Source organism: Lontra canadensis, unplaced genomic scaffold, assembly GCF_010015895.1.
Source record: "Lontra canadensis isolate GAN:19392208 unplaced genomic scaffold, GSC_riverotter_1.0 scaffold110, whole genome shotgun sequence".
Classification (NCBI taxonomy): Eukaryota; Metazoa; Chordata; class Mammalia; order Carnivora; family Mustelidae; genus Lontra; species Lontra canadensis.
In genome coordinates, this window is record NW_022631104.1 from 737,452 (window position 1) to 875,103 (window position 137,652).

At 60.7% G+C, this 137,652-nt stretch overlaps 3 protein-coding genes across 4 annotated transcripts; 2 read left to right on the top strand and 1 right to left on the bottom strand.

The window, feature by feature from the left end:
* The first annotated feature begins 5,548 nt into the window (after positions 1–5,548).
* PITPNM3 (PITPNM family member 3) lies at positions 5,549–60,752 on the top strand. Its single transcript, XM_032839841.1, is given in 21 exon segments — positions 5,549–5,614; positions 18,343–18,438; positions 24,169–24,276; positions 32,353–32,400; positions 41,178–41,254; positions 41,573–41,808; positions 43,988–44,177; positions 44,431–44,553; positions 44,883–45,067; positions 46,911–46,962; positions 46,964–47,084; positions 48,097–48,267; positions 49,219–49,413; positions 49,828–49,976; positions 51,884–52,000; positions 54,064–54,180; positions 54,450–54,598; positions 54,833–54,982; positions 56,894–57,077; positions 59,191–59,319; positions 60,450–60,752. Coding segments are annotated over 21 exon segments (2,922 nt in total). The 5' UTR covers positions 5,549–5,592.
* A 4,509-nt stretch (positions 60,753–65,261) lies between these two features.
* PIMREG (PICALM interacting mitotic regulator) lies at positions 65,262–68,726 on the bottom strand. Of its 2 annotated transcripts, none has more exons than XM_032839844.1 (5): positions 68,698–68,726; positions 67,875–68,203; positions 66,518–66,777; positions 65,954–66,049; positions 65,262–65,334 (listed from the first exon to the last, which is right to left on the bottom strand). In XM_032839844.1, exons 2-5 carry the CDS (start codon positions 68,166–68,168, stop codon positions 65,301–65,303), a joined length of 684 nt encoding a protein of 227 aa, XP_032695735.1. In that variant the 5' UTR covers positions 68,169–68,203; positions 68,698–68,726; the 3' UTR covers positions 65,262–65,300. The 2 variants fall into 2 exon arrangements, with proteins under 2 accessions (XP_032695735.1, XP_032695734.1); XM_032839843.1 differs by lacking the exon at positions 65,262–65,334 and adding an exon at positions 65,393–65,494.
* Positions 68,727–70,852: 2,126 nt separating this feature from the next.
* On the top strand, positions 70,853–80,328 carry AIPL1 (aryl hydrocarbon receptor interacting protein like 1). Its single transcript, XM_032839842.1, has 7 exons — positions 70,853–70,904; positions 72,674–72,831; positions 73,385–73,564; positions 78,116–78,304; positions 78,941–79,117; positions 79,228–79,369; positions 80,101–80,328. Exons 1-7 carry the CDS (start codon positions 70,880–70,882, stop codon positions 80,301–80,303), a joined length of 1,074 nt encoding a protein of 357 aa, XP_032695733.1. The 5' UTR covers positions 70,853–70,879; the 3' UTR covers positions 80,304–80,328.
* Positions 80,329–137,652: the final 57,324 nt, after the last annotated feature.

A 137,652-nucleotide genomic window follows, 5' to 3' on the forward strand; every position in this document is an offset into this window, starting at 1 on the left:
CGCCACTGTCCTTAGCTTGAAGTCATGGTGAGGCCGGACGCACCTCCCGCTCTCATCCAGGTGGCTGGGCGTGGCCGTGTGTCCCGGGTGTGGCCGGTGGCCCGACGGAGCAATGTGGACGTGGGGGCCAGCAGTGCGGGCGTCCATGGTGAAGGCGGGGCTGCCAGGCATGTCTGCTCCTGGTGCTGGCCTCTGGGCGGCCGGCATCCTGTCTGCTTGTGCAGGAGAGCCTGAGCGTGTGCCTGCGGTGGCGGGAAGCGCCACGTGTGTGCCGTCCATCTGCCCCGAGCCCTGCCGGGGCTGGCAGACTCGCTGCGGCTCCTGGCGGTGGGGACGGGACGGCAGGACCAGGAGGGGGTAGAAGGGGCTCCTACCACAAGCCGGGGCTCACCCCCATTTTGGGGGCACTGTGGGCCCTGTGTCTGCAGCTGTGCAGTGAGGTGCGGGTCTGCCCCGCTGGCGCTGGCCCCGGGTGGGGCCTGGGTCCTTCCTCACTGGCACAGAGGATGTCGGAGTGTTCGGTTCTCTTCCAGGACACCCACCAGATCTGAAAACGAAGCAGAGTGTGGGCCCCTCCCCGGCTCCCCGCCACTGCACCCCTTCCTCCCCGCGCGCTGGCTGTGGCGTTCTTGCTTCTGCCCCTGTAGGGATTCCCGGGTCCTAAGGGGATTTCCGTTTCTAGATATGCCTGTTTGCTGGCCGTCAGCCCTCCTGAGCCAGAATGTTTCCTTCACTGACTGCGGTCCTTCAGCTGCTAATCTAATCCACACCGGCCAGGTGCCCCGTGTCCTGCGGCGGCTTTCCGGACACGGCTTGGGTGCTTCCGTGTTTGGAGAAGGCTGTGCTGCTGGGGGCCCCTGGGGTGCCTCTGCAGTCCGCCAGGAATCTAGTTCATCCTTAACAAGTGGACTCAATCCACTCTCCAGCCCTTGTCAAATTCAGCCTTTTGGTCATTGGTACGTAGCCCCACAGCACCGCCGGGAGGCCTCCCAGGCCAGGTGGGCTGTGCCCACACTGGCAGAATATGGGACCTACCAGTGGAGAGCCTGCGGCCCCTGGTGCCCGACCGTCCTGCCGTCGTATGTCGTCTTCCCTCTGGAGGTCGAGGGGGTCATGGATGGCAGACCTGGTCTGCCACTTAGGACCCGAAGAAAGATACCTGGCTTCTAGCCTTGGTTTCCTCATCTGTAAAATGGGAATGGTTGATGGGCTGCTGTCAGGACTAAACACAGTCCCTCACGAAGAACGTGCGTGACACCCGTAGGGCTGCGGTGGCCGCTCAGAGAGACCTTCTCACTGCTGTTCCAAGAAGAGGAACGGAGGACGGAGGAAGAGCTCCCAGCCCAACGGAGGTCCCCAGTTCCTGGCAGAGTTCAGAGGCAGAAGGGTGGACACAGTGACCCCTTGTTTGGGGATCCCTCCCCGCCGGCCCCTGTGTGGGCTTATCCAGCTGTGGTCTGAGCGCTGAGCACTGGGTGCTCTCCAGGGAGCCGACACACACTGTGAGCTCCATCGGCCACAGGACCCTTGCCCGCCCTTGGCCGCCCCAGGAGCCTTCCCCACACGCGGCGATGGGGCTGCCACGGTTTAACCGCATGCCACAGGTGCCTCTGGTGGGCACACGGGAGGGGCTGCTCGCCACAAGCGGTCTGTTTCCAGCCAGTCCCTGCTTGTGTTTGGTCTGAGAGTAACGTGAAGACAGCGGGACCTCGTCTCCACCTCAAACAGGAAACAGCCCCTGTGAGGCTGAAGGAGGAGGTGGGACCGACTGTGTGCCCAGGGCACAGCCTCCTCCATCAGCCGAGCCTTCCTCGGAAAACCGGCCCCGCCCCTGCAGACTCCCCCAGCACTGTGACCCAGCAGCATGGTGGCCCTCAGTGACCCTGGTGCTCAGCAGGTTCTGCGAGACCTCCGCGGACATCGTTGGGACAGGCTGAGGATGCGTGCACACGATGGCCTAGATTTTTCAGCCCCTCCTGGGCACGGGATGGGGACCGGGTCACGGCTGTGGAACCATGGAACACTGGGCGTGGCCCGCCGGGTTAGGGCTGTGCCGGCGGGGGGCCCTTACACTTGGGGTCCAGGGCTCCCCGAGGGCTCATTCGCTGATCTTAAGGGATTGCTAGCGAGCACCTTGGCCACCCAGCGCCTTCTTCCCCGACAGCGCTGTGAGGGTGAGGCCGTGGTTGTCCACGCGCCCAGGGGTGAGTCAGGTAGGATCCCAGCCCCTCCCGGGGTGGGTGGTGGAGGCGCCTAGATTAGCCGCAGAAGCTGCAGGCGAGGAGGGAAGAGCTCGCTCCCCGGCTCCCGCAGTCCCCGGCTCCCGCACGGCAGGCAGGGTTGGGGCAGCTCCACTCGGGCCTCTGCTGCCCAGGCTCCGTCTGGGAATGGAGGTGGCCCCCCTGCGGCCATGGACAGCCGCCCGAGACTTCCCGGTGTGGGAGCTGGAGAGGAGGGGCCGGGAAGGCTGCAGGGAGGGCAGGTGCGACCAGCGGGCAAGACTGGCAGAGGCCCCAGGCCTTGCCCTGACGTCCGTCTGCAGCGGGCAGCGAGGAGTCACTTGGCTGGGCCTGAGCTGGGAGCGGCTGCGCCAGGCCTGCCGGGCTCCGTGGTACCTGCCCCGGCAGCCAGTGTGTCCAGGAAGGAAATGAGTGTAGTCGGGCGTGACTGCCCTTCTGCGGGGCCATGTTGACTCTGGTGATGGGCGTGTCCCTTTCCAAGTGCCCAGGTCCAGGCCAGCCCCGCTCCCTGGAGCTCTCCAATGGGTCCAATCTGCACATTCTCGGGCAGTGGGGCGTGGCTGGGCCCGGGAGCTGCCCGCCACCCTGGAGGAAGGGTTGGCCTGGAACCCTGACGCTGAGCCTCGTCACCACGGAGCTGGGCGCCCAGGAAGCAGCGGCGCCCACTTCTCTCCTGCAGGCACAAGGGCAGCGCCTCTAAATCGCTAGTCATCCTCCTTCACCGAAGGGCGATGCTAGCAGTGCAGGAGGTCAGCCCCCGCCGGTTAGTCCCACGCCCGTGCGGACGACGTGTGTGCTCTGACCGGAGGCAGGGCCGGAGCTTCCTTGGCAGCCGGTCTGCTGGTGCAGTCAGCACCCCTGGGGGCCGCCCTGCTGTCCTGGCTGGACCAGATCCAGGCCCGGCGCCCAGGAGCACCCTGTGCCTCCCTCCCACTCACTCCCCCCAGGGGTGGGGCGGGGTCTGCACTTCCAACCAACGGGATGCCCCCCTCCCCCACGGCTGCTCCCCAGCCACCCCCGTCTGCGTGGAGCGGTGAGTCTCTGCTCCCTCACGGTGTGCCTTCCCTGGTGTGTGTGTGTGTGTGTGTGCACAACATGCACGTCACAACACCGACACCCCCCACATGCACACACATACACACACGCGCGTGCACGTCCAATACACACGTGTGTACACATACCCACATACACATACGTACACACACATGCACAAACACCCCCACATATGCACATTGTACACACACACATACACACAGGCATGCATATTTACACACATACCCCACACACAAATGCACACACACATACACAGCTCCACACACAGCCCATATATGTACACACACACGTATACATGTAGAAGCACAGCCACACACATATCCACACACATCCACACACGTGCATGTGCACACACACATGCACACACACACGCACACACACACACAGAAGGCGGTGCCAGGAGGTAGCAGGGCCCCAGCCAAACGGCAGTCGCTGTTGCCATGGTGAGCCAAGGGCCCCGGAGGGGTGCATGGGTCCAGGTGTGTCCCCTTGGAGGCAGGTCTGTTGCTCCCCTGCCACCGTTCCCGGCCACCGAGCAGACTTTCTCCAGCCTCTGCCTCTTTCCGGGTGTACCGGGGATGGCACAGCACCCCTCCGGGGGCCCTGCGGGTCCCAAGAGCTGCTACAGGTGAGGCCGCGGGCTCCCTGCCGGTCCGGCCCGTACCGCCCGCCGCGCCCATCCCCACCGCTCCCGAGGACTGGGGAAGGGCTGCAGGAGTCCATTCACTCTTCTGGCCGGTGACCAGCTTCTGAAATTCTGTCTGCTGGAGTCAGCACTGTTGTCTGGTCCCGGGATCCAGAGCTCTCCGACTGACCGACTTGCAGCCTCTGGCAAGCCAGGCTGGTGGGTCCTCCTGGGTGAAGACTCGCTAGGCAGTTCGGACACGGGGCCCTGGGAAGCCTCTGCTTCACCCCAGGGGGCACTGGTCAGGACCCATACGGGGGTCACATACTAGACGCAGACTACAGCTCAGGTGAGGAGAGACGTTCTCATGGTCCACACCATCCAAAGACAGGAGAGCTCACACTCGAACTCCTGAGCGACCCGTCCTTGGAGGTGGTCAGCCCCGAGGTGCAGGCAGGCCACTTGGTGAGCAGCCCATGGATGGAGTTAAAGCTGCAAAGGGTTTGTGGACTAGATGCTCACTGAGGCCCCCTGTCGTCCGTGTGCCCGGTTTCCCTTGGAGGGGCTAAGGGGACCTTGCCCTGAGCACTGAGGCTGGCCCCAGGGGGACTTTCCTGCAGAAGGTGGGGGAGGGACGGTGGGTGGGGCGCCGGCTGCAGATGGTGACTGAGCCTAACCCTTGCCAATTGCGCAGCGGCAAGCAGAGGCATGGTCCCAGGACAGGGCCTGGTGGGAGTTAACCCCTGCAGTAGCAGGGAGACAGGAGGCTTATCCTGGCACCCACCCCCTCCAGCAGCTGCCTCCCCTCGGGTTGCCCCGGGTTGCCCCGCACTGTGGATCCCTGGCTGCGGTCAGGCAGACGCCTCCCCCAGGGCCTGCTCACCGGGAATGTCTGCGGCCAGGTTTGGGAAGTGCCAAGGCCGCAGCTTGAGGGCTGGGCTGCTGGCCTCGAGCCCTGGAATCCCAGGTGGGACTTGCATGTGTTGCACACGTTCCTGCAGAGTTCAAGGCACTGAGGTCCTTTCCAAGCTGAGGCTAGGTCAGACCGTGGTCACGCCCCCGGAACCTTGGCTGGGCGCTGATGGAGAGCCATCCCAGGGCCACCTCCCTCTCTCCTCGCCTCTGCTGCTCAGTGTCTCTCCCGCGCCAGGCTCTGGGTCTCCCGTCTTCTCTGATCTCTCTCTCCCCACCTCCCCGGCTGGCGTCTCGGCCCGGGGGTGTCTCCCTGGCGCTGCGCCCCCGCGTCCCCGCGCCCCTTCTCCCGGCCCGCGCGCCCGCGTCCCCGCCCGCACCGCAGGGCCTCCCCGCGTCTGCGCCCCCCGCGCTCTGCGGTGGTGGCCGGAGAGCAGCGGCCGCGGCCGGGCGGGGGTGCGGGCCCGCGGGGGCGGCGTCGGGCGCTTTCCTCCGTCAGTCCCTCCCCGGAGGCGCGGGGGGCGGTGCGGCCGCCGCTCGGCGCCTTTAAGGCAGCGGGAGGCAGCGGGAGGGAGCGGCTCGGCGGCGGCTCGGCGGCGGCTCGGCGGCGGCTGCGGCGGCCGAGGCGCGCGGGGCGGGGGCGCGGGGCGAGGCGCGCGGCGCGCGGAGTCCGCTCGGGGCCGGAGGCGGCTCGGCGGCCGGGGCCGGGCAGGGGAGCGGCGAGGAGCGCGCGCGGCGCAGCCGGAGCCCGCCGCCCGGGATATGGCCCAGGCGGGCCACGCAGGTGAGGGCGGGCGCCGGGAGGGCAGGGCCGGCGGCCGGGGGGAGGGACCCACGCGGCACGAGGAGGGGCCGCAGGCCCAGGTGAGCCCCCGCGCAGGTGGGCGGAGGTTCCGGGAGGGCCGTGCGCCCCGCGTCCTTCCTGCGCCCCCGGCACCTGGAGGAACGGCGCCGGCGCGGGTGGGGGCGGGTCTGCGGCGCCCGGGTCTGGGTCTGCGGCGCCCGGGTCCGGGTCAGGCCGCCCCCCGAGGCCTCCACTGCCACCCGCACGGGCAGCCCAGGGCGCGGGGACCTCAGGGGCTGTCCGGTGGCCGCCGCTCCATCCCACGCCCCCAGCGCCAGCCAGGACGCACCCCCCTGTCTTGCCCCTTGCTCTAAACAGGACGCGCCGATGCCCCCACCCCCAGCTCAGTCAGGAGACCCAGATTCCTTCTTGGGAAGGAGCGGTGCTCGGGCCGCACCGCCAGGGACCGTCCCACCCCTAACCCCCACCCGACCCCGGAGGCAGAGCGTCAGGTGCGGGGTCTGAAGGTGGAGCCTCTTCTGGGGTCCCCTGGGCTCTGCCCTTCCCCAGGCGCGGGTGGAGCAGACCCGTGGTGTGAGGGAGTGGGCGTTAGTCATTAGTTCATTCGTTCATTCATTCATTCCGACGGACTTTCATTCACCAACATCCGCTGTGTGCCAGGCCCTGAGCTGGGCACTGGGGAGCAGGAGTTGCACCACACTCTGGGCCCCGCGGTGGGGAGAGTCCCTAAGGCCGGCCCCATGGTGTGGGCGACCGCCAGCTTGGTCTCAGCAGGCCGGGCTGGGGAGGCTGGTGTGTGTAAATGTTCTGAGAACTCACACCAAGCCTGTGACGTTGGCAGGTGCTGTGCCATCCCTCGGGAGGCGGCATTGGTCTGGCACGAACCCCACCCCTCTCCCTGCAAGCCATGACCGTGCCAGAACAAGTGTGAATTCACCCATGTGCACACTCAGTGTGAGCGCCCTGGGCTCTGTGCAAATCCAGTGCCACCCCACAAATGGTGCTCTGGACCTTGGGCCGGGGCTGGATCTACCCCCCACCACCGCCTGCACATGCTGGGCTTGTGACTTATGGCCCCCAAGGAGCCCTGCAGGGGTGGGGCAGGCCAAGCGAGACCCAGCAAGTGTGCAGCACAGCTAAACACCCATTCCTCATGGAGGTGCTGCGGGAGGCACCAGGAGATAACGCGGGGCAGGCTGAAAAACGCTGTCTCCCTCCCTCCTCCTGGAGCCGGGTCCCTCCCCACCCCCATGCTCCCAGAGGGCAAGGCAGGGTGTGTGTCCCGCCCACCACCCCCGCTCTGTGTGTGCGTGTGCGTGCACAGCCCTGCACAGATCACCTGCTGGGGCACGGCCATGATGACAGCAGCCAGCCGCACGCCTGAACTGTGTTCCAGGCACCGTGCACAGTGATCCCAGAGGGGGAAATGCTTCTCTCCCCCTCCTAAGGCATCGGAAACAGAGGGTCCGGGCAGAGCCTCCTCTGAAGGAGGAAGTGAGGGACTGTCTCCATCACAGCCCCGTCAGTGGCCCCCACAGCCTGGGGTGCCGTTCGGCCCCTGTGCGGTGGCCCGTGGTCCTTTGGGTCCCAGGCTGACAGCGGCAGGTGAGGCACTGCCTGGGCTGGAGCGGCTGGACCTCGCACTGCTCTAACATCTTGTCTTCTCGGCGTCTGTTCTGTGCCCGGCCCTTCCCTGTGGGGAGCCGGGACGCCCTCCTTGGTGGGTCCCAGCACCCAGGCCCCTCACTCCTGTACTCAGCTGCCCCTCCCAGGAGTCGCTGGGACTGACCCCGTAAGAGGGGGCGATGCCTGCTTTGCTCGGTCCTTCTGGGCTGCTTTGCATTTTGCAAATGTCCCTTCTGCTCTTCAGGCTCTAAGCCTACTGACCTGAAAACGGCTCTTGGTGGCGCGTGCATGGGAGCCACACCAGCAAAGCCGGAACAGAATAGATTGGCCAGCTTTAGAACAGAGACGGCCTCACAGACGGGGGCCCACAGCCCTCTCGCCACAGCTAGAGAAACTGGGGTGCAAGGGGGGTCATAACACAGAGAGGTGTGGACGCTCACGACCGTCCGTGGTGGATGGGCAGACCGATGGTCAGAAATGATCAGGCCACCCTGGGAGGTGACGCTGGAACCAAGGGAGGCTGAAGGTTGTGGGGGAAAGCTGTGGGAGGCTGGCCTGTGAGTCAGGGTGTGTTCTGTGACCTGCGAGATGTTCCCTCTGAAAACTGGCCAAGGGGCTGCCTAGTGAGGGAAGAGACAGAGGTTTGGGCCTCAGGGTCACCATAGTGCATGACTCTGGGATTATCATATCGTGGGCTAGTGAATGGTGTTCCTGGGCTTGTGCAGTGTCCAGCCTGAGCAGCCAGCCATGGCTGTGTCAGCTATGTCCAACAGGCGCTGACGGGAAGCAGTAAAAGGACTTTCACTTTGCTGGGAGTTCCCAGGTGCAGGAAAACATGTTGGGAGTTTCCAGAAGGGATTGGATAAGTTAGAGTGTTGGTCCCAAACAGGTTGTTACCAGGTCCGGGTCTCTGGAGACTTCAGTCACCCAGGCCAGAGCTGTTGTGGTGCCCTGCATCCAGTCTTGAGAGGGGAGGGGAGGGCCTGAGGGAGCTCTAGGTCTGGTGGACAAGGAGGGGCCAGGCCTCCCTGCGGGGACGGTCGTCTGCACCACAGGCCTCCCTGCGGGGACGGTCGTCTGCACCACAGGCCTCCCTGTGGTCTGCACGCCAGGACTACCTGTGGGTGGAGGAACATAACAGAGGAGGCCTGAGACAGTGAAGGCTGGCGGTCGTAGGCGTTACGCCTTAGAGGCTGGTGAATTTGGACAGGAAGATGGCGAGGGGCAGGCCTGGGGTTGGGGAGGGGCTGGACGGAGGAGGAGGTGGGTGTGGAGGGGTTGGAGAGGGGTGTTGGGGGACTGGAAAGAGCTCAGGACGGAGAGCAGCATGGAGGACGGGGCCGACGGCAGGTTGGGAGTTTTGGCAGCCTCTCTGCCCCAGGGGAGAGGCAGGTGAGGCCTGGGCTGGCTCTGTGGAGAAGGGCTGCTTCCTGCCCCTGCCCGCCTCCCCTCGCCCCCCCCCCTCCCCCGCCAGTGCCCCAGCAGTTTGGGACCTCTTCTCAGCAGGGCAGGGCCTTGGGCTGGAGGAACCAGTTTATTAGCTCCCAGGGGCTGGCCCTGCTCCGAGGGGAGGGGCCTGCGGGGCCTGGGCCGGGTTGGGCAGGGGACTGGTCCTCTCCTAGAGGAGGGACCAGACTCGCAGCACTTTGGGAAGGTGCGATGTCATTGCATTGTCTGAGCGACTGTCAGTGGCAGAGCTGGTGGGCCCGGTAGGCGTCCACCGGAGACGCTTTGCTGCCTCTCAGCCCGGGCTGTGCGGGCTGCTGGGTCCCTGAGTCTCGTCTCAGGCCTGTGGCCTTGGGCCCCGGAGCCCCTGTCTTAGCGGGAGGCCCCGTCTACCTGGCCGGTTGTTTGGGAGTTTTCAGCAGGACACGGAGCATGAGTACATGGCTAGATCCCCCTTGCAGGGGCCAGATCTGCGTCCCACTGGCCAGAGGGTGTGACGCCGGCTTACAGACCCATTCCTATGCCCTGAGGCTTCCAGTCCCACCTGTGAATTAGCTGGGCGGGAGACTGAGGCCCAGAGGGCACGGGGCCCTCTCCTGAGGTCTGTGTCTTCAAGGACGGGGGTGTGAACGCTCGTGGGGAGTGGGATGTTCTGGTGGGTTCTGGCTGAGGGTCTGGAGGCACCGTGGTTGTGATGTCACCGGCCTCCCACCTGCTGGCTGGACAGCGTCTCTCCGGTGAGGCTCCATGTCACTCCCATTTTGCGGATGAGGAAACGGAGTCCTGGGAGGGTGAAGTGTCTCATTCTAGAACCCTGTGAAATCAGAGGCTGGGCTGGAAGTAGGACCTGGGGCTGGTCGGGGCTTAACCTTAACCTGCCTTCCTGGGCCTCAGTTTCCTCAAGGGTTGGGGGTTGGGGAAGGGGAGGGGAAGAGCCCCTGGGAACCAGGACTGGCTCTAAAGTTGCTGTGGCTTTAACACTGGTCTTTCTTCTTTCTCGGCCCGTCCCTACGGCCTCGTCCTCTGGGTGGGGGAGGGTGGTCTCCTCTCTGCTCTCCTGACCCCCCAGGGACCCCAGAGGGGTTGTGGGGGATGGGGCCCAGCACAGAGAGCCCATGTGCCCTGGGGGTCACCAGATCTGCAGCCAGGCCGGGAAGGGGGTGGCCGACTCCCCCACCCAGGGCCTGAGGTGGGAGGGGGCCTAGAGCACGTCACCAGTGAGCCTGGAAACCACGAGATCCCAGCCCCCCACACACGCCCTCAAATTCTCTCTACTCCCTGCTTTAAAATCCTTGTTTTCTAAAGAGAAAGAAAATGCTAAGTTGCACCCCCCGTGCAAAGGAATGGAGCCTCCGTGAGTCACTCCGGAGGTAAATGCCACCTCCAGGGCCCGCCCAGCTGTGCGGGCCCTAGTCCTCACGGGGTCTGCGAGTGGGTGGGGGGCGCCGCCTGCCTGTCAGCGGCTCAGGCTGGAGTTGGGTCCCTGCTGCGCCCCCCCCCCGCCCCCACCCCCCGCCTCCAGGCTGTCTCCAGGGAGGCGCTTGTGAGGTTCACTCTGAGGCTGGGGGTGGCCCGTCTGTGGGACACGTTCATGCCCCAGGGCAGGGGAGGTTTTGTGGCGGCGGGAAGAGGGGTCAGCCTATGTGGCCGGGGCTGGCGGTGGCAGGTGCTGCTGCGTCAGACACCAGAAACGGGGTTTCTGGCCCACAAGCTGCTGTCGCGGCTTCTCAGCCCGGCTGGTCCCCAGGCCGGTGAGCAGTGGAGCCTGGGCCGACCCTCCAGGGGTGGGTGACCCGGGGAGTCCGGAGCCCGTGCTCCCTGGAGAGGGTCACCTGCGTGTTTGCAGACTGCTGTGGGGGAGGCCAGCGAGGAGGCGCCCCCCCCTTCCCGGATGGCCGTTGTTCTGGAGGGGAGGGAGGTCACCGTCTCATAGCCGGGATGCCCAACGAGGTTGGAAGCAAAGATGGAAACCTGTCAGGCTGTGTCTGAGAACAGCCTCTTCCGAGGGGCCTGCAGCCGAGCCGGTCACCTCCTGCAGAGCTCCTGCTCGGGGACAGCCCGCGGGGTGCAGGACTCGGGGTGTGGAGCAGTCGCGGCCGCCTGTCCCTGCTTGTGTACCCCTTACCGTCCCCTGACCGCTCCACAGCCTGTGGACCCCTGTCCTCCTCCTCGAAGCCTCTGCCTGGCCATGGCCTGAGGCTTCCTTCTCCTGTCCCCGCCCACGTCCCTCCCCTGGGAGTCTGGTCCCAGCTGAGCAACTCTGGAGTCATCCCTGGTGGTAAAAAGAGCTATTTTCGGCCTTCCCGTTACTGCCCAGGACGTGTGGGGTGTCTCTGCCCTGCTGTCGCTCTGTTCCCGGGAACCTGGAGGAGCGCTGAGAGCCTCGCGCAGCCCCACCTCTGGGGCCCCGGCTCCGAGTCAGCACCAGGTGGGGAGCCCGCGGGGCAGGAGGTGGCCTGGGGTCCCCTGTGCTCTCTGGAGCAGCCTCGGAGCGGCAGGTAGTAAGGAGGACCACGCAGGGTCACCTTGGCCCTCGCTGCTCCCCGGCTGCCAAGGGTGGCCTCTGGGGCTCTTGCCACAGTGCAGGCCGGCTCCTGGGGGGGAGGGTCTCTGCAGCTTCCTCCGCGGGCTCTGTCCCCCACTCCCCACAGGGGCTCGGGGGTGTGACTGGCGGGGGCCTCCGTCCCCACCAACCTCCTGAGCGGCCTATAGGCAGCTGAGCTCTCTGTGGGAGCTCCCATTCGCGGGAGGACAACGCCTTCTCCTCGTGGAGCGGGAGTCTGGGGGACGGACCGCAGGGCCCTCGGTGGTTTGCTCCCAGCAGCTCTGACCCCTGGGGAGCCAGGCTGGCAGGGCTGATGGAAATGCCGTAGGTAGCCAAAGCGGTTAATCACGGGTTCTCTCCTAAAGACGGGAACTAGCGAGCATTACAGCGGCATGTTCACGAGCCACCAGAAGGCAGATAGTTTCAGAGTAACTGGTTGAGCCAGATGTCTCCTTTGGGGACCCTGGGGTCCTGATCTGCCTCCAGCCCGTGTCTGGGGACAGGGCTGGGACAGTGGGCAGGCCGGCTGCAGGTGGGGGCCACGGCCCTTCCTCACTGGCCTCCTGGGCCATGCAGGAAGGGAGCCGTGGGAGGTGCTGCCCAGGAGTCTGTGTTGGCAGAGGCCAAGCCCCTCTGTCGTGCCCGGGGCCAGTATGGCCAGGGTCAGGTGGAAGACGGCAGCTGGCACTGGTGCCCAATTTGCAGCTGGATCTGCCACAGGTCCATGGCCATGGGTACCAAGCAGCAGGGATGGGGGCCGTGGCCTGCTGTGTGCTGGGGCCGTGCCTCCATCTGGGCCACTGCTCCAGGCGTGGGCTGTGGACGGTCTCATGGCCACTCTGCAGCCTGGAGCCCACGCCCGGACTCGTGGGGCCGCCTGGTCCCCCAGGAGCTGGATTAGGTTCCTTCTGGTCATCCAGGACCTGGGCTCTGGGTGCGAGAGCCCCAGCAGACGGGCCTTCCCAGGGCTCCCCGCGTGTCCCCGAAACAGCCCAGCCCATACGCACATCAGTGGCGCATACAGCAGTTTGGGAAGAGTTAGGACTTGTTTCCATAGCAACCAACCCCCAACCTGCATCGGTCTCCTTCAGCGGCTTCTTCTGGCCTCTCATCCCTCCCTGGTGGCACCCGTGAGGGCTGAGCACGGGCCGGTCGGCCCTGGACAGACCTGCTTCCCGGACCCGTGGTGACCCAGAGAGGGGGGTGAGGACAGGTGCACAGGATGCTCCCCCGAAAGGGCCACCCCTGAGGTCTCTCCCGCAGGGGGCCGTGCCCAGCAGAACGAGAGCTTCCTTGGTGCCCAGTCCTGGAGGGTTCCCACCAAGGGTGTGCCCCAGGGAACCCACTGCCCAGTGGGGCAGGCAGGCAGGCCTGGACCCAGGCTCCAATGGCCCAGGAGAAGGACGTCAGGGGTGCACAGAGGAGGCAGGCTCCAGACCCCCCTCAGGGCCGGGAAGGCTCTGTACTGATCCCCCAGCACAGATGGGAATGAGGGGAGGGTGGGGACCCAGGGAGCATGGTCCAGGGCCTCCCAGAGGCCATGCACGGCAGGAGCCCAGAAGTCCTGGCCTCGTGATGCTCAGATTCTGGGGGACGGGGAGCTGTGCCGGTGCGGGGCAGGGGCCCCATGGGGTCTATGTGCACAGACGCCGGCGGAGTGGGGGCGCAGTGCTAAGCCTGTTACGGACGCTCATTTGTGCAGTCCTCACAGCGCTCTGAGTGCTGTTACTGCCCCACGTCCAGAGTGGGAAACTGAGGCACAGCATGGTTAGCAGCCGTTACTGAGATGCCTGGCGGATGGCGGAGAGGCAGGCCTGGGATCTGAACCAGTCTCCAGGGGGTGGGTGAGCAGGACGGTGGTCCACATCGTGCTTGACTGAGGCGGAAGGCCAGGCTCTGGGGCCGGGGCCAGACCCCTGCTTCTCACTCCAGGTCCTGCGTGTGGGCTCGTGGGAGCCCAGGCCGGAGCAGCGGGGTGGGATTCTGAGTGTCGTGAGACTAGTTGTGACACCGTGCATATGTGCGTGTGTGACGGACGCAGAGGCGTGGGGGACGCGGGGCCTAAGGGAGCCCCAGCAGAGCCCTTGCTGCCCTGAGGTGCACGTGGCTTACAGGTGGCGTGCCCGCCGTGGCTTCAGTCCGGCCGTGGGCTGGCCCAGTGCCGGACGGCCCTGCCCAGCCGCTCGGAGGCACTGGAGCCCCCGGAGGCAGCTGGCGGGTGCTGCTTCAATCCCGGCGCCGTGTGGCCGTCACCGCAGACGCCCGGGGCCCCTCCGTGCTCTGATGAGCCAGACTTCCCGTTCCGGAGCAGAAGCGTCTCCATCTAGCATCCGCAGGCGTGGTCTGACTGCGCTGACCTGTGTCTTCCTTCCCGCCCTGCCCACCCAGTACACCCTGCCCCTAAGGCTCAGCTGGGCCCCCCCCCAGGAAGGCCTCTGGGCCCTCCAGCCTGCAGGGCCTCTGCCTGCGGACACGCTGCCCACCCTGTGGGTTGCGGAACTGGTCTTCAGCCCAGTGGCTGGGCTGCCCCTCGTCTGTCCTGGGCTCTTGCGAAGCTGCATCCCAGGGGCAGGGACCAATCCAGGTCGGCTCGGCCCTAACTCCTTCCCCCAGGGTGCGGTCTGGCTCATGGCCTGGCCCCAGAGGACTCGGCCGATGCCTTCCCCCTTGGGCAGGGCTCCCGAGCTCAGCATGGTGTCTCCTCTCAGGTGGGCTCCTGCCCGCAGGTTGGGGCCACTTTGGGGGTTCCTTGGCACAGGGCTGAGCATTCCTGATGGCTCCTGTCCGTGTGTCCCTCTGTTGCTGTGTCCCTGGGCCAGCCCACTTGGGGAAGGAGAACAGGTGTGGCCGGTGATCAGAGCTCGTGCTGGGGAGGCCCAGGCCCCTGACAAGACTACAGTGGGCGGCAGGAGAGAGCTCAGAGCCTGCTGGGGGTCAGGGCCGCATGGGGGCAAGGGATCCTCAGCGTCCCTCTGGACAGCGAGGCTGGCTTTCCCCCTTTCTCTTTGGTCCCGATTTAGAGCTTTAAGTAAGTGTGTTGGAGGAGGTGGGACAGGAGGAGAGTCTGCTGGAGGATGTCAGGTGGGCCTTGAAGGACGTGGACGGGTCTGTGGCCGTGGGGGGCTGCTGGGAAGCCCCCGTGAGCCCTGGCTACACCTCAGTCCTGCCACTGGCGGGGGGCCAGGGCACTGGACCCTACAGTGGGCAGTCTGGGCCAAATTCCTGAGGTCAGGGTCGGAGCTACGATGCCCATCTCGCAGGTGACAGAAGCGAGGCCCCACGAGCTTCGTGAGTTTCTGTCCCGGGCCCGTAAGTGGTGGCGGGAGCCCGGGTTGGTGTCGCTCCACGGCCACATGGTAACATTTCTGCCGAGTGTCCACCCCTGCCGGCAAGCCGGTGTGTGCATGAGGCACAGAGATGGGGAGGGCGTTCTGTGGGGGCACATGTGCTTGGGCGTGTCTTTCGGACAGGCTCAGGAAGGGTGGCCTCGGGAGGATGGCCGTCTCCCAGGAGGGCAGGTGCACGTGGAGATGTCCACACGGACACGAGGATACCCAGACACTGACTCGCAGAGCCGGAGGGCCAGTTGGATGGGTCCCACTTCCCGCGCCGCCTCGGTCACTGACGGGCTTTGTGGCCTCGAGCAAACAGCGGCCCACACCCTCAGCTGGGGGGCGGGTCATGTGCATGCCTTCTGCCTGTGCACCCCACACGCGTGTGTGCAGGACACACATGTACACACGCTCGGTGTGTCTGGCTTCTCATGGACCGACGCATCTATAGGAAGGTCTCACGTCCTCATCCCGCCGCTCCCCTGCAGCCGCTCCCCCTCGCTGGGACCCCCACGAAGCCCAGCCCGTCACACCCGTGGTCAGCGTGGCAGTGACCTAGAGGGGTGGTGGCCCAAAGGGAAGGATGTGGGAGGCGCCGGCGCGTGGCCTATAGATCCCGGAGCCTCTGGCCTTCAAGCTCAGGCACTGGACAGACTGGGGTGAAGCTTCCGCTGAGCCCTCTGCCCCGCCCGACCCTCAGGGACCAAACAGCAGGGACAGTGGGACCGTCCTGGCCGTCCAGGCTTCGCCTCGTGGACCAGAATGGGTGTGCGCAGCGAGGCACATCTGCGTGTCAGTCTGGTGTACGTGCTGCTGGCCGGGAACGTGTGTGAGTTAAGGTAAATTCGGCAGGACATTTAAATGACGGTGCTTTCTGGATCGCAGGCCTCTCTGCATACATTCGGTTTCTACTCAAGCGCTTCTTTTTGTGGGTTTGGTTTTTTTGGTGCAGGTTATAAATGGTTTTGCTTCTTAAGTCTCTAACTCCGGCTCCTCCTGACAACGCAGGGGTGCGGCTGGCTTCGTGCGTCGGTCTCGTACCCGGCGACCGTGCTGTTCCAGGGCCGTTTCCAGTGGGTTTTTTCGATTCTGTAGAGGTTTTGTTTCTGTGTAGACATGATGCCGTCTGAGCATCGAGGCGGTTTGGGTTTTTCCTTTCAAATCCGTATCCCTTTGGTTGCTTTTCCCTGTCTTGCCGCAGCTGCTGGAGCACCCCCTCCCCCCAACACTGGTGCAACCTCACAGGAAAGACAGAGTCTGTGAGCAGGGACTGGCTGCCCAGCCTGCCACGCGGCCCACAGGGACCGGCAAGCGTCGAGAGCTTAGAGAGTCCCCGCGGGGAATGTGGGTGCCCCTAGCTGGGACTCTGGGCTTCAGAACGCACCTCCCAGCATGCTTCTGGCCTGGCTCCCGGCACGGTGCTCAGGCTGGGGGTGCGTTTGGGAGTTAGTGGTGGGTGAGGCTACAGCGACAGGCAGGGGCAGGGTCCCTGGGCCCATGGGGCTGGTCTCGCCCTTCAGGAACAGTTTGTGCTGTGGGATCTGGGCGTATAGCAGGGAGCAGTGCCAGCTTCCTGCAGGGGTGCAGGGCACGGAGGGGACAGGGCTGCCGTGGGCTCCCTGGGGCTGTTGCAGTGCCCATGCCCGGCTCCCGTAGCCAGGGCTGGGGCAGCACGCACCTCTCCCTTGCTCACTGGCGTGTGTGCCAGACGGGCTCCTCCGATGTCGGTCAGAATTGAAAACGGACATTCGCCGTCAGGTTCCTCGATGTGCAGATGAGGAAACTGAGACAGGGATCTTCTATAAGAAGGCGGGTCTCTCCAGACACATGACGTGTGACCTGCTGGCCAGGGCTGGTGCCCTGGGAGGACCAGCCCTGAGTGCAGGGTGGTTTCACTGTCTCCCCTAGACTCTAAGACGCCGTAGTCCCTACTGGTGACCAGACCTCTCTGGTCACATGGTCGGTGACCGTGCGTTCCGCGTGTCTCCTGTGCGACGTGCCGTGTGATTACCGGGCCTTCCGCTGCAGGAGAGGAAGCGTGATTAGGAAACCTGTAAGGACGTTTGCTGAAAGAAAAGCTTCGAGTGTTTCCCAAAGGGCCCGTGTGCGAGCGGGTCCGTGCCATCCGAGCCCGAGTCGCTCCAGCGCCCCCCGGGAGCTGGGACCTGCGCTCTCAGGCCACGTGGTCCGGTTTTAAAGATGTGAAGGTGTGAGGAAACATGCCTCTTCAAATGGGTAGAATAGGTTGACTCAGGAATCGAATCACTCAGCCCTGGAGAAGCCGCATCTCCCCAGCCTCCTCCCGTCAGAGCCGCTCCACAGGAACGTTTGCTGGCGTCTTGGGCATGTCCTCCCCGATGCGGTGACACGGCTGGACGTAAATTTGTACCATAATCTCTGTCGCGGACGCTCGCTGTGGGCTCACAAGCGCTGTGATGCGTCGCTCGAGGGGGACACCCTCCCCGGCAGGTGTGAGCTGTCCTCACCTTACAGCTGGGGAAACTGAGGCACAGGGGCCGTGGAGGGGCTTACCCGCCCTCCCATAGCTTCTCAGGGCTGCAGCCCAACCGTGGATCCAGGCCGTCCCTCCTCAGACCTGAGCATTTAACCAACACGCCGCCAGAATCCGTGTGCAGACACAGGCGTGTTTTCCAAACTGGCCCAAGGGAACACACCGTCCCGGCCTTTCCTGCCTCTCTCCCTCCTGGCCGTGCCCGCGGGCATCCTTCCACCAGGACCACTGCACCGTTCCGTCCTGTCCCCACGTGGACACCGGGGCACCTTCCAGGCTCCGGTGCTGCCGGACACGATGGTTAAACTGCTCCCCGATGACCCTCGGGAAAGTGACAGGGCAGGTTTCTCCCGACACCTTCATGGTTTCAGTTTGGATGGTCCCAGCTCTTCACGGGTCTGGGGACGAGTGGAGGGCGTGAGCGCCCGGGTGCCTGTGGAGGGAGCTCAGAGAGGGGCTCCAGGGCAGCCTGGCGCTGGCGGGCGGAGGAGGAGGCCACGTTCATGTGTGTCCTCACTGCCCCGGTGGGCCGCCGGCACCCATCGTGCCTCGTGTGGACCCAGAGGCCGCAGCTCTGGGCCTTCCACGAGGCGGATGCTGCACCTGCCTCTCTTCCCATCCTTCAAGCCCGTGGCCAATGGCCGTCCATACCTTCCGGGGCAAACCAAGGCCGTGGTGTGGAAACGGGGGCCGCGGGGTTCCAAGCAGGGCAGGGCTCAGGCCCAGGCCCCCTCCCGACTGGGGCTTGCGTGTCTAGGCTGCACGTGTGGTGTGGGCGTTGGCCTCCCCGCCCCCGTCACCCTCCCACCACCGGGAGTGGCCAGAAGCAGGCGGCCTGTGGGAAGACGCGAACATGATCGGCCGTGACTTTAGGGGCCTCCGTACCCTGCTCTGCTGACCTTGGTGTCCCATTTTGAGCAGGTGGTGGGGCCTTCGAGAGGCCATCGTGAACAGAGCCCCATTCCCACGGGAGAGACCCCGCGCCCTTGCGGCACAGCCATGCGAGTTGTGATGTGCCCAGCGACCTTGGCAGCGGCCTCGGCTGACTCCAGTCTCAGTTTGGGGCCCGCTTGTGCCTGACCCACTGCGGCATGTTGGAGGGGTCGGGGGCCCAACGCAAGCCGCGTGTCCAGCCGGCTCAGCGAGGGACGGGGCTGCTGACGGCCGTCGGTCTGGGGGCGCAGGTCTGCCTGCCGCATGCCGGATGCGGTCTCGTGCCGGGCTCACGGAGTGTTCCCTCTGGCAGGTGGCCCTCCCCCGGGCGGCGGTGGCCCCTGGAACCTGAGAAACGTGCTTGGAGACTCCGTGGAGAGCTCGGACGATGAATTCTTTGATGCCAGAGGTGAGTGGACGCTGTTGTCCCATCGTTGGCTGGATGACCGTTCTAGAAGCCCCGGGAAGGGGCTCCCTGTGGGGGTTAGTGTCTTTCCCTCCTTGGACACCACGTCCCACACGTCACAGGCACCCGATCCGTGAGTCCCCGGCAGGGGCTCTGCCTTCACCCTTCCGCCTCTGGGTCTCCTTGGGTGCCGTGCGAGGCGCTCGCCGGGCTGCAGAGGCCATGGGGTGTGGCACTGCCCTCCTCGGGCCTGTGGTTCAGTGCGGAGGCCGAGCCCAGCAGTGACCCCGGGGAAGGCACACTCCTGAGGGGGAAGGACGCCGCAAGTGAAACGCACCAGACGTTCCAAGGTGACGTGGGTCCCCTGATGGACGTGGGCTGGGGGGCCTGTGGTGTCCTCTCCACGGTGACGAGGGACGAGGGCAAGGAGCCTACCAGACACAGGAAGTGGCAGGTGGGCAACGGAGTGTGTCCAGAATTCCCAAGTGTCCCCGTGGTCGCACTTGCCAGGCCCATGTGCGGGTGGACGAGAAGCCCCAGAGGCCTCCTTCTGCCCCCGGAGCACCTGGTCCTCACCAGCTGGCTTGGCCCCACCCAGGAAGGGCACCATATGTGGGGGGTCAGCTCACTCCTGGGACGGCTGGCTTTGAAGTGCCTGGCAAAATGGGGTCTCGAAAGACAGACTGTGCGTTTGGGACACTCGGGGCACACGGGACACTCGGGGCACTCGGGACACTTGAGGCACTCAGGACGTGATCTCAGCCTTGCCATTGATCGTCTCCCGGCCTCAGTTTCCCTCTGCCCTCCGTGCCTCCAGAAATGGGGAATGCCCGGTTCTGGTGCCTTCCAGGATGCCCAGCTGGGCAGGGGGAGGCTTGGCCCTGAGGCCACCCCCGAAACAGCCCCCTTGGGACTTGTTTGCTGTCCCCACTGGTGTCCGTCTGGAGGGGCTGCCGGGGCCGCGTCTCCGTAGCAACTACCCTTCAGTGTGACGACAAGTGTCACTTCTCTGATGCTTAGGACGTCTGTTTCAAATACTTGGCTGTTCATCGGGGCTGGGGTTCCTAGAGGACGGGGATGGCCTGCAGTGGGAGCACTGTGGTGTGGTGTGGTGGGCGGGTCAGGCCTGCTCACCTGCTTCCCCTCTGAGGGTCCCACCTTCCGCCCTGCCCGCTGTGCCTCCCGCCACACCTGTTCTCGCTGTGGCCTCCCCTCCCCCAGCCGCAGGTCCGCCCTCTCCCCCTCCCTCTGCCCTAGGCTCCTGGGAACCCTGTTGTCTGCTACCCACTGACTAGCACCCCAGCCCTCAGCCACAGGAGCCGCCCCACAGGCTGCGCGACCACCCTTACTTCTGGGCTGCCCCCTCCCCTCCTCCTGGTGCTCCGTGTGGTCCCCCCTCAAGGCCTCTGGAGGGTCCTGGGCTCAAGCGAGCAGTCACGGATGAAGCCGTCCTCCGCTGCCTGAGCTGAGTCAGGCCCCACCGGCAGCTCTCAGCCTCGGGGCCAGGCTGTGGGGGTCCAGGACTCGAGGGTCCCCTCCCTGGCCCTGTTCTCCCGCCGTCCCCTCCCCCAGCAGGGCCCTGTGTCCTCCAGCCGTTGGGGAGCCCCTTGGTGGGGTGCTTGTGCCGAGCAGGCCCCTGCAACATTACGTCCTCCTCCTCAGTGTTCTGATGGGGAAGATGGGGAAACTGAGGCCACGTCAAGATGGGGTGGCGGGGCTGGAACCCCAAAGCTCAGTGTGGGGGGGTCAGGTCCCTCTTTCTCTGACTTAGTACTGAGGTTGGACCTTCTTCCATCCTCCAGCCTGTAGGCCCAAACAGGGTTTCCCTGGTGGGGTGGGAGCCCCTCGCTCTGGTAGTACAGGGGAGAGGGTTGGGCTCTGGGTGGGGGGCTCGGCTGTGTGTGAGGGGTGCGAGGCATTGGGGGCAGGAGAGTGGAGCAGGCTGAGTGCCCAGCACCCCCTGGGCAGAAGGCCAGCTCCCTGGGCACTGTGGGCTGCGTGCTGGGGCCCAGATTCCCGACCCAGAAGAGGTGCCTCCCTCCTGTCAGTCACAGGAGATGTGGGGGCTACAGACCAGTCTGGAGGTTGGGGTGCAGAGCGAGGGCAAAGCCAGGGCGGCTGGGGGGGCCATGGCTCAACTCCATGTCAGAGCTGGGGGCCTGCAAGGTCTTTGAGTTCAACACTGCTACCCCAATCTCCAGGCTGGGACACTGAGGCCAGAGGACTGGGAAGCTTGCTCAGGGTCGCTCAAGGTCACTCAAGGAGTCAGGCAGAGCAGGGGCTAGAATCCGCCCACCCGTCCCCTCTTTCAGTGTTTACTGAGTACCTGCACGTTGGGGAGCAGGCGCTGCCCTCGCGTAGGGCACACGGGGCGCATGGGCACTGTCCCAGCCCTGCAGAGCCTGCTGGTCGGTGGTGGTGGGCGGGAAGACAGCGGAGAGCAGGTGAGCCCCACTGACAGCTGCCGAAAATAAAATAAGGGAAAAAACAACCAAGACCACGGTGTGAGGCTGCCACAAGCCCACGGGAACCATAGCACGGTGCTGCCACGAGCCCACGGGGAGCCACGGCACAGCTTTGTCTGGGCTTTCTGTGGGTACACAGCCTCAGGCGGGAGGGAAGGTAGTGGACAGTGCAAGCCACCTGGACAGAGATTGGGCCGGTGACTGGCCCGTGTCTGACCCCAGGCAAGTCTCTGGGGCCCATCATGTTGCACATGGCAGGGGTGGGGTCATTTGTCTCAGGGACGAGTGGGACACTGTGCCGTGGCAGGGGCGGGGGGCAAAGGGGCCTCACAGAATCAAACCACAGGGGAACTCCTGACCCCTGTCCTCTCATTAAGGCCGAGAGAGGAGGAGTAGGTGCCACAGAGCTGCCCCGAGGTGTCCGAGATGGGCTGTGCGGGGACCCTGTGATGGCCGTGGAGGGGGCAGGCTGGAACACGGTACATAGTGCCGGGGAAGGTGTGCAGTCCTGAACCCAGAGGCCCCAGGGGAGGGCTCTCCTTGGTCCTGAGAGATCAGTGTTTGATGCAGGGGTAACAAGGGTGGTGTTGGGCCAGTGACCATTGAAGGGGTCACACCCTCGGCTCCGTGGGCTCAAGGTGGAGCCTCGCTGTGCAGAACAAGGATTCTCGCTGCTCTAAGATCCCGCGGCCCCGGGGTGGGAGGATGCGGAGGCCGTGAGTAAAAGGTGAGGACCCAGCTCACATCAGGGTCCGAGTCCATCCAGGGTCTGGGCTAGGCAGGGACGGGGGCTCCATGGGGGAGAAGTCGGTGCAAAAACCTTCCCCCGGAGTCTCTGGGGGCGACGGTCAGCACGCGGGGTGCAGCCTTCAGCTGAAATGCAGAATCAGTAACCAGAGCACGTGTCCAGCCAGCGCGTGGGCCCTGCCGAGAGGCACGTACCACAGCAAAGGGACCCAGAAAGACAGAGCGGCCACAGGCTCCAGGAGTGCGCGTGTGCGTGTGTGCGTGTGCGCGCGTGTGTGTGCGTGTCCTCTCGGGGAGGAGCCCGCTGTTGCCAGGGTAAACCCCCCAGGCTGAGAGCTGAGAGTGGGCAGAGGGGAGACCCAGGGAGGGGAGAGTGCGGGCGAGGGGCTGCTGGGGGCAGCGAGCACAAGAAGCTGTAGAAGGTTCCTGAAAGCAGAGTGGGGGGTGGCGAGCGGCTCCCCAGGACTGAACCGGGGTGTTGAGAGAGATCCAGTGGGAGAGGAAGAACAGTAAGAGCCCAGTGGGGACAGGGAGGTCCTGAGCCCAGAGAGCCGGGCAGCAGGAGCCAAGCACGTGGCCAGAGCAAGGCCTGCCCTGGTGGTGGGGGACAGTATGGCAAGGACTGCTACAGCCTGAGAGGAGTGGGCTGGCCTGGAGGGGTGCGCCCACGGACACCTTGCCTTCCTGACCTCATCTAACCTCAGGGCAGCCCCTGACGCCACGATGTGGTTTCATAGTGAGAAATACTGAGGTTCGTAAACACACGTTACCGTTCGAGGTCCAAGAGCCCGCAGATGGTGCACCCAAGGTTGAAGAGAGCCCGTCGAACCCCAGAGCGAGCTTTTAACCCCTTGGCGGTCCTGCTCCCCCAAGGGTTGTACCCCCTGACATCTTCTGACAACACATGGGCCCCTGGAGCTTCGCAGATGCAGGGCATCCTCTCCTGTCCTCGGGACGGGCTTGCTGGGAAGGGCTGTCGAACCAGAGCCCCGCGGAAGAGACACGAGGACGGGAACAGCTGGGGGACACGTGGGGCAGAGTGTGGACTGGAATCTGGCTGGGGTGTGCCCAGAACACGGCGCTGCATGCCAGTGTAGACGTGTGACTGCGGGGAGCACGCCGCCCGTGGGGAGCAGTCAGGGTGTATGTGTGGCGCCTGGCTGGGGGACTGGGCAGCCGACGCAGGGTGTCCAGGCCAGGCCATCCGGATTGGAGGGCTCTGGGAATGGTGCACCTGGGTTCAAATCCCGGTTCTGGCTGGTGGCCTCTGGCAAGGTCCTGAATTGCTCTGTGCTAAGTTTTCCTTGTCTATAAAATGAAAATGGTGCCGATCCTTACCTTTTTAGATGTGTCACGAGGGCAGAGTAAGGGGATGTCTGTGAAGCACGTGTGACCATCTCCGTGCAGAGCCGGCATCCGGTGACGTGGGTGAATCCCTCCAGGTGAACTCTGGAGGCAGGAGCAGGTGTCCCGGCAGGAGGCGGGGTCGGGGAGCCCCGGCACGGTCAGGACCCTGGACAGCTCTCCGTGCTCCGTCTTGGCAGCCATGTGGGTCCTGTCCCCTGCTCCCCGCTTGCCCTGAGCCGTGGGATTCTCCTTGTGGACCCGCTAACCCTGTGAGAGGGGGCTTGGCGCCCTTGGCAGGAAGGCTTGTCCCTTTGACAGCTGGGCCAGCGGACGCCTGTGGGATCGGTCTGGAGGACGCGCCCTGCTCTGGGATGGGGCCTGCACCAGACGGGTGTGCAGCTGACATGGGACCTGGGGACCGGCGCTCAGTGTGGTTGGGGAACATGGCCCCACTGACTCCTTCGGCGTCATCCCCGAGCCCTTCTGGGGAAGAGACGGGATAGAGACAGGGTTGAGGGGGGCGTTGGAGAGGACGGAGGCATTACTGGGTTCACAAGTGTGACATGAGAGCCAAGGGGTCAATACAGATCAAGGCCTGCTTGGAGCCCGATGTCTCCTGCCCTCCTAGGTACAGCGGAGCTGGTCCTGCCCCTCTCAAACCCCAAGTGCTGGTGGCAGCACCTCTCACGTGGGGGAAGACCATACTGTCTTTATCAACCAGCAATCCATGCCCTGAGAGCTTTGCCCCATTGCCTCGTTGAACCCTCACGGCAGCTCTGTGTGTTGGGGGGACTTGACGCACCCATTTTTCTGATGGGAAAACTGAGGCTCGGAGAAGCCAAGTAACCTACCCAAGGAAAAACTGAGCAAGGGGCATGGCTTTCCTCTTCCTTGCAAACACGTTTCCTTTCAGGAAATACCGCTCTTGGTGGCGGAAATGGAGACAGATGGGGCTTTCAGCCTCCCTCATGACTGTCCCCTCGTCCCTTACTTTGCTGCAGCCTGTGGGGGCCCCGTAGGGTGCAGCAGCCATGCCTGCCCGCGGCAGAAGCTTCCGGGAAGTGTCGTAGCTGTCCACGAGCACAGACCCCTCCGGTAGCGGAAGTCTGCCTCCGCAGGTAGGTCACCTGGACGCAGCCCACGTGCTCATGCCCGCCTCTGCTTCTGCCCACAGAGGAGGTGGCGGAAGGGAAGAGTGCCCTCCTCATCGGGATGAGCCAGTGGAACTCCAACGACCTGGCGGAGCAGATGGAGACCATGGGGAAGCTGGACGAGCGAACGGGTGAGGCTCTGCTTCTGGGGCCGGGGTGTGTGCACGCGTGTGCCGCAGGGGCCGGGGCGCGAGCGACGGCGGCGAGAGCTCGGGTCTCTCTGGGCACCTCCCCGAATGCTGTGGCCATGTGGGCTCTTGTGCGGGGCTTTCTGTGCTGGGCGGCCGAGCTTCCTTTGTCCGTGGGATGACCTCCCCCGGGGGCACGCCTTCCTGGGGGCAGGGTCGGGGGCGAGCTCCGGGGTCGGCGGCACAGGTGAACCCGGGGCGGCGGGTCGAGAGCCTCTGGGAAGGACCTGGAAGGGGAGCAGGACGGGCCGCACCTGCTGCGGGCCGAGTGGTCGAGGACGGAGTGTGCAGCTGGGTTGGCCCACGGGCTTTTCATGGAGGTGTCCATCAGCAGAGCAGCCCATCCTCCCAGGCGTCCTGCCCATTTGGCCGTTTCACATCCCTGAGAGTTTGCTGAGCACCTACTGCATACAAGCGTTTGGCAGACGGAACCCTGGGGCCCACCTGGGGCCACCGCTTGTGACGGTGACGCAGGACAAGACAAGATGTAAGGGTTCAAGCTTGGGTGGAGGGTCGCCGGGCTCCGGGGAGAGAGGGGCCAGGGAACGTTCCCGAGGACGGAGCTACAGAGCCAGGCTTCGAAGGGTGGGTGGAGCAGGTCGCTTAGTGGGAAGGCTGCGTCATCAGAGCCTGGGTTGGATGAAGGCCTCTTAGGAAGCAGGGCCAGATCTAGAACCACCTGGGGTCAAAGGGGCTGGCCTCTGGGCGTGTTGTCCCCAGGCTAGTCCCTCCTGTCCCCCCTCCCCTGGCCCAGAGAGCACCTCTTCCTCATTTCCCAGCCCCGTCATTCCTCACACACGCAGGGGCTGGGCCAGGCCGTCCCCTCAGGAAGTGTTCTGTGAGATGGTCCCGGCCCAGCCCGAGAGGACGGCTGTCTTGGTGGCAGCCGGCTCGGTGCTGGTGTCTTGACCGGAGCCACTTCCCTCGCGCCCATCCCCCGCACCCTGGGCTTGGGGCACTCACCGTGCCAAAGCTGTGCTGTGAGACGGACGCACCAGGGACGGATTGGTGTTCTTCCTACAGATGGCGCACCCCAGGCTTACAGATGCTGTTTTGCCCGAGGGCCTGGGAGCTGGTGCGGCACCTCGCTCAGTCCTTCTCCCTTGTATCCTCATTGCCAGCTGGATGGAGGTGGGCTTTGGGGCCTCTGCAGAGTAGTCAGGTCTTAAAGAAACAGCCTGAGTTACTGGCCCGTTCCCAGGAAGGGCAGGCTCCAGTCTGGTCCCCAGGGCCTGTCCAGAGGCAACGCCCCGGTTGTCACAGCCGTGCGTTTGCAGACGGACCCTTGGCCTGCCCTTGCCTTCACCCCGAAGCCTGGAGAGGCCCAGAAGGGGTCCCAGGTTCCAGCTGCTTCCCGGGACAGTGCTCAGTCACTATAAGACAAGCCCAGCCTTGCACTCAAGACCTATCTGGCCAACCTCTTCCCATCCCCGCCCCCCTGACTCAGCCTGTGCGAGCTGGGAGGGGCAGGAGCAGCAGCCAGGGCTGGGGGGGCTGGGCGGACAGGGGAGGGAGAGCCTCAGGTGCTCTCCGTGGTCTGGGCATGAACTTGGCTCTGCGGGCAGGCAAACTCTGGGTACCTTTGGCACCTCCCTTTCTTCGTGGGCACAGCGGGGCTAGTGCCGGTGTTGGGGGGGGTTAAGTGAATCAGGACTTGCCAAGTGTGTTCCGTACCGGGTCATCACGCTTCGGGGACCAGTGCGTTCCGGCAAGCACCTGACGGGCTCACTGGGAGGGGTGCGCTGGGTCAGAGCCACGGAGCTGATGCTGTTTCCTCCCCGTGGGCAGGGGGAAGCAGGGGGCGCAGGGGAGGGTGAGGAGGGAAAACCGCTGTGTCTGCAGCCCCGGGGACTCAGGGTGTGACTCATTCACAGAGCAGAACACACGCATTCATCTCATCCGCCGGCCATCTATTCGCCACAACTCGGGCCGCTCCTGCGCTCGGTGAGGGCACAGCCCCCTGGAGCCGAGGAGCAGAGGTCCTGGCTACAGTCACCGTGCAGGAGGGCACTGAGGCCCGGGCATGACTCTGGGCAGCAGAAGCCCCGAGGACAAATCAGGAGGAGGCTGCCCCGGAGACCAGCCTGGGCGGTCGCCGCCGCCTTCCATGATGACCTCATGTCTGTCTCCAGCCGCGACTTCTTCCCTGGGCTACAGACTCAGCTGTGGGCTAGCTGCCTTCCTGTTAGCTCTGCCTGGATGCCTGAAGCCGTTTCGTGTTCCCTGAGTTCCTGACGGCCTGTGAGGTGTGACGTATACCACACACACACGTGCACATATGCGTACAACATATGTGTACAACACAACACAGTGTATACTAGGTACGCACGTGCAGCATGTAATGGGACATGACAGGCACTCTGTACACACAAAACGCGCAACATCAGGTCTCTATACGGCACTTGTTTAAGTTACTATATGGCACGTTGTATATGTTACGTTGTATACAACTGCATATTGATGTGCACATAGGCGCGCACGCACACGCGTGTTTTCTTTATATTATTTTTCAGGGGTTTCTTTCTCTGTTTCCCCTTCCACACTTACCTTAGAGACGTTCCAGACCTGGGTCTCCCCTTGCCTGTCCTGTTCCTATTTCTTGGTCCTTGCTGGGCTCTGGAAACGTTCCTCGCTCCAACCCCATCAGTAGCTCCCTGGTTCTGTCTTCTCTAGCCATCGCCCTTCCTCTGCTCAGCTCTTCTAGGGTTTTTTTTGGTTTTGGTTTTGGTTTTTTGGGGGCTTTTTTGCTTTTTTCTTTTTCTTTCTTTCTTTCTTTTTCTTTTTTTTAACAATCATCTTTTCATTTTCGTGCACTGTGTTTTTTTTCCATAACAACCTGGTATTTATCCGTGGGTGCCACAGACTCATTCTGTGCTCTGCAAGGTTTCTTTCTTCCTGTTCTTTGACATGTCAGAGTCCCCTGGTGGGTTAGAAGTGGATGGAAATAGACCACACGCACTTCAGTGTGGGCTAATTAACCAAAGATCCCTCAGCGAGATTATGACATGGAACGGGAGCGAGCTTGAGTCCAGTGATCTCAGGAAGCACAGTGCTGTCATTAACATTGTCCAAGGAAGGTAGGTCCTGCCAAGTTCTTTTACAAACTGAGACACAATTCACATACCATATCACCCACCCTTGTAAAGTGCTCAATTCAGCGCTTTCTGTACAGTTTGTACATTCATGACCCTGAGTAGCCACCACTACCTAGTTCCCGAACATCTCATCGGCCCAAGAAGAAATCCCATACCTACCAGCAGCCACTCCCCATTTTTCTCTCCTCAAAACCCTGGGATTTGGTATGCATAGACTCCAACAGTATGTGGCCTTTTGTATTTGCTGTCTGCCTTGGCATCGTGATTCTGAGACTCAGCCCTGCTGTGGCATGAACCAGAACATCATTCCATTTTACGGCTGAATGATAGTCCCACATTCGGTTCATCCATTCATCAGCTGGTGGACATTCAGGTGGTTTCCTCCTTTTTACTGTTATAAGTAATTCTACTGTAAGGGTTCAAATACGGGTTTTTGTGGGGACACTCCCGGGACTGGGAGTGCCAGGCTGCCCCCTGTTCCCTTCCTACCAGTGTTGTACCAGAGTTCAGACAATCCACATTCTTGTTAGCACTTGTCTTTGTCTGTTGTTCGATTATAGCTGTGCCAGTGGGTATGACGTGGTGTATGAGTATGGATTGGATTTGCATTTCCCTAATGACCGATGATGATGAACATATGTTTATGTGCTTTTTGGTCATTGTTTATCTTCTTTGAAGAAAGTCTATTCAAATCCTTTGCCCATTTAAAATCGGATTGTTTTTCTCTTGTTGAGTTATAAGTGTTCTTTATATATTGTGGATACTAGACCCTTATCAGTTATATGATTTACAGATAGTTTCTTCCAGCTGTGGGTGTCTTTTCACTTTCTTGATAATACCCTTTAGAGTGCAAATTTTTAACAGTCAGATGAAACCCATTTTATGTACTTTCACTTTTATTATTTCTGTGTTTGAGGCCATATCTAAGAAACCATCAACTAATACAAAGTCATGAAGATTTACCCTTAAGAGTCTTATAGTTTTAGCTCTTCCATTTAGGTCTGATTCACTTAGAGTTCATTTTTATATAGAGTGTGAGGTAGGGGTTCAACTTCATTGTTTTGCTGGTGGGTTACCAGTGGTACTGGAACCATTTATTGGAAAGACAATTATTGAATTGTCTTGGCATCCTTGTCAAAAGTCAGTTGATCAGAAACATAGGGATTTACATTTGGGCTCTCAGTTCTATTCCGCTGATACGTGTGTATCCTTAGGCCTGCACCACATCATCTTGATAACTGTGCCTTTGTAGTTAGTTTGAAATCAGGATCCATGTGCTTTGCTCTCTTTTGCAAGTTTTTTTGTTTTGTTTTGTTTTTTTTGGCTATTCTGTATTCCTTGTATTTCCATGTGAATTTTGGAATCGGCTTCTCAATTTCTGCAAAAAACCCAGCTGGGATTTTAATAGGGGTTGTGTTGAATCTGTAGATCAATTTGGGGTGTATCATCATTTCAACATTTTCAGTCTTCCAATCCATGAACATGGGATGTCATTCTGTTCATTTAGGTCTTCTTTAATTTCTTTCAGGACATTTTGTAATTTTTAGGGTACAAGTTTTGCACTTGTTTTGCTAAATTTATTCCAAAGTATTTTATTCTTTTTGGTGCTATTGTAACTGGATTATTTTCTTCATTTCATTCATTGACTATTTGCAGGTATATAGAAATGCAATTGATTTTTGTATATAATCTTGTATCTGCAAGTTTGCTGAAATCATTTATTAGGTTTATTTTGGGGTGAGGATTCCTTAGGATTTTCTATATGCAAGATCATGTCATCTCCAAACAGGTAGTTTTACTTCTTCCTTTCCAGCCTGGATGCATTTTATTTCCCTTTCTTGCCTGTATTCCCTGGCTAGATTCTCCAGTGTCATACTGAATAGCAATGGTGGGAGCTGGCATCTTGTCTTGTTCCCAATCATTGGTGGAGTTTTCAGTCTTCTGCTGTTAAATATAATGTTAGCTGGGCTTTTCCTGTAGTTGTCATTTGCTTGGTCGAGGCAGTTCCCTTCTATTCTGGGTTAGAATAGGGCTTTTCTCATGAAAGGGTGTTGTGTTTTGCCAAGTGCTTCTTCTGCCTCTATTGAGATGATCCTGTGGGTTTTGTCCTGTTTTGTTACTGTGATTGACTTTCATGTACTGAACAGCCCTGTGTCCCTGAGCCCTGTGTCCCACTCGGTCCTTGCCATGTTGCTATCTTTTATGTTCAGAGTCTGCATATGTCTTCCTGAATAATTTATACTAACAGTCTGTGAGCTCTCACTTAAGGGGCTGCTTACAGTCTTGTTTTAGGGACAAACTGAGTGTCATCCGGCCACATTCTTATTGTCAGGTGGGAAGCAGGCACCGCCCAGGTGTCCCGACCACCTTCTCTGCCTTCCCTTTCCCAGAGAGCTGTTTTATTTACCCCATGATTCCTCCCAAACTCTGGCTTATGTCCTGTGTCTAATAATGTGGTTCTCAAAGAGTGTTCCCTGGACCCATAGCATCAGCATTACTTGGACACCTGTCAGAGATGTGAATTTTGGAGCTCCCTCCCAGACTCACTGAATCTGTGTTTTAAGTGTCCTTTAGGTCCTGGTGGTCATGGCTGGACTCTGAGGTCCTGCTAACTGGCCAAAGGGTCTGCAGATCCATTTTCCTGGGCTCACCTCCCTTCGTCACTGAGTTTGGTGTCTTGCTTACATGCTGTTGGTCTTCCTGTGATACTGGGTGACACTGTGTACCGACTCCGTAGTTGGACCCCCACCCCCACCCCCAGCCTGTCTCTGGCTGCCGGGATGTGTCTGTTTATTGCAAACAGCTGTGCTCTGATTATCGGGGAGGGTAGCACATGCTGCTGGATGACATGAGCTTCTGGTTTATTCTTCTTGGTATTTTTAGCTTCTCAGGGTGTCCTGTTCTCAGACACTCAGCCCTTCCCACACCTGAGAGCAGATGCCTCTGCTCGGTCAGCACAGGTGGGTATTGGGAGGAGGACCGGCAGGCCCAGGTGGTTGCAAAAGCTTCTTTTGCTCCTGGGTTTTCCATCAAGGAGCCTGCTCTCCCCCGAGGTGCCCCTCCTTTGGCCACAGCCTTCCTTCCTCTGCAGGATGCAAATTATGACTTCCCCTCTCCTCGTTGGCAGTACAGCTGCGTGACCTTGGTGGTCCTACGTAGCTCCACACTGAGGGTCTCTCACTTGATTTTATGCTCTGCTGTTGCCATCTTCAAACTCTTAGTACTTCTGAACATGGTCCCCATCTTTTCTTTGTGGCTCTCACATGCCATCACCAGCCCTGCCTCCCCCGACCCGTTCCCTCTGCTGTCCACCTCTCAGGGGTGCTTGACAGTGTCCGCTCTGCCAAGGACACCCCCTTCTTATATTATAGTACTGCTAAAGACCAATTCCTAGGAAATTATTTGGTGTCATTTTGGGGAGGGAGAAAAAGCCTGGGTCCTGTTGTGAGTTTACCATCTCCATTCAGCTCTACTGTGCTGTAAACCCAGGACTTCCTTCCACAGGGAGGCCGGCAAGGGGATTTTCATTGTCTGAGGAGTGAAGAGTAAATGCCCCAGCCAGGCACGGAGGTCCTCCCTCCCACAGTTGTTGTCATCTGGGGACCGTGAGCTCACTATCGCTGTAGGAATCAGACAGCCGTGGACGGCTCGACCAGGGAGCCACATTCTTACCTGTGCAAGAAAGGAGTGTGGCCTGAGACGGCGAGACCGACTCAGAGACAGCGTCCCTCGGTGGAGGGCATGGGGGTGGGAGAGGACACAGCAGGTGCCCAGGGGCTGCTTTCCAGAGAGGCTGGCTTGCCAGGCTCAGACCATGAGGAAGGGGAGCCATTGCGGGCCCTTGAGCCGAGAGTGGTCTGGGCAGAGCATGCGTCCTGGGATGAGTCTGGTGACAGGAGGCAGAGAGCTCAGGGGACAATGGCAGCATGCCCCATGGGGCGTGCAGGCGGAGGCCCACCCATCCCTGCCTGTGCATGGAATGGGGCTTCCCCTCCTGAGGGTATATGATTTTAAGGAAGTCATTGAAAATGCACAGAGAGCTTCAACCCCGGCAGTGTCAGCTGCGGCCGTGAGTACGGTGCTGGGGTGTGCGACTTCCCTCCAGCACGGTCCTTCTCAAGTCGGCTGTGGGCTGTCCCCTCCACAGAACGCTCTTCCTGCGGCCTTGGGGGTATGTTCGCGAGTGTCGTCACTTGGCTGGGGATCGTTTATGTGCGAACGAAAGTGTATTTTGTGTCTGGCTGTCGTCTCCGATGCCTTCCGGAGCCCGCTGGATGCGAGGGGTTCATCTGACTTCCAGGACTGCGGAGAGCGGCTTCTCTGGGGTGGGGGAGTGAGCTCTGTCGTCCACGGAACTCGGCCGGAGTCCGCTCGTGGGGGCATGCACGGCTGAGAAGCAGCATGCCAGGCACAGGGACAGCGATGGACAGCACAGACGCCCCTTCCACTGTGGGGCCCAAGTCTCAGAGGCAGACCCCACGGGACTCGGGCCCCGACTGTGTGAGGATGGGGGTGGGGAGGCCCGGCTGTCCCTCTGACTGGGGGCAAAGGGGGTGCCTTGGCCAAGGCAGGACTTGGGGAGGGGGCGGTCACGGGATGGTCACTGCGGTGGCCCAGGGCATCTAGAGCTAATGCAGGGGAAGGCAGGAGCGGATGTGGGTGTGGAGCTAGGAGAGGGCCTGTGGCGGTCTGCATGCTGCCAAGTGTCCCCAGAGAGGGCAGAGTCCTGTGAGCAGCTGCCCTGGACAGAGGGAGGAGAGGAAGCCAGGCCTCGCGTTCCCCGGCTCTGCGCGCTGTGGGGCATGAAGGGGGAGACCTCTGCCCACCCCAGCTCTGGGAGGGGGTGGGCAGGAGCCCCATGTGACCTCCCCGCGCCCAGCACCATAGTGGGGAGTCTGCTCACGTGTCTTCTCTCTCCCTGCAGGAGATGCGAGCGCCCCATGCACTTCCAGCGCCCTCCAGGAGAAGCAGCGTGAGTTAAGCCCGACCCCCCGGAGGCTTGTCTCCCGCCTGGGTGGGTCCAGCCTCCTTGGGCCTGGGGCCCCTCCCTGCCCTGTGGACTGAGCCTGGGGTCCCGAGTTCCCACGTGTGGGCAGTGCGGGGGCTGGCGGGCCAGGAGGCTAAGCCCGGTACGGCAGATGGGACCCTGCAAAGCCTTGTGTGTCATTTGCCTGTGGTCAGAGAGGACAGGAACGGGGTGCAAAGCCTTGGAGCCTCAGAGACGAGGTCCTTCGGGTGACACAGATGCGGACATGCCATCTGCCTCCCCGACTCCCCAGAGGCTGTGAGTGCAGAGCCCGCCCCTAGACGTCCTGGACCTGCACATCTGTCCGGTGGGCCTTCTCCAGGTTTCCTGCAGGGCCCGCCCCAGGGACGCTTGGCAGGGTGTCCACATTCAACCCTGTGACCTGAAGATGTCCTCTGAGCCGTGTCTGCTGCTGGCGTGGTTGGGTTTCTCAAGAGGTTGGGGTCAGGGAGGGTCAAGATGGCAGTTGGGTCTCCGAACCCCCTTCTTCTCTCTCCTGCTGTTTGGGTCTGTGGTTGCTCCTTCGAGGGTTAAGCCCACGCTGCGCCCTCTCCCGTCCCCCGGGCTGGTCCATCCCTCAGCGGCAGGAAGGTGTCTGCATTCCCACGGCTCAGGACCAGCATGGAAGGGGTCCCCTGCACCTGGGGGCAGCTGTTGGACAAGGCTGTCAGGGGCCAGGGAGGGGCCAGGCTCCTCTGACAGGGGCACCCCAAAGCCTCAAGCTGAGTGCACAGGGCTCAGCATGAGTGGGGTGGCGTCCAGATGAGCTCCCAGAGTTCAGCCTGCAGAGGAGGCTGAGTGAAGACCCAGGGGGACCAGGACCTTCACGTTTCCCAAGAGGAAGGGCCACAAGGAAGCGCCCAGTTCTGTCCTGGAGCAGACAGAGCATGGGGGCGCACAGCCCTGGGGCTGGACGGAGCGATGGGGTGCATGGCCCTGGACTGAGTGCAGGGGTTCACGGCCCCAGGGGGCAGACAGAGCGTAGGGGCGCTCAGCCGAGAGCCCGGGTATGTTTTCCACTGGAAAGGAGGCAGTAGCTTAGGAGCAGCCACTGAGAAACGTGGGGGTGTCTGCATCCATCCTGGGGGCATTTGGGGCGGGGGAGGGTTGGCTTGTGCGTGAAGGAGGGGTTTGGACCACGAGAGCAGGTGTTTGCAGGTGGAAGGCTCGTTCGTCTCTGGGAATTAGCCAGCCCTGCACGGGGCGTCTCCGCCAGCCAGTCTGGGCCCTCAAGATGTCAGACCTCCCATCGCTCGGGGGGGGCAGGGTGTGGCTCCGTCCCCCAGCAAAGGAGGCATGACCTGCCTCAGAGGGAGAGCCGTGGGGCTGACCCCCCGTCCGCCGCTTCTGGACTGGGCCGGAAAAAACATGCGTTTACGTGAAGGCCAAGTCTCTTGAGTTCTGTTTTCAAACTGCGGGTGTAGGTTTCTGTCCGCATTCTGTGCTGAAGGCTGTCCCGCGGGTCTGGGCCTTCAGGATCTTCTCCAGGGACGTGCGGCGATGTGGTTGTGGGGCCGGGGTGGGTCCAGCTCCAGCCCTGGGTCGGCGAGGACCACAGCCTGGAGTGCCTACAGGGAAGGCGGCCGTGGCGGGGTCGCGGCCCCCGCTGGGCCATGCTATCCACGGAGATGGGCGCATCTTGGCTTCAGCGAGATGACAGTGGTCGTCCGTGCTGCTCTCCCAGCTCTGATTCCGAGGGGGCGGAGCGCGAGTCCCCGACGCGGGTGCCGTGCTTTGCCATCTGGGGCCTTCCTCCCTGTGCAGGGTCTTCTCCAGTATTTCCCGTCGCTGTTTGCTCCCGCGCCAGAAGCAGCAGCGGGCCGTGTCCTGACTGCGCTCGGCTCCGTGGGCTCATCACCTGTGGAGCCTGTGTGGCCTGAAAGGGACAAAGAGGGTGGGGGTGTCAGCACCCGCCCCACGTGTGGGGCCTAACCTCACGTCCCCTGCTGGGGCCCGGGAGCCAGAGGAGCAGCTCAGATGCCTGGACCACCACCAAGGGTCCCCTCCAGTGTCTCTACAGCTGCCCCCCACCCCCGGCCCACCATGCCTGGAGACCCTGCCTGCAGCTGTGCCCCAGCCCCACCATGCCTGGAGCTCCCTGCCCGCAACCCCCCTCCCCCGCCTCGCCATGCCTGGAGCCCCCTGCCCGCAGACCACCCCCCTGCCCCACCGTGCCCAGAGCCCCCTGCCCACAGTCCCCGGCCCCGCCGTGCCTGGAGCCCCCTGCCCGCAGCTCTGCTGGTAACTGGTGTCTTTTCCTGGCTGGTGTGGGCAGCGTGCTGAGCACAGCTGCAGACGGGCTATATTTAGCTGCTTTAATGAGCTCGGGGTGGCAGACGGCGGCCTGAGGAGCTTTCCTCTTGCGTGTGTGCCGCACGATACTCATGTGCGTATTGGCGTGCGAGTGCGCCCGTGCGTTCCTCCACACGAGGACACACGTGTGTCTGCACACGTCTGTGTAGCGTCTGTGCTTTGCTAGGACGTCCTCAGCTTCCAACGCTGACGGGGCTCCAAAGCGGGAACAAAATATTTGTCCGCTCACTTGTTTGAAAAACATTTCCCGAGCACCTCGTTGGTGCCAGCCCCCAGACCGTCTGTGTGGGGGAAACGGAGCATAAACAAACCCTGTCCCGGCCTTGAAGGCCCTCCCGGCTGGGGAGGGAGGAGATACCGGATCAAGTAACCAGAAAACCTGAAGTGCGGGGGACTAGTTTCCGAAGAGAGAGCCCGGTGTTTCTGGGAGGAGGACGGCAAGGACGGACGCCCCCGGGGGGGAAGGACCACAGAGGCTTTGAGGAAATATTTGGACACAGCCGCGTGAAGAAGACGCAGGGCTTGGGGAACAGAATGTGCAAAGCCCCTGTGATGAGAGGAAGAAGGTTTGAAAACCATTGTATGGCCCAGTGCTTGAGGTCAGAGGGGAGATGTGCAGAGGGGAGGCTGGTGTGGGACCGTGGCACTGGGATTTTATGGGGCCCGTGACTTGGTCAGGGCTCCAGTGGAGAAGGACGGCTGCGTGGACGTGGAGCTGGAGCAGGAACCCGTGAAAGGACTGCATTCGCAGGTTCAGAGAAACCTGGGGGCATGGGACCAGGCAGGTGCCCACATGTGGGAACCCCAGCCCGGTGGTCCCATCTCTCCCTCTGTGCAGCCCCTGGCCAGCGGTCCAGGGCCCCCAGAGCTCCGCCAGCCCTGAGGACACCCCTCACTGGTCTCAGCCTGGGGTGAGAATCTCTCTTCAGCCGGAGAGAATCTGTTTCCTCAAATCCTTTTCTCCCGGGAACAAAAGAGCTTCTGGAAACAAAACCGGGAAGCACTGCCACAGTCCTCCCCGGAGGCCGAAAACCCAAGCAGGGAGAACGTAGAAACCAGCATCTCCCAGAAGAAGTCCGCCCACTCCACGGGGTTGAGAAAATTCCCACTTTTAATCTGACATCCGAGTGGGCAGTGCCGGCTGATGGTCTGAACTCTGGAAGGACACAGGTGAGGTGTGCTGCTAGCCGCGGCGGCGACTGGCCACGTTCCCTGCACACGATTGTCTCCATAAATATGCACAGATGGGAGCCCGCCGCGTGCTCGTCCTGTCCCTGCTCCTCGCGGGTGAGCACGTAGTGGGATTATCATTGCCCCCGTGCGTTTGGGGGTGTGCCGGCCGCAGGAAGGGGTCCTGTCTCCCTGTGGCGTCGCCCGTTTCACCGGCTTCCCCCGTGCGTGGCACAGGTTGCTGTCTTTGTAGCGTGACCCCGCGGCCATGGCTAGCATCCTGTGCGCTCCTGTCTGTGCGAGGCTCAGTCCCAGGGCGGGGTGGGGGACGCTCAGTGTCTCCGGGGATGTGGCCAAACTGCCTCTGCAGACACCAGCCGTGGACGGGGAGGGGCTGCCTCCCCACACCCTGGGCCACGCGGCAGTGCTGATCTGGGAGAGAGGGGAGAGGAGGCCTTCTGGAGTGATCTCCGTGGCCGTCCCTCCGGTGGGTACCTGCGCACAGGAGCTGTGGCCCGTCCTTTCTCTGGAAGCAGCAGGGGTTAGTGTGTGGGCGTGCGCGGGTGGGCGCGCTGCTGTTTCCCTGCATCTCTGTGCCCGCTCCCCAGTAGGGCCCAGCAGGCTCAGTGGCGGTTGCTCCCCCTTCCCTCCCCCAGGCTCACTCCATGGGGTGGCGGTCAGGCCTCCGTGTGGGCCAGCGCCTCTGGGGGAGGCTGACCGGCCCACCGGGGTGAGCCTCCTTAGCAGATGAACCCAGGCTGACGGGGCTGGGCCACGACCTTGAAGGGCCAAGGCTGTCACAGCAGGGAACTCGGGTTCATCTAGCCCACCATGCCTGGGGTGCCTGCCCAGCGTCCACCCACCCAGCGTCCACTCACAGCACTTGCTCCTACAGTCCCTCCTCCTGGCCAGCACAGGTCCCTCCAGGACGGCCATGAACCCTCCAGAAACCACCCCCCTCAGTGGCCGGGCTCTGCCGTCCCTCCGTGACCCACATGCAGACCCTGAGCATTCGCAGGCCACCATGTCCCCTCGAGCCTGCTCTTCCCAGGCAGGGGCCCCTGTCCTGCAGCTTTCCTCCCTGGTTCCTGGGCTCCACCTGAGCCCCCGGATTGGCCTGAGCTTCGGGAACGCACAGTCCTCGCTCTGCCCTGAAGGCGCTGGAACTCGCAGCTGCAAGGCCTTGTGGGCGCCCCCGCCCAGCCAAGGCCCGTGTCACATGACCCCAGGGCCCTTGAGGTCCTCGGGCTCCCGGGTGCATGTGTGGGCCCCAGCCAGGGGAGCAGGAGGCTGCCGTGATGTCCAGCTGGTTTTGGGACTCAAATGCAGGGTTTTGATTCACAGGCCGTGTTTCATGGTCAACGTCAGCCCCGCAAGGCCTTCCTTCCCCTTTGCACGCCCTCGGGGTCCCTTGCCAGCCCGCCAGCTCCCGAGGGCCGGCCGGTCGCTCTGCTGCGTGTGTGGTGTGTGTGTGCGGTTGGGCAGGGCTGGCAGCTGGTTCACGGTCCTTGTTGTAAGGGACACACGCTCGCGCTTGCAATAGTTGTACACTAAAGGAAGTCCGGGCTCACAGGAGGAAAATGAGAAAATCACCCGGTGTCCCCCCTATCCAAGCAAAACCACGCTGACAGGGATGCAGCCGGGGGCCTCCATCCCTCGTGGTCCCCGCGGCTGGTGGCAGGAGAGAGGGACACGGACCCCTCCACTGAGCCGGGAGACGCTCTGCTGAGTGCTGAGCGCGTGGGCGCTGACCTTGGCTTCTGTCTCAGGAGTACTGTGGAACTTGGGTAATTAGAAGGGTGATGACAATTTGGGCCTCTCCAAGGTTGTGAGTAAGCAAATATAGCCTCCCCCTCCAGCTGGCAGCTGGAGCCACGGGGGAGCTGGGTAGGCCAGCAGGGGTGCTGGGCGTGGGCGCTGAGGTCACAAGACACGGTCACAGAAACAGCCGTGGGCTCTCCCCACCCTGGGCCTGGGCATCACAGGGACCCTGCCTGAATAGGGTCCCCCGGCGGAAGCAAAGCCTCAGGGAGAACCACGCAGCCCTCCCATGAGGTCCTGGGCTCCCCGCCTCCCGGGACCCCAGAGGCTCTGGGGAAGCCTGTGAAGGGGGAGGACCCATGAGGCCCAGGCTGAGAACTTGCCATGCTTCCCTGACACCAGCGCCCCCAGGGGCCTTCCAGGAGATGTGCGTCCCAGTAGACGCTGCTTCCCTAGACGGGACTTCTCCCGGGGCTGACGAGCACGGAGAGGTCTCCCAGGCTGCACGCCCCCCGGGGTCTTTGCAGTGAACTTTCACAAAAACCTGGCTGCCAATGCTCCCTGCTCTCGGGGACCCCCAGTCTGATGCGGAAACGGTCGACTAACCTCACGGCAATGAGCCAGGCCAGCTGAGCACAGCGTGAGATGACCGTCTCTGCCTAAGTAGACCTGAGACGGCTTTCCAGAGGCTGGGATGGTTGAGCAGGGTTTTGTGGTATAGGTAGGAGTTCGCTGGTGTGCCCGGGGAGGAAGGCAGAGAGCTCAGCCTGAGCGAGGCGGGGAGGAGCGAAGCTGCCGGGTCTGGTGGCCGGAACCGGTGTCCTCAGTTACTCTGCAGGGACTGTCTGCTTCTCAGAGAGCAGAAGGCTTGTGGGCCAGGCACAGGCTGGGGGGGGCTCGAGGCTGCCTTTCTGCGTGTCTGCAGAGGCCTCTGCTGAGGCTGGAGACGCATGTCCCCAGGGGGCCCCTCCAGGCCTGATAGCCGGCCGGATCTAGATCTGCAGGCCAGGCCTCCCCTCCTCCCTCCCCCAGAGCCAAAGCTCTCTGGCTTTTGCACACTGAAAGGAAGCCAGACTCTTGCCATTGGTGGGGGAAGGCGCGGGGTGCCCAGGGTCCTGCCAGGCCCGTCCCCGCCGAGCCCTGAGCTGCCTCAGTGTCATCCGTGGCCAGGATGCGGCGTCAGCTCACTGCCGGAGCGTGGCGTGGGGCCAAGGCGGCTGGCCGCGGGCCGACAGAGGATGTGGGAGCCTGGGGACTGTGGGCTCAGCGAGAGCGCAGGAGCCAGCCCCGCTCGCGGAGGGCATGGTGCCCGGGAGACGGTGGGACCCTCGTGTCTTCCCTGCGGCTTATTTATAGGCTCGTGATGGTAATTCGTAGCAGCCACCATGCGGGAGCCTGTAGCCGCACTGGAGTCCGGCAGCCGGCCCAGCAAGGGTGCGGGGGGCCATCAGGGCTCTGGTGGGTTTGGTGTCAGGGCTGTGCGTGCTGAGGCAGCCACGGCCCTGCCGGCCTCTGGCCCCGGCTCGGGGACCCCTGAGCCTCCCTGGCATGTCCTCCAAATGCACGACTGACATGGACAGAGACTTAGCATGTGGCCAGCCCCACTCTGAGCCCCGTGCATGTCTGAGCTCCTCTGTGCTGGGCTCCTGCTCCGGGACCCCGCCGTCCCCATGCCCCAGAAGAGAAAACCGAGTCCCGCTCTCAAGCCACTGAGAGCAAGAGTTGGACTCGGGCACTGGCTACAAACCAGGTCCCACCCAGCCTCGGAAGTTGTGGTCTCTGGGCCACTGCCAGCCCCACGGCCACACACACCACGGAACTGGCCGCTTTGCTGTGGGGAGGAGGTCCGTGCTGGGCAGCCTGCTGCTTTGTGGTTTGCACGAGCGTCTCCTCTCCTGTGGACAGACAGTGTGGTGTCATCTTCCTGGGGAGGACAGAGCACCACCAGGCATCGTCCTCCGTCGGGTGTGGGGCTTGTGTACAGGCTCGCATGGCCTGATTCATGGTGAGGCTGGGGGCACGTGACCCAGGAGGGGTGAGCCTCGGTTCTCTTGTCTGAAAAGGGGGCTCACACCCAGAGAACCAAAGCTCAGGGCCGTCGTGGGGAGGAGGGAACAGCGCGCGCGGGGACATAGTAAGTGCTTGGCCAAGACCAGGCCAGCAACCCGGCTGTTGTACTGGGAGCCTGTCCTGGGGTCGGGGCCGGGGGTCCATGGGCCATTACGGGGACGGTCACGTGGCTGGAAGGAGCTGGAGGAAGCGCAGGCCGAGCCTCCCTCACCGCCCCCTCCGGGCCAGCCCCTCTGTCATCGAGAAACCCGCTCCCGCCCGTCTGGGCAGCAGCCCCCAGCTCGTAAAGCAGCTACCCTGAGACCAGGCGCGTGTCCATAAGGACTGAGGAGTTCAGAAACGCACTTGCCTGCCAAGAAGGGCTTCTTATTGGGTGCACTTGGCGGAGCACCGTGGGGCCGCTGGGAGACCCGACTCTGACCCGGGGTCCGGCTCCCCCCTCCCCTGCCACGGGCTTGCCCGCAGAGCCCCTGGAGGGTCCTTCCCTCGTGGCTCCTCGCAGGTGTGGCAGGCTCGGGGTAGGGGTGAGTTCCCCGTCACTGAAGGCACATGAGGAGTTTATCATCTAGCCGTGTGGTGTGGCCACACAGAGAAAGTGGAATCCTTCCCACGGGGAGAATGGAGAGGAAGCAAGGCCTGCGCGTCAGGCAGCGGGCAGCGAGGGGGCAGCTGAACGTCTGGCGGCGTCTCCCTCCACCCCAGACTCCGGTGCAGCGACGTATGGGAATGCAGGGTTCAGACCGCACAGACTTCTCTGTCAGGGCCCGAGGGCAAATATTCCAGGCCTCGTGGGCTCGAAAGACTCGCTGAGGCCCCTATGTGAATGGCCACGGACTCCAGCTGTGCCCCTATAAAACTTTATTTACAAGAGCAGGTGGTGGGCCCGATTTGGTCCGTGGCGGCGGCTTGCGGGTCCCAGCGGTAGGGGATGCAGGCTCCGCTAGAGGCCCCAGAGGAAGAGTGGCGGCTGCGGGAGGTGAGGACGCCCCGGAGCTCCCCAGACCCAGAGGCCACCCCGCCTCTCTGGGGCTCTGCCTGCCCCGGCCCCTGCTCCCCTAATTCACAGCCTTGCGGTTGGTCTGACAGCTTCAAGCAGACGCTCAAAAAAACACTCTGAGCAGGGCTCCAGTTTTCAGAGGCGTGTTTGGCCCACATTTGCGTCCCAAGCTGGAAGCAGGAGCCCCCAGAGGACGCTTGTGCCGTTGCGACTGTCGTGCTTCCTGGGACCGCCTTCCCCAGCCCCAGGGACCAGCGTGTGGTGGCTGCCCCTGCCAGCCTCCCTTGCCTGGGGAGGACGGAAGTTTCTGGTCCTGTTGATCTGGACACTGTCCCTCCAGCGAGACCCCAGGGAACGTTGCGGCCCCGGCATCGGGAGGCCCGCGGGCGCTGAGTCCTCCATTCCCCCACAGGAGAGCTGTATCGGGTCTCCCTGAGAAGACAGAGGTTCCCAGCCCAGGGAAGCATCGAGATCCACGAAGACAATGAGGTGGGCTGGCTTCTGGGGTGTCTGTGCCGCCGCCGGTCAGGAGTCCTGGCTGGGAGACTTCCTCACCCTAGGACTTGCTGTGCGCCCCTGGGCAGGTGCTTGTCCTGCTCTGGGCTGCTGGCTCCCATGGGAACAAGAAAGGTCTCAAGGGACCCTCCCCGCCCTGATAACAGGGGCTTGGCCAGCCTGCTGCCCCTGTGCCACCCTCAGAATGCCCAGGAGGTCCCACCACTCGGGGAGCTGAGACAGGCCAGCCACAGCTGTGTGTGCGATGGCGCGTCCCTGCCTCCTGTCTATCCCCACCCGTGTCCTTCTCAGGAAGGCTGCCCACAGCGCTCCTGCAAGACGCACGTCCTCCTGCTGGTGCTGCACGGAGGGAGCATCCTGGACACGGGCGTGGGGGACCCATCCTGCAAGGCGGCCGACATCCACACCTTCGGGTCGGTGCTAGAGAAGGTCACGCGAGCCCACTTCCCAGCGGCCCTGGGCCACATCCTCATCAAGTTCGTGCCCTGCCCTGCTGTCTGCTCTGACGCCTTCTCCCTCGTCTCTAAGTGAGTCTACGTCCTTCCTGCCCTTTCGGAGAGGTGGGGGGGTTGGTGGGGATGACATGGAGGGGCCCTGGGGGCATCAGGTCCTGAGCAACCACGGGCACAGGGCTGAGAAGTGGTCAGTGGGAGTCCAGAGCCCTGCACAGCCGTGCAGCACAAGCTCCTCTGCCTGACCCCCTCGATGCTGCAGACCTGCTCCTGGGGCTCGCTAGACGCCGGTCTCCTGGCCCAGGGGAGGACGCCGAGGCCCCAAGAGGCGAAGCCAGTTCCCCTGGGGGTACCCGGCCCCTGGAGCTGGGAGTCAAACCTGGGCAGCCTTGCTTTTGAGCCACATAGTCAGAGCCCAGTGGGCAGGCGCCGGGCCCCACGGACGCCCGGGGAGGACCCAGGGGATGGCCCTGTCCCAGTGTCCTCATTTGTATGATGTGGACAATCGTGCCCCAAGTTCCTGCAGGAGACCGTGAGGGTCCCGCATGCTGGTGCAGCAGGCAGAGCAAGGGGTCAGCTGTGACCTAGCTTTGTCCTTGGGGGGGACAGTGCATCCCATGGACTGGGCCAGGTGGGGGACGCTGCAGAGACCCCGGCTGGAGGGGGTGAGGCAGTGCATTTGCTGGGCCTGGGGTCTTCGTCCGGACCTGCCCCTGGTCCCTGGGGGGGAGAGCAGGGTGTGCGGGGCCCACTGTTCCCTCTGAGACACGGGAAAGTCTCCTCTGCCTTCAGGACCCGAGCAACCTCCTTGCTGACCCACCTGTGGTCACGGGACACACAGGGCAGGTCTCCGTTCAAGCTGGAAGGAGGGACGGCTTGAGTCAGTAGTTCCCTGACCGGACATGATTCTTGCCAAATGCAGGGCCCCGGGGCTCAGCCCTGGGGCCCCCGTTGTCGGGAGGGGAGGAGCCCTGGACTCTGCCTGTGGCACAGCTGCCCTGGGCACCTGCTCTGCAGTGGGACTTGGGAAACAGGCTCTTCCCCGCTCTAGCCCTCAGGAGCTACCGTGTCCCCTGTAATCGATCTCGGGACCCCGGGCCCTCGCCCGCCAGACGGCTGACCTCCAGAACTGGGTCAGCCAGCCCTGGCCTGATCACCAGGAAGATGGATGGCCCGACAGCTCGAGGGGAGGGTGGGGACAGCCTCGCTCCCCAGGCGGCTCCTCACCGGGCCGTCCATCACACCAGGCACTGCCGGGAAGGAGCTCTTACTCGGCTAATTAAAATCTCTCGGGGAGCAATTGAGGCCTGTTTCCTCTAATTTGTGTTCTTTGGAGATGAGGAATGGCCGTGAGGCCAGCCTTGCCCTCCACGAGGGCTCTGCCACCTGCTCAGGAAACCCTGAGCCCGGTCGCCTGTCCTGCTTCCTGTGCGGTCCCCAGTGGGTTCGTCAGCCTGAGCTCAGGCCGTGGGCAGAGGGCTGGTCCTCTGCCCAGTGAGGCCTGACATGCCAGGGGACAGAGGTTGGCCGGGTGGGGGTGTGGGCTGGGGCAGGAGCTGGGATCTGGTCCCAGAGGGGTCTGAGCCATGCACAGATGGAGGGACTCGCTGGAGGGGAAGCAGGGAAACGAAAGTGCCGGACTGTCCACTGGCTGTGGAGATGCTGTAGGGCAGGGTTTCTTAGTCCTTTCTGGGATCCCGCCTTTCACAAGGGCCACAAAGGCTGTGACCCTCTCCCGAGAAGGATGGACACAGGTCACGTGTGCAGCTGTGTGCCCATCTCCAAGCAGTGGCTGACACGGGACCCCACGCCTAGAAGACTCTCCTTTCTCCTTCCTAGCATCCCTGAACCCTTCCTTGAGACCTAGTCCAAAGTCCGCCTCCTCTAGGAAGTCTGCTCTAATGATATGTACCCCCTCCTCAGTCCATACCAGGTGGCTTCCCCACAGTGGGGGTGTCCCTTGGGGCTCAGTAGAAGAGGGCAGGGGAAGGCAGCTGTCCCAGGAGACCCCAGGCCCACATCCCAGGCTGGCGCGGGCGGAGTCAGGACAGCACACAGGGGAGTCAGCGCAGTCTGCCCCCAAGTCCCCTGCCTGTGCCCTGTTTCCTCTGGCTCTCACTCAGCCCCTCCCCTAGAGCCCCAAGCAGGGGCCTAACCATGGCCGGCTCGTGCCTGTGCTCCCTTCTGCCCAGTGTGCAGCCCCACACCGGCCCCTGCCTGAGACTGGCTGGGCTTCCCTTGACCCTGTCTGCAGCCTGAACCCCTACAGCCACGATGACGGCGGCCTCGGCAACAGCCAGGACCACGTCCCTCTGGCTGCCCTGCCCCTGCTGGCCATCTCCTCCCCGCGCTACCAGGACGCGGTGGCGACTGTCATTGAGCGGGCCAACCAGGTCTACGCGGAGTTCCTCAAGTCTCCGGATGGGATTGGCTTCAGTGGGCAGGTAGGACGACCTCCCCGACCTGCCCTGCCCTAGCCCGACCCAGGCCTGAGTCTGACCCCTGCAGCACCCTGGCCTGAGCTGTCCTCAGGCCAACCGTGACTGCAGCCTGAGCATCTGTCCCCCGGTGGGCTCTGTCATGTCTCACCGAGACAGGCTCTCTCCTCTCCTGTGGACAGGCGCCCGGTGCTCTGGCTGGGTAGGGAGTGCAGGGTCAGCAGTGGGCAGGCCTTGGTCCCAGCTGTGTCTTCTCCAGGTGTGTCTCATCGGGGACTGTGTGGGGGGCCTCCTGGCCTTCGACGCCATCTGCTACAGCGCAGGGCCCTCGGGGGACAGCCCGGGCAGCAGCAGCCGGAAGGGGAGCATCAGCAGCACACAGGTGCGGGCCGGACGGTGGGGACAGGGTGGGGGGACAGGCCGGGGCTCTGGCCCTGGGAGGGGCCTCTACTGGGGGAGGTGATGTCGGCCCTGCGCACGTATCCGAGGTGACTCGCCTGGGTGGCGTGGCTTCGCGGCCCTACGGGACTGGGGCTCGGCGCAGGCTGGGTCTATAGTCCCAGGGGTCGCCCGCGCCTGACACCCACCCGTTGCTGCCGGCTGGCTCCCGCGGGAGCGCGCCCCCAGCACATCTCAGGACAGAGGGCTTGGCGTCTCCGGTGGCGTCTCCGGTGGCAGCAGTGTCCTTCTGTCCTCTGCGTGGCCCCAAAGGACAGCCCAGTCGTGGTGAGCGAGGCGTGCGGTCTGGCTGGCAGCAAGCGCCTCAGCAGGAGCAGCATCGACGTGTCCAGCGCGCCCGAGGACGAGGGGCCCCAGAGGCCGTTGCCACGGAAACAGAGCGACTCATCCACCTACGACTGTGAGGCCGTCGCCCAGCATCACACCTTCCTGTCGAGGTGAGCGCCCCTTCTCGCTCCGTGTCCGCTGCAGAGGGGACCCGGCCTCGGAGGTGGCCTGTGCCCTGTCCCTGCTCCGCTCCGGACCAGCAGGGACCCGGGACAGCACGGCCCCCTCCCCGGGCCTCGCTGCCCCCTGCCTCGCCGACGGTTCTGAGGACGTGGTCCGAGAGCAGATGGGGTGTATTTCGGGAGCCGCTCCAGGAGTGTGCTCTCCGTATTCCCCCGAGGGCCACAGAGGCCCCCACGGGGGAGTTCCCAGGGTCACACGGCCCGCATCTTGGCCCCCAGGCCCCAGGGCGCTGCCTCCTGCCCAGAGCTCCGTGAGTCGCCTGCGCCTGCACTCAGGACATAGACCGGTGCTGACCCACGCGGGGAGGGGCGCCCCGGCCTCTGTTCCCTCTGCTTCCTGCCCCCTTTCTTACCGTGACCGGTCTGGCGAGGTCATCACAGACTCTGCAAAGCAGACCTGCTCTGGGCGTGTCCGAGGCCCTCCTTTCTGCGTGGACCGTTCACGTGCTTCCCATACCGGTTTACTTGGACAAAACCCCTTGTCTCGCGACCGTTCCTGGCTTTCCCCGCATGATAAGTAGTCAGAGGGTTCTCCACGGGGAGTATTTTATCAGTGAGGATGCTTCACCTCATCGCAGGACTCGAATCCAGGGCTTCTCCCAGTTCTTGGGACTTGCAGGCAGAGCCCCGGTGACCCTCCCTGTGCGAAGATGGTCCCGTGGGTCAGGGCTGTGTCCCAGGCGCCCTCCCGGAGGGGACTCGGCTGGAGCAAAGGCTCCGCGTCGCCGAGGCTCAGACTGTAACGCAGCTCATGTCCAGGTTGTGAGGTGAAACATGACCTTCCCGGTTCACCCCTTTAGGAGGGCCCGGATCTGGAGAGTGGGAAGCGGTCGGTGGCTTTGCTCTGTGCCGTGGGGACGGATGGATGGCCGTCTCTCGGGCAGTGACGTAGCTGGTGTATGGTAGGGACCGTCTGGTTCCCCTACATGGACCGCCCAGCCCCAGCGCCGTCCTCACCATGAGAGGCTCGCGGTGCACAGAGGGGAGCCCCGGCCTTCAGATCCAGCTCCCGGACGCTCGCTCGCAGAGGGCAGGCCGCTCACCGGCACTGGTCCCGTTGTGACCTCCAAAATCCCCTCGGACGTCCACCTCAAGGGTTCTGGCTGAATCTGCGTGCCATTAACCAATGCCTAGATCGGGGGCCCCTGGGTGGTCTTAAACTCTGAGCTGCGCTTCCAGCCCAGCTGGCGGGTCAGGAGGCCCCCGGCTCTACGGTCCGTCCGTCCCAGTGGTGCACTCCCGTGCCCAACAGGGTGTCGGCCTGGGCTCCAAGGGGCAGCGGTGCCTGGGGTGGGACTGGTTGGGATTTGTGGGGTTTTCTCCGCCTCCTTTCCCCGCAGGCTGCAGGGGAGGGAGGTGACAGCTGGCTGCACCTGGTCTGCCGGCTGTAAAGTGGGGCTAACGCCCCCTGGGGCCGTGTGTGCCGGCCAGGCCTCCCCACAGAGCCGGCACCATGGGGCGGCACTGCCCACGTGCGGGGTGCTTGGGACTCCGAGGTTCTTGGCCCCGCTGGGGAAATACAGTGCTGTCAGAGGGTGGCCGTGTGCGTTTGTCTGAGAGTCGCTTCTGGCTGCCCGCCGGCCCCGGCACCGGAGCCCCCTAGGTGGAGGGCTGATGGCCCCCAAAGCCTCCCACCTGGCCCTCAGAGGACACGCGGGCGGGCCGTGGCAGCCGGTACGGAGCCAGTGCAGACACGGAAGGCCGGGCTCTTCCCGCTCAGCCCGCACGCAGTCCCTAATGGCCCTCCTGGCTCTCTCCCTCCCCGGGACAGCATCCACTCCAGCGTGCTGAAGGACGAGGCCGAGCCCCCCCGCGCCCAGGGCGTCCCAGCCACCTGAGGTCAGCCTGGGCCGCCTGGACTTCGACGTGTCCGACTTCTTCCTCTTCGGTTCGCCCCTGGGCCTGGTCCTGGCCATGCGGAGGACGGTGCTGCCCGGGCTGGACGGTGGGTGGCCTGGGCTGTGGCCCGAGGGGCTTTGTGTGTCTGCAGCAGCCATCAGGTCCTCCATCTGGGGTAGAGGGTGGGGCACAGGGAGAGCGGGGGGATGGAGTTGGGGGAGACGGCCGTGTCCCCTGATGGGGCAAAGGCGCAGGGGGCTCTCACACCCCTGTTCAGAGACGCCATGTCTGCTCCCCGCTGCCCTCCTTCCCCGGCGTGCAGGCTCACAGGCCTGCGGCAGCTGGTCAGCACACCCGGGGCCCCCAGCTTGGGACAGCTGCCCCCCCACACTGGCCTACAGCACACGACCTGCTCCAACCAGTGCTGTCACAGGGGCTCGGGGAGTCCCAGAGGCTAGGGCACCTCAAGGGTCCACACTCCGGGACTTCCCAAACTCCTTTTACAGCAGCGCTCCCCCGACGTGCACCCAATGGGACAGAAGAGAAGGGGGGAGGCCTGCTCAGAGCGGGCTGGGGGTGAGGCAGAATCCCGTGGGCGCCCTCGGCGTTGCCAAGGAAACCTAGGGCTCCTGGACACTGGAGCGGCCAGTCCTCTGAGCCTGGCGGACGGGGAGCCTCAGTGGAGACGCCTGCTGGTCTGCGGGAGGAGTGTTCTGCCGCTCTGGCCACTGGAGCCTGGGGGCTGGGCCGCTGGGGAGGGGGCCGCTGACCACAGTGAGGGACCCCGTCTGCCCTGCAGCCAGGAAGCGGCTACGTGAGAGCGGGATGGGTTCGCCGGAGTCTGACCAGGAGAGAGCCGGCGGGGGGGGCGGGCAGGGGGGCTGCCTGAGCAAGGACACTGGGAGAGAGGGACGCCACAGGGGAGCCGCTGCGCTGGGCGCCTGCTGCCGCTCCTGGGGGGCGGGGGGCAGATCGGCCTTGAGCGCCGGACTCAGAGTGGCGGCTGTGCTCCTGTGGGTCGTCGGGGCCATGGCAGGTTCCCGAGCAGGAGTGGGCGACTGGAAACTGCACTCGGGGGGCGGGAACTAGAAGGGCCCCGTGCGCCCTCTCACCTGCAGGCCTCCACGTGCGCCCTGCCTGTGGCCAGGTGTACAGCTTCTTCCACTGTGCCGACCCCTCGGCCTCACGGCTGGAGCCCCTGCTGGAGCCCAAGTTCCACCTGGTGCCGCCGGTCAGCGTGCCCCGCTACCAGAGGTTCCCGCTGGGCGACGGACAGTCCCTCCTCCTGGGTAGGCTCGCGGGGTGTGCGAGCGTGCCGGGCCCCGGGCTGGCCCCACCAGCTTGCCGAAGGGGGACCAGCCCCTGCAGAGCAGGTCTGCAGGCTCTAGACAGACAGGCGGTGGGGGAAGCAGCCGCCTCGCCTGCCTTCCCAGCCCCCGGAGGTGTGCACCTGCTCTGCGGGAGGAGACAGGGGGCTCAGGCCCTGCACGCCGATGGCTTCCCGCAGCTGGCGCCAGCATACGGCCCGAGCTGCCGGCCCGGACTGCAAGTCCAGGGGTCCACGCTGGGTGCTGACGCTGGAGGAGCAGGTCCGGGAGTGTCCCAGCCTGGTGGGCATCACGCAACAGGGGGCCTTGGACCATGGCACTGGGACAGGTGGGGACGAGCTGTAGGATGGGGATCCAGAGGAACTTTGCAGGGGGAGCAGGGACACGGCGGCTGGGGGAGGGCCAGTGACCTCTGGGGCTCGAGTGGGGTGAGCCAGTCAGGGGCAGGGAGGCCTGGGTTGGGCGGCGGCCCAGGTGAGGAAGTCTGGCTGGAGCCTGTTCTGAGCTCTGGACCAGGTCGGGGGGAGCTGCTGGGCCTGCAGTTGGTTCAGGCTTAAAAACCAGTCCCAGCCCTGATCTGTAACAGAAACTTAATTTCCAAAAGTCCTCGCAGTCAGGAGCTCCCACTGACAGAAGTGGGTCCGCACCAGCCCCCGTGAACCTTCGAGTGTGTGTTCCTGCCCCGGGCTGGAGAGCCATGCGGGCCCACGCGGTCCAGGGAGGCATTTGTATGAGAGAGCACGTGGTTCCGGGTCACCTGTGACCTCAGCCCGTGCTCCACAGCTTGTGCCTGCACGACCTGCGCCTTAGAAGAGGTCGGGGGTGCAGAAGGCCCATCGGGGGCCCCAAGGGGTGGGTGGTACGGGCTGGGGGACACAGGACCACGCCCCGACTCTGATGTTACCCCCGCAGCGGATGCCCTGCGTGCCCACAGCCCCCTCTTCCTGGAAGGCAGCTCACGGGACAGCCCGCCGCTTCCGGATGCCCCCTCCTCGTCTCCCCAGGGCCTGCGGGCCCAGCAGCCGGAACGGAGGACGAGCCAGGACAGCTCCCATAGTGAGAGCTCGGCGTCCTCGGACAGCCTGGCACCAGTGGGTGCCTCCCACGGTGAGTGAAGGTCCTCAGGGCCCCGCCTGGTCAGAAGTCGAGGGGGCCTCCCCAGGGCAGCTGTAGAGGGCAGGTCAGGAGCCGCAGAGGAAGTCCAGACTGAGCCCTGAGCTCTGGGCCTGGACAGGGCCCTGTGGACCGAGCCCTGGCCTAGACTGACCTCAACCCCAGCCCGAGTCCTCTCCCCGGCGTTCCGTCTCCACACTGGGCGTCCCTGCATCCCGGGATGAGAGCGGACGTCTCTGCGGGGCCGGCGCCCACCGCCAGGGACCCATGTGCAGCCCCCGCCCTGGGGGCAGGTGGGCGAGGGGCTGCAGGAGGCTGGGGGCTCAGTGCTTTGGGCCCACACAGCCCTGTGGGTCAGTCGGGACCCAAACAGGCCACTCTGTCCTGACCCCACTGTCGGGCCCACAGTCACAGCCAGGTGGTGGGGCGCCAGGCGCATCGACTACGCCCTGTACTGCCCCGACGTCCTGACAGCCTTCCCCACGGTGGCCCTGCCACACCTCTTCCACGCCAGCTACTGGGAGTCCACGGACGTGGTGGCCTTCATCCTGAGACAGGTGCGGCGCCCCTTCCCGGAGGGCCCATCCTGGCGCATGGGGGAGGGCTACCTTGCTGGCCACCCTGGGCTCCGGAGCTGTCAGCCAGGCCCGGGTCATGCGGTCAGGCAGTGGGTCGCGGGACGAGCACGGGCTTCAGGTCGGTGCTTTCTAGAAAACGCAGGAGAGAGTACCTGGGAGGACGTCCCTGTCTTCTGACACGGAGATGAGTGGTCAATGGCTGCTCCTCCAAGGGCCTCGGTGTCCTTAGAGAGGCTGGGAGCCGGGGGCGCCCGTGTCCACGAGAAGCCACGGCTGGGCTTGGGCAAGGGAGGGCGACCCGCCGACGGGACTTGTCAGGGGGAACCCGTGTCTGCTGCTTGGTGGGCCAGGGAGCTGGAGCCCCGCTGTGAGGCCAGCCTGGGAGCCCAACTGGGGGACGGCAGCCGGGGGCTGGCGTGCGGTGCCAGGGGCCGCTGGCTGTGACGGAGGGGAGCACCGGGGGGTGGCTTCTAGGTTTGGGGAGGAGCAGGGCCAGGCTGGGATGCGGGAAGCCAAGTCTGAGGTCTGGACCTGGAGGAGGGGGTGCCGGCCAGGGACTGGGGTCTGGAGCTCGGGGCAGACGTGGATGACACGTAAGCCAGTGATGGCACGGCCCCCCAATTCCCGCATGTGCACTGCCCCACACCCGGCAGCTCTCCCCCTCCAGCGGGGTGTCTGCCAAAGCAGCCCAGCTCTGAGCGCACCTACCTGGGGGCCCCGTCCGATCCCACAGGCTGGGGGTTTGGCCCCCCCAGGCTGCCAGCCTTCACAGGAACGAACCCCAAGTGCAGGCTGTCGCCAGGGCTGGACAAGATCATCCGGCAAGCCTGCCTCGGGTTCGATCAGGTCACAAGAGCGGCTCCCAGACCCCAGAGAAACCCTTTACTCATGGGATTGTCAGAGTGCCGGGCACGACTCGGGAACAGTGGGTGGAAGAGGGGCTCAGGGCGACGTGCGGGACAGGGCAGAGCCACCGTGCCCCACCCAGCACCACTGTCCCCAAATCTCCATGCGTCCACGACCCAGAAGCTCTGCAAACCACCTCCTTCTGGGTTTCCGTGGACACCTCCCTCCCCAGCAGGACTGGTCAAGTCAGTGGCTGCTGCTGACTGATTCGACCTCCAGCCCCAGCCGTAGGGGTGGGACTGGGGTTCTCCCGGCCACCGGCTCCCCCCTAAGTGGGGCCCAAATGCCCCTCACTAACAAACAAAGGACAGTCTCTCAGCATTCAGGAGATGGCAAGGATTTAGGAGATCTGTGTGGAATCGGACAAAGGCCAGATCTGTGGTCACGTGCCCCGGATACAAAGGGAGTCCCCTGGGGAGGGAGCCTGGGGTCTGGAGGACAGAGGATGGAGGACGGTCTGGGAGGGCGGGGCAGCAGCGGAGGGGAGCAGGCCTCTGAGCAGGGGCAAGGCGCAGTCAGGGGCCTCCTGGAGAACAGTGCTGGGGCCTGGGGCAAGCCTGCCAGCTGCAGGTGCAGGAGGGAGGTGGGGCGGGTGGGAGCCTTGCATGGGGTGAGTGTTTCATGGGGTGTGACTGTGGGGGCCACGGAGAGACGCCACGGTTCTGGGAGGCACAGAGGCCATCCTCAGGACGGGCACTGGAGGCAGCATCTTTGGGGGCTAGAGAACACGCCTGGTGGGGTGGGGCCAAGCAGGAGGGCTGCATGGGGAGCACGGCGGGAGCAAGGCGCAGAGCGGGCGAAAGGGGCCCCAGCCAAGCCCCTGAGAGACCTGGGGTCCTGGGTCCTGCCGGGTCCTGCTGGGTCCTGGGGCTCCCAGCCCCCCTGAGTGTCCCAGGCCGTGGAGTGGGCCTGACGCCCCAGACAGAGGGAGCCAGGCGGCCCGGGCTGACCTGGAGCCCTGTTCCCTCGCTGTCCATCAGGTGATGCGCTACGAGACAGTGACCGTCAAGGAGAGTGCGGGCCTCGACCCCACAGCACTGAGCCCCGCCAAGCCCCGGGAGAAGTGGCTCCGCAAGCGGACTCAGGTCAAGCTGCGGGTGCGTGCATGGTGGCCGCCGGGAGCGGGGGCGCGGGGGCCTGGGCTCCAGGGGCAGCTGGGGTGGTGGGGAGATGCTGGCTCCGGAGGAGTCGCTGGAGGTGTAGCCTCCGTAGGTGTGACCTGAGTCAGAGTGCTGCCCACGACCGTGGGGCTCGCCCCCCGAGCATGGCCTGCTGTGGTACTTCCACGACAGAGGGAGAGGAAGAAGACGGAGAAAAGGACTCTCAGGCCAGGCCGCACAGGGCTTCGTGAGCAAGAGTCACCTCTGCGGGGTGTTGAAGTATGAATAGGAGTTTGGGAGGCATAAGTGCACGTGCCGACTCGGCCAACGGTCCTCGAGTGTGGGCGTGGCCACTGTTTCCCCTGCGGCAGGGAGCGTGGGGCCTAGGGCAGAGCCCCTGCCCTGGTGGGCCCCTCGAGTCTGGTGGGAACATCGGCTGTGCACCCTGAGAACAGTCCTGAGGGCAGGAGGTGATCGGCGCTGCATGGACCGGCCGGTTTTGTGAACGCACATATTGAGCCAGAGCCACGTTTGACACCACGTGTACACCTGCACGGCTCCGTGGACCTCGGCGAGGTCACCGACATGTGCAGACCTCACTGCCGTCCGTTCTGGGACACACTCATGGACTCGGGGGCAGACCCCTTGCTCGTGCCCCTCAGCGCACCGCGCCCCCAGTGCCACTGTCTGTCGATTCCGCCCGCCTCTGTGTGTGGGTCACACAGCGTGCTGTCGTCCGCGTCTGGCTTCTCTTGTGGGGCGTCCGGGTTCCAGGCGTCTCCATGGCCAAGCAGGCGGCTGAGCCGTCTCCCTCGCAGGGACACACCCGTTGACCTGTTCGCCGGCTGCCGGGCGTTCTGGTCTGCTGGGAGCGATGCTGCCGGCCTTCGGCGGATACGTGTTCTCACTCTGGGGGTGCAGACCCGGCAGGGAAGGGTGGCTCGGAGCGGCAGCTGCCGTCTGTCTGTGGGAGGAGCCGGCAAGCTTCTCCGAGGAGACTGCACAGTTTTGCACCCTGTGGAGTGGGGGGCAGCGATGAGGGGTCCCGCCGCCCTGGCAAGTGCACCTGGGGTCTCCTGGTGGCGTGGCTCTGCGTTCCCCGGTGATGGGCAATACGAGCATCTTCCATGGTTTATTTGCACGATCGACTCTTCCCCCTCGAGTGTTCTTGCGGGGACCTGTGGCGACTGTGTCTAGCTCAGGATCCTGACTGCTTCCTCCACGCGTGCCCGGCGCCCAGCGCAGGGACCCATTTCCACGAGGGGCCTGCCGCTGAATCGCATGCAGACCCTGTGGGGGAGGGGGGGAGAGCCGTCTGCGGAGGGCTTCCTGGCGAGGTGCTGGTGCTGGGCTGGCCTTTGGGCCACGCAGAGTTGGGGCGCCAGGGTGAACCATGACTGGGCCGGGAGCAGCGGGACACGCGCTAGAAGGTTCACACGGGGTCAGCTCAGGATTGGGACTGCATCCCTGGGCGCAACAAGTCCACGGTGCTTTCCAAAGAGGGTTGGAGGGGAGCCCGGGCAGGTGTGGGGAGAGCTCTGGAGGGGGACGGTCACCGGCTTGAGAGATTCAGGTCTGGGAGCGAGGCCGGGTGTGGTGGGTGGGCCAGGAGGCCTCGGAGCCGCAGGGTGAGCAGAAGCCACAAGTGCAAGGACAGGGACGGCGGGAGGTCACAGACGAGATGACTCGGTGTCCAGGATGCCCCGGAGTGTGGTGCAGGCTCCCGCGGCCTCCTCACGCGATGGCCTCCTCACGCACTCCCTCCGCTCTGGCCCATCCCCCCGTCCCAGTAAATGGCTGGGGGATGTGAGCCGGGACCCGGGAAGGAGGACAGTCAGGGGACCGGCCGCTGCCATGCAGGACGGTCAGGAGCAGAGCGAGCTCGTCTGTCCCTGAAGACAGCGTTGGGGTCCATGGGCCTGTTTCTCAAGGGTCCCGTGGACCCTGGCTCAGAAGGTCTCCCGGGAAGGCATGGTGCAGCAGGGACACATTACCCTGGCCATCCCAGGGACGGTGTCAGGAAGAAGCCAGCCCCGGCTGAGCCTGCTCTGTTCTTCCAGAATGTGACTGCGAACCACCGGGCCAACGATGTGATCGCGGCCGAAGACGGCCCCCAGGTCCTGGTGGGGCGCTTCATGTACGGGCCCCTTGACATGGTGGCCCTGACCGGAGAGAAGGTACGGGGTCCACGCTGCCCCTCATGGGCTGCATGTGGCAGGAGGGGCGGGGGCTGGTGGGGGGGGTGCTGACTGCCTGTGGGGGGAGGTGGGAGCCGGGAGAAGGTCTCAGAGGGGAGCCAGGGAAAGGCGGGACCCCGGTGGGTCTGAGAGGCGGGCGGGGCACTAGGCGGAGGGGGCAGCGGGTGGAGAGTTCCCCGGCCAGGCCCTGGGCCCTGGGCCCTCCCCACCCCGGCCTTCAGGGAGTCCCGACCCTCCGCCGTGGGCAGGTGGACATCCTGGTGATGGCGGAGCCGTCCTCGGGCCGCTGGGTGCACCTGGACACCGAGATCACCAACGGCAGCGGCCGGATCACGTACAGCGTGCCGCGGCCCCGGCGCCTGGGGGTCGGCGTCTACCCCGTGAAGATGGTTGTCAGGTGAGACGCCGCACGGCCCTGCCAGCTGGGCCGTCTGGAGGTGGAGGCCTCGGGGCACCCTCCCGCGGGCCTGTGCCCGTCCGTGGGGAGAGAGGAGGACGGACGGGGCCGCCAGCCAGCTTCCTTCCGACCCCGGCCCCAGACTGAGCTCTGACCCCAGCTGCAGGCTGACCTCGGGCCTCAGGCTAACAGCTGACTCGGACGCACGGCTGACCGCAGGCAGGTGCCTTGTAGGGGCGACCAGACCTTCGCGACGAGCTACCTCACGGTGCTGCCCCGGGGCATGGAGTGCGTGGTGTTCAGCATCGACGGGTCCTTCGCCGCCAGCGTGTCCATCATGGGTAGTGACCCCAAGGTCCGGCCAGGCGCAGTGGACGTCGTCCGGTGAGTGCTCCTTCCCCATAAGGGGGCTGTCCTGCGGTCGGGGCAGAGGCCTGCAGCCCGGGGAGATGGCCGTGTGCTCTCTGGGCGGGGAAGTCCTGGTCTCAGGGACTCAGGGTCCCCTGGAAACGCCCTGCCGCTCGCGGACCCCAGCTCCCCGCTCCCTTGCAGTGTCCGCCCATCCCTGCAGCGGGTCAGGCCTGGCCTCCAGGCTTCCGACCCCGGTCAGGATGGTCCAGACGCGATCTGAGTATTTGGAGCGTGTCTGGCTGCGAGAAAGGGCTCTGCGTTTAGTAGCCAAAAATAACCGTTCGCCTTTCCATTTCTCGTGGTTCTGTGGGCTGCCCGGGCTCTGCCGGGATGTTGTCACATGTCCCCGTGACTCTCAGCCAGGTGGCTGTCTGGGCTGGGGTTCATCTGCGGTCCCCTGGGCTGGGGTCCCACGTGGCTTCTGTACTCATGTGAGCTCCTGTTCCTTGGCGGGGATCGCTTGCTCTCTGTCCACGTGGTTGCCCCACCGTGGCTGGTCTCCTCAGCACCAAGGGGGAAGCTACAAGCCTTCTTATGACCCAGCCTTGGGAGTCAAGGTGACCTTCCCACTGTGGTCTGTGGGTTGTACGTAGTGGCAGGGTCCACCTGGACTCAAGGGGCAGGGACCACGTGCAGGTATGCATGTGGGACATGTGGCTCCCTGGGGGCCACCTCTCGAGCCCAGTAAATGCACGGCTGCAAGCGAAGTCAACAGTGGACACTCTCCTGCTGGGCTGGTGCTGCTTGGGAAGCTGGGAAGGCTTCCTGGAGGAGGGGGCCCTGAAAGGCAGGGTTATGCAGAGGAGAGGAGAAGAGGAAGCCACAGAAATTGCCCAGGAGATGGGTCAGCCACAGAGCACAAGGCTTATGGGCCTCAGCGCTGCCCTGTGTGTGGCTGGGGGGGATGGACACTTCGGGGCAGAGCGCTGGGGGTCCCAGGTGCACAGAGGAGGGAGACCTTCGGACACGACATGGGGAGCCAAAGGAGCAGTGGGGGTAGGTGTGTGAAGCCACATTAAGGATAGCTAGGAAGCTGCCCTGTGGCACACACCACGCCCGCACACCTCCCTAGGCGTGTCTGGGACTGGTCCCTATTGGCCAAAGGACAGCCCTCTGGGGCAGTGTCCACTCATGCCCCCACTATACAGATGGACACTGGGGTCCTGGGGGACTGCCCAGGTTGGGCTGGAGTTGGGGTGCTGTGAGCGAGGGCAGAGAACCCAGCTGAGGGGGAGGGTGGGTCAGATCCTGCTGGAAGATGAGGCGCTCAGGGACGGGAAGGGGGGACATGGGGACAGCGGGGACAGCAGGGCAGGCAGAGCTGGCTTGTCTCTGTTAGGAAACGTGAGTGCCATCAGAGGCCCCTGGGAGAAGGGGACAGGAGCAGAGGGGGCAGCAGTGGGGATCAGTTTGATCGTGGGCATGTGCCTGTGGGCCATCTGGGAGATGTCTGGTACTTCTGGGACTTTGGAATCCTTCCCCCTGGTTCTCCTGGGGTCTCCTCAGGAGGGCTGTGGGGTGGGGGTGGGAGCTGGGGGGGCTGGGTTCTGCGGGGGGGCTGTAGGGAGGCTGCAGGTTGGAGGTGGGACAGCAGGTGGGAGAGTGGGTGGGGGCTGGGGGCCACAGGTGGGTGGGAGGGTGGGGTTGGGGGGGCTTGGGACTGCAGGTAGGGGATGGGGGCTGGTGGGGCCGGTGGCTGCAGGTGGGAGAGTGGGGGCTGGGGGCTTGGGGGCTGCAGGGGAGAGGGTGGGGAAGCTGGGAGGGCTGGGGGCCACAGGTAGGTGTGTAGGGGCTGCAGGCTGTGGGTCTGGCCCGGGCAGAGGTGGGCGGGGAGCGTGGCAGCTGCAGGCTCCGGGGTTGGACCTGTGTGCCGTGCGCCCGCAGGCACTGGCAGGACCTGGGCTATCTGATTCTGTACATCACGGGCCGGCCAGACATGCAGAAGCAGCGGGTGGTTTCCTGGCTGTCTCAGCACAACTTTCCCCAGGGCATGATTTTCTTCTCCGATGGGCTGGTGCACGACCCCCTGCGGCAGAAGGCCATCTTCCTGCGTAACCTCGTGCAGGAGGTGAGTCCCCGAGGCCGGGCAGGGGCGAGACTGGACCCCGGACGCTGCCGTGTGCTCCTCCCCTCCGCCCTCCGCCTACAGCCCACGCCTGGGTGCAGAGCGCATCCGTGAACCTCGCCGTGAGCCGGCATAACTCGGCGTGGTGGGTGCTGTCCGTGGGGGCCCATGAGGACAGCCAGGCTCCCTGAGGCTCGGTGACTCGCCCACAATCCCAGAGTCCCACGTTTCCACCTTTATCTCCTGCCCCCAAGCCTGAACTCTTGTCTCTGTGCCTGGTTACTCATTCAGTGGACACCTCAGTGGCTGCTTTGCTCCGTCCGGGTCCTGCTTCGGGCCACCGAGCTCTGCTCTCCTTCCGGCACTGTGAGCCGGGGCGGTCCTCGTGGTGGGACTCAGGCCCCAGCAGAACGTCCCCGGGGAGCTCCTTAGACAGGAGCACGCTCTGCCTCTCCCTCCTGCATCAGACACAGCACACGGGGCCTGTTCTGTACTCGGAGAGACCCTGATGGAGAGCGGCCCAGGGCTCAGGGTACCCACAGCCTTTGTCTGTGGACCCATCCTAAGAATGTAGTTTTTGTAGTTTTCGTTGGTTAGGGGAAAATCCAAAGGAGAATCATGGTTCATGGTGTGACGAGGACGGGAAACGCAGATTTTGGTGCCGGTAAACACCGTTGTAGTCAAGCGTGTCTGTGTTCCTTGCTTACACGGTGCTCACGCTGGGCACAAGTGTGCAGAGCCTACGACACTTACTGTCTGGGCTTTTACAACCAGGCCTGCCAGTCCCTGATCCAGAGGAAGAAAGACAGGTAAACTGACAGCCTCGTGGTCCACCATGAGCACAGGCCTCTTGGCAAGGAGGACGGATGTGGCTTTGCCTGGGGAGGGCAGAGAGGGCTTCTAGGAGGCGGCACATTCTGAGCTGAGTCCTGAAGCGAGAGTGTGAGTTTACCGAAGAAACAGCCTGTGCAAAGGCACTGAGGTAGACAGGAGCCTGAGATGTTCTCAGAGGTTTGTGTGTACAGGGTCAGGCCCAGGTCAAGCAGGACCAGAGGCCTGGAGGTCATCAGAGTCCTGAAGGTCATCAGGAGCCTTGAAAACCTTGCAAACCAGGCCGACCATAAACTCTGCTGAGGGGAATGGTGAGCCATGGAAGGGTCGAAAGCCGGGCAGCAGCAGTGACTGAAGCATTGCAGAAAGTTCCCTGCACGGTCAGACAAATGAGAGGTGGGGAGGCCAACAAGGGCGAGGCTGGTCCGAATCCAGGGGGTGGCCTTGGGGCTGGAGAGTATGGCAGGGACCGTCGGGGACTCTGGCAGGGGAAGGGTCAGGTCCCAGGGGTGGTTGGGTGGGGGTGCACTCCCTGCTGGCAAGTGCAGGTGCAAGCAGGAGTGGGACCGGGCGGGGTTCCCCTCCCTGCGGAGAAAGCTCCTCGCTGGTTCACAGCTGGGGCACAGCTGGGGCACAGTCCTCCCCAGGGCTGGTGGTGGCCAGGGTGGGAGGTGGGACTTGGGCAGAGTTTTTCTGGGGGGGCAGGAGGAGGCTGTGGCACCAGAGCCAGGTGGTCCCCTAGCCCCTAGAAGTGGGAAGGTGGACCCCGGAGCAGTTCTGGGGACGGTGTGAGGGAGGAGGAGGGGCCCAGGCCCGTGAGGGCTGAAGCTGTGAGTGACTGGGAGGAAAGTAGTGGGCGAGGTGTGGGGATGGGACCTTCAGAGCCCAGAGAGGCTGTTCTGAGTTCAGTGCCGGAGGCCACTATCCTTGAAGAAGGCAGGGTGGAGGCCCAGGCGGTCGCTGGGCTGTCCCCAGCGATGGTGGGATCAGAGTGGGGGCTCAAAGCGAGCAGTGTGAGGGTGGGCGTCTCCAGGGGTGGCCAGACCTGGAGCCGGTGGACACTGCAGTCCAGGCTCCTGTGGACGGCACAGGTTGCGGGTCAGGGCCAGACAGCATGGGCCTCCAGTCCTGGCCCCGCGTCCCCTGACGCCCCGTCCAGTGGGGTCCGCAGGCCCTGGGGTCCCGACTTCCCCTGCAGCTGGCTTGGTGCAGGACGGGGCGGAACGGGCGGCTCCTGCAGGGGCTCGCCCTGGCGCGGGGTGAAGCGGCCGGGCCTGTGTTTCAGTGTTTCATCAGAATCAGCGCGGCCTACGGCTCCACCAAGGACATCTCGGTCTACAGCGTGCTGGGGCTGCCGCCCTCCCAGATCTTTATTGTGGGCCGGCCGGCCAAGAAGTACCAGACCCAGTGCCAGGTGGGGCGGCTGGGCGGGGCCTGCGGGAGGGTGTGGGGCTGGGCGGGGCCTGCGGGAGCGCGGTCGGGGGAGGGGGGCGGCGGCGTAGGCGGCTGATGCTTCTCTCTGGTCCGTAGCCCTTCATTCGTTCCGCCCGCGCTAGTGGGTACGTGCCCGGGACCAGGCGCCGTGTGGGGCGCAGGGGGTGGACTCAGGTGTCCCCTCATCCAGCCCAGCGGGGTAGAGGGAACGTAGAGGCCTAATGCATGACAAGGAGCACGAGGTGGTGGCCCCCTAGGGAGGAACAGCTAAGACGGGGGCGGGGTTGGTTTTCGGGAATTTGGCGAAGGACTTGTTCAGGAAAGGCCTGGGGTCTGAGGAGCAATGGCGGCAGAGGTCGGGGGTGACAGCAGGGGCCCCAGCTTCCGGGGGAGGCAGGGCCTGGCTCACAGCCTCTTTCTGGCCCGGGTCAGCAGGCAGGTGCTGCCCTCCCAGGGACTGAGAGCAGGTTGGAGGAGGAGGGGATTGAAGGGAAGGTGATGATCCCCTGGGACGTGGGGTGTGACAGCGACCAGCAGATGCGGGCCAGAGATGGCGCCCCCAGGGTGGGACCCGGGTCAGAGACGGTGTCCCGCCCAGAGGGGGAACCGAGGCGGGCTTCTCCGGCTCTGATGCACACACCCGTCCTGGGGGCTTACCCAATGCAGATTCTGACTCTGGAGTCCCAGTGGGGCTGAGATTCTTCTGCTTGGTCCTGCAGCTGCTGCTGTCTGCAGCCCACTTTCTGGGGAGCTGGGGTCTGAGGACCCAGTGGGGGGGTGGGCACTGCGGGGGCCAAGACCTGATGGAGTTCCGTGGGGTAGGGGCTGGGTGATGGGACAAACTTGCATTTGGGGGGTTCAGTGGCAAGCGACAAGGATGGGGGCCTCCCCCCGACCCCGATCAAGAATCCGGAGCTCTGGTGCGCCCCACGGGTGCAGATGGAAGGGCTCGGAGGCCGGGCAGGGAGCTGTGCGCGTTGGTGAGCTCCCTGTTCCCGCCAGGCTCCACGGCGAAGCTGGAGACCGTGCTAGGGCGGTGCGGGGTGACACTGGCGGTGGCAGCACAGGGCCCCTCCCGCCTGACGCCTGTCCCCCCGCCCGCCCCTGCAGTTTCTGAGCGAGGGCTACGCCGCGCACCTGGCGGTGCTGGAGGCCGGCCACCGCTCGCGCCCCAAGAAGAACAACTCGCGAATGGTCCTGCGCAAGGGCAGCTTTGGCCTGCACGCCCAGCCCGAGTTCCTGCGCAAGCGGAACCACCTGCGCCGCACCATGTCCGTGCAGCAGCCCGACCCACCCGCCAACCCCAAGCCTGAGCGGGCACAGAGCCAGCCCGAGTCTGACAAGGACCACGAGCGGCCCCTGGCCGCGCTCAGCTGGGCACGCGGGCCCCCCAAGTTCGAGTCGGTGCCCTGAGGGCCGGGCTGTGTGCAGAGCAGGGGGGCCCTGCCGGCTGCCCGCGGGCTGGGAGGGGCTGCTGCTCCCCGAGATGGGCCTTTTCCTGCTTTTTCCTTCCCGTGTCTGTCCAGCAGTGTCCAGCCAGAGCGGGGAGGGACCTGCCATGCCCGGGGGGGCTCCCCGGGCCACGAGGGGGAGATCCCAGGGTCTGTGTGCAGCCGCGGCTGCCTCCCTGTGCGGTGCCCGTGACCGCAAGCCCAGGTCAGGGCTGGTGTGGGTGTGATCCTGGGGAGTGGGCCTGCCTGGAGCAGGAGGGTTGGACGGAGTTGACCATCCTGCGGGGTTCCCACGGCTTTGGAGGTGCCGGGCAGGGAGGGGAGAAGCCCCCAGACCGGGGGCCAGTGGCCCCTGGCAGGCACGGCTTTCTGGCTGCCTGCTGGAGGGGTGAGCAGCACTGGCGCCATCCTTCTTGTCGCATCCCGGGTCACCGTCTTGGGCCTCCTGGCTTTCCTGGGGCCAAGTGGCCACTTTCTGGGAGTGAGAGGATATCCCCTGGATCCTCCTGTGTTTGCAATGTCTGTCCAGGGCCTTGGGGGGTCGGGGTCTGGTGCTGACGGTCTGTCCTCCTGCGGTTGTCCATAGTCCCCGTCTTGTCTTCGGTATTGTTACCATTCTCCTGTGGCCCATGAGGACAGTCATTCCTCTTCCCAGGGCCCTGCCTGGCGCCCTCCCCCGTGAGGCTGCAGCCATGAGCTCTGGCCCAGCTGGGCTGGCTGTGAGACCTGGAGCCCACTGCTTGCCCTCTCTAGGCCTGCCTTCCATATGGGATTGGGTGGGTCTCTCTGCTGAGACTGGTGCGGGTTTCTGATTCCTGGGCTGTCTTGCACTTAGAGCTACACAAAGCCTGGTGTGCCCCTTGCACGCAGCCTGAGGGGGGCTCTGGGGGACCCTTGTGGGCACCCAGCACCCCACCAGTTCACAGGAAGCCCCTGGGAGGGGGATGGGGATGGGAAACTGGGAAGGGCTCCCTGCTCCATGGGGTAGCTTGCTTTCCACTGCTGCCCAAATCATGTGTCCTAGGAACAGGGACATCCCCCCGAGGGCACTGATCTGACTCGCCCTCCCCACCTCTGCTCAGACTGATTCTCACTCTTGGCTCCTGGAGGGCACAGAGCTGAGACCCAGGCATTCTGGGGGTTCATGTGATTTTGGCTCAAACTGTTGTATTCTCTTTGCTTCCGCCTGCCACTCTGCTGGGTTTGGTGCCCTCACCCTCCTGGATCATCCTCTGAGGTTGGCAGGGCTTGGCTCCCAGAGTGGGGGGCCCCTCAGAGCCTGCCCAAGGCATCCTGCTGCGAGCCCCTGCAGGGGACCTGGGTCTTCTGCACCCCAGCTGCTGTCCCCGTGGGCGCCGTGGCCTGCTTCAGGGCCCCCTCTGGCCGCCCCAGAGCTGGCTCAGCTCCTCCAGACAGGGCTGCGCCCCTGCCGGGCTGCCCCGGAGCCTAGACATCTGTGTCCGCAGCAGGCACCCACGTGGGCCCCGTGTCGCTTCCGCTCGGCGTCTACCTCTTACAGCTCCCGCGTGGCCGGCGTTCTCCCTGACAGCGGCTGCTGGCGGGGAGGGCTGGCACCGCCCTGTGAATTGCGGGGCAAAGCAGGCCTCCCGCTGGGACCGGAGGGGGCCGGGCTCCCAGCCCCCATCCCGCGCACTCCTGGACACGATTCTCTTCCAGCGCGGCAGACGCGCGCGCCCCACCTGCAGGGTGTCCTCCCCCGCCCGCCCCACCTGCGGGCAGCTCCCGCTCTGGCCCTGCCGCCCGGTGGTCCGCGGGGGCCACTTCTCCGTCCACATTCCATCCGTGGGGCGCTCCGCGAGGCCGCAGCGCGCGCGCACAGCCGTTTCCACCGTTTCCAGAACACGCGACGCCGCGCCCATCCCTTTCGCGGAACTACTGATGTGGGTGATACAGTCGTTCCGGGGAGCTCGGCCTTCTCTGTCCTGCGCGACCCCCGGGCTGGAAGCCAGAGAGATGGAGACAGAGACCGCGCCAGGACCCCGCAGGGAACCTGCATCCCGTGAGCGGGGCTCCGAGCGCTGGTCTGGAGCTGGGGTGGGGGACCGGGCAGGAGGCCACCCTCATCCTGTCCTGAGCTCGGAGGACTCGCGCCGGCGACGCTGAAGCCGGGCGCAGGCGCAGTGGGGTTCTGCGCGGGAGGCCCCCCCGCCCCCGCTTTCCCCGCGACTCCAGCCCACACGCGCCCCATGGACCAGCGGCCTGTTCTGTCGTGTCCGTCCGCTCCAGTCGGAGAGAAACAAAGCACCCCGTGGTGCTGTTGTCGGGAGGGGGGCCCTGCCTCTCCCCGGAGCCGTTCCGCGACCCCGGTGTGGCTGCTTTCCAGAGAACCCTTCCAGTTCCCGGTGCGCCCGCTCCGGGGGAGCCGGGATCCCCTCTTCCCGCCTGACCAAAGCTCCTCGTCTCCCCTGTGGCATGTTTGTTCTTCCCGACCCGGGGGCTGTCCTTGCCGCAGCGCTGCCTGCCGCCCTCCTCCGCCCTCTCCCTGCCGGGGGCGCGCAGTGCGCCCGGCCGGGCCGCTCTCGGCCATCATGCGTTTTCTTCGGAAGTTCGCGCGACTTCTCCCTGAGGCTCCACAAAACACGTGTTTCAAGAAGCCGACTCTTCCTGCGTCTGGGTGAATGGCCTCCTGTCTGGGCGCGGGGCGGGGCAGAGCAGGTGTGGACCCCGCATTCCGGGGGTGGCCGGGGGGTGGGCTCCCCGAAGCAGGGAGAGGCTCGTTCTACCACCTGAGAGGCGAGTCTGCGCCCCCGACGTGGCCTGCAGGCAGAGTGCGGCGCCCATTTTTAAAAGAAAGTCAGACACCGGAGCTGGTGGCAGCAGGTGCCGAGATGGCGCTGGTTCTGCTCGGAAGCGCCCCGGCCCAGCTTCGGTGCCCGCCCCGCCGGGGAGGGGCGCCCGGACCTCGGAGGAGCCTCGCGGCTTGACCCCGCCTTAAATAACCAATGTCCCGCCGATTCCCCGGGTTTGGGTGCCACGTGCTCTGGAAACCTATTCTCTTCCGCTCCGCCAAAAGAAACCACCCCTCTCTCCCTCCCTCCTCCTAGTCTTGGGGGAACTTTTGTAAAAATCACAGCTAGGGTCAGGTCCCTGAGCAGCAGTGAGGCCTGGCCGGGTCCTACTCTTGGGGCCAGGAGGGAACTCGGAGTCTGACCTCACCCTCGCTGGGACAAAGAGTGGCAGGTGACACCAAGGAGGGGCAGGACAGGAGCAGCCAGCTCGCGGGGGGCCCCCCACCCTGGGACCCCACTGTCTGTTTCTATTTGTTTACTCCGCCGGGGGCGGCCTGTCTGACCTTGTCTGTGGCCTGGCTGCTCCTCGGTGTGTGAGTCAGTGTTACCTGTGCGGGATGGTTGTGCTGAAAATGGTTTCTCCCACTCCTCATGGCTGCCTTGTACAAAATCCGTTAGAGAACATGTAAAATACCAGATTTCTAACCAGACCCACGCCTAGCACTATGGAGTTCAACCATTTTTACAAACTGGTCTTGATTTTGATGTGAGCTGGTTTTTAACTCTCAAATGTTGTCACTGAAATAAAAACCTGATTTGCCTTTAAGGTGTTCTTGGTCCTGAGCAAAGCTGAGGGATGTTTTCTGTTCCTCGTTCCCTGCCCCCCGAGCTGGGGGCTGGCGGCTTGGCCGGGGAGGATGAGGGGAGCCCAGCCCTGCTGCCTCGAGTGGGGTGTGCGTGTCTGTGTGTGCAACACAGAGAACAGATGTCACAGAGGCAGAGCCTTTATTATGAAAATCATCGTTATCTCCAGAGAAGTCAACTGGTAGTTTTTTTTGAGTAAAATGACAAAGCAGATTTCTTAAATAATTTGCCGACAGCAGAAATGGCCGCTGACCAGTGCTACCCCTCCCTGCACACTCATGGTACCCTGTGCTGGGGATAAATAGGGATCTGTGGGCCCAGGGGCTTGGGACTTGGGGGAGGGGTTGGCACGGGGATGGGAGCCAGGGTCCCTGGAACTGGTCAGTCCAGGGGCTGATTTCTCAAAGGTCTGTCTCCTGGGCGCACAGCTCAGGGTCCCCCAGGACCTCTGCTACCCGGGCTTCCCATTGTAGACGCAGCCACAAAGTGTGGGGTGAGTTTCCAAGCCCAAAAGGGGAGGTGAGTGAACCACCCTAGCCTCTCCCCACGTGATTCTCCGGCTGGGGTGGGCGGTCAAGGACAGAACCAGATGTAGCCAGGGCAGGAGCCGGGCCCCCCCCCCAGCAGCCTCCACCTGGGTCCTTGTTAACAGTGGCCCCAGGGCCGTCCTCAGGAGCTCGGGGGGACACACGGATCCTGGTGTGAGGGCGCGGTGGTCAGATGTGGCTTGCTTCCCACAATACACAGTTCCCTTTGTGCCCCCTCTGTGCTCAGAGCAGGGAAGTGGGAGCGCCATGGTCATCCCCCCAGAACCAGGAGCTGGAAGGTGGGCGGTATGCTCGGCTCGGTATGGGTCGGTGAGGTCAGCGGCTCTGGCTCCAGGCAGGCGGGACGCCTCACACACTCCCGGCTCTGCTGGGCCCATCAGCTCTGTGGGTTTTTCCAGAAAAGGCTCTGTTCGTGCACTTGTTTGTGCATGAGGAGGAGGAGGAGGAGGAAAGCCCAGGGAAGATGTTTGGGAGGAAGGCATTGTCTGCAGGCACGTCCTCAGTCGCGGATGAGAGAAACGGTCATGTCCGTCATGTTGCCACTAGAGATGGGAGGGCGGGAGGGACAGAGGCTGATGGGGCTGCGGGCTCGGAGGGGACCTCCTGCCACATACCAGAGCTGGCTGGGCCCCACCCAGGAGCCCATCATGGCCATTGTATGAATGGGGACTGGCCCCAAGCTGGGGCAGCTGCAGACTCAAGGCTTGCCTCCAGGGCCCTGAGCAGACAGGCCAGAAATGCCACCATGTCCACAGAGCTCTTCCCAATTCCACGGGCAGGCAGGAGAGGGCAGCCATGGGGAATGTTGGAGGAAGGGCGGGTCTTTCCTGGCCTGGGGGGGTTCCAGGTGATGGACATACATGGCACCAGGGCCCTGCGTGTTTTGTTCCCCTCACGTTAGAGATGAGCAGAGGGAGGTCCAGCGAGGGGCAGGGGTAGGCCAGGGTCACACAGCAGGACAGAACCAGGGGCAAAGAGGTCCCCCAGAAATGCCGGCTCACCTCTCTTCTGCCACAATGGCCTTGTCTAGCTCTTGGGACAGCTGCTGGAGATGCTGAAGTCCTGCTCCCACAGGCTCTAGGTCACTGTCAGACTCGCTGAAAGAGGGAAAAGCTACCCCGGTGACCCGTGGGAACCTGAAACGAGCCCCTCCCAAGCTGCCCTGGACTGGGGCGATGTCCAGGGGGCTGGGAACACCTTGTCCCAGACCCTCCCCCTGCCCCCTCCCCCGCAGGAGTGACACAGGCGAGCTTGGAGCACCTGGCAGAGAACAGAGGCTCGAGGCCCAGGTCAAGGGCAGGTGACCTTGCAGACAGGTCAGCCCTGCTGTTGCCCCCATGGAAACGGAGCCTCGGCCTCCAGCTGCCGTCTAGACTTGCTTCGGGCTCATTGGAGGCTCATGTCTTTGACGGATAGGGAAACTGAGGCCCTGGAGGACCTCCCAAGGCCCCCGGTTGGCAGGGGGTGGTGGTGTGGAACGCGGCTGCTGGCAGCTCCGGGTGCCCCTGGCAGCCACAGGAGGGGGCCCAGCTCGCGTCGGGGGGCCCCAGCACTGCCCCTCTTACCTGGGGGAGCAGAGGGGCTCTGTGGAGGAGTAGGGGCTGCGGAGGGCAGCCTCCCTCCTGGACCGCCACAGGGGGTAGGTGCGTGGGCCCCCACGGGCAGAGAGCCGGGGACTGTCCCTCTCCCATGGGTCCAGGGCCACGTAGGCAGGGGCAGCTCCGGACAGTCGGGGGCCCTTCTGTGCCCCCCTCCTCCTCCTCCTGGCTGTCACCTGGGTTTCCACCAGCCACTTGGTGCCACTGTGGCAGGACTCCTGGATTCTCTGTGGCGGGTGCAGGGAGAGGTGAGCGTGGCCATCGCCAAGGGGCGCTCTCCCGAGAGCCGCGATGGGACCTCCCGCCCCACGGCCTGCCAGCGGGCACAGACACCAGCAGCTCAGGGGCCTGGGAGAGGGGCGTGGACGAGCCCCTGGGAAACGGTCCTGATCCGCCGCAGCCACGGGGAGTGAGTACGCATTCACCCAAGTCCCTTCCGGGACCCGTAACGCCCCTGACTCTCCCAACAAAGCCCGGAGACTGGGCCTGCCACCTCCCACCCCCGACCGGCCCCTGGTCTCACCCAGTGGTTCACGCTGCACGCGGGTGCAGTCCTCTCTGGGCCAGCTGACAGGACACCCAAGGGCTCGGAAGCCGTCTGGGGCTCCTCACTGCCCACAGCAGCAAGTCCGAGCTCCAGGGTCTCCCGGACCCACCCGGCTTCTCTCCCCCCAGAACATCTGCCCCAGCAGAGCCAGAGGGCAGAGGTCAGAATGAGACCCGCGTTCCGTATGGCAGGTGGTGTGGCCGAGGGCCGACCGTCTCATTTCGTGTCTCTGAGCCCTGGGGGACAAATCCGTGCTGGGGCTCCTACAGACCAGACTGACGTTTGGCTCAGGACCTCTCAGTGGAAGGTCTGGGGATTTCGGGTCCCCAATCAGACCCCAAGGAGACGCCCGGCCCCATTCTCTCCTTGGGGGTGAGTCCATCCTCACGGTTTCTGTCCCTCCTGGGTGACACCTTCCCTCATTTTTGGGTGCCCTTCCCATCCTTGCTCTCCACCCTCTGGCCACACCCAGGCTTCCCCCCAGCTCTGGAGAGGGACTTACACTATGTTGCTTGCCTTACGGCCCCCTCCCGCTGCCCCTCTCCTGGGTGGTTCTGTGGTCACCTCGAGAAGCTTCCTGTGTTTGGTGTCCCCCATTACGCCCTTGCGTGTCACCCCACCACAACGCAGCTCTGGCCTCTTGCCATTGTGGGGCTTGGTTCCTCTGGACTGCTCACCTGTCCTCATTGGCTCTGCCTCCTCAGAGGGGCCCTGGGAAGCAGCTGTCTGGTGCCACAGAAGCCTGAGCTAAGGGACAGGTAATGCTGCCGGCCTTACCTGGGACACGGCACCCAGGGCGCTCTTAGCAGAGCGAGCCGCAGCCTGGAGGCCCTGCTGCCCTGGCCCGGGGCTTTCCAGGCGTTTCCAGGAGGGCCCTGCCCCGAGGTTGAGGCTGACAGCTCTCAGAGGCAGCCTTCTCTGGAAGTGTCTGCACAGGGAGCCCAGGGCCCCACCCGAGGTCTCCGGATGGCCAGCCACAGGCCGTGGCCCGTCCTCCTCCTCCAGCTGTTCCTGGTCCTGGAGTGGTGTCCGGCGCACTGAGGTCCCCACGCCCGGCCACTTGGAAGCCATCTGCCTGGCCAAGAGACTGTTCAGCCCACCAGATCCTGGAAGGAAGTCAAAAGGCAGGTCAGCACGGCAGCCCCCTTACCCTCCCTGGGCCCCACGGGCACAAGGCAGCCGGGGCTGGGTGTGGAGGCCCCTGGCAGCTGTGGGTGCGGGAAGGAGGGTGTGTCCTGGAAGAGAGGTCAGAGGCGCAGAGGAGGGCGGAGGATGGACAGGCAGCTCCGCCTGTCCTGCGGTCCCTGCCCGCCAGTGTCCACAGCACCCGTCTTCCATCCAGCTTCCTTTCGGCTCTCTGCCGCAAGCGGGGAGGCAGGATCGGCCCTTGCCGACCTCCCTGCGCCGGGGCCGCGTCCGACGCCCTTTGGCGAACTCGCGGGGGCCCGAGGCACTCCAGCCGCGCAACCTCCCCCCAACTCTCCTGTCTGCGTCTCGCAGCCCCCGACGGCCCCGCATGCGCGCCCGTCCTGCCCGGAGCCCCCCGCCCCGTCCGGTCCCGTGGGAACGGAAGCGCCACCGAGCCCCGGGCCGGACTCACCCGACAGCCCCCCGCGCCCCCCGCACGCCCCGCCGGCCGCTCCGCGCCCACCCCGCCGGTTTGAATCTCCGCGCGGGTCCGCCCCCGGCCCGTCCTCGCCGCTGACTGGCTGCGTCCGCGCAGCGCGGCCGCGCCCGGGATCCGATTGGACCCCGCGCTCGCGGCGGGGCTGCTGCCCTCCGATTGGCTGGCCGCCCGGTTCCCGCGGGAGGGGGCCGCAGCGGGGGGCCGCCCCTTTGTCTCCGCGGGGGTGGGCCCAGCCTGGGGCCGCCCCTTTGTCTCCGCGGTCCAGCGGCCGCGCGGGGGTGTCTGCCCGGAGCGCTCGCGGCTTCCCGCTCCCGCGTGGGTGTGTCCGTCTCCATCCCTTGCCCTGTGTTCCCCAAACGTGCCCCGGCACTCTGGACCTAGGAGACCTGGAGGAGGGGCCAGAGCAGGGTACCCGCCCCCCACCCCCCGCCCGCCCTCCTCCAGTCCAACCCCGCTCAGGTCGAGGCTTCCCCCAACCCCTGCATCGGCACAAGCTCCAAAACTCGCCCTTTGGAAAGCTCCTCCCTCTTTCGCGCGACCCCGGGGCCAGGCCGCGCCCCCCCAGCCCAGGCTTCCTCGCTGCGAGCTTCACCCACCCCCCCACCCCATGGCTCTGTCCCGGGCCGTGCAGCGCGCCCCCTCTCCGGCCGGTCTCCGTTGGCTCCCCAGCCCTTCCGCGTAGCATGGCCCTGGGCCGCGACAGAGCTGGTCACCCAGGCCTGGGGCTCAGGAATCTCCCAAGCCCGGGGCTCAGGAACCTCCCTCCCCGCAGCGGGGGGGATGGAGGGATGGGGGAGCTGCGCGCCGCAGGTGCTGGTATGCTCGCCGAGCCCTTCTGTGACGACCTCGCTGGACCCTCAGGGCAGCCTAGGAGTAAATGAGGAAACTGAGGTCTGGCGAGGTTAGGTGGGCCCCAGTGGCCCTCAGTTAGAGGACCAGGGTCCCTGCGCCCGCTCCTCAGATCTAGCGTGTGGGGAGAGACGGGGCGTCCATGAACCGAAGAAACAATAATCAAAGAAAATGACAGTGAAGGCCCCCGTGTCGCAGCGTTTACAGCTGGGGCCTCCAGAATGAGCTAAGGGAGCCCAGAACGTATTTGAGCATGTGGGAGGAGACTCCTGGCACCGAGGGGCCAGCACCCATGGTGGGACACCCAGCTCACAGGTGTGTGAGACACAAGTTTCTGGAAACGAGTGGGACTCTGAGCGGTGGGCTGGGATGTTCTGCTTTGCTGTTTCATTGTGTGACCACGGCTCTTCCTGTCCCTGCCTTCCCCACGTGGAGGATGAGCTGTGGCCTGTTGGGGACAGGCGTGTGGATGGCACTTAGGGGCTTCGATTCCCGCCTTTCCCCAAGGACACAGGAGAGGGAAGGCGAGCGCCCTTATTCTCGGGAAAACTAAGCTGGGTGTGGGAGGGACTCACTGAAGGGAAACAGTCTCAGCTTGGCCGGGCTGCTCCCTTCTGTGTCTGGCCGTCAGAGGACAGTCCGCGCTGGCCCAGCCCTGACCCGGGCCAAGTGCGCTTCCTGCCCTGCCGCCCAAGGAGGAGCTATTTTTACTCGCATTTGGATGACAGCACAGATTTCCAAGGCTGAAGTGTCTGGCCCAACATGGGAGCACAGAGTCAGCAGGAACCGAAAACTTGGTGTCCGGCTTTGCACCCCAAATGCCTAATCTTTGATCACAGGACTTCCTCAGGGTCAGACGTGAATGGAGGGATGTTTGACCAGGCCCCCCTGCCCATGTGGGGCTTTGCATCTCCTCCCTCAGAACGTCCCCATCCCTGCCAGCCCAGGGGAAAGGACGGCAGTGTCCACGACAATGAGGAGGAAGAGGAGGAGGAAATGTCTTCTTGTGAATGAGAGACTCTCTCTTGCGGGGAGCAGAGCCGGCCAGGCGGGAGGAGGAAAGGGGGCATGATTGGGGGGCAGGCTCCTAGTGGAGCGGTGGCAGGAACGGGGGCAAAGCCATTCCCAGGCAGAGGCTTTCTGGGGTCCAGCCTCACCCGTGCCTCTGTTGCCAAGGAGGATGGAGGAGGAGGGGCCCCAGCCCTGCCCTGTCCTGGGGGACTCCCTGGCCAACAGCAGAATTTCCTGCTAGTTCCCACGACCTCCTGGAATGGCCGGTGCTGGAAGCAGACCTACGCTGGGCCAGATGCTGCAAGGGAGGCGTCCTTGGGGTGAGGAAGACGACGAAGGGGTGTGGGGAACCCCACGTGAGCAGGGGCAGGGTAGACTCCCCCAGAATGCGGCGGTTTAGCAGATGCAGGGTGGAGGGGGGTGGAGAGGCTTTCCTCAGCTGGGGCCTGCCAAGACTGATATAGGGGACCAGGCACCGCCCATTTCCAGGACCAAGGAAGGCGGCTGGCGGACTGAAGGCCCACCACCCTGGGGACAGGTGGCCCGGGCCAGGAGTGGCTCCACTGGGCCGGGGTTGGGGGGAGCCTGGGGTGTGTCCTGAGGGGAGCAGAGATCCTTTGATGGGTTTTAAGAGGGTTGGGGTTATTAGGGTTGCCTTTTCCGGGAGTCCGTTAGGAGGTTAGTCTGGGGCTAACCGCGGCTGGGGGCACATCGGGACGCTGTGGCCTGAGCACCTCCTTCTTCTGGCTTCGGCTTCAGCAAACACCCCCAAACCCCAGTCCCGCTCCTCCGCACCGGGGACCCAGATCTATGCCTTCTACCCCAGCACCCACCCCCCAACTCCGTGCCTCTCTGCCCTCCAATCACGGATTATAGCGAGAAGCCAGCCGTCCCCAGCAGGGAGTCCAGCACGATGAGCACAGACAGAGCCGACAGCCATGCCGCCGCTGTGGGGGAGCAGTCAGCATGGCCGGGACCCCAGAAGCAGCCCCCCCACCCCTGGGTCCTGCCGCCCTCTCTCCCTCCCCCGACGTCCATGGTAATCGCGTTATTTCCCTCTAAGTATCCGTCTTGCTTCCTGTGCGTTTGGACCCCTCTGCGTGGCTGTGTGGTCAGAGAAGGACCCCAGGACTCCTGCTCCCAGAGAGGGCCGGATGGGGACCCTAGGGGGTCTGAGCACCCTGGGAGGGGCCTAGGGGCCTGATCCGGCCGCCCTGGTCTGGGCTTAGGGGCTCAGGCTTGGCCTCTATGTCAGGTGGCTCTTTGTGGGAGACTTTGGGGGGGCTGGAGAGGTGGATCTCTCCACTTTGGCGGGGCAGGTGGAGTTAAGGAGGGTGGCAGACACCCAAGGCCACAGGTCAGGAAATGAGAAGTGTGGTCAGGGGCTCTATGTGGCTCTTGATAATCCAGTGTCCCTTCCCGAGGGGGTCACAGAGAGGAAGGACCCTGGGAACCAGAGCTCCCATTGGCCACAAGGTGGCGCCAAATACCACGCCTTCAGGTCACCTGTCCCTTTGAGTCCCGAACGGGGATCCCAGGTGCAGGACTGAGCTCTGCAGGGGTCCCGGAGCACAGGGGTGAGGGATGAGACCCTCCACCTCGGGAGAGAGAGTCCTGCTCCCCACAGTCAGAACCTGGAGTGGGGGCTGCAGCGGGGCTGGGGGACACCCTTAACTTTCCCCAAACTTGTCCTTTCTCTCCTCTGGTTTTAGAACCCCCCAGGCCAGAAACCTGCTCTCCCCCCCACCCCCGCATCACATCCTCTCCTGCACAATGTTTAGGGGGAGAGGAGGAGGATACAGGAAAGAAGGAAGGCAGGGACTGTAGAGACCATAAGACCTTGGCATGGATACCAGGACATGGAGGGGGCTTCAGGCTCCCCTCCTGTTTCCCTTTGCTGGGCTGAGGCCTCTCTCCTGCTACACCCCTCCCCATCTTCTCTGAGAACCCTCTGGCCTCTTTCTTTCTTCTTGGGATGGGAGAAAACCCTTGGTGGCTGGCTGGTGGGGGCCTCACCTCCCCCTGCGGAATAGGGAGGAGGAACCGCCCACCCCGGCTTACTCCTGGCTCACACCTGCCCCGGGGGCAGGGTCAATCCCCAGGTCTGGGTGTCTTCCTCCTGGGAGATTACTCAGCCTGAGCCCGGGAGCCATGGAGGCCGCTCTGCTCCTGAACGTGGAGGGGGTCAAGAAAACCATCCTGCACGGAGGGACTGGGGAGCTCCCAAACTTCATCACGGGGTCCCGGGTAAGTGGACCTGGTCTTCTGGCTCCAGAACGGGGCTCCCTGATGGCCGCCTTCTGCATTCCTGCTGTGCCTCTTTCGGCTCTGCCAAAAGAGAGTGAGGAGGGCCCTTCCCAGAACTATCGACCCTGAGCAACTGGGAAGCTCGGAAACGGCGCCCACTTGCCAGACGTCTGTGATGCTGGCAAATTAAACTCCGGCGTGGGCTGGGGAAAGGGCTTTGGGAGTTTTCTGATGCCCCAATGTAGAGTGGAGCCCTCAGGGTTCACGGTTTTGTCCACAAATGTCTGGTGGGCTTCCCTGGATAACGGAGTGGGGGGGTCTGTGGCCTCAGATCTAGGGCTTCTGTAAGCCGGGCTCTGAGGTCCTGCACAGCTGCCAGGCAGCGGGACAGCCAGTGGCTCGGGGCCCTTGGGGCGGGGGCGAGGGCAGGCAGTGTGGGGTCGCTGTGGGGTCCCGGCATCTGGATGGGGTACGGTGCGCTGAGCCCGGAGGTTGGCCCCACGAGTGACGGTGGGAGGTTTGTCTGAGACCAGGGTCCCCTCCTGCCGACCAGGTGATCTTTCATTTCCGCACCACGAAATGCGACGAGGAGCGGACGGTGATCGACGACAGCAAGCGCGTGGGCCACCCCATGCACATCATCATCGGGAACATGTTCAAGCTGGAGGTCTGGGAAGTGCTGCTGACATCCATGCGGGTTGGTGAGGTGGCCGAGTTCTGGTGTGACACCATCGTGAGTAGCCCACGCCTGCCCGCGCGGTCCACGACTCCAGCAGCCCCGTCCCTGCTCTGCGGGGCAAAGTGGGGTGAAAACGAAACCCTGCATCCCTTCCTCTGCCTCTGAGCACATGGAGGAGAGCTACCCCAGACCACAAGCCCCCAGAGTGGCTGTTGGTGGTGGTGTCACCTGGGGGGCAGGGTAGGGTGTGGCACCAGGACCTCGCCCCACACATGGTTACTGGGTCCTGGGGACTTTTGGTCACTGGTCACTTTCCTGCCCTTCTGCCTGTGCCTGCGAGCCATGTAAAACTATTCTCAAATCTGTAACCCTCCTGGGATCGTCTCCTTGTTCTGTGGCCCAGACAGAAATGGCAAGACTCATTTTTTTTTTTAAAGACTTTTTATTTATTCATTTGAGAGACAGCGAGAGAGCACAAGCAGGAGGAAAAGCAGTGGGAGAGGGAGAAGCAGAATCCCCACTGAGCAGGGAGCCCGACATGGGGCTTGAGCCCAGCACCCTGGGATCATGACCTGAGCTGAAGGCAGGCACCCAACCCACAGAGCCACCCAGGCACCCCCAAGACTCACAGACATTTAAACAAACGTTTCTTTCTTTCTTTCTTTTTTAAAGATTTTATTTATTTATTTGACAGATCACAAGTAGGCAGGGAGGTAGGCAGAGAGAGAGGAAGGGAAGCAGGCTCCCTGCCAAGCAGAGAGCCCGATGCAGGGCTCAATCCCAGGACCCTGAGATCATGACCTGAGCCGCAGGCAGAGGCTTAACCCCCTGAGCCACCCAGGCACCTCTAAACAAACATTTCTTATGGAAACTTTCAAGCATATACAAAAATCGACAGAAAGCCCAGAGAAGTCCCCAAGCCCATCCCCCACACCAGCCCCCACTGGACCCCAGCCAGGCTTCACTCATCCCTCCCTTCTCTCCCTCATCCCACACAGCTAAACCACACTCCAGACTCCCTACGTTACTGCTGCAAAGACAAATCTGTATCTGTAAAAAGGGCATTAAAGTAACATCACCTCAGTGTCATTACTACGTCTTTTGAAAACCCCGTAATTCCTTCAGTCCGATTCTCTCTGGTACTGTCCACAGTTCTCTAGCTTAGTGGCTGGCTTGTTCCAATCTCGACCCAAACACAGTCCATGCACAGGGGATCCCCACATTCTAGAAAGCTGGTTGATTTCCATGGGACCGTCCACTGTGTTCCTCTGTCCCCACAGTTTCTAGAAATTGTGTTGCCGGCTTCCCACTCGGCGCCCGGTCCACTGGCCTCTCGTGCTGGGAGTCTCTTCTCACTGTGACCGGTCGACGGGCTCAGATGTCGCGGGCCTGACCCAGCCATTGCTGGGCTCCCCCGTGTCTTTCACCCAACGGGCGTACCAGCCCTTGATGGCGGCCGCTCCGACCCATCACGTCATCGGGGCCGCTGACCCTTCGAAGGAGCAATTTGGGAGAGAGAGAGAGAGAGAGAGATATCTGAGTTTGAGCTCTGTGGCCCCAGGGAAGCCCTTTCTCCCTGGGACACTCTGCGTCACTCATCTATAAGGGAAACCTGGTGCCGGGGTCCGGTTGGGGAGACTACGGGACGTGGTGGCTGCTCGGACAAGTCGTAATGGGGGAGCACTAGCAGAATTTCAGATGCTGATGAGGAGGCACGGGGCAGAGACGGGGAGTGACTTGCTCAGGGTCGGGGTGGGATCCCCGGTCCCCTCCCTGCTCTTGGCAGGGTCTGCGGGTCACAGCACGAGTCAGGCTGCAGAGCCGCCTCCGCCGCTAGGGGCGCCCGCCGCCCCGTCCCTCATTTCTTGGCTCACAGGGCGGGCACCAACTCTTTGCCCACCGGGGTCTCTGCTGGTCTTGGTCCTGGTGCTTAGAAAGCTGGTCAAGGCATTTTATTCTTAACTGCCTGGGTCTTCAGAAAATGGGCTTCCTCGTGGCTTCAGATGGTTTAATATCTATCGGCTTTGCTCGGTGCAGATGCTCTGTAGGTTTTGGACCCACGCACACCGGTCATGCTGGCGGTCGTGCCAAGGCCCGGTAGATGAGGTAGATGAGGCCTGGCCACCAGCGAGGCCCTGCCCCCGCAGGATGCATGGTCACCACATGGGAGGGCTGAGTGCATGGAGGGCTGTCAAGAAAGCCTGGGCTGGCTGATGGATGTGTTGTCTTGGCTGCGGTCACAGGAGGGCACTGCCAATCTCGCTAAGCATCCACCCGTCATGCGTGTGCCTGGCTGCAGATCTATCTGAAAACATTCACTGGGGGCCAGATTTGGACTCTGCTGTGTGTTAGGAATGAAACACTAAGTGCTTCCCTCAAGGAACCTCAGTTCTTGGAGGAAGAACAAACACTTGAACTCTTTCGATGTGGGGCAGCCAGCCCCATGACATGATTAAGGGAGGGCAGACTGCTTCAGGGCCCAGGAGATGGGCAACTGGTGCTTAACAGTCTTGGGGGAATGTCTCCAAGATGACCTTGAACTGGGTATTGAAGGATGAACAGGAGTTCACCAGGTCTGCGTGTAGAGAGCAGGTGGCATCCAGGCCAGGAAGTGCAAAAAGGTTTGGCATGCTTAACTAGGTTAGCCCCTTTCCCCTCCCGGGGCTCCTCTCCATTTAAGAATCCAAGTTTTGGAAAGACACAGGCAGCCGTCAGTGGGATGATCATATTAGGAGGGCCTGGCCTTCCCCCCAGCAGCATTGCTTGTCACTCCCTGCAGACCCTCCCCCTGGCCAGTCCTCTCTGCTCAGTCTGAAGAGGAAGAGGCCCCCTCTCTCCCTCCCCCACCCCTAGGGAGGGAGGCAAGGCCGCTCTGGGGCTGGGAGCTTCTGCCCTGCCCCCAGGCAGGAGGTTGGTCTCTATGTGGGATTTTTATGTCGGTGCCCAGGACCGTGAGGCCACGGGTTGCAAACTAAAATTCCACGAGGGGCCCAGAGCTCTGGCTGTCTGCGGATCGTCTGCCTCATCCAAAGGGGCAGCGGGTCCTCAGCTCTGCCTGGATGGTCACCTGGTGAGCTCCCCCGATATTCGAATGTTGGTTAACTAGTTGATAACAGCTCCGCAAGGTGAATGATCAGACAAAACCGGTCTGCGAGCTGAGTATGGCCCATGGCCCAGAGTTTGCAGGCTCTCCTACAGCGACAGATCCACAGGCAGAAGGAGACTCGGTGTGGGGTTCCCAGGGTCCCCTGCCTCTGTCACAGGCACGGTCTCGGTTCCCAGGGCCAGAGGTGAGCTCCACAGAGCCCCACATGTGGCTCTGGCTGGTCTGCGGTCCCAGCCAGGCAAGCTGTCCTCAAGACAGACACAGAGCTGGGCCTCCTATCTTCCTTGCTCCCTCCCTCCCAGGAGCTGCCACCCCGCTGGGCGCAGGACTGGGGGACCCTCTTCGGGCCTTCCTCCTCCTTCCTGGATATTTTCCAGCTCCTGGCGGCACCCCCAGCCCACAGTGCTGCCCTTGCGGGGAGGCTCTGCTGGTGCTAGGGTGTGCGTGTGTCATGGGGCAGAGTCTTTACCGGAGGTCCTACCCAGGCAGCCACCTGGCCCTGGGGCCCAGTTGCTCAGTGCACTTGCTGGGATTCAGGACCTGGGGACTGCCTGGAGCAACAGCTGCTCCTGGGGCCTCTCCAGGCCTTAGGTCAGCCTTGATCCCAGGCGAATTAACTACCATCTGGCCTTCTTCCTCACAAAGGAGCCTCAGCAGGGCATTCTGGGCTAATCCTGGCTGGTGGGGGCTGGGCGGGCTGACCTTCACCCTCACGCTGGTGACTTGGAGGACAGGCTGAACTGTTTCCACCCCTTCAGTCCCTGGAGCTGCCACGAGGGTGTCTGAGATGGGCCGTTTCTGGACTTTCCAAGCAGAGGGGGGCTCTCAGGGACCCCTCACAGGCGGGGCAGCTGAGGCTCAAGGGGCTGGTTTTCTCAGCCCTCCTCCTCCTTGAGTGGGGCAAGCCCTGTGCCCAGTGCAGGGAGAGGCTGGGACGAGCGGGGCCTACCCCCGTGCCTCCTCTAACTCACATCAGCTCCATGACCACAGGTGCAGCCGAGGGGGCCAGAGCTCAGACAGGTGCCCAGGCTCCCTGCTAATCAGCAGCCCCTGGGGATGCCAGGCCGGCCCTCTGGCCCCTGGAACTTGTGCCTTTCCCTCCCTGCAGGTCACCAACCTATGGGCTCAGGTCTCCCCGGGAGAGAAATGGGTCGGGGCTGAGCACCAGGGCCAGGAAAGGTGAGAGCGTTCCCCCTGGAGCCGAACGTGAACCTGGCCTGTGTCGTTTCCTAGTTGGGTAACCTTACGCAACTGACTTCATGCCTCTGGGCTCCAGTCTCCCACCTGTGGAGTGGGGATAAGGGCTTCCCTCGCTGGGGCCTGTGGAAGGAGCTGATGGAAAGAGCTGGGAGAGTGCTTGGCCTGGAACACAGTGCACCACAGTCCTTCCGGGGGCCTGTTGGGGGCAAACAGCAGCAACAGCCCCAGGCCGGTGAGGCTGTAGCAGGACTCAGCTCCGAGCACGCAGGCCAGACGCCATCCGCTGTCTTTCCTTCCAGCACACAGGGGTCTACCCCATCCTGTCCCGGAGCCTGCGGCAGGTGGCGGAGGGCAAGGACCCCACGGAGTGGCACGTACACACGTGCGGGCTGGCCAACATGTTCGCCTACCACACGCTGGGCTACGAGGACCTGGATGAGCTACAGAAGGAGCCACAGCCTCTGATCTTCGTGATAGAGCTGCTGCAGGTGCGCCCTCGGGGTGGCAGGGGCAGAGGGCTGTCCCAGCCTCAGAGAGCACGCGGTGTGGGGAGCCTCCCCTCGCTGGTCCCGGACATCATTGCCTTCTCTCTAGAGCATGAGAGGGTTCCTAAACCACTGCCGCATTTGTGGGGTGGTGGGAGAGGGTCCAGCCTGGGTTGGGACTCAGGTTATGGCCAAGAATGAGGTTCAGCCCGACGGCTACATGGGTGAACAAATAAGGGAATGGTGTCAACAATAGGGCCTTTGTGGGCCTGCTAGGACAGTTGTGCGGTTTGTGCACTGCACAAGGGCCTCACTCCAAGGTGCTCATTTTAGACCTGGTAGATCTGAACTTTCATGATGGCAATTTCCCAGCAGGTGGCAATGATGTGTCTTGTTCTAGCCAAGTGAGTATGGAGACCGTCTTCTGAACATTGGAAGTCCAGTGTTGACAAGGGCTGTCTGTCCGTAACTTGCATAAAGGTGCTGATTTAGGGCGGGCTCGGCCGGTGGCTTCCATCTCCTATGCACGTGGATGTGACCAGCAAGCATGCTTGCAGAGAAGGCAGAGGAGGCGGGTTCCCAGCTGCGGGGGAGCAGGTCCCCCGGTCCCCGCCTCACCCGCCTGCGCTGTCCGGCCAGGTGGAGGCCCCGAGCGAGTACCAGCGGGAGACGTGGAGCCTGAACAACCAGGAGAAGATGCAGGCGGTGCCCATCCTCCACGGAGAAGGGAACCGGCTCTTCAAGCTGGGCCGCTACGACGAAGCCTCCAGCAAGTACCAGGAGGCCATCGTCTGCCTGAGGAACCTGCAGACCAAGGTGGGGGGCTGCCCGCGCAGCCAGAGCGGGGGGACGGCAGCAGGGGTGGGGGGCAGGTGGCCCCGCTCACGGCGGACCGGCGTGCTCCCCCCGCCCCCCCGCGCGCGCAGGAGAAGCCCTGGGAGGTGCAGTGGCTGAAGCTGGAGAAGATGGTCAACACCCTGATCCTCAACTACTGCCAGTGTCTGCTCAAGAAGGAGGAGTACTACGAGGTGCTGGAGCACACGAGCGACATCCTGCGGCTCCACCCAGGTGCGGCGGCGCGGGGCGGCGCGGGGGGCGGGGCGGGGCGGGGCGGGCAGGGCCCGCTGGTGCGTAGGGCGGGGCGGCACTTGCAGGGCGGGACGGGCAGGGCCGGCAGGTGCACGGGGGGGGGCGGGGCGGGGCGGGGCGGGACGGGCAGGGTCGGCAGGTGCGCGGGGCGGGGCGGGGCGGGGCGGCAGGTCCAGGGCAGAGGCCCTGAGGGAGGCCTTGGTGCTCATGCGCAGCCGCCGGGACTCGCAGGCAGCAGGCCTGCACGCTGGTGTCCCAGCATTGGTGCCGCTGGTGGGGAGCAGGTGTTTGTGAGCGAGGTGCGGGGGGACGGTCGTGCACGGTGGAGTGACTGCGGGTGCGCTGCGACATCGCTCTCCTGCTGTGCGCAGGGGGCTGGGCTCCCTGTGCTCCTCACCTCCTTCAGTGCCCAGAGTAACCCGTTGGGGCGGGGGCGGGGGCGGGGGCGGGGAGGGGGGCCTGGAGCCCACGTCTTGCGGGGAGCCCACGGGACCGAGTAGGAGGTTACAGGTCTGGAGTTAGCTCTGGGGCCTGGCGGGGTCCCGGCAAGGGAGGGGAGTAGCTCTTGCTGCTGTCACCCACACGTACAGCCGAGGAGGCGGCCCCCGGGGCACGGAGAGGTTAAGGATCGCCGTTAAGGCTAAGAGTTTTGTCAGCAGTGAGGCCGCGCCTGGAGGGGGTCAGCAGGCGTAGTGTCATCCTCCCCTCAGGGATCCTGAAGGCCTACTACGTGCGGGCCCGGGCTCACGCGGAGGTGTGGAATGAGGCGGAGGCCAGAGCGGACCTTCAGAAGGTGCTGGAGCTGGAGCCGTCCATGGGGAAGGCGGTGCGCAGGGAGCTGAGGCTTTTGGAAAACCGCCTGGAGGAGAAGCGGGAGGAAGAGCGGCTGCGCTGCCGGAACATGCTGGGCTAGGGCGCGGAGCGGGCCTCCCCGGCCTCCCCTGACTTCCCTGGGTACTTCTGTAGCTGTGCACACTTCCTCTAGAACGCTCTCTCGGGTCCACGCCACTCCCTCTGGGCGGGACAACCACTGGGACTCCCCACCCCCGCCCCAACACCTGGCTTCTGTCCATAGTCAAAATGACATTTTTTGCACTTTGTCTGGGAGGCCTGACTAAAATGAAAAAAACAATAAACAGTGTAAGTAAATTTCCCCACAGGCCCCACGTGGCACTGTGATCGTGGTTCTTCCCCTGTGGTCCCCAATCCATGGGCCCAGGGTCACCAGAATGAGGCTGTTCCTGGTGGCAGGAGTGGCTGCGAACACTGTGATGTTTTCTTTCTCCTTCCCCTCTCTTGTGTCACCAGGAGGCTTGAGGTGTCGGTTCCCCGCCCCTGCCCACAGAGGAAAGAGGGTTGATGTTTGGTGGGTTCTGCTTGTGGCTAAGGGCCGCCTGTCTTGGGCGGGGGTGGGGGGGTAGGTGGCCAGCACGGCCCCGGGGGGAGGAGGTCAGAGCAAGGGGATGCTTCAAGCTGGGGAAGCCAGAGTGGGACAGTCGCCTGCCTCCCGATGGCCCCGGGAGGCTGGACAAGCAGGGGCCCCAGTGGGGGTCAGAGGCAGGGGCCCCAGTGGCTCAGAGGCAGAGGCAAGCCTGTCTGAGGACCGCGAGCTCCGGCCCGAGGGTTCCCGGCCCCTGTGCTCATTTCCATTTCCTGTGTGTACCTTCCTTCCCTCTCCTCTGAGGTCCGTGAGGACCTGCCCCCAAATGTGGTCCCCCCCAGTAGGACTGATGCCCGAGTGTGTCCCATGGCCCTGCCTGGTCCGCTGTGCAGACCAAATGGTCAGCCCAACCATCTCCCCTCCTGATGCCCCAGGACCTTTGCAAGCCCAAGAGAGAAGAGGGGCAGGGCCAGGACACGGAGGGCTGGAGGGCTGTGTGACCTTAGTGCTCCTGGTGGGGATGGCCCCGGGCAGCCGGAGACCCCTCCCCTCATCGCAGAGTCCACAGGGGTCCCTCCGGCCGCGCCATGCAGTGGATTAAGATCAGTCGCATTTCCACTCTCATCTTTCTAGGCTTGCTCTCCCCCAGCCCCACCGGCCCCCAGCCTGTGCACCTGCCCTTTTTGATTTTACAGTAGACACAAGGCCAAGGGCAGGGCAACAGGACCCTTTCCAGGAATCATCTCAGGCCTCATCTGGCTAGTGTGGGCTTTGGGGAGAAGCCCCGGGGCCCCCGTAGCACGTGGCTGCCCCCTCCCCCCCGGGGGCCTCTGGCCTCTACGTCTGCTTCCCCACCTCCTGCAGCTTCTGGAGGCTGATGCCCTCCTGCCTCTGAGACCCCCCCGGGCGGCCATCAGGTCTCCTGGCCTGCCTGCGCCCTCCAGCCTCCCTCTTGCCAGCACCCTTCTATTGTGCCAACTTGCTCGAACCATTGGCGCGGTCCCCCCACTCAGCGCACTTAGCTGGGTCACATGGCAGGTCCTTCTGCCACAGCGGGCCACCTGCTCACGGGCTCTGGGGATTAGGCTGCCAGCCTCTTTGGGGAAAGACTGTCTTCAATCTCACCTGTACCACATGGCCCAAGCATGGGGGGCGCCATGAGCACCTTGTCCACACGGTCTGGGGACCCCTTCCCCGACCCTGCCTGCTGCGGGCTCCGTGGAAGGTCAGGCCGAGCCTCGTCTTCCTGGTGCGTGTGTGCAGAGCTCCTGACTTCAGGTCCTCGTCAGCACGAGGATCTGATGAACAAAGATTCTTGCCTTGCCTCCCGCTACCAACGCAGACAGCGTCGGAAGACGTACTGGGCGTCTGTCTCTCCCCAGCAGTCTCAAGGCCGGCGGCCGCTGCGGACAGCGCCGTCCCGGGCAGGTGGCCCGTTCTACCCATGTGGGCCGGTGTCAGCCACCTGGACAACGCCCGCTGCGGACGGGGGCAAGGAACCCCGGCTGAACCAGAGCATTTGTCCGTGGAGAACATCGCCGTTCTCACACGTGCAAGGGCCCTCAGGAATGGTCAGCCCAACCTCTCGCTTTGTGGGTGGGGAAACTGAGGCCCACAGATGAGGACGGGCATAGCCGAGGTCACCGCGGTAGTCATGGACAGAACCAGGGCTAGGGTCGCTTGTCCACACTGACCGGGGAGCCTCGGGAGGGAGGGAAGGAGGGCCCTGCCCTCCAGCACAGTGGAGGGGCTGGGGGAGAGACGGGGGGGACGGGGTCAGGTGTCCGAGGCTGGGGTCCCTGCAGCGGCTCCTGCGGCTGGGGAGTACTCCCGCCACGTTCTCCCTGGTGGCCCAGAATCCAGAAGCAGAGTCTGATGAGGGCCCCCTGCAGAGAAGGGTGGAGGAGGCAGGAGGAGGGAGGGGAGGAAGATGAGAGGGAGAAGAGAAAGAGCGTGTTTAAGAGGACACGGCGTCCCCTCCCAGCGAGCTGACCTCACGGCCCAACCAGACCCTCCCTCAGGGAAGAGTGGGGGAGGGGGGAGCCAGTGTCTGCAGCCCCCGCCACTGGGTGCAGAGTGACCTGGAGCTCACAGCCCGGGCACCGCATCCTACAGACGCCTAGGCGGGAAGGGGAGGGCAGCGTGGTCCAGCGGCTTTGAATTCAAGCAGCGGCGATGATTTTGAGTTTCCCGGCGGCCACGCTAAAAAGGTAAAGAAGAAATAGGTGACATTAATGTTGACCCAATATGTCGAAACACTACCGTTTTTCCCTAAATGAGATGCTTTGCGTTTTGTTTCTGACATGGTCTCTGGGTTGATCCTGACTCGGCCAGCGTGTGGTAGTGGTTCCCCCCCAAACCCTGCCCCACACACTACAAACTAGACTCCTTCTGGGGCTTCATGTGAACGTGCTCCAACAGTGGATTCCCCTCTGTGCTCTCTCGCTGTTAGCACATAAGCCTGTGGGTTCAAGCAGAGGTGTGCTCCTGGTGGCCTTTGCCCAGGGTGGGGACAGGGAGACAGACAACAGACCAAAAGACGCCACCTATCCTCACTGTCATTCTGGTTGTGATGGGGCCCTGTGCAAGGCCGCTGGGCTGCTACTTACAGTTGTGTGTGTTGTGTACTGCACAATCCAGGGGGGGCCGCCTGTTTACCTCCTTGTCATCTTAGGTACATGTAGTTACTGCAAATTCCCAGCAGATGTCAGGAAAGTGTTTTGGGGAAGGTGCAGCTTTTCCTAATTTGCTCGGTTGCTATATTGGCTAATGTTGGCCCTGTGTTTCCACTGCGTTGGCCTGAAGAAGTCAGTTTCTGAGGGCCAGGCCTGAGGATGTCCACATCTGACACTGCCCAGTACTCATTGGCCAGAGCATGCCAGGAGTGATGGCCGGCCAGTGATGCCGGGGCCCCTGGGTCCTTCTCTCAGCCAGTGGAACGGCCTCTGGGATGGGTGGCCTGGCTGGGGTGGTGGGTAAGCCAGGACAAGGGCACGGTCACCCCTGCAGACCGGCCCACAAGTGCTGCTGAGGCCTGGGGTCCTATCCTGAGGACAGGGCTACTCCCCCTGGGAACTCACATGTGGACGGACTCTGGCACAGGACGCAGGCTGGCGTCTTTGTGTCCCTCCCGCCACGCCCTCTGACTTCCACTCCATGCTCCTGCCTGACCACACTGTCTTCCCGGGGTCCAGTAAGCGTGCCCCCCGCGTTCTGGGGCTGTGCCGGGACCTGGCTGCTGCAGTCTGGATCCGTTCCCCACGGATTCCCTGCGTCCTGCCTGCAGCTTGGTCAAGTCCCCTCAAAGAACCTTCCTCAAGCTCCCCACACTGATGGTGCTTTGGGATCCTGGCCAAACCCCAGCTGATGTGCTCACCCGGCCAGTTCAGTCTTCCCAGTGCCCCGCCGAGTGGCTTTCTCACCCTCTCCGCACCCCTGCCTCCATACAGTGTTCGCAGAACTTGAACGTGGGACAGTTTAAGTGACCTGCCCGCGGCTGCCCGGCCAGGTCCCCGCAGAGCTGGGATAGGAAGCAGAGATGACTGTCCAACCTCAGCCCTGGCCCCAGGGCTGTCCCTTCGTGAGGCATTCGGCTTCTGGATGGTGACCGTCCTCCGCGGGCCTCCTGTCTCTGACACCGGGGTCCCTATGACCATCGATTGGGTTGTCGGATGAAGGCCGAGCATGGCTGTCACGCATTAGCCACAGTGGTCACTCCAGGTTCTCAGATACCGACTCGGTGACACCTGCTTGGTGTATCGGCACCAAGCGGAGGGCCAGTGCTGTGGCCTGGAGTCACCTCCTTGCATGCCTGGGCCACACTCCAGTAGTCCTGGCCCTCTGCGGGCCTCCTGGGAGCCCGTGTTCAGGTGCCTCTGTTTTCTGGGTCTCGGTGAGGCTGAATTTTCTCCGCCTGCTGGAGCCCCAGCAGCTCCTGCCTGCGTGGGAGGAGGGATCTGCCGCCTGGAGAAGCCTGGTGCATATTTTGTGCCAATCTGAACTGTGCAACCTTTCATGGGCGTCCCCATTCCGTCATCAATACCGCAGATGGCCGGCCCCGAGGCCTCACCCCCTTCACACGGCTTTTCGGGTCCCCCGTGGGGAATTTGAGCAAGAACAGTGACCCTTATCTGGAAAGTTTATATTCACCCTGCAGATAGGTTTGCTTTTGTCTCTTAAAAATGCCTTTTCTTTCCCCAGGACTTGGCATCTCCGGATGCCCCGCAGGCCACCCTGCCTGTTCCTGGGCCCGGCATCCCCAGGCGCCAGCTCTGGGCTCGCTCCAGAGTCCAGATCAGAGGAGGGAGGGGAGGCTTGCAGCGGGGGGTGGTGGCAAAGAGGCCCCCTCTGATTCGGTGATGCCATCAGCCACCTCTCTACACGCTCCCTCCCCGAGTGCCTCTTGCCTCGTTCTGGCTAATTGAGAACAGCTGCCCACAGTGGGAACGATTTCTGGCGGCCGTGCAGAAGCCAGCTTCCCAGGAAGGCTGCTGGAGGGGACCGGCGGTTAGCTGGGGATTTAGGGACGGGCTCTCGCGGGCTGGGCCGCTTGGCGAGGAGGCGTCCCCACAGCGCAGGGCAAGCAGAGGGGTCTTCAAGACTCCTGGGGAGCACGCACGCGGCCGGGACCCTGCCGCTGCAGTGGAGAGAAGCTTGTGTCACGCAAGTCAGACGCCTGCGGGCCTGAGCCCGGTCTGTGCGGCGCGGTGGGGGTGGGGGTCCCGAGGACCGCTGGGGGTGTGGCCGCACCACCTTCCCACCTGTGTGTGTGTGGGGGGTGATCCCATGTGCACATGCGTGTGTGTGTGTGTGCAGGACAGAGCCACGCACGGAGGGTCCCGGGACTGGGATTACTCACCGCTCAGGGTTGTAACGTGAGTCGTCTGTTGGACGATGCCGGGGGCAGACAGAGGGCCAGCCCTGACGACCGGTCGGGGTCCAAGCAGAAGGCGGGTGCTCGGGCCAGCAGTGCGCTGTATGGGGATGGTCCCCGGCGGCTCCACGGGGCCGGGACTCGAGCACTCCCTGACCGGGACTGCGACCTGCGGGGTCAGGGTCGTGCTGGAGGAGGACGATGCTTCCCCGGTGTGAGGTCAGGCCGGGACGACCATGGAGAGCGGCGGTGCCCTCTGCGGGCACACAGCATGCCTCGGGGCAATTCAGGTGAAGCCCGGGGCAGCCCCTGCAGGGGAGGGAAGGAGTCGGAAGCACAACCTGGACGCCCTCCTCCCGCTGAAGAACCCAAGCTTGTGCTGGGGGCGCAGAGTGTGGCCGGTTCCCTGCGGACCTGATGCTGGGGGCTCTTCCTCCTCGGGGTTAGGCTCTGGACCCCGCGCGACCCTGGTGTGGGCGCTGAGGATGCCCTTCTGGAGCCTTCTGTCAAACCTGCTTTCCCGTCCGTCCCTCGTTGGTGGCTGCAACCTGGCGAAGGAGGCCCAGGGAAGACACACCCCGTTGTTCCCGGCCCGGTCTTTACCGACAAGGTCCCTGCCTGCAACAGTCGTTCCCTGAAAGGACTCGGGCCCAGCGGACGCAGAGTTGTCTGCCGGTGGTCAGGGGCTGTCTTCGCTGGAATGGGGGTGCTCTTGTCACCTGCTTCCTCCCTGCAGGGATGAGAGCGGACGATTTGCAGGCACGCCGTGGAGGACAGTGAGTTGAGTCACGGTCCCAGGTCCTCGAGCGGGAGGCAGACTCTTTCCCGACCTCACTGGAGGTCCTGGTCCAGCAAAGGGCTTCCTTAGGCTCCTGCCCCCATGAGCTTCCCTGGAGGCGGCAGTGGCCTCGTGCAATCAGAGGGACAAGACCACTGGCCGCCCCTGAGTGCCGAGTGGCTCCTTCAGACTCAGGATGCACACGCAGGAGGGGACGGGGTGCGGGGCAGCTCAGCCTTGGGGTGGGGGGCGCCAAGCAGAGCAAGTCCCGCCGCACTTGCAGGCAGAGGGTGAGGAGCCAGGGAACCAAGCGGGAGGGATGAGGCACGCACACGTATGAGCACACACACGTGTGAGTACACGCACACACACGCACATGCAGATGTACATGCACATGCGTGCACGTGTGTACGCACAGGTATGTATACGTGTGTGCTCGCATACACTATGCTCATGTGTGCGGGGATTATTATCATCCCAGCTTTCAGATGAGATGAGGAGGCTGAGGCGCTCATCGGTGATGGCAACCAAGTCAGCGACAAGGACGGACTACTGCCGATGGTGCAAAAGCACGGAGCCCCGCAGCCCACGGTGTGCCATGCTGGGACGGCCGGTCTCGTCCTCCGTTGCCTGGGTGTGCAGGTGAGAGGGGGTCGGAGCCTATGTAAGTGTCTCAGGTTTGCCCTGACCGTGCACAGGAAGGGACAGGCTTGGGGGGTTCAAATGTCCCCCAGCGCCTTTGTTCTCTGTGCATTTACCATTCCAAGTGCTGGTCCCCATCTTGCTTTTCCTTGTTCCTGGTGAATCCCTTTGCTGAGCTCCTGGGTAAGGAGCTGGTCTGACAGCATCTCTGTGCCAGTGGTGGCTAGAGGACTGGCCATTGGAAACCCTCCTCTCCAGCTCCACGTCTGCATCTGCTGCTGCCTTGGGGGCCGGGATCCTGTGGCTGAGGATTGAAATCAGTTGCCCTCGATGTGGGGAGATGACCCTGCAGTGTCTGGTGAGCCACGGGGACCACCGGGTCCCATGGAGGGGAGGAGGGAGGAGGCCACCGGAGATGGGCCAGTGTGAGAGACTCTGCCAGACGCTGCTGCCTGTGAAGGTAGAGGAAGGGGCCACGTGCCAAGGGACATGGGTGCCCCCAGAAGAGAGATTCACCCCTAGGACCTCCAGGAAGGAACCCAGCCCTGCCAGCATCTTGATTTGAGCCCAGCGAGTCCCATTTTGGATGTCTGAAGCCCAAGACTGTAAGGTAGTGAGAACTGTGTTAAGCCACTTTGTTTGTGGACATCTGTTACCAGGGCCGGGGGGCAGGGAGGTCAGCGGCAGTGTCCAGGGCCCGGGCAGGGAGAGGGGATTGGCCTGAGCGTCTCCCTGGCCAGCCCCTCGTTGGTCCCATGGCCTCATAGACCAGAAACCTGGGTCTCCAAATCTATTCTTGCCTTTCCATTGCTCAGTTGTCTCCTACGAAACATTGTACCCTCTGCCACGAGAGTCCGACCTTCAAACCATCCAAGACCGGCACCCTGGGGGGGAAGCAGGGAGGTCCTGTCCACACTGCCAAGAACGGGGTCAACGAGGCCAGCAAGGTCACACGTCCAGGACCCGTCCTTTTACGCTGAAGATGACGACTGCCGCCGCTTTCCAGAAGTCACGGGCGGTCCCAGGCGGTCCCAGGCAGTCTGCTAACGCGACTCTCTAGGAGCCGTTCCTCACGTCACAACGTCCTGATTCCCAGGTAGCTTCTGCACAGACACAGCAGCCGGCGTCTTAGGACGTCCGCGAACCCCACAGCGTTCTGGGCACGAAAGTCCCAGGAGCCAGCCAGGAAGAGTGGCTTTGCGCCGCCGGCGTCCCCAGCCTCCCACCCTGCGGGCCTTCCTCTCCCAGCCCAGCACAAGGAAAACAAGATGTGGAAGCAGTAATCACATTCACCCGCGAGATCGCCTTCCCGCCAAACCTGGGACGTGCTGTAAGGGGGGACGCATCTAATTAGAATTACGATAATCTGTCAAATTTGCACCCCCCCACTGCACTGTAGGATTCCAGCTAATTTTACCATTTTTTGATTGCCGATTTGAAACTACATCCGCAGGAAGGTAAAGAACGCTCAGATCTCATTTTCAATTTCGGCTTCAATCTTCCTTCCGTGGGACATCGTTCACCGGCGGGTTTTTTCCGGCAACTTTAGCAGCCACGTTGAGTGCAACACGGGACAGAAACACTCACCCCGATTTAAATAAAGAGAAAGTAAAATGAGTAAAATACAAACTATAGAAACGGACACAGGACACTGGAGGACAGAACCTGGAGAAACGACTTCTGTCCATCGTGTGTTTCTACGGCGGTGAGATCGCCGAGTCCCATGTGTGTGTCCTTCAGGGAAAAAAGTGCTTTAAAGCAATACCACGAAACCACAATGATCCTTCCGTCCTAACGAGGGTCCAGCGTGTAACAGTATTTTCCATCAGACCGCCCAGGGTCTTTTCCGTAAAATTGTCTGCTAGCTGAAACAGTATCCCCTTGGAAAAGCATGGAATTCCAGGGAAAAAATAGTGCGTCTTTCAGGAATGCACTTCCTGGAATGCAGTGTGTAGAGGAGAGAGTCCAAGTCTCCCTTTCAACACACATTCGAGCATGAATTCCAGAGCCACAGTGGGAACCACGCGTCCAGTGGGGCTGGCGGGTTGCCCAGCAAGCACGACGGTTAGACCGGGTTCGGCTCCCTCCAACTCACGGACTTGCTACCATCCCGCCCGTGCTGGGGCATCTGGACATGGACTCTGTCTCGGTTTCCCCAGATGCCCGCAGACCTCCTCCCTCACGCCCTCCGGAACCCTCTCTGTTGGGCTTTCCCTGGCTTCTCTGGCTGGAGAGGAACCCCATATGTGCCTGGCAACCCACTCGCGTGTGACTTCCGGAAGCTGCCTATTTCCCGCACTAGACAGTAAATCCGTGAAGGCGTGTTTATCTGCCATCCTCGCTGCCGTACCCTGGGTGCCGAGAGCAGTGTCCCGCCCACGGGAGGCACCGAGACGTAATTGTCCCAGGACAGACTGGCTTTTCGGTCCGTGCGTCTACCAGGGACTCCTGCCAGACCTCCGCGGGCACCTGCCACCCTCTCGGTGTTACATCCCCCGTGATCCACCAACTTCCGATCTCGCCCCGGTGACATTCCTTCTGCTCCTGCCGCACAGCTCCCCTCGGGGACACCCTTTGGCTCACACACCCCCGGGAGCCCGCCGGGGCTTTCTCTTCTGTAATTTGCTCCTTCGTTTCGGGGATGGAATATTCTCCAGGCGTTTCTGAGAAAAGGTGGGTGGGAGGCGACGCGGGGCTGAGAGTGTATTTACTTTTCCTTCACGCTCTGTGGTGGTTTGCGGCCCGCCTGCCTCTTCCCCTCCCTCTGTGTGCTCCGGACCTCATCCCTTCTGAACCTCTGGCAGTGACCAGACGATGGAGTTTGGGACCAGACCTTGTTTATCTGTGGCTTAACACCGTGTGCCCCGGGTGGTGTACATAATTGTCATTTTCTTTGTGAATTCCTTGTTTTGTTTTGGTGATGTTTTTCCAAAGATCTGTTCTTCCCTGGTGACGGCGTGCCCCTCTGCCGAGGGCTGTGGGGCTCAGAGACCAGGCTCACGGTGCAACCAGCAACTCCCAGCCCAGCTGTCTGAGCCCCACCTTCTCACTACCTCCTGCCTCTGTCAGGCAACTGTCTCCAAATCCAGCTGAGTCCTCCCTCCAGGGGCGAGCTGGACGGCCAGACGTGGCCCCTGGGGTCAGACAGGTCAGAGCTTCTGCCGTGGTTCTGCTGCCCCAGTCCTCACCTCCCCAGGCTGCCATCCCTCATCTGCAAAGTAGGGATGAGAGTGCTGCTGCTGTAGGGGGGCACCAGAGGAGGTCAGGCATGGGGAGCGACTGGCACAGTGTGTGACCCGTGCAACTGTTCCTCTCACTAGCGACCGCACCTGGTCCTCCGCGGTCGGTCGAGCATAGAGCACTGAGGAAGATGAGCCGTTAACCCCCTGCGGTCTGCTCATTCTTGTTCCTGCAACCTGTCCCACGGCTTCTTGGTTTTACCTCTGACCGCCCAGGGTCCCTTTTTATTGAGCATCCATAGCCGGCCAGTGCTGGAATGAGCTCCCCGTCATTGGAGGTGTTCAAGACTACCCGATGGCATCAGGCCCTGGGGGGAGGGGACCCTCACAAGTGACACAAGGTGGACGAGGTCGCCAGCCAGGAAAGGTTCTCGCTCCTTGAACGGCGAGTGAGGCGGGGGCGCCAAGTGCTAGCGTGCTGCCCTCCTTGTTTGTGCTTTCAGCTCGCCTGTTGCCATGGGAACGGCAAGTGATTGCAATCACCGCTGTTTGCAGGGGGAGCGGCACCCATCCACACGGCTCCTGAGAAACAAGACATACAAATCTTGACTTTGGCTCGCCACTCGTGACCTTTCAGAACAGACACCCCAACCCCAAGAAGTCCTGTGGCCTCCTCCCCGCACAGGGGCTCCTGTTTGAAAAGTGCCCCCAGCCCAGCTTCCCTGGAGGCCGGATTCCTCCCACCCTCAGCCCCTCCCTCTCCGAGGATGTGCAGGGACCTGGCCTTGCTCCCCTCCCCCGCCACGCTTGTTCTTACCTACAGGGACTCAGCGGCCCTCCCACTTGCCTCGCCCCGGCCCCTTCTCTCTGCTGGGTCTCTATCCAGAGGCTGCCTGAGGGCCCCCCAGCCTCCCCGAGGGCCTGGGCCTCCCCTCCTAGAGCGACGGAGCTGCTAAGGGAGTGGGAATATGTTGGCCTGTTGCCTGAGATAATCAAATAGGGGAGACTCCTGAGAGCCTCTGACCCCGCCCCCGGGACGCCTGAGCGAGGGTGCAGGCAACCTGCCAGAGGCCCCAGGACAAAGAGCGTCCCCCACCCCTTGTCCCTGGGTTTTCTGCAAATCCCTCCCTCTGTGCCACGCCCCAGGGAACCTCGTTTATAAACTCCAGCGAGGACAGCAACTGTGTCTTTGCAGCTCACCGAGGCCTGGGATTGCTCTCCTTTAGAGAAGACGTACCTTGTGATAAAGTTTTTTAAAAATGAGCTTCATTCTGGAGATGGGTACTTAGTGATACGGTGTTCTCGGGGCCGGAGCCCCAGGCCTGGCGAGAGGACAGCCCCCACGGAGTCCAGACTCGGCCCTGGTGTGGCACTGGTGTCCCGCCTCACCTCGTGGGCCCCGGCTGGGATCTCCCGTAAGCTGGAGGGCATGGAGGTGACCGCGTCCACCTCGTGTTGTGAGGGTCCCCACGAGCTCGTGGGTGTCCCTGCCTTTCCTAGGGTGTGAAGAGTCCTCGAGCTCCTGCTATCAAGTCAGACCTTCAGCTGTAGGCAAGGTTGGGGTCCCCAGCCCCGCCCCAGTGGCCGCTCAGGGGATCCGTGTTTACTCCTGTTGGGGATGCAAAGGATTCCCCTGTGACTTTGCAGTAATCCGGGGTTCTCTGGTTTGGAGGAAGGAACCCGTGGAAGATGAGAAACCCCCAAGGTCAGGGCTCATTCTCCCATCCAGCCAGTCCTGGGGGCCGTCCATGTGTGGGCCCCGGGCCGAGCTTGGGGAGTCAGGAGAAATGGACGGAAGGCTCCTGCCTTGGGAAGCCTCTGCTGATGTCGTGTCTCTTCCAGCAGTGCCCCCAGAGGGCTGGGGTTCTGGCATTTGGGGCACCTATCTGAAAACCCAGAGCCTCAGGGAGGGAGCTCATGTCATCTCTTAGGAACAGCTGCATTTCTGTTTAGAGTGGACCCTGGTTCCTCCCGGGTTGGGGCAGAGTCCTGTGGCCGCCAGTATCCCCAGATGGGATGCAGAGCCTGCTGCACCGTAGGGGCTCGGTAAGTGCTGGCTGGACGGGTCCGGGGCCATGGGCCAGCCCATCACCAGGACCCGCCTCCCGTCCCCTGTGTGAGGCACTTGCCCAGCCTGACACACGTTTCCACGTGGGCAGGGACACAGGAAGGGACGTGGAAGTGACGACGGGCTGTTTGGGCGGAAGGAACTTACGAGGGAGCGTTCCTCGACCCTCTCCTTACCCCTTTGCCAGCGGGGAGCAGGGGACAAAATACAGTCCACGGGCAAATCTGGGCCTGCTGTGGGTTTTTGTAAATAAAGTTTGATGGGAACCCAGCCATTCCTGTCTGGGACCTGTGTTTGTAGGTCGAGTTTACTGGCCCGTCGCCATGCCCATTTGTTTCAGGGTTACTCCGTGCCTGCTTCCAGCTATGGTGGTGGTGGCAGATCTGAGAGGCTGAACAGAGGCATTCTGACCCAAAATATGTGCAGAAGAAGCTGGCCGAGCCGGACGGTGGGACACGAGGTGGAGGGAACCGGGCCCCTGAGTCTTGGTGTGGAGGAAATGCGTCACCGCCGGGAGCACTCGCTGGGCCCTGCACATGGGCAAGGGGAGGTCTTTCAGGGTTGGGGCCGTCCACATTGGGCCTCACCGCAGTCGATGGCCGAGCCGCTCAGGGATGTGCTGGGGGCCCACACAGAGGGTGCTGATGGCTTCCAGACCTCCTGATGCGTCTGCCCCAGAGCGTGTGCAGAGTGGGCCCCTCAAGCTCCCTAACCCAGCCGCGGGACGGAGCGAGAGGCTCAGGGCCATCAGAAGTGCCTCAGCATTTGGGGAGGCCCCGAAATGGTGCACGAGGGCACGGGGGAGACGGGATCCCGCAGCCACCTGGGGACAGGACAGGTGGATGGAGCTGGATGGGGACAGTGCGTGGGCTGGATTGGCGAGGACGGGCCCCAGGCCTGCCACCAAGCGGACCTGACCTGTGGGGTTGACACAGGGGACAGACGGAAGGACAGATACTTGGCCAGGTGATGGATGCATGGGGATGCCAGTGCAGGAAGCCCCAGAAAGCAGAGTGCCAGTTCCTGGGGCACAGAGAGGGCACAGGGCAGGGAGAGGAGGTGGTGCCCCTGCTCCTCCGAGGCCCAAGGTGCACCCATCCTGACTCCCTCCTCAGCAACTGCCACATCCAGCCACATCAAGTCCTGTCTGTCTTCCCTCCTAAATCCCTCCCAATGCGTCCATTCTCCTCCTCCACCGTTTCCACACCTGCTGCATGGGCCACAGACCCTCTTGCCTGTCGTACGGCACCCTGCGCCACCCCATCCCCCCGATCCTCTCTCCACAGCAGCTGGTGATGTCTCCTCTGGATGCAGACCTGTCCATGTCCCTCCCGACTCAAAGCCCTCCCTGATGGGGACACAGCTCCTTTTCCACAGCTCTGCCTTCCCTGCTCTCGTGAGAAGCCCCCAGACCCCAGGGGTTGCCACAACCCCTTGGCCCCAGGGCCTTTGCACACACTGTTCCCTCCCCGCGGAGGGGTATTCCCTGCCTCACTGTGTTGCTGGTGATGTCTGGGTCTCCGGGGAGGCCTGTCTTCCTTGGGGAGAGTGTCTCCAGCAGCTGGTTTAGAACCTGTCCCCCCGTACAGGATCAGCCCCTTCCTGGAATTTTGCACTTTTGGGGCATGTGACCATCTGGGTAGTGGCTGTCTCCTCCTCCAGACAGCTCAGGGTAGGAACGCATGATTATGTGGGCACATGTCCTGCTGGGCGTCAGGAGGGCCGAGATGGTGTCTGTTCCTGCACACCAACAGCCCCAGCACGCAGCAGAGAGGCCAAAATGGATCGAGGGCAGGGCTGAGTAAGGACTCTTGTCAGGCTCCTCCTGGTGCTGGCGGGTTCCTGCCATGGTCGCTCTCTCGTGGACACACCCACTGGACACCCAGTGTGAACAGAGAGGTCTGGGCCCCACTCTGGCTTCCACCCTGCCAACTCCTGCTCGCAGTGTGAGGCCCCGTGAGTGAGCTCCTTCCGTCACAGGCTCTACCCACGGTGGGGCCTCCTGGTCTGTCGGTGTGCCTGTCTCTGTGGCCCAACTCTGAGCTGTGGACTCACAGGGGGGCAGCAATCCCATCTTCCTTGCCCCCAGAGTCACAACGCCAAGCGTGGGCTCGTGGGATGCCAGCCAGAGCCATCACATGGAACGAGGGAAGGAAGGGAACCAGACCCAGGCCTCCCTCAGAGAGCTCATGGCTCTCCCGGAGAGAAGGCCAGACGGGAACCGCCAGGATAGCAAGGGCCTGGGCGGGACCAGCTCTGCTCCCAGAGTGGACGAGGGAGCTGATAGGGCGTCAGGGAAGGGGTGCTGCCTGGCGGGATCCCCCAGCACTCTGCACCCCCCAGTGAAAACCGGTTTCCATGCAGGATGTTGTTAGGGATGAGTGTTAGTGACTACAGGGGTGTCTGGGTGGGACTCGAGAGGGAGGGGCAGGAGCCAACCCAGCCTGGTCCCAGGGGAGGGCAGGCCGCTGACATCCCAGGTCCCGGGTCAGTCCCACCTGGAGATGTGGCTGGGTGTTGCAGGTCCCAGTGGACCCTTGCATGGCCTCGGGGCTCAAAACTTTCAGGCCCAGCCCTGCTGTCCGGTGGAGGGCAGCTTTCCAGAGCAAACTTGTGCTATTGGGGCCAGACAGGATGCACTTGGTGGCCATGTGGTCTGTTCTGCCGTGGCCCAGCTCTGCCATACTCCCATGAACACAGCCACTGACAAATGCAGCTGATCGGCTGTGTTCCAATAAAACTTTATTTGTAAAAACAGCTGAGTCTGGAGGGTGGAGCGCTGGGAGCCCCGAGGAGTCAGTATTTACGGCGCTGGCACGGCAGGGGACTGAGAACATACAGACAGCCTCCGGGTCTTCATTGGCTAAATGGGAAGACGTCCCCCGCTAGATTCCGGGAAGCTCGAGGTTCTGGCTGGTCCCACCCGCCAGGTGCTGGGGGCGCAGGGGTTCCCTCTGGTGATGGGCACGTGGGGAGCTGGGGTGAGATCCGGGAGACACAATTTCCAGGGCAGCCTTGGGCATCCCGCCCCGGTGATGGGGTGATGGGTGGGGGCAGCACAGTCTCAGACCCTGCTCTGATAGCCAGCACCCCGAGGGGGAGCCGAGAAGGGGCTGGCTGGCCCCGTGGGGGCGGGGAGGTAGCCGTGTCCCCTGCCCTCTGCTCCTCACTGAGGCTCACGCGCCCAGGAAGCCAATTTTTTGTCAGAATGACCAGGTTTGCTTTGGGCATATTGGAGAAAAAAAAGCTATTTCCTAGTGTCTAAATCTCATTAAAAAAGCAATTTTGCAATCAATTACCATGCAATTTAGCCACTAACTGTTTAATTATATAAATATAGAAAACGGGAGATGAAGAATAAGCAGAAGTGGGTTTGTCCTTCCTGTCCTTGCATTTATGAGCCCGGCCAGGAGAGCCCGTCTTCGGGGGACGCTCGGGGGCAGAGCTGAGCGGTCAGCTTGGCCCAGTCGCACCGTGAGTTAGACTTCCCAAGTCAGTGTGCTACATGCGCCCGAGAAGGTCGCGGTGTCCAGGCCTACCGCAGGGGGAGAGTCCCCGCAGGAGCCTGGACCTCCCGTCTTCGGCCACGTGCTCTGAAAACCGTGTCACTCCGTTGGCTTTTATTAAAGGAATGTTATTTCTACAAATTTATCTTTTAATGCTGCGGGAGAGCGTGCCTCCTGGAACCACCGCAGGAGAAGCGGGGATGAGAAGAGAGCGGGGACATGGGCGTTCGGAGTGAGGCGGGGACGAGCCCCAGGCATACCTCCGTTCCCGCCCCGCCTTTGGTGCCCCTGCATGCTCTGAAATGAATATGGCAGGGGGGGGATCCGAGGAACAGACAGTGGCCTCACCCTGAGCCCCCGGTGACCACCCCTGCCTCAGGCCCATTCTGGCTCGACCCCACATATGTTCCCCATCCACACTCAGCCACCGTGAACCCCTTCTTGCCCTTCTGTCCTGGGGGGTCTGTTGTTGTTGGGGTGGGGTATGGGGTACAGAGAGCCCAGGTGCCTGGGTCTTTGGAAATATCCGGGGGAGGTTTCTCTTTCCAGTCGTGAGGCTCGGGGCTGGGCCCGTTGAGGGTCTCTGGGCTGGCCCCGTGGCAGGATGGGCTTGGCAGGCACGCTGGCCACGGACGTTTGTGGCCTCCCAGACAGTGTCTGCAGGAATGGCGTGTGAAACCACGGAGGGAAACGACTCACGTCTGTCCCCGGCACCTCGGTGGCATGGTTAGAGTCCAACGCCCACAGGGCTCTGGGCATGGGTTTCGTCTGCTGGAACCTTTCCATTGTGCATCAGAGAATCCTGTTCCTGCCCTCAGGGGCGGTTGCAGCTGTGACCGCCGTGTGAGCCCAGGTTCTGATGACAGGCTGCGATCGGCTCCACTTCCCGTCGGGGGGCTGAGGTCCAAGCACTCACCCCAGCTCATGTGTGGGTCCCCACACAGTCGAGGCAAGCCCGGCCTCCCCTCGTTAGCTCGTGCTCCCGGAAGAGCGCAGCCTTTCTCCCCCAGAACATGACTTGCGTCCAGGTCCTGCACGAGACCGGAGCCTCCATGGGGGCAGGGATGACAGGCTCCCCGAGTCACACATGCAGCTGACAGACAAGTTGCTGGGAGGCCTGGGGAGGATGAAGGCAACGAGCACTGACCCAGACCTAGTAGGGTTGGGAACCTGCTCAGGACGCCACCGTACAGTCTCTCATCCCCTTGCCGGGCTCGAGTCGTGTTCCCCCACATCTGTATGTTGAAGCCTGTCACTCAGGGTGATGGTTTCTGGGGGAACTCGGGAAATGTTGCAGTGACAGGAGGCTGTGAGCGTGGCCCCGGGTGCGATCAGCGCCCTTGTGATTGGGAGAAGAGGGACGATAGTGGTCTGCGGACCCCCTGATCGGTTACTTTGAGCCTCCAGAACCGTGAGAAGCCAGTCACCAGGTCAGATCTCATCAAAGCGCAGACAGACCCCTGGCGTGTCCCCTCTCGGTTCTGCGGGCTCTCCCGACGATCCAGCTCCTCCAGCTCTCTTCCAGAAAAGCCATATGGAGCTCGGAGGCCAGTGGCTCATCCGTCCGTGGTGCCCGCTGTGTGGGCCAGGCACTGTGTTTGCATTGCGTTTGTCAACTCAGAGAACCTCGCAGACAACCCTGCCGGCCACTGTTCTGGTTTGCTGATTTCCCATGGGGGGCCAGGGACAGGCAGTGACCTGATGGGATGTGAGCCTTGGCCTCTCTGGTGTCACAGAGGGTGATTTTCAGCCCTGGAGACCCTGCCTGAAAGGATCCTTCCCCACGGGGAAGCCGGCAGGTGGGGCACAGGGTGGCCACGTCCCGCCCTCCGTGGACCCACAGGGAGGAGCCCAGCAGCCATCACCCCCGGCTCTGCCTGTCCCGATGGGTCCCAGGACCCAGGTGTCCATGGGTGAGGCCCACGAGGAGGCCACGGCTTCAAGATCTCAGGCGGGACCTGGGCCCGGGTTGTCCCAGCCAGCCCGGGTGTGTCCTCGGCTGGCTGGACAGGCCCTGACCCCGAGGCTTCTGCTCGCTCTAACTCCCAGGCAGCCTGGCTCTGGGCCCCACTGCACAGACAGGACACGTAATCATGTGCCGATTTCCTTCGGAAGATGCACGGCCTTCGGACAGTGCTGCCCTTTGGGGGAAACAACATCTGAGCAGGAAGGGGGCTCCATTTGGGGGCCAGTCAGGGGAGCCTGGCTCTGGGGCAGCGGGGGAGGGCGTAGGACGGAGAGCCACAGGGGTACAGAGGGAGTCCACTGTGGCCCCTGGGGGACTCGCAGGCCACGGGAACCCTGAGATGTGCTCTCAGCCTCGGGCAGTCGGTGAAGGGAGTCGGGATTCTGTGTGTGGACTTGCGCGTCCCTCCTCCGTCAGTGCGATTTCCGGCGACTCCCCTCCCCGTGATTAAGCTTCATGGAGCTTTGCCAGATGGCGTATTCTCCTACTCTCCCCGTCCCCCAGGGACTGTCTGAAATACAGGCCAAGCTCTCTTACCTCCAAATTATATTAAGGAGTTTAATTAACAGAAATGACTCCATAACCCATAGATCACAGTGTGAGCGTGCGTGGCGTGCAGACACACACGGGCTCCGGCTTCTCCCTTTGTCTCCGGGGACCCGGCCATGGCCTCCACAGCCATCGGATCAAGCCGTGACCTTCCTTTGTTTCTCAGGAAAAGCTCCGAGGTGCGGAGGGGGTCACAGATGTAAACATTCAATCTTGAGGGTGTGCACCTGCCCCAGACCCCCCACCCCTGGGCGGCGGCTCGGAACTTGTCCAGCAGAAGCTTGTTCTGGAGTTTGGAGTGGGGAGTGGGCCACCTGCATGCCCTCAGGACGGGGTCTCTGAGCCACACAGGTACGGCGGGCGGCCTGGCCGGCCCCCTCCCAAAGGTGCTGCACCGCTGAGTCTTCCCCCACTGATGTGGGCAGGAGACACGGAGCCACCAGCTCGGCGATCTGCCTGGAGCCTCACCTCCTTCTCTTGTCACCGCCCTGCCCCTCCTCCCCGTCCCGGGCTCCTGCTCCTTTTGCGTCCTTGTGTCTCCCTGAGGGTCCTCACAGGTGGTGCCTTGTGGCTTCCCACAGTACGCATTTTGGTCATGACCACCCCCAATCTGATGGGGGCCCTTCAGGCTCCAAAGATGGAGGGACGCCTCACTGTCCTGCTGTCCATGTTCTTGACAAATGACCCCTTGCCCTCCTGGGCTTCCGACTTCCAGCCAGACATTCCTGTAGGGAGTCCGACCGCACGCGTGTGAACCTGGGAGGTCCACCCGTTTTGGCTGCGTTTCATCTACAAAGAGTCCAGGAAGGCAGCGAGCATACAAAGCTGGGAATTTTGTGTTTCCTTTTGTTCCGAATGTGCCCACCAGCGGTTCAGCGCGTTGGCGGCCATTCCCGAGGCAAACGAGGCTCGTCGTATAGGCGTCACTAATGGAACAGCCCTGTGGGACCCCACACGTCTGTGCAAAGGGCCGATGGCTTCACACAGCCTTGGGGCCCAAGTGTGCCCTGGCGTTTCCGCGCCGAACGCTGGAACGTGTGCTGTTTTACCAGGATTCTCTTCTCCTTCCTTTTTACCTTATATGAGCTTGGTTGAGGGATTCTGAGTTTTGGTTGGGGCTGTTTTCTGTGCTTTTGTTTGAAGGGCCGTAAAGGGTGCTGTGGCCGTGGGGGTGGTTTATGGCTGCAAAGTCCTGCCAAGGGTGCACGTGGCTTTACCACGTGGTGGGCCACTCCTCGTGTTCGTGGCAAAGCCCATTTCTCCACGCGTCCTCGGACCTGGGCTGGCTTGCGACCTGCATTGTCAGCAGATGACGTCGAGGCTGGCCTCCCGATGACTTGCAGTTTGTGGGCTGGTAACGTTCTTGGAACGCCGCGCCGAGACCACCGGGCTGGGAAGCCCATGGCCAGACCGGCTGCCCACGCGTGTGAGCAGAGCCACTGGGTCCCCGCCCCCGCCCGCCTGTGGACGCAGGGTTGCCGCAGAGTCACGCACAGGCAGGAGCGGGGACAAAGTGCCGTGCGCTCAGCCGCTATGCCCTGGGGCAGTCTGTGCTCTGCCTATGGTTAGCGGGCACAGGGGCCTTACAAAATACTTGATTTAAATTAAGGGCTCCGATCCGTGGCTCCGTGGGCTCCTCACGCATGCTGGACACATCCTCCTCTGGACACGTCCTCCTCTTCCCCCGCTGCCGGCAGGTGACCGCTGGTGTGTGGTTCGTCACTGGGTGAGGGGGCACCCTCGCTGGGTTTGCCCCTTGTTCCTCACTTTCGTTCCTAGGTGTCTGCTTTTATTAACTCATTGCAGATAGTATTTTATTTTGTTTTTATTTTTTCCACCTTTTTCATTAATTATTTTTATTAACATAGAATGTATTATTAGCCCCAGGGGTACAGGTCTGTGAATCGCCAGCTTTACACACTTCACAGCACTCACCATAGCACATACCCTCCCCACTGTCCATCACCCAGCCACCCTCTCCCTACCACCCCCCTGAACCCGGCAACCGTCAGTTTGTTTTGTGAGATTACGAGTCTCTTAGGGTTTGTCTCCCTCCCGATCCCATCTTGTTTCATTTATTCCTTTCCTACGCCCTAAACCCCTCACATTGCCTCTCAACTTCCTCATATCAGGGAGATCATATGATAGTTGTCTTTCTCCAATTGACTTATTTCGCTAAGTGTGATACTCTCTAGTTCCATCCACGTCGTCGCAAATGACAAGATTTCATTTCTTTTGATGGCTGCATAGTATTCCTGTGTGTGTGTGTGTGTGTGACATCTTCTTTATCCATTCATCTGTTGATGGACATCTGGGTTCTTTGCATAGTTTGGCTATTGTGGACATTGCTGCTATAAACATTCAGGTGCACGTGCCCTTTCCGATCACTACGTTTGTATCTTTAGGGTAAATACCCAGTAGTGCGATTGCTGGGTCGTAGGGTAGCTCTATTTTCAACTTTTTGAGGAACTGCATACTGTTTTCCAGAGTGGCTGCACCAGCTTGCATTCCCACCAACAGTGTAGGAGGGTTCCCCTTTCTCCGCATCCTCGCCAGCAGCTGTCATTTCCTGACTTGCTAATTTTAGCCATTCTGACCGGTGTGAGGTGGGATCTCACTGTGGTTTTTTTTTTTTTTATAATTTTATTTTTTATAAACATATATATATTTTTTTTTCCCCAGGGGTACAGGTCTGTGAATCTCCACGTTTACTGTGGTTTTGATTTGTATTTCCCTGATGCCGAGTGATATGGAGCACTTTCTCATGTGTGTGTTGGCCATGCAGATGGTATTTTAAAACATTGCCATTTTCTAATTTTTTGTTGCTAGTACACAGAACAATCATTGCTTATTTATTTATTTGAGAGAGAGAGAGAGAGAGAGAGTGGAGGGTGTTCAAGCAGGAGGAGCAGAGGGAGAGGATGAGGGGGAATCTCGAGCAGGCTCCCCTCTACGCACTGAGCCAGACGTGGGGGTCTGTCCCAGGACCTTGAGGTCATGACCTGCGCTGAAATCAAGGGTCGATGCTTAACTGACTGAGCCCCCCAGGTGCCCCTCATTGACTTCTACACTGTGGCATTGGATCCTGCAAGGTCGATAACTCAATTATCCTAGTGGTTTTTTTGTAGATTCCACATTCTATATATACATCTGTGCATTTGGTGAATCACGACAGCTTTATTTAATTTCCAAGATTTATGATTTTTGTGCTAGAATTTCCAAAATCTAAAGTTTCCAAACTCTAAAATTTCTAAAATCTAAAGTTTCCAAACTCTAAAATCTCCCAAATCTAAAATCTAAAATCTAAAATTTCTAGTACAATGTTGAAAACAATTTCCGGGGACCTTGGCTACCGATCTTATGGGAAAAACATGCAGTGTTTTCCTATTTCGCAGGACGTTGTTAGCTCTGTGTGTTTGACGCCTCTCTCGGGTTAAGGACGCTCTTTCACAGTTTCCTTTTTTTTTTTTTTTTAGTGACCAGAGTAGATGTTGCATTTTGTCCAATGTGTTATCTGAATTATGTGGTTTCTCTCCTTTATATGATAAGGGTTGCAAGTTATACTGATTGTTTTCTCCTTTATGTTAATTTAGAAAATGTCGCTGGCTTTTTCAAATTTTTTCAGCTGGATTTTTTTCAAACATTTTCCCAGGGTTGAATTAATGTTCTGTTCTTGAGACAAATATCATTTGGTCATGACGTGTTATACCTTTATATACCACTGTGTTTAATCTGTTAAGAGTTGGATTGAAATTTTTCTCTCTCTAATCATAAGGACTGCTGGTTTGTGATTTTCTTTTCTTATAATATCTTTGTCAGCTTTTGGTACCCAAATTACTCTGGTTTCGTTCAATGATTCCTTCTCCCATTTCTTCCTTAAATGGTAAAATTCCTCGGTAAATCCACCCGGACTACTTTTTTGGGTGAGGAAGTTTTTGAATTGAATTAAAACTTATTTTACATATAAGGTCACTTTAACTTGTGCTTTCGCATCAGGCAGTTTTGGCAACGTTTCTTCTTCAAAGAGCTTGTGTACTTCACCTAAGTTGGTGACTTATTACTGTAGGGTTGTTAATAATAATCTCTATTCTTTTTTTTTTTTATTTTTAAATTTAAGGTAGGCAACGTAGAGTACATCATCAGTTTCAGATGTAGTGCTCCAGGATTTACCAGTTGTGTGTAGCGCCCCATGTTCTTTCCCACATGCCGCCCCCGTTCTCGTCACCCGGTCACCCCATTCCTGCACCCGCCTCCCCTCTAGCAACCCTCGCTTTGTTCCATTCTTCTTTTAATAGATACAGATTCCACAGGAAACCCCCTCTTTAGTGTCTGATATTGGTAATGTGTGTTTTCTGTCGTCCTTTCTTGATGAGTCTCCTCGGAGAGGCTAGCAAGTTTATTATCTTTCCAAAGAGACAACTTTGACTTTGCTGATTCTCATTTCTTTGTCCAATTTTTATATCATTGATTTTCTCTCTTCTTGTTTCCTGTTTCCTGCTTACATCGAGTTTTATTTGCTTTTCTGTTTTGCATTTATAGGTGAAAGCTGAGGTCACTGATTTCATGCCTTTTCTCTTTATTAATATAGGCATCTAGGACACCTGGGTGGCTCAGTGGGTTAAGCCTCTGCCTTCGGCCCAGGTCATGATCTCAGGGTCCTGGAATCAAGTCCTGCATTGGGCTCTCTGCTCAGCAGGGAGCCTGCTTCCTCCTCTCTCTCTCTCTCTCTGCCTGCCTCTCTGCCTACTTGTGATCTCCTTCTCTCTCTGTCAAATAAATAAATAAAATCTTTAAAAAAAATACAGGCATCTAGAGCTCTAACTTTTCTTTTATTATTCTTATCTTTTAGTCCCTGTGTTAGCTGTCGCCTACAGTTTTGAATAGGTTTTGCTTTCATTATCATCCAGTTAGAAAAATTTCCTAGTTCCCTTGGTTATGTTTTTCACTGGCCGATGGATTATTTAAGTGTTGTGCTTAATTTCCTGATATTTCGTGATTTCCGAGATGGCTTGCTGCTATTACTTTTAAATTTAACTCCATTATATTAGGGAATATAGCTTGTATGATTTCAATCTTCTAAATGTTTTGAGACATGCTTTATGGCCACGAATATGGCCTGACCTGACATTCCTGGTGTTCCTGAGAAGAACATGGATTCTGCCGTTTCATGGGGTGACCTCCCAAAGTTAATCAGGTCAAGGTGGTGGGTCATACGGCTCAAATCTTCTATATTCTTACAAACGCGACGAGAGGGAGGGTGGTCTAGGAGGACACGCTCTGTGCTGCAGGGGGACGGGTTGCTGGGTGAGGGTTTACTTGTAGGGGACGAAGCTTTGGCGTAATCTCTTGTTTAGGACCCACATATCTCACAGTCTGTCTAAGCCGGCAAAAAAAGATTGCTTGATTGGCTTAAGTCACCTGCTTCCTAAGGGCCTCTGGGAGCTCGAGGAGAGAGGGTAAACTTTCATCAGGAGATAGGGTGTTGCCTATGATTAAGTGTGCCCAGTGCCCTGTCCTTTACAACTGACCATGCCCAGTGAGACCAGCTCAGCTCTGGCTCCTGGGATGAGGCCCCGACTGCCTTGGGACTGAGCTCACTCAGTGGGTGCTTCCTACGTCCATCGAGCACGTACGGTCCTTTTGGATGCTCAGCTCCAACCCTTGGGGCTCCCGTCCTATAGGACTGTTGGAGCCCAGCAGTGGTTGAGCGACAAGCGGCAAAGTCTGGGGTTACTCAAACCAAGCATTCATTGTTCAGATGGGGAGCCGAGGCCCAGAAGGTGACAGGGGTTTGATCGAGGTCACACCATGAGCGGTGCCACGCAGGAAATAAGTGCCAGCTCTCCTGCGCCCTCTCCACGCTTGGTGTGTCACAGAGCTTTGGCCCCAGGCCAGAACCTTCGAGAGCCCAGCACAGTTGATGCTCCACAGTGTGCAAACCAGAGGGTCAAGATGAAGTCAGGAAACCTCTCTCCCCAAGATCCCCTTCAGGAGAGACGTGCCGGGAGAGGAGCACGGCCTTGGCCCATTGTGCTGTCTCCGGGCAGCATGAGAGCCTACCTGAAGTGTTTGCTCCTGGGACTGTCACAACTGGGACTCTGTTTGTGACAGGGCACAGGGACATGAGGTCTGGGATTCGGGGCTTAATTGCCTCTAAGCTGTTGGGAAGGCGAGGAGGAGGGAGAGTCCCCTGGTGGGAGCAGGTCATTGCTTGGGTGCAGAGATCCTCTTGCACTTGCTGCAAAATGCTTGCAAACCATCGAGCACCGGTGGGTGAGCGCGCGTCCGAGGGCACGCCAGCTCCAGAGATGTATCTGGCGGATCTCTCAATCGGTGGGGAGAGCTGTTGCCGTGAGGGCCTGGCGGTTTGTTTTTTCTGCTTAAGCAAAACATAAATTATCCGGCCCATTAATATCCGGGCGCTTTAATCCATTATTAGAGGAGAAAAGTAAAAATCCTGCACCAAGATGAATGTGTGCCCTCACGGTGATTAATATCACACAGCCCCTGGTCCATCCATCACTCGGCGGCGGCCCCAGCCGGGAGCAGACGGAGGGAACAGGTGGGAATCCGAGAGCCAGTACCCGGAGGCTCGTCCCACGGCCCCTTCCCGCATCTCCCCTCCTCAGAGCCCTCGTTCAGTGAACCCCCTGCCAGAGCACCTACTGTGTGCCGGGGCCCTGTTCCGAGGGCGAGGCCTGAGCAGCGGAGGGGGTGGTCTCTGCTCTCAGAGCATTGCTGTGCATTCGGGAAGTGGAGTCAGCGCCCAGCACGAGAGAGTGACGACTCAGGCGTTGGACCTGTGGGGCCGACTCAAGGACTGTCAGAGCCCAGAAGGGAGACGCCGACATGCTGGGAATGCTTCCTGGAGGAGGCGGGCTGCTGCTGGGCCTTGGGACATGAGACGTGTGTGGTCAGCACAGTCAAAGATACCGGTTCTCCAGCACGGGTCTTCGCCGAGGGTCACGCGAGGGGCTGCTGTTACAGGACTGCCGCTCTGTGTCGTAGCCACGAGGTGGGCTTCCTGGTCCACCCTGCACAGCAGGAGCCCTGAAGCAGTGTGGCCTCCCGCCCTGGACCTTAGCGGGCAAAACTGCGTTCCCCTGGTGCTGGGACGTGTCCTCTACCTGGGGGAAGAAAGTGCGCACGGGGTCCTCTCTCTGCTCTGCAGTGGGATGACGGCTTCCCCTCCTCCCCCTTGGCCCTTTCCGCCCTGGCTCTGTGCTGCGCCGTCCCCGTTTCCAATCTGAGAACTTCTGTTCATGCCCCAGCCTTGCCCCAAAGCTGCCTCCTCAGCAGGTGCGCTGGGGGCAGAAGGGGTCACTCTCCCAGTTCTAGGCGGACTTCATCGTTCCCACCCACCCTGGACTCTGTCTGTTCTTCCCAGCTTGTCGGTGGGGACATCGCCGCCAGTGCCGGAGCCAGCGGACTGGGACAGGAGCAGGCCGGACCCACGCGGGGGGCAGCAGGACGTGGTGGCACGGCAGACTGCTACCTGGGGCCCGTCCTGCTGGTGGCATTTCATCCACCTGTCCGGCAGGCTGTGCTGTGCTGAGCACTCGGTCAGTGCCAAGCTCCAGGCGGGCGTTCAGGACCCAGGCCAGTGACACGGACGTGCCCTGCGGCCCAGCACAGGCACAGATGTCAGCACGGACAGGCTGCCCTGCCAGGGACTTTGGGGATGCTCTGTCAGAGCAGGACAGCTGGGAGCAGGGGTGGCCAGCTCCGGTCCGTCTCTGAGCCCCCATGATGCTCACGGAGATGAGGCGCACCTGCTTCCCATGAGCCGGACCCCTGGTGACAGGCCGGGCCCCTGGGGCATTGGCGGCCGGCCCGGGGACCTGCTGCTGGGCCTGTCAGCTTCCTCCTCATCCTCGTGCTCCTATTGCAACAGAGCAGCATGGTTTCTGGGGGGCTGGTCCTGCCAGAGGCTGCGAGTGCTGCTCCTGCTGGCCTCGAAGGCTCCCTGGTGGTCAGTCGCTCTGGAGGCGGGGGAGGTCTCGGGGACACGGCCTGTCACCTGTCCTGAGGGACTTCTTCACAGAGAGCTGGGCGCTGTTTATGACCGATGTGTTGTACATCGCACAGGTTTGAACTTCCTCAGCAAGCTCCTTGTACATCTGCTATGATCTGAAAGGGCTGGAGAAAAGCCCTGGGCCTCTGCCTCGGCTGGGCTAGCCTGGGGGGCTGGGAATGCACCCCGTGTCAGGAGGGGCCACGGCACAGCCCCCAGCCGCATGTCAGGGCCGGTGACAAGACCTTGGCCTCTGGGATGGAGAGGGGGTGTTTTCCTGTGGGTGAGTAGAGGAGGACGTCCCCTGGGTCAGTGGGAAGGACACACCTCAGAGATCCTGAAGCAGGGGCCAGACTCTACCCGGTGACTGGGGTGAGCCCGAGTGAGGGCTTAGATGTCAAGGGCAAACCCTGGTGGGGGGCGCACAGGGAACCTCTGAGCTGTATGTAGGGTCCCCTCTTAGGGGCCTTGCTTGTAATCTAGGGGATCTGGGCTTATCCCCCCAGTGGTTCAATTTCTACTTTTTCAGTTATGGAAGTCCTACATGCCTGTGGTAGCAAATTCTGACGTCCCAATTCTGCTCGCATTTGGTTGCTTCCCTCGTATCTTGCCGCGCAGACTTACTTTTATTTTTATTTTATTTTGTAAGATTTTGTTTATTTATTTGACACAGTGAGAGGGAGAGCACAAGCAGGGGGAGCAGCAGGCAGAGGGAGAGGGAGAAGCAGGCTCTATGCTGAGCAGGGAACCCGACGTGGGGCTCGATCCCAGGACCCCGGGATCATGACCTGAGCTGAAGGTGGACACTTAACTGACTGAGCGCCCCAGGCGTCCCTCCCCGCAGATTTTTTGCGGTCGCCAGCACCAGTTGCATATGTGATTTTGTATCCCTGTTTTAGGGCACCGGAACGTGCAAGTTCTGAGCTACTTTCTCTGCAATCATGAGCCCTCAGGAGATGCACTCATGGTCCGATGTCCCCGCTCTGGGCTCTCAGAGCAGCGGGTCTCACCCTTGTTGCCATCACTCACAGGGTGGGGTGTGTGTGTCAAGAAACCCTGGGGTCCAGGCATTGCTGGCTTGGGAAGGAGGCAGGACGTTTCTAGGAGTTGAGGGTCTCCGGAGGCTGGGGGAAGAGGTTCCTCCCACCGTCCCCAAATCTCCTCGCGGCACATGGCATCAGGGTTCCAACGAGGGTGGCCTCATCCTCCCTGGCTCCTCTCTCCCCTTACCCGCCCTTCCTTCTGTCCTTGCCTCTCCGTGTCAGAAAAAATCCATTAGACTTTCATTGGCTTTAACAATAATGTTCATTTTTCTTTTATTTATAACAGGAAAGCCTGGAAATTGTTGGAAGAGCACCAAAAGCTGTTTAACACACATCCCTAACCCTCACCACTGTAAGCCCCACCCCTACTACATTGTATGGTACATATTTATGTATTTGCCATGTATAAACAATCAGCATGTAATTTAATCGTGTATATTGTGAAATTTGCACTATTTTATAGACTGCTTTCCCCCCACTTGATGAATGATTAGGAACGTTTCCACTGCTCCAAGAGTTCCTGGAAAAGATGACGTCTAATGGCTCACACATTCCATTGTATGGATGGGATACCAGGTTTTCAATCAACCGTCACGCATTTGGATAATTTTTCACCAATTTTTAGTTTTATAAATAAGTCCCCCATGAGCACACTCCTGTGCAAATTTTTGTGCATATCTCTGTTTTTCTCCCCTGTGTACATATTGCTGTGAGTGGAATTTTTTGAAGATTTTGATTATCATATGGAGTTGTTCTATGGCAGTATGATATATATGTATGTATTCACATAAAATGCCAATACTGTGTTCTGTAAAATCATGCAATAAAAATGACATAACTTACAGGAAAAATATGTTTAAGACAGATCACTGAAAATTATGCTCTGTTGTAACCACAACACTAACAGAAACTAACCACCTTAATAAAAATGCTATTTAAAAATTAATTAAATCTCTAACAAAGAGAGCAAAAACTGCTTTACTCGTAGACGCTGCTTGCTGGAAAGGGGTGTGGGGACGGTCTGGAGATGAAGTGTTAAGCAACGGAGAGGAGGTCTGAACGCAGATGGTCCCTCCCGGGCAGAGGGCAGCCCGACTCGGCCCAGGGGCACTCCGGGGGGCTGGCAGCTCAGGGTCCCCAGCTCAACTGTGTGCCCCTGGTGGCGATGTGAACACAGCCCGGGGAGAATTGCCTGTGAACCGATGTGACCCCTGGACTCCGTCGACGTTCCTGCCATCGCACACGCCCTCATTCCCATCAAAGAGCAGGACGGACAGACTGCTTTGCAAACCTGCCGGCCAGCTTGGTGGCTCCAGTATCCTTCCATTTACAGTGCATGAGCATCCTTACCTGGACTCTTCTCGACACAGAAAACTTTGCCAATTTGATAAACTTGGGATCTTGGTTTTCAATGTGTGGGTTTTGTTTTGTTTTGTTTATCACCAGGGAAATGGTTATCTTTCATATGTTCCTCAGTCAGTTCTAACGCCTGTGGTAACCTTTGGGGCCTGGGTGTTTTCCGTTCTTCCACTGGGGTGTTCATGGTATTTTTTATGTATGGAGGTTATCAATCCTTTCTCTGTCATGATGTGGTCAGATACTCTCTTATCTTGTCATTTGCTTCTTGGTTTGGTTTAGGATGCTTCTTCTTCTTCTTTTTTTAAAAGATTTTTAAAAATTTCTCTATTTGAGAGAGAGAGAGCAGGAGTAGGGGGAGAGGGAGAAGCAGGCTCCCCACTGAGCAGGGAGCGGGATGCGGGACCTGATCCCAGGACCCTGAGATCATGACCTGGGCTGAAGGCAGAGGCTTAACCAACTGAGCTGCCCAGGCGCCCCCGGTTTAGGATTCTCCTGAGGCACAGAATTTTAAACATTGTCATCACATCTTTACTACTTTCTCTGTGGCTTTGTGCCAGCTGGCAGCTGGTGAAATGGTGGTATCATCTTCCAGACTTTTTAGGTTTCTTTTTTTTTTTTTACAGTTAATTTTTAAAAAATTAGTCTAGGACTTATTTTAACAAGTCATGTGATGTGATGACCTAATAATTTATTTTTCCCCATACCCCAAGCTCCCCCGAAACTGAAAACATTCTATGTCTCCCTACCAGCTGCTGCTACAGGAAACATACAGGAAAAATAATGAGAGTACTTACTCATTATTATAAACCAGACTCATTTAAGGGGGGGCGTGTCCTGTCTCATTGATCTGTTTGCCGATATTTCTCCTGGTTTCCTTATCCTGTGGGTTTATAGACTTTATATATGTAAATATCTCACGTACAAACCCTCATTGCTCCTTTACCCAAAGCTTTCTTAGCTGAAACTTTGTCCCGTTCCTGCTTCACCCAAGTTTATCTGTTGGGAATTTTCATTAGGGTTGTATTAAACCAAGAATCGGCAAGCTTTTTCTGTAATGGGTCAAATACTGATATTCTAGGCTTTGTGGGACACAGGTGTTTTATAATCCTCCCTCCTCTCTCTTTCCTCTCTCTCCCGACTCTCCTCCCTCCTCTTCTTCCGCAAATGTAAAATATAAAAAACATTCTTAACTCAAGGGCTGGGGAAAAACAGCCCACGGGCTGTCGTTCACGGGCACATGATTTAAATCATCTCCATGGGTTTCCTGGGGCCATAACAAAGGACCACACAGGGTTTGACTCAACATCGCAGGAGTTTATGGTCCCACAGTTCTGGATGCCTGTGATCCCAAGTTAAGGTGTCTGCAGGACCCTGCTCCCTCTCAAGCCCACAAGGGAGTTCTTCTTTGTGTCTCCCAGGCATCTGGTGCTGCCGGCCATGGTTGGTGTGCGCGGTGAGCGGGTGGGCGCAGCTCTCCGGTCTCTGCCCCTGTAGTCTGGGCTTCTCCTTGTGTCTCTGTCTTCTTATAAGGACACCAGTCTTCCTGGATGAAGGACCCACCTGACCCCAGCATGACCTCCCCTTAACTAATTCCATCTTCAAGCCTCTATTTCCAAATAAGCTCCCGTTCTCAGGCAAGGCGGGGTGTGGGGAGGGCTTCACCGTATCGCTTTTGGGGGCGAAGCCATTCAACCCATGACGCCAAGGAAGAATACAAATCGAAGGGAGCGGCAGAAGATAACCTTAGGCTAGTTCACATTTCCACCAAAAGCATCAGACGTGTTCTCTATTGTTCATTAACGCGGCAACGTCAAACCATTCTTGCAAACGTGGTCAATCCGTTTATACGTCCGAGTAATTTTCTCTTCATCCTGCCTCTGTTTATACAGGCACGTGTACCGGCACTCCCAGACACGCGCGTCCTCACTCTCCCTCCGCTGACGCTTTGCCAAGTGCCACGGGGACCCCGCTTCCTCCACAGAAAGCACGGCTTGGCTTTCCAAATCCGTGGGTGCATGGCAGTGGGAGCCCTTGACGTAGCGCGGGAGATAATGCATGTGTGAGCGAAGGGTCCTGTGCCCTTTCTGGGGGCAGATAATGCCTTAACCTTGAATTTCCCCATGGTGGCTGTTCCCTTCCTCCGAGGGTGCAGAGTCAGCTCTGAATCCTCAGGACACCGGCACCAGCGCTCTTGGAATGAATGTCGTCCTGCGCCTGGACGCACCGAGGGGGACGCAGGTCCTGGGACCCTGCACTCGGGAAAGGGATGGGTTGGGAGCTGACAGGCTCTGATGTGGGCATTTCCCTCAACGCTGTGTCTGCTGCTGCCCCGGTCAAGCCTTCCCCCGCCGGGCACTGACCCGGATGCGTCTGCGCACACTCGTGAGCCCGCGGCGATCCGGGGAAGTGTGTGTGGGAACCTGAGTGCGTTGTCCTCGGCCAATGGACGGCGCCTCCCACAAAGGCAGAGGCGGCAAAGTGGGGCCACCCCCTCGGCCTTCCCCAACCCCGCCATCAGGCGGCCCCCTTTCCCGCCGGGCCTGGGGCACCAAAGGCTTGTGGTCCCTGCGCCCTCCATGGGCCCCAGTACCCCTCTGTCAGCATGGCGGACTCGCCCCTCTTTGGAGCTGTCGGGATCCCATATGTTCCCCCATATGCCCAAACCTTTCTGCGATTCTTCCATCTGTTTCTGGGAAATGTGAAGGAATTTAATGATCTTTTCTGGGGTTATTAAACCAACAGCTGTTGTCATTAATAGAGGACATTCCTTATGGAGCGCGAACACTAGTCGTAACTCCGGCCTGTCACACGGCTCGTGCTAATGAGTCGCGTGACCGTCTGCAGACCAGCGAGACGGGCTTTGAAGAACAACTGTCTCTGTTCTCACTTCTGTTTTGTTCTCCCGGCAGCTTTGGAAGCAAAATGTATAATTGGCAAAAAAACAAAAAAAACAAAAGAGCACAAAAAACAAAAACAAAAACAAAAACAAACAAACCCCAAATCCAATCCACCCGCCACTGGCTTTCTTTGAGAATGAAGGCGCTTGAGTGCTAAAAAGGAAAGATTACGTTTTCTTGTGTTTCAAATTGCAGCTCATTTTCTGGTAGGATGTTCGAGGCAGAGAGAAACCGGCTTTTATCGTTTGAATTGGGGTTGTCTGCAGGGCCACACACCGGGTGGCTGGAGGCTGGGCTGGGCACACGAGGAGCAGCAGGGAGGGGACACCCACCCTGGCCTCCCCCTGCCCCTTGGGCCAGCCGGTTTCTAGACCGACAGCCTCGGGGATTGATCTCCGGGGTTCGGCTGGCCTGGGCCGGGAGTGGAAGGGTGGGGGCTTTCTTCTCAGCAGGGAGGACTCAGAGCTGCAGTGGTCAGGGCCATGGGTAGGGGTGAGAAATCTGGGGACAGCAGGGCTGAGGACAGCTGGCGGCCCCCTGCACGAAGGCTCCAGCTGGGGTTCTGGCAGAGCTGGGCAGACAGGAGTATGTTGGGTCCCATTCCTGAGAAACTGGGGGCCAAATATCCAGAGAGTACACAGGAACCAAGAAAGACACCTGTCCAGACATGGTGGCACTCAGCAGAGGGTCTGGGCACAGGGACCCCGGCACCTGCTTTCCACACCCAGTGAGAACCCTTGTGGGGTGAGGGGAAGTGCCTGGCAGTTTGCTTGGGTTCTGGGTCAGGCCCAATGGGGAGGACCTGGGTTCCGGGAGGAAGCACCTGCCAGGTTGGGAGAGTGAGGCTGCTGTGCGGCCCGTGGCCTTGGGGCACACACTGAGCGTGCCCAGCGGCCAGGGACCAGGGAGCAGAGAGGCAGAGGAGGGAGGGGACAGCAGCCTCCCAGGGTCCCTTGTTCTTCTCCAGTGACAGTATTCAGAAAGAGGAATGGAGTATATACCCCACATTTCGCTAGGCTTATGGAATATCAAGGGTCTGAGACTTGCCCTCAAGGCGCTCATGGTCGGGTTGGGGGGACAGACACTCAAACCACATGGGCCTGAAGGAGGGGCACAGGTCCCTGTGTTTGCCTGTGTTGGTGTGGGTCAGGGAAGGCTTCCTGGAGGAGGCAGTATCTCAGCCGGTGCAAGAGGACAAGGAGGGCTCAGCTTGTCTGCAGCAGATGGGGGTTCCCAGCAGGAGGGCCCGCAGTGAGCCAGAGGTGGGCTGGGTGCTGGGTGTAGGCGGGAGAAGCCAGGTGGGAGGCTGGAGGGGGAGGTGTATGTGAGGAGTTCGGTGCCTGCTACGGCTTATGACTCGAGCCGTCCCAGAGGTCGTGGGCTGCAGGTACAGCCACACTGCTAACTGTGCTTTTCCTATTGGCCTTCATGAATCTGCCCTTCCCGCCTGTTAGAATATGAAATCTGGCAACACGTGGGATGTGGGGTGTTTGCTTATGAACCAGCCACTCTGCTGAGGGCTTTGATCCCTCGCGCAGTGCCCTGGTGTCCTCTTGTGGGAGGGAAGAAGGAAAAGCCCGTCTCCTGTAAGCTTGTGCTGGTGGCCGTCACACGCTCTCAGGGACCGGTCATTTGGGGGCTGCACTTCTCTGTGCAGGATCCATCCGTGCACAGGGTCTGCGCAAGTCCACTTCTCTGCATGAGGGTCTGTCCTGCACTATCACTCAGCTCGCGATCTCCCACAACAGGGGACCCGCTGTGATGACCGTGTCTCCCTCTCGGGCTTCCAGCTCTCGAGGCCTAGTCGGTTCATTTGTACCGGCTGGAAGCTGGGCGTGTTTTGGGTGCGTGTGGAGAGCCCACCGCGTGTCACTTTGCAGGCTCAGAGCTGCCCATGGGGGGACAGTGCCTCCAAAAAACATCACAGAGATTTCACGCGATGAAGTCTCCTGCAGTTGGGAGGCATGGAGACCCTGACCTTGGCAGAAAAAGCTAACGCCAAGTAAATTTCATCTCAAACCCAAACAATGCTGGGATCTTTTTCTAAAGTGAGCATATTTCCAAAGAACTTGCCCCACTTCTGTTGACTCAAGTATTCCCCATTATACTGTCACTTGAACATGTACCAACACGGAGCTGGAGTAAAATTCTGTTTATGGCTCTCATTTCACTCTAAAAGCAAAACAAATGGATGAATTACAGAATGTAAACTATGAAATCAATAAAATTCAAATTAACAGCATTAACTTAATAGGATGCCGTTTTACCAGGCCTAAATCTCAGCCCTTTCTGTAAGCGTGGGCTCCGCCTTCCTGTCATCACTCCTGGGAAGCTGGCTGTGGCTCCCCACGCCCCAGCGCCTTCCTGCAGAGCGTGCCTCCTTGTCCTGGTCTCCTTAGACCACCACAGTTAACGAAAATAAAATCCAGTGTGATCCCTGAATGCTGGAGAGCTGTGGGGGGTTTTTAAATTTATTTTTTGAAGATTTTATTTATTTATTTGGCAGAGGGAGAGAGACAGCATGAGCAGGGGGAGGGACAGAGGGAGAGGGAGAAGCAGGCTCCCCGCTGAGCAGAGAGCCCGACGCGTGGCTCGATCCCAGGACCGTGGGACAATGACCTGAGCCAAAGGCAGATGCTTAACTGAGTACCCAGGTTCTCCAAACTGTACTTTTTTTTTTTTTTTTTTTTAAGATTTTATTTCTTTAAGTAATCTCTACGCCTAACACGGGGCTCAAACTCACAGCTCTGAGCTCAAGGGTCACAGGCTGTCCCGAGTGAGCTGGCCAGGCGGCTCTGGAAAGCTGCATTTTTAAGCCTTACCCCCAACACACACACACACACACACACACACACACACACACAGGCACACACATGTGCATACGCACATTTGTGAGCCCTCCTTGTGCAACTCTTCCAACTTTCCTTATGTTTGAAATTTCGTAATAAAGTGTCAGAACACATGAAAATAGAAAGGAGATGACCCTGAACATAGAGTGTCTGAGTCTGCATTCTGGCAGCAGGAGGAGGTGGGGTCCTGGTTTCAACAAGGAGACCCCCACACCTTAGGAAACTCCCCAGGCCCAGGTTGCCGGGGAGGGTTGGTCACCCGACCTTCCGCCCACCTTCCGGGCCTCACTCACGGTCTGCTTTACGCACCGCTTCCCCAGCGTCCTTCCAGCACTCTGAACAGCTACCACGTGGACGGATTCGTGAGTGCCGAAAGGTGGGTTCAGGATGAGTGACCGGTCCCCCTCCAAAACATCTCCTTGCTGCCGGGGAAGGGGGAGGAATGAGAAGAGGGGCATGCTCTGCCGTGTGCCCCCCAAATGCAAGCCCCCGCGTGCGGGCCAGTCTGCAGTTGGGAAGGCGCATGGGTCTGGCTGCCGTGGGCGCTGACCACCCTCATGGCCACAGGGTTCTGGTGCCATTGAACCTGGAAGCAGATAGCACATGACTGGATGCAGAGAAGGACCACAGGGACCTAAAGATCCCCGATGAGGCCCGCCGAATTTATGATGCTCCTCTCCCTGCTGGGCCCAGACTTCTCTGCTCAGATCAGACCCAGGGTGTTCCCTGGAAAGGAGAAACAGAATATTGTTTGCCTACATTGGGTGATAACTAAAATCCAATAATATACCTTGTTAATTTAGTGAGAAGGGGGAAAAAAAGACCACACTGCAAATACAGGTTCCAGAGACAGAGGAAGAAATTACATTGTAGCACATGTGAAGTTGCTAATTCGATACATTCACACTATAAATACTGCAGAGACACATTAGCCTGGAATGAGCAGTAGCTCTTCCCCAGCTTACTGGGCTCAACCCATCCTGCTTTCCTGTTGATTGGAGACTTTGAATGATGAACAGAAATGTGACCAGAAGGAATGTCCCTTTTTAAAAAAAACCTTCAGAATAAAAACATGACTTGAGCAATCTACACGAAAACACAAAAAGCAATCCACAATTGTCCGTATTTAGGGGATGGGCCCCGGAGGCCTCTTTGTCCTGCGGTGCTTCTGGAAATAGCAGTTGAGGAAAAATTAAATCTTGAGTTTGTTGGAGCAGAGGAGATCAGACAGGGAGTCGTGATCGGTCCCCGAAGCAAGCTGCTGGCTTTCTGGGTCACTGCACGAGGCATGCACAAGGCACGTGGGAAGCGCTGGGTGGGAGGGGGTGCCCCGCTTCTCTGAACCTGGCACTCCACTCTCAAGGAAACAGCGCGTCTGCAAGTTATCTGTGGTTGAAAAGACTTAAGTCGGAGGCCTCCAGTGCTCTCCCCTTTCAAGGTGACAGTAATTGAAGGATGGAGCCACGCAATTCTGACATTTATAATTCGGCTGTGGAAAAGGTCAGCCTACTCGTGGGTGTGCCACGGAGCCAGCGGGAGAGAAGTCAGAGATGTCACGTGACGTGTTTGATATTTTCAGGGATGCTTTGATTAATAACGGCTTCAATTTGCAATATGTGATCATAACCCCCTACTCTCCGCCGTATGGAGTGACAGCTTCTGCAGAAATAAAGCCATCGTCCCCTCAAAGAGGGGTCTGAATGGAGGCCCACAAGGACCCGGCAGGGAGCCGTCTGTGGGAGGAAGAGGCCGTCTTCCCCGCTGGGTGTGGCCTGGTGCTGGGAAGGGGGTCCTGGAGGCGGATGGTGGAGGGCTGGAGAGCCGCACCCGGGAGGGGGCCTTTATTGGGGGGCATGGAGTTGTGAGTGGGGGATGTGTACTCTGTCCTCCGAGGGCTCCCGCCTGCTGCAGGTGCTGCCTGGGCAGGGTGGGAGGTGTGAGAGTGCAGGTGGGGACCCTGCCCGGGAGGGGCCGTGGCTGCAGGCTGGCATGAAGCCAGGAGACGGGGTGCAGAGGGAGTTCCCAGGGGGCACACTGGGGGACAACACCCTAGAGAGGGAGCTCTGAGGATGGCCCAGCTTCCAGCTGCCCCAGTGACCCTCAGGGGTTCTGGCTGGGGGCATCTGCTTTGATGTTCTTGCAGAGAGGGAGTTGGTGCTGTGTCTGCCCCTGCCATGTCCCTGCAGCTTGTGCACAGGCCCAGCCCTCCTCCTGGGCACTGGGTCCCAAGCAAGAGAGCAGCCCCGGGAAGCAACAGGTCTGGGCATTGGCCGCCCTCCGTGCAGGGAAGGAAAGGAGATGTGAGCCCAGCGGTGGGGAGGGAAGCCACCTGTTCTCAAAGCAGAGCCGCCTGTGACACTGACCCCCAGGTCACCAGCAGGGGGTCAGGCCCAGAGGTCAACATCTGTCCAGGAGGAGGCTCAGTCTGGGGCCAGGGCCACGGGCCAAGGAGGCGGCTGTGTGAGAACTGTAGATATGGGGACACTTCCTCCCAGACAGAGGCTGAGCCCCAAAGCTCCTGATTCGGGCTGCAGCTTGCGCTACTCACGTGTCAAAGTCCGGTGGGGGAGGGGATCTGGTCGGCCCAGCCTGGGTCCCTGTGGGAGGTGTCACCCTCCGTTAATCAATCATCGGTGGCTGACGGGAGAGTGGGGGTCTCTCCAGGGACCAAGCGTGGGGTAACTCCCAGGGAAAGGGGCTCTGCCTTGAGCCAGGCTTTCAGAAGCACGAGGACATCCTCCCGGGGGTGCTCCCTTGGTGTTTCTGAGCCTAAACCAGTCCTTTGGTCCTCGGAGTCCTTGCTCTGGAGCCAGGGGCCTGGGTCTGTAGAGGCACTGCTTTCTCGGGGGACGTTTCTTCCTTCCAGATTGGTGGTCCGTGGAGAGGCCAGAGCTGAGCATGCAGACACGCCCACAGCCCCAGATGTTCAGACCTGGGGTGGGCGGGGGTGTGTGTGTGTGTCTTAGAACGCCCACCCCAAGCGCGGGTCACCGGCTGGGGACCCGGCTGAGCTGTGACCTCGGGGGGATGGGTCCGTGGCTGGCCGTGGTGGCCGAGTTGCCGGAGCATCCGCAGTCATAGTGGTGAGCCGTGTCAGTCCTGTCCGGAGAGCTTCTCAGGCCCTTTGGGCTGTTGCCTGGGCTGTGGCCTGTTCTCCCTGGGGGCCATACATCTGTGGCACTGTCCACCTTGCTGCCATACGGGTCCCTCCGCTCAAGGTGGGAGGAGGAGACTAGGTCATGTGGCGAACCAAGCACCTGCTTATCTTTCTGCTCCAAGTCTCAGACACGGCAGAAAAGGCTTCACCACGCACCACAGCTGTGGAAAGTACAAAGCAGGCTCTGGGAACAGACAGGGTTTAAAGAAATCCACAGAAGATGGAAGGCGAAACGAGCAGAGGCCAAGCAGCTGGGAGCACCATGTTTAGGGACGGCAAACGCAGGATGGGCTGGAGGGGTCCGGAGAGAGTGGGGGCCGCAGGCATCTGGGACGATGGTGTGGAGGGGAGGCAGCCGTCGGGGCCTCGCTCACCTGTCCCCAGGCTGTCTGAGCTGGAGAGGCCATGTTATGGGGCTTGTGTCCCCTTAGCGCCCGTGGCTCTTGCTCGTGCCACTTTGAAGAATGAGGAGGTGGACCAGACGGGAGCTGTGGGCGGCCTGGCAATGGTTACCAAGCAGAAGTGTAAAGCTCCTGGAGAGGGTGGGGGGCTTGAGGGCGGTTGGCCTCTGAGCTCCTAGGGTTTCATAATCTCTTCTGAGGAGCTGTCTTAAGCATCCTGAGACTGGGCCCCTGTGGGCTGGCCGCTAAGCTGTGTCCATCAGGGCTTTGATTGCACACCCGGCTACCTACTGGGTCATTGTTCATGTGGGCTGACGTCGGAGGCTGAGTGACAGTGGCCAGTGTATTATGGTGAATCATCTGTTTTGGGAAGGCCTGTGAAAGCCTTATCTGCAGAGGCTGTAAGATGGGACACGATCGTGGTCCTGTCTGGGGCGCAGAGCAGGATGCCAGTGCCATCTTGTCTCTGCTGTCCCAGGTTGTTTGCCTTCCTGTTGGGGAGCCTGGCCCCTGACGACTTAAATGTCTGATGAACTCCCAACGGCAGGGCCTCCATGGGTGGGTCCAGGGGCGGGAGTGGCAGGCTGAGGTCAGGCTGGGTGAGCCCAGCGACGCAGCTGAGGGAACCCCGCCAACCCTGTGCCCACGGACTGACCTCCAAATCCCATACCCGACAGGGCTCGGCAGAGAGCGCGAAACGCAGGAAATTCTCCATGAAATAACAGCGACATGCTTCCCAGGACGGAGGACAGGCTTCTCAGTGGGTGTGTGGCTCAGTTTCCTCTTCCGTGCCAGGAGGATAATGACAGTATCCAGCGCGGGGGTGTGGAAAGCATCACGAGGCCGGCCGTGCGGCGAGCTCACATTATGATAATCACCGCTGACAGCTGCTGGGGAGCCAAGTGCATCAGATATAAAACGCACAGAGCCCCAGACCGTCGTCGGAAGATTCCATACCACCAGGGATGAAGAGAAATATCCTAAAAACCTCCCGGAAAAAGCAAAAGATCTACAGAGAAAGTGAGGGACTGATTGTCTATGAAACGGCAAGTCTGAGCAACGCTCCAGGGTATGCGGGGCCCTGCGTTCCGAGCTCGGGCAATGAGTTAAAGCGACGACTTCCTTCGTTGCTGCAAATGCCGCAGAGGGTAGAGACAGCTTTAGAAGGGCAAGAGCTTGCGACCCGTACTTCTCATAATCCATCTGTCTCCATGCGTCTGCTCGTCCATCCCCCTTCTGTCCACCCACCACCCACCACCCACCAATCTACTTACCACCTTCCCTTCACCCTCCAAGAACAAAACTCAAGAATTATTACACTGTTTGAGGAGCAACCGGTGCTTTGACAGAATCAGAATCAGCAACCTTTTAATTGACTCACCTCCACTGAGTCAGGGCCCGGTGAGTCAGTGACCGCGGAGCGATCGACGAGCTCTCGCCCCCAGATTCAAACCAGAAGAAGTCATGTCGGGTGAATCTCGCTCTCTCATAGTTTGGATTATATGGACTCAAGTCATACCTCTTTTTTTTTCTTTTTTTTGGTCTTTTATTAATTTTTTTTTAAAAAACCTTGAGTCCAGTGGACACACAATGTTACAGTGTCAGGTGTATGACATAGTGATTGGACGTGTCTACACGTCACGCTCTGCTCGTCACCCATATGGCGACCGTCTGCCACCAGATGACATTATTACAACGGCACGGACTATAATCCACGCGCTGAAACCTCTCGTCCCTGGGACTCGCTTGTTCCATCTCCGGAAGCCCGGACCTCCCACCCTTCTCAGAATCCATCTGAAAGCACGAACAGAGAAATGAAAGATGAATCAATGAGAGGTGGTCCACAAAACAGGAGTACATGTTAAAGATACATTACGTCTGGTTGCCAAAAAATGAGGGAGACCTGGAATGAGAATCCCAGAGGACACGCGTGTGGGAGAGACACAAAGGGGTGGAGAGGGAAGAAGGAAGCAGAAGATATTCCGAGTTCTGTTCTGTTTGAGGGAAAGGTGTAGAGACGGACTCCATCCAGATGTTGATAGACGGCGTAGGTTCAAATACAGACAGAGTATTTAAGGATATTCTCTGGAACAACGGAGAAAGACAATCAGAAAGGGAAACATGATAGAAGGAAGATACCATAAGGGGAGTTGGTCCGCTTGGTGACAGGGAGGCAGTGGTGTGGCAGGAGGAGGAAGAAAAGTCAATAGGAAACAAAGAATAAAACGGACACGGTCCAAAGTGAGTGTAACTTAAGTACACCCCCTGAGAGAGATCCCAAGTTACGGCCACAAGTTTGTCTCTAAGCCATTTCCAGGAAGCACATCAGGAACGGAAACACACAGGGATGTGGAAGAGAAGTTACGTGCGACGCTGAGCCCCTACCGACAACAGAGAAGCAGAAGTTACCTGCTGACGCTCGACAGCATTGTTCAAGATAGAAAGTATTTGGTGGATAAGTAGGGACGACTGGCATTACCAGGGGGTCCACTCAACGGACAAAGACACAGCCATGGTGAGCTCCAGTCACCTAATGCTGGGGAAGAAGCTGGTCTCTGATCACCCCAGGGCCCTTATCTCGGAAGCCAACAGATCAAGGGGATGAGAGCAGAGCAGAGAAGACTGGAATGGCATCGTCGTTAGCTGGTCACACGCACTCCTGCACATGTACCCCTATGTGTGCAGGGTCGTTCGCAGACGGCACACACTGTCTTCACTCACACTCGCAACTAACGGTCACGCAAACGGCTATGGGTTAGGTTGTAGTGGACATCTCGGCGAACTGTGCAAGGTAGCTGTCACACAGCTCAGACGTTCGGTGACGACCCCTCCCTCTGAAACTGGATAATGGAAAGAAAGGAACAATGAATTAAAAAACTCAGTGAAGGCAGGTCCCCCTCCTAGTCTTTGGATTTTTGCCCCAAGGGCATTTGCTGAATTGGAAATGTGACTTGGAATAATAAGCAAAGACCCAGGTCAGGTGGGTAGTCTAGTAGGAACCCCTCATTCTCATCATTAGGGAACCAGAAATAACCCTCGATTCCCACTGCAAGGAGAACCACTGACTTTTAAATTTGGTACTAAGAGGAGGAGGGAAAAAATTTCCCTTGGGCATACATCAACACATACTGGCTTTTCTTGATCGGGAAGCTTTGGTGGGCAGCACGTGATCGTTGGCATTTTTCAAAGCCCCCTCTGCAATTCCGGGGAGGGGGTCCTCAGGCTGACCCCACTAGTGCTTCTGCACATTTGAATTACCTGGAGAGCCTTTAACTGTTTCAGTGCCTGGGCCGCATGGCAGGCCCATTAAGCCTGATGATCTGCTGCTGGGATTCAGGCCTCCATATTCTTCAGAAGGTCTCCAGAAGGTTCTAATACACAACCAAAGTTGAGGACCACTGTCCTGTAAACTGTGGTCACTGGGGTGACAGTGAGAGACTTCTGGCTGCCTGTGCTAGGGAAGTACTCCCACACCTGCCCATCCCCTTTTGTTCATCTGTCCATCCATCCATCCTTCCATACGTCCTCTTTCCTTCTCTCCATCGTCCACCCTTCCTTCCTTCCGCTCCATCTGCCCACTCATCTGTCCGTCCCTCCTGGCAACAAGTATGTTTCGAGCCCACTTGAGCTCGTCCGTGTTCTAGGCACCGGGGAGACAGAAGTAAGAGAAATGGGCCCAAATCCCTGGTCTTGAGCAGCTCTTGCATTTGCACGGGGTAAGTTAGGTCTGAAAGCGAAGTCCTGTTTGGGGATGTCCCACGCGGAGGGGGAACGTGGGACGAACCGCAATGCCCAACAGGAAAGACTGTTGAACTTACAGTCCCCCGGGCGGCTGCGGATGAGGCCAAGTGGGATGACTCCCCAGCCCAGTGCTCCTGGGCCATGCGTCCGATGACTCTGGTCCTACGTCTCCTCGTTTGGAAAGTGGGGATGACAATACCATGTTCCCTGAGAGATTATTTACTCACTTTATTCACATACACACACGCACGTGCACACACACGCACGCGCGCACACACACACATGCCCGAGACAGAGCGTCAGAACGCTCGGTGGTGATCACGGCAGAGAGGAAGCCCTCAGGATGCCAGCAGCCCTTGCTTTCCCGGCCCTTACTGTGAGGCTGACTGACATAGCCACCACTGGCTTATGGCAGAACAAGTACCAGGTTTAGAAGCAGAAAACCTGAGCTCTATTCTTAATGATGCCACTTACTCTGAACACGATCTGGGGCAAGGAACATTTACGAAAGGTGTCAATTAGAATCTCATTATGTCTCAGCTGTCACGGTTAATAATTTGTTCCTTTCAGCTGAGATGCTGTGCTTGGATGACTTATGTTCTCAGAGCTCTTTAAAAAACGAAGGTGTTTGGGTCTCTGAAAGCATGCCCACCATCTAGTTTCACCAAGAATTCGGAAGGGCAAAGCAGTGCCCATTTGCAAGCCCAGCAATATCGTTCCTAGCTGCGGAATTTAGAGACCTCATTCAACTCATTTCATATAGGTCTTTTTTTTTTTTAAAGATTTTATTTATTTATCTGACAGACAGAGATCACAAGTAGGCAGAGAGGCAGGCAGAGAGAGAGGAAGGGAAGCAGGCTCCCTACTGAGCAGAGAGCTCGATGCCGGGCTCGATCGCAAGACCCTGGGATCATGACCTGAGCCGAAGGCAGAAGCTTTAACCCACTGAGCCACCCAGGTACCCCCATATAGGTCTTTAAAAAAAAAGGCAAAACGATGAAAACCAGGGAGAATGGAGCAATGACCCTGTGGATAGCATCACTCGTCTTCAACGGCATGCAACACAAGGGCAATATCTCGTTGGAAGGGTCTCTAAGTGACGTGAATGCAGCAGGTATGGTGTCTCATGAGCTGGAGAATTCCTGGGGCCCGGGCCCCCACCCCAGTATCAGAAGCAGACCCCAGGCTATGCTGAAGATGCAGAAGAAGCCGACTTCCACGCAGAGCAGCTGAGCACCCGCAGAGAGAGCCTCCCTCCGAGGACCAGAGGGTCCAGGTTTGCTAAAAGAATCAGAGAACTGCAGGCCCCCTTAAGTGAGCTCCTGTTCTGAGCTAGACCCAGGGCTACACACTTAATGTCCTAACACATTTGCAATTTATCCTTCAAAAACCCTGCAGGGCAGATGCTTTTAGCATTTACAGACTAGACACGGGAGGTCTGTAAACCGAGGGTGAAATCAGCGGCCAGCCACTCAGCCCACATTTGGGTGCGACTCGGACCCCAGCGCCTGCTGCTGTGTCCCTGCTGCACTGCGTGAAGGGGTCCTGGGCACCTGAAGGGCGAGGTGGGGTGGGCTCCGAGAGCGCACGGGGCCTGGCTGGCACCGCAGGACCAGCGCCGCGACCGCCAACACCCACCAGGGAGCGCAGCGCACGCCTGGGGCGGGTGTCCGAGCCCGGGCCGGACACTGTGGCTCCTTCCCTGGAGGCCGCGTCGGTCCCGCTGCCTTTTCCGAGCTACCGGCCGGCTCCTCCGAGTTTCCTTCCGCCCGGCCCCGCCGCTGGCCTCCCCGCCCCGCCGACGCCCGTCCTCGCTTCAGCGGCGGGATCGCACGCCGGACTCAACATTCGGCGATGGCCTCACTTCGGTGGCGCCTGCGGGAGGACGCGCACCGGGTTCGTCGACCGATGTCGTGAGCGCGCGAGGCCGGGCCCGCGGCAGCGACTCTGTCGTCCCCACGGACCGGTCCTCCCCGGCGCGGCGGCCGCGCGCACCGGCTCCCCGGCGGCTCCCCGGCGGCTCCCGCGGCGGCAGAGAAGGCCTCGCGCTTCCGTGTCCTCCGGGAGCGCTCGGTCGGCGAACCCCGTGCGGGCGGCGGATCCTGCCTCCTCCGGGCTGTGGGGCGGGGGGCGCGGGAGCGGGCGCCTGCCGTCCCCCGGGGCCCCGCAAAGCGCCCTCCGACCGCACTCGGTCCCCAGCACCGGCGCGACCTTCGACGGCGCGACACCGCTCGGCGCGACCCCTCGTCCAGGCGGTCGGAGCGTGTGACCGAGGTCGGCCAATCCGAGTACTCCGAGCCAGGTGTCTCCGGGACCAGACCAGCACCGGCGCTGGACCTGGGCCAGCGGCGCTCTTGCTTCTCCGCGTGTCTGCCGTCCTCGGAGGGGACCGGAGCCTGGCGCCGCCACTGTCCCAGGAGAGCCCCGGGACGGCCGGCCTCCGGCGCGGGCACACCCGGACCTTCGGTGCCTGCGTCACGTGGGTCTGGGCCGCGCGGATCTGCCGCAGGTGTTCGACTCCCGGTCTGGGCGGGTGTCCCTGGTCCCAGTGGGGTGTCTGGTCCGGGGGAAGGTCCCTGGTCCGGGCGGGGGTCCTGGTCCTGGTGGGCGTCAGGTTCTGGTGCGGGTCCCCAGGCAGGGGCTGCTGGTCCTGGTATGGGGCCTGATCAGGTGGGGGTCCCCGGGCTCTGGAGGGGTTGACCCCCTTTGCGGATGACCCGGGCCACTCTCCATCATTGGTCCGCAGTCAGCTGCGGGGCCTCCCTGTGCGGGCAGCAGAACCGGGGCTGTCTCCCCCGCCGTGGGGGTGTTGCAGACCTCGGAGTGCTGCGAGGGGCTCTGCCGGCATCCCAGTGAGCCACACGTCATCCACAGGTGTGGGACAGGTGGCGACTGAGACCATCCTCATGACGGCCCGGGAGCCTCCCTGAGCGGGAGACAGGAGAGCAGTGCCTGCAGGAGGAGAAGGTTGTCCCGTCCAGTCCTGGGAGAAGTTCCTGGGAGGAGCCAGCGCCAGGCCCTACCCATCGGGGTGGGGGACAGCAGGGTGGTGGCATCAATGGAGCATGGGGTAGGCCAGGAGGTGAGAGAGGAGGGCCAGCCAGGATGGCCTTGGAGAGGGGATTGAGGCCTGGCAACCCCCTGGGTAGTGTCACGCTTTGTCAGTCTCCAGGACGTCCATGTTAGGACAACACATGTGGGGTCACTCTTCCCGTGGCCCTCGTAGGACTTTGGCGTTTGCTCCTAGTGAAAAAGGGCTGGAACCAAAGGAGGTGTGGGAAGAGGGTTCCAGGCTGACTGAGGAGCTTGTGAAAAGGCCCTGTGGTGGGAGGGGAGGGCGATGGTCAGATCTGGGTTTGGAAGGACATCTCTGACGTGCCGCGAACACGGGATGGGGCCAGCACAGGTGTGGGGAAGATGCCCCGATGCAGGTGAGCAGCGTGCTAGCTTGTGTGTGGCTCGCTTAGCACAGCCCGTCAGCCAGAGCTGCACGTGCCCAGCCGGCATGGCTACTTTTGTTCCCCAAGAACCCCAGCATCCCCGGCCACAGAGATGTGTGTCCCAGTGTCTGGTCCTGGTGGAAATCCTTTGTCCCGACACCCTGGTGGCTCTTGGTACCAGGCTTCCTGCCGTGGAGACTGCGGATGATGCCCCTCTGGTGGGACGTGCCGCAGGAACAACGTGTGCGTGCAGCTTCAAGCCATCCAGGAAACCGTCCCCTCCCGGAGAGCTGACCTGACAGTCTCCGAATGAGTGGGGGGTTAACGTGTCCTCCTCCTGGTGCTGTCGGCCTCCGTGACAGCCACACTGTAGATCTGTACAGTCTCACGCTTTCGGTGGGAAATAATGAGGGGAAAGTGGTTTTGACAAAGACTTGGAATGGACAGATCCAAATGCATGTGAACTGTTAACGTGCAGTGAGTGGCATGAGTCACTGGGGCCCCGTGATGGTTCCCTGTCTGCTGGGGGCACAGCCCGCTGGGAGCGTCGGTGCCACTCACACTCCCGGACGGCCTCCCCTGCCGTCACTGAGACCCCATGCTTCTTGCTGTCCCGGGGATGCTTCTGCCCCTGCCGCAGGCGGGGGTGTGGGGAGCCCGCCCCGCTCCCTTCTGGGTTCCCAGCAGAGACACTGGAATGTGTGTGGGAGACACGTGGGTGGGGTCGAGGCGTGGGACTTGGTGCGGACTAAGGGTCCACCTGTCTGGGACGTCAGGCATAGCCCAGACAGAACACATGTGGCCCAGGGCGGAGCTCTGAGACCGGGAAGCAGTTAGCATCCGTTGTTGGGGGTCATGGGCAGGAGGCAGCCTGGTCTGGGGTGAAGTCAGGGCATGGCCGCCAGCCTGCTAGAGCACCAAAACCTGCACCATATCTGATGCGAGGTGTGTCCTCAGGTGTCATCTCCCAAGTCCCGCCTGTCTGGACTGCTCCCACCTTGCGGGTCTCCGAAAGTCTGTACTGGACCCGCCTGCCTCTCCAGCCTCGCTCCCCTGTCTCAGGTCATGTCACCACCTGCTCTCTCCAGGGTCCGTGCCCGCCTTGCCCGTCGGGGGTTGTGCACCCACTCTTATGCTTTCCTTCACGACCCCGTGTGCTGGTAGGTGTGCAGCTGTGAGCACCAGTCTGTGCAGGAGACACGAGTCAGGCATGTGGCTGCAGGCCTTTCCCAAAGACCTTGGGGACTCTTCCATTTCCGCGGCCGTTATCTTGAGTGGTTGTCTGCTCCATGGTGCTGAGCGAGACGTCTCTCAGGATCCGTTTTCCCGTCCTGAGCACCAGCTGGGCGTGTGGACCCCTGGCTAGAACCCACATTTCCCAGCCTTCCTGGCACTGGGGAAGCCAGGGACCCCCAGGACTAAATTTGGGGCAGGAGGGCGTAAGCACTGTGTGCCCGTGTAGGCCCTGACCTTGAAGGCAGAGCAGCAGACATTGCCCGCAGAGCTGGCAGCTCCATGCTGGGGACGGCAGCCGTGGCCACCCTGTCTCAGTTCCTGACAGCCTTGGAGTCTGGGGCTGCTTGTCCTCCTAGACTCTTGCTGCCTTGGCCAGCGGACGCATTACTTTATTTAAGCCAGTGCGTCTCTGAGTGTCTTTAGCTAACAGTCCAAGCTCACCTCGCCCGCGTGTCATGGAGCCTATAGCCTCCCTTCGGGGTTGTCCTCACACCGGAGCTTCATGGTGGCCCCTGTGAGTCAGGGGACGGGGGGCTTGGGGCCACCGCCATACTTTGCAGATAAGGAAACGGGGGGCCCTGAAAAGGCTGGGTTTTGTCCAAGGTCAGAAATGCAGAGAGGATACAAGGACCCAAGTCCCTCACCTCCCAATAACACTCGTTCCCTGCATCGGGCTGTCGTGTGTAACACTCTGAATCAAGACCATAATGTTGTTATTAAAATATTTACTTGCATGAAAAATTTCTATTACCTGAAACTCATGTATTATAGATGGAATCAGTAGCTTAGGAGGAAATAAACAAGAAGAATCACTTTAATAACAAAAGCTATGCAGATAAATTCCTCATTTCAGCAAGCTCTCGGCGGTCCCAAATAAATATATCATTTTTATCAGGCAAGTGCTCTAGAAACAGCGTCTTCAGGAAATATGTCAAAATAATCTCTCCGGCTGTGCTGCTTTCTGGAGGAGGAAATGCGATGGTGGCTTTGGCACAGCCATTGGAAGGGAGGGTAATGGGGGCCTGACTTGCTGGTCTCCAGGCTTCTTTCCAGCCTGGGGAGCACAGCTTGGGGTGTCGGCCACGCTCTCACCCCTTGGCTTCGTGACATTAACCAAGCTGCACGCCCTCTCTGGGCTTCTCCTGGTCAATACCTACAACTGTCTGGGTGTGGAAATGTCATACCCAGCACAGAATGCTGCTCACAGATAACACGGGACCTCATTAAATGCTGCTGCTACTATTACTGTTCATGTCATGGATGCGGTGTAAGGAGAGGACCAGAGAATGGAGCCTGATACCCACTGGCTGAGGAGTGCATGTGCGTGCGTGTGTGCCCGTGTGCACACACTCACGCATCCCTATCTGTGCTCTTCTCCCGGAGATGCACCACCATCGCCCAGCCCTCCATGGTCCAACCTCAGAGCCTGCAGCCCCTTGCCCCCGCTTTGAGAAGAGCCAGTTCCCACAGAGCTCTGGGGCATCTATGTTCTGTTCCTCCATCCCTGTACCCCCTCTGGTCTCTACCCTCACTGTCACGGCCTTTGACCAGGACACCATTGCTTCTGACCTCTGCTCCAGTGTTCCCACATTTTCTACTAGTCTGAGCTTCCTCCAGGATGAAAGCTGTCCGTCTGTCTGGAAACCTCCCACTGCCTGCGGGATGAAGTCCAGATTCCTCACCTGACATGCAGAGCCCTCATACCTCTCCGGCTCAGCAGCCCCGGCACGCCATCTCCCATGCTCCCACATCTGCTTCTGCCCTGGTCTGTCTGCAGTGGCCTCTCCTTTCTCTGGGGCATTGGCTCACCCTGCAGGGTCCAGCTCAAGTGTGTCCTTCTGGATGTCATGGACAGAGCACCAGCTCTCTCTGCTGTGGGCTCTCACAGGGTCCTGTCTGTACCTCTGTGGTGCCTCCCAGGCCCTGCAAGGCAGGGTTGCCTACCTGCTGGTCCCGCAGTCTGATGCAGGAAGGGAAGAGGGGTACGGAGCCTGCAGCCCTGCTGGCTAGTGAAACATGAGCTCTGGCCAACCGGGCCAACACCTCCACTTGGGGGACAGCTTGAAGTGGGCAGAGGGAGGAATTTGGGGAAAGGACATGGAGATGCCCCTCCCCCTTTCTGGTGGTCTTGTACTGCAAGCCCCAGGCAAGAAATAAACTTTCCCTTTCTCCCGCCTGGCAGTACCCTCCCTCTTGTCCACCTGCTTTAGCTGGAGCCCATCCCTGTAGCAAATGCCACCCCTACAGGGCTCTTAGGGTCTCTGTCAGCAAAGGAAGGGAAAGAGGGCTCTCTGTGCTGGTAGCTCCTGGCATTTCCAGGTAGAGCATGTGATGATCAGCTGAGAACTCGTCCTTCGCACGTTGCTGCCTGTGTAACATCTGTGTGTGTGCGCGCGTGCGTGCATGAGAGACGCATGTGCACCTGTGTGACTGTGGGCGTGCGTGCTTGCGTGCATATACTGTACACATGTGTGGTCGCATGTGCGTGCGCTTGCATGTGCTGGAGGGTGGAGTTAGTCATTTCAGCCAAGGGCCCAGCCATCACGAACAGAGCTGATTTCCGTTGATAACGCTGGCGCGTCTCAAAAACCAGCCAGCAGGTCACCGCTCGCCCCTCATGTGCTGGACAAAGAGGGAGTGGGCAGTCGGCTTTACCGTGAGGAAGGTGCCCAGCACCGCCGCCTGGCGTGATGCCTATGCTGTGTGTAATACACCAGTAATTAACCTTGTAAACTCACTTTTTGAACAGCCCTCGTCTATATTTTAAATTAATTAGGAGATCCACAGGGACCGACTCAGAGGGAGATAATTACTGCTCTTTGCGGGGTTACGGGGAGCTTCACTAGTCAAGAACCATCTTCTTTTCCCCGGAAAATTAAACCAGTGCGCCATCATCCCATCATTTCTAGATGAATAAAAGACTGGGTCTTAACATCATAGTTTCATTTCGGCAAGAAAGAGACACGCTGACAAGCTGTTTTGTCACATGCTTGTTTGAGCAGAACATTCTGAGAAATGTCTCTGGGTCCATTTGGGAAGAGGAGCTGCCGGGGAGGAAAAACGTCCATGATGACCAAATGTGACAGGGCTATTTGCCAAGTAATCACCCCAAGCCCGAGCCTGGGGAAGAAGCAAATGTGCTTCCATTTTCTGCTCTTAGGCCAGAGGGGCCTTGCTCAGGGTGGGGAACCAGAGTACGTCTGGTGGAAAATCATGATAATTCTGCCCGGCCGTTGATGCGAGTGAGCACAGCGGTATGAAACCAGCTGGTTGTGCCTCATGAAATTGTACTCTTCTGTCACAGGCCCTCTCAGGATGGCCTTCCAGCCCATACATACACCTTCTGTCACCCCAGGAGCTGCCCCCCTGACTCAGTGGCACCCCACAGCCTCTGCTGTCTCTGGCCAGAGCTGCTTGGCCCATGGTGGCCCAGCTGACCTGAGCCAGGCCAGTCACACTCTTTCCACCAGAAACGGGGCCGTGGCTCACCTGGTAGGCATAGTGCTAGTGATGGGCCCCTCCTCCCTGGAAAAGGAGGAGGAAAGCAGGAACTTGGAGCCAGGCTCTGAAGCCAGACATTTCTGGGTTCTAATCCTGGCTCTGAGTCTTGGGTCTGATCCCAATCTCATAACCTTGAGCATGTGGCTTTACCTCTCTGACTTCGGTTTCCACACTTGGAAAATGGATATTTGGTAAAGAGAGAGAAAATTGTTATTTAGAACAACTGTCACGAGCCTCTCTTGCTGGTTGTGAAATTTCTCTCTAGGGCGAGTGGACCTTGGCTACCAAACACTGATGGAGACTTAGGTGTTGAAAACAGAGTCTTGAGGATGTGGCTGGACTTTTGCAGACCAAGAGGGAGGGAATCACCGCCTTCTGCATAAGGAGGTAGAGTTGTAGGGTTTCCCAGATGGGCGGGCTCGGGAGAGGAGGTCCTTGTGGGTGTGTGGGGAGGAGTTCCAAACCCAGGGCAATGCGGGCTTCTCCTGTGCTGTTCTTACAGAACCCAGAGGCCAGCAGCCTCTGCACAAGGATGGTGTGTAAATTCGGGAAAAATTCCAAATTAAATGAAACAACAATAACAACAAACAACTGTACTTACAAAAACAAAGGGGTTATCAACTCGCGTTTTAGGTCAAAGGGCATTCTCTTTATCCTGGATGTTTTCAGATTTCCCCATGAACTCTTGACAGAGAGTTCTTGTTTTCATCACAACTATCCTGATGGTCTGGTGAGCTTTTCCGCACTGATGGTTGTGTCCTCTAGATCTGGTGAATTCCCTAGTTCTCTTAGAAGGTCTTTTCTCCCTCCATCTCCTAGGAGCCGCACTAGTTATCCCGTATCTGGTGGGCCTCCCAGACTTGCTGGCCTCTCCTTTTTTTCCTCTCATCTATTCTGTCTCTTTTTGTTATATTTTCTGGGCTATTGGATTTGACTTTTTTTTTTTAAACAGTCCTTCTACATGTTTCAAAAATACCTGTGGCCATATATTTTTAATCTCTAGGAGTTCCTTCATGTTCTCTGAGTGTTTAGATTTTGTAGAATTATGTTGTTTTATAATAGATGCGATGTCTTGTGGTTTCTCCCTGAAGCTACTAGTTAGGGTTTGTGGTGGTGGTTCTCATCCCCTGTTTTCAGAATTATTTCTAATCCCTTAGGGGTCAGCTTTTCTCTTTCATAGTTCAATGCCTTCTCTTTGACGTTACAAGGTATTTGTACCCAGAAGTGTCTGGTATTCTGGTTGACAAGTGCATTTAGATAACTTGTGTTTATGTTTAGAATAAGTCACACACAGGTCACAAGTGTTCTGTGAGTATGAGGGGGCTTGCTAAATGGTGGAGTTGGCTCTAAATGGGTCACAGGGAACTGTCTTTAGGGCTGGGGGACCTCTGAACCCTAGATGAGGAGGTCTGTTTTTCTGGGATGGGGTGGCTTTTCAATCGAGCTGTAAATCTTTGGGCATGCCATCTTGGAAGAGGTAGAGCTTAATTCCACTTCCCTTAAGTGACTTTATTGTCACACATAGAATGTGGCAAATGTGACCGTGTGTGACTTCCACCATTGGGTCCAAGCGGTACTGTGCCTTCCTCTTGTTCTCGCCATGCGGGAGGTCAGCTGCTGGGTCATGGACATAGTCAGGGGGCTGCTAGAGAGTCTGGGTAGTGAGGGACCATCCTGGACAGACTGTCTGGCCCCATGCAGGTCTTCAGAGGACGCAGCTCTGGGTCCTGTCCTGACCACACCCTCAGGAGAGAGCCGGGCTGGAAGCACCAGCTAAGCCACTCTTCAGTTCCTGGCCCGCAGGAGCTGCACATTAACACGGGGCTCAGCTCTGGGATGAGCTGTTGTGCAGCACTGGGTGACTAAGACACGGGCTGTCCGTCTTCCTTGAGACGCACGGGCCTGGCTGCTCAGCGTCAGCCCCACGGCGGGGTCACATGTTCCGTGTATGATCGGCTCAAGCACCTGCTCTCGGCTCTGTATCTCAGTTCCATCTCCGCGTGACGTTTCCCAGCCCCACCCACAGGCTGCGGAGGGCTGCGTCTGCCTCCACATGTGACCTCGGCGGCTGCCTCCTCCACACGGCCTCGCCCGTGCCCCCACGTCCCCCGCCTCCAGAGACTGGCCTGCTGCCCCGGACCGCGGACAGCTCTGCCCCCGTGGGCTTGGTTGACGCGCATCTGCGCCCGGTACAGCCATTCACGTTCACTGTTGCGGGATCTCGGGTCAAGCAGGAAGTGAGTGCCCATGATTAATCATATTTTGGTCCCACCTTTCTAGAAGACTCAAAGGTCTGCAACTGGAAGTGATTAGGAAGATCCACAAGTTGAGACAGTAAAGCTTCTTTCTAGTTTTCAGAGCACGGAGACCTGATCAGCACAGCACGAGGCACAGATGTCTTCATCGCCCACCCCAGGTTTGCAGGTATCAGTAGAAGGGCTTGTCCTGATGACTCCAGAGCCCCAGGCAGCTCACGACCATGAGGCCTGGCTTGCTTTTGCTAAGCCTCTGGGTCATACAAGTCAGGTGTGGTGGCTGTTTTCATGTGACAAAGCCTTTGTTGAAGGCTGGGAGTCCTAATGAACCAATAATTAGTCTTAAGAAGCTAAGTTGACACTAAATTTCCACTAATTCCTTTTTAATTGCTTTTGCACTTGTGTTTTAGCAAATGCATACCTCGTGTCTCAGGGAACCGTGGTCACTTGGGCACTCGGCGACCCGGAGGCCCCAGGCTTCCATGGGGATGCTGTAGGGCAAGGCCCCCAGGCTTTGACTGGTCCTCTCACTTGCCCTCGGCCGCGGACGGGAGGTCCGATCCACAGACGCAGGAAATACTTCCACAAACGGTTCTTCTGGTCCAGAGCCCTCAAAAGCCAAGGTCGCCCAAGATCCAGAGCCTTCAAGGAGCAGACTTGGGGGAGGAGTCTGGGGGGGAGACTAGCAGTATCTTCTGCTACTCCTCGTGTGAAAAAATTCTGTATCTCAGTCTCCAAACGTGGCTGACAGCTGTGTGGAAGGAAGCTCCTTCTCTGCAGTCTTCAGCTTCCACGTGACGGTCCTGTCCTCGGTGTGGACGAGACCACCAAGTGAACAGGCATCGGATACAAAATAAAGCCGTTCTGCCTTTGATAAGTGTGTAGAGTGAGCAGGCCAGGTGCTGCGGCAGAGTAACTAGGGACACTGTTCTGGGGACATTGCTGGGAATCTGAAAGTAGCTCCAGAAGGACAGAATTCATTCTCAGAAGTGGAGTTATGATGGGACGGAGTTTCACCACTGGTACTTCTAAATTGTCTAGTGTTTCCTTTAAGAACGTGCCTTTTGTCATAAAAATTTAAAGGATATTTCTATTTTAGGGGAAAGGAAGGATCTTGTTCTGAAACCTCATGTTTATTTTCCTTGTGCTGATTCACTGAGTCAGCAGACATTTCTGAGGGGTGGGCTCCGTACGCGCCCCAGGCTGGACCGTGTGCCAGGAGACTGGAGGAGCCAGGCTCCTGTGAGGCAGGAGGAGGGCCCCGCAGATGCCCCGCGAAGACTGGCTGCTTAGTAGCTGTGGGCTGGGTGGATGGGCAGATCGTATTATGCCCAGCAATGCTGCAACCGAGCCTGCATGTCCCCTTGTCTTGCCGCCCTCTTCCCGGGTGCGCACAGACGGTGGTGGGCGCCTGAAGGATGAAGGCTTTTGTCCGGTTTAATCAGGTATGTGACCTCAGCATCTGGGGGAGTGCCTGACTCACTGCAGAGCCTTGACAGAAACGCGCTGCTGTACACGTGTCTATGGTAGATTGTTGTAGGGTTATAGCCGGTCAGGAGAACAGGCTTGTCATCACGTGGCTTCCAGTCTCCATGTCTTTCCCTCCGCAGTGGGGACCACAGGGCACGTCCCACACAGGGGACGTGAGCGGTAACCGAACAAAGCCTTTCCACGTTTGTCCTCGTCTGGTACCCAGCACATGTAGATAGATGATCAAGATGGCCTTCTAGCTTGTTTTCGACATTTCCCTTCCAGGAAACATATATGCATGCTTTTCTAGTAATTTCCTTCAGTGACTGTGTGTGCGTGGAAAAGCTGAGTCAGAAAGCGTGTGCAATCGGAATCGTGATACAGAATGCAGGTTGTACCTGGGACAGTCGGTGCCACTCCCCACCCCTTGTCCACGCTGGCAGGTTCCAGTGAACGCGCATGGTCATGGGATTCTGCGTCCCTCTGATCTCTGGGGAGGTGACACGTCTCTCATGTGTGTGCCCCCCGGGTCTTGGCTCAGCACGGGAGCTTAATCAGAGAAGCAGACGTGCGGCCCCAAGTAATTAAAAAGGAATCAGGCCTTCTGTGTGTCTCTTTGAAGAATATTAAAGGCGCTCTAATTCATAACTGAAAAGGTCCTTCTCGCAAGTGATTTCCCTTCCTCCCTCATCCTCCCACCACCGGACAGACGGAATCGAGAGCGCTGGGTGTCGGTGCACCCTCAAGTTAATAAGCCGCGTCCTTGTCACATCTGTCCTTTTCCTGTGAATTGCCAGTTCATGCCTTTGGCCCTTTCCCCCATCATGACATTTGTACTTTTCTCTTTGATTTGCACAAAGCTCTTCCATATCTGCCGGGAGCGATGAAGTAGGGCCCTCCCTTGTGGCAGGTGGGTGACAGAGACAGTGTCCTGGGCAGGCTTCCTCCTCTGAGCCGTGCCAGCAATTCTTGGGGCTCTGAAAGAGTCCCTGAAGCCCAGAAACAGTCCTCTTTCTGACGTTTCCTGCCTCCATGCCTCTCCCTGCTTCTTAGGCAAGCCTTAGGGGCATCTGTGTGTGGAGAGTGGGGGAGTTACCATGGAGACCTGAGCTGCATTGAGTCATGCCAGCGCGTTCTGGCTGGTGTCTCGGTTTTAGTGAAACCGACTGCACGAGAACGGAAAAGACCAGAACGCAGCGCAAGTAGTAAGCGTGAGTCCTGTGTCAGCGAGACAGGGACACATGCTACGCCGAGCCCTGCTGCAAGCGCATCTGACTTCGGCTTCTGTGCAAACCACCGGAGCCCAGTGAGTCAGAGCCCGGGCACTGAGCGAAGGCTCTGGGGCTCCAGCTGTCTCCGTTGTGCTTGTCGGGGTGACTTGCAGTTGGCCTTCCTCTCTCTGGCCTCAGGGCCACCCCTGTAGCCTGTTTCCGCACACCCACCTTCAGACGGGACCGTAGGCAGGGTCAGTCGCTCCCCGAGGCTCATGCAAGCACCTCAGGCCCACAGGCTGGCTGGCAACCTCCTGCTCGGGTCCCTCCCTCCCTTGCTTCAGGTCACTGTTGCCTTGAGCTTGGAGACCTTCCTGGGCTCGGCTGAGGGTCCTCTCCGCCTGCTTCCCCGGTGGGCCCCTCATTTCCTCGTAAGCTTCACGAGCCATCCTTGTGTGAGTGTGTGTGTGTGCATTCACTCCCCGTGCCGACCGTGTTCCTCCGTCCGTCCCGAGAGCAGGCTGCACGTGCATCTCTGCTGCAGGCTCTGCTCCAGACTGACTGACTGCGTCCCGCTGGCCTGAAGCAGCGACGTGGTATTTGGAGGCAGGACCTGGTGATGAGCCCATGAGGGTGCAGCCCACGTGCTGGGACCAGTGTCCACTGAAGGAGACCTTGGACAGCTCCCTCCCGCCTCCCGCCATGAGAGGGCACGGTGGTGGTGGCTTGGCCAGACCCCTTGCTTGTGGACTCAGCCTCTGGAGTGGAGAGAGATGCACTTCCGTCGTGGATAAGGCCCCAGCTCGGGCATGTTTCTTACAGCAGCCCAGGCTGGGACACGCTCTTAGCTTCCTGTTGCTTTGATCATCTCTGCGCAGTTTGGGGAAGATGGCTCTGGGGTAGCTGCATTTGTAGCTTATTGAGGAACCTCCACACTCACTTCCACAGTGGCTGCCACAGCCTGCATTCCCCCAGCAGTGCGAGAGGGGCCCCTGCTTTCCGCGTCCTTGCCAACATCTGCTGTATCCCGTGTTGTTGATTTTAGCTCTTCTGACAGGTGTGAGGGGATACTTTATCGTGGTTTTGATTCCCTGTCCCTGATGGTTGGCGCTGTTGCACATCTTGTCCTGTGTCTGCCGGCTGTCTGGACGTCTGCTCTGCACAAGTGTCTACTGAAGCGCTCAGGCCGCTGGAAAGAAGGAGTGCACTTGTACTTGTTCAGCTGTAGGAGTTCTTTATGTATAACTGGTTTCCACTCTGTTTTGGTTTAGGCCCCCGCCCAGCTGCAGAGGGGAAGGATGGTCTTGCCCTGGGCCAATCTGGAGCCGAATGGCCAGACGAAGCTGCACGGAGGCCAAAAGTCTTCAGTGTCCTCCAGCAATCTGTCCTCGGCTGTCTACTGGGGATCTTTATCAGTCGGCGGTGTCTGCAGCTGGGGGACTGCACGATGCCTACGAAGAAGTCTGCAGAGAGTGTCTGCTGTACACGGAACAGGACCTTAGTGACGAATGTCTCATGGTTCAGGGATATGGATGTAAGCAGCCCAGCAGAGGCGGGGAGGCCCCTGACCTTCTGGAAGGTGATGTCTTCGCTCAGGGAAAGGAGATCCCTAGTTTAGGGGCTGTGTGTGGGAGCCCTGCGGTGGAGGGGGCCATCAAGCCTGTCTTCAGGAGGTAAAGTCAAGGAGATGTGCCTGGGCATCTCTTGATGGTCTTGGGTCTCTAGCCCTGGATGAGGGGCCACACTGCATGGACCTTTGGGGTTCTGGGACCACTGGAATTTCCTCAGATTGATTACTTTGTTACTCCCTCTGCATTTCTTCCCAGTTGTCATGAGAAAAATACCAACTTTTTTGTTCTTGGGCTCTGCTTGTCTTTGGGGGGATCAGGAAAAGGAGAGCTGTGGGCACGGCTCTTGGTTCACGATTGAGGAGATTAGACAAGGTTTGTCTCACAGGTGGAACGAGACGCACACATGCCGAGTGTAGCATCTCTGTGTGGCCGGCACCCACCGCATGCTCCGACTGGGCTCAGCAGCACTGGGGGGTCCGGGCCTCCAGTAGCCGCCCTTGGCCCGTGACAGAGAGCAACAGACAAACAAGGAGCTCAGTTTCCTCACTCACGTGGTGGCGATGGGAGCGCCCCAGACCCGCTGCCCACAGGGGCATCCTGCTCTTGAAGGCCCCTGGCACCGGCCCCCTTCCCTTCCCACTCCCCACAGGGCTCCTGATAGTAACCAACATGAAACCACCTGTGCTCAAACCTTGATCTTGAAATCTACTTCTGGGGGGAACCCAGACTGTAATACCACAGGGGGCTTGGGGGGGAAGTAATCCCTCCTGTGACAAGAAAGGGTATGTGCTACAAGCGGCCCTACCACGTCCAGCCCAGAAATCCTGGGCGTGACAGTCCCACGCTCACGACAGTGCTAAAGTCGGTGGCTGTCTTTCCCAGCCAGTGGTCAAGTACTGTGCACCGTGCTCTGGAGACCAGTTTCCCGAGGAGCCCTGCACTAGGCGTTTGTGTAGAGGGCATGGAGTCTCAGTGCTCACAGAGCTGACTGCGGGGGAGTGTGATGCTCTGATTTCTGCAGCTGGATTTGTTTTCTGACTCCCAGGTGCCCAGTGAGTGATTTCATCCCTTCACCTGTCCACTTACTGGGACCACTGGCCCACTCTTGGCCCGAGTCCCTGACTTGGGGACCCTGAGGTGTGCATGCCTGTCGTCTACACCCCTGAGAACCTGGC

What these genes read in the sequence shown, in the direction of transcription:
- PIMREG (XM_032839843.1), bottom strand. Translation starts at nt 68,168, where the DNA reads ATGGCTTCCAAGTGGCCGGGCGTGGGGACCTCAGTGCGCCGGACACCA. An exon ending in CCCTGGGTGCCGTGTCCCAG is followed by an intron (nt 66,778 to 67,874) that starts GTAAGGCCGGCA and finishes CACCCGCCACAG; the next exon opens with AGAATCCAGGAGTCCTGCCA. An exon ending in GAGCCCCTCTGCTCCCCCAG is followed by an intron (nt 66,050 to 66,517) that starts GTAAGAGGGGCA and finishes TCCCTCTTTCAG; the next exon opens with CGAGTCTGACAGTGACCTAG.
- AIPL1 (XM_032839842.1), top strand. Translation starts at nt 70,880, where the DNA reads ATGCTGCAAGGGAGGCGTCCTTGGG. An exon ending in ACTTCATCACGGGGTCCCGG is followed by an intron (nt 72,832 to 73,384) that starts GTAAGTGGACCT and finishes CCTGCCGACCAG; the next exon opens with GTGATCTTTCATTTCCGCAC. An exon ending in TCGTGATAGAGCTGCTGCAG is followed by an intron (nt 78,305 to 78,940) that starts GTGCGCCCTCGG and finishes CTGTCCGGCCAG; the next exon opens with GTGGAGGCCCCGAGCGAGTA.